Genomic DNA, 144179 nt, shown 5'->3' on the forward strand with positions numbered 1-144179 from the left:
TCTTACAAAAATATTATAATTTAGAAAAAGAATAATGTGGATTAATTACAGAATAATTAAAACTATAAGGCAGTGAAAAATGCTACCAAACTGGAATATTCTACACTAATTCTAACAAATACAAATCAAATAATCTAAAATGTTGCTTACTTAACATTCACCAATAATTAGAAAAGTTGTAATTTTGGAAGAAAAAATAACCTACAGTGATTATTTCATTGCTCACAATTATGAGTGAATCATTATGTTAAACAGATGGTTTTCTTGGACTCTTGAAGCCTGAAATGGTGGTGGTACTTTTCAAAATATTCTTATTTTGGGGATAAGAACAAATTAAATGGAACATGACAATCATTCTGTGAGAAAAAGAACATGCTATGATATGTTCTTAACAAATTTGTTTGGAGGTCAGTTTTCTGTTTCAGAAGATTGAAGATACAACTCGGAGATCCTCTATTTTGGCTCTTGTCCTGACAAATAGGGAAGAATTGTTGGAAGATGTAAAGGTGATTGGCAACTCGGGAACAAGTGACCATAACATGGTAGAATTCCAGATCCTGAGATGGGGAAAGCATGTGGTTGGCAGAACAAGGATGCTAGATTTCACCCAATTGAAGAAGTCATAGTCATAGTGTCATGGGAAGATAGACAAAAGCATAAAGGCACCCAGGGGGGCTGGAAGCTTCTAAAGGCACAGTATTGAAAGCCCAACAAGAAACTGTTCTGAAGCACAAAAAGAATGGTAAGAAGCTAATGTGGCTGCATGTAATGAGGAACCCTGGCTCTGTTACTGGAGAGCAGTGTGACTCATAGTTTCGTAGTAGTTTGGGGTCAGAAGGGACCTGAACAGATCATCTAGTCTGACCCCCCGTCACTGGCAGGAGCACACGCTGGAATCACATGACCCCAGACAGGTGTTCGTCCAACTTCTTTTTGAATTTACCCAAGGTAGGAGCGAGGACCACTTCCCTAGGAAGATGGTTCCACCCTAACAGTTAGCCACCCTAACAATGAAATAGTGCCTCCTAATCTCTAACCTGAACCTATTCTCCAGCAGCTTCTGGCCATTGTTCCTCGTCACCCCAGGTGCTGTTGGGGGGAATAGGACCCTTCCTATTTGCTGCTGATCTCCCCTAATGAGTTTGAAGGCAGCCGCCAAATCCCCCCTCAGCCTCCGCTTGCTGAGGCTGAACAGGTTCAGGTCCTTCAGCTTCTCCTCATAGGGCTTGCCCTGTTGCCCTCCAACCAAGCGGGAGGCCCTCCTCTGAACCCTCTCAAGGCAGGCCACATCCTTCTTAAAGCGTGGTGCCCAGAACTGGACGCAGTACTCCAATTGTGGCCAGACCAATGTTGTGTAGAAGGGGAGTATAACCTCTCTGGACTGACTTGAGATGCATCTTTGGATGCATGACAAGGTACGGTTGGCTTTGCTGGCTGCGGTTTGGCATTGGTGGCTCATGTTCATCTTGGAGTCAATAATGACTCCAAGATCCCTTTCTGCCTCTGTGCTCACAAGGAGGGAGCTCCCCAGCTTGTATGTATGCTGTGGATTCCTTCTCCCTAGGTGCAGCATCCTGCACTTACTTTACATTAAAACCCATCCTATTACTATCTGCCGACTTCTGCAGTCTGTCTAAATCTAATTGCAGCCTCTCTCTCCCTTCGAATGTGCCTACCTCTCCCCACATCTTGGTGTAATTGGCAAACTTGGACAACGTGTTTTCCACCCCCTCGTCCAAGTTGCTGATGAAGATGTTGAACAGTGTGGGCCCCAGGACTGAGCCCTGGGGGACCCCACTGTTCACATCCGACCAGGTCGAGTATGACCCGTCCACCACCACTCTCTGAGTGTGCCCCATCAGCCAATTTTTTGACCCATCCAAGTATGTAGGCATCAATGCCACAGTTGCTCAATTTATTAATGAGAATGGGGTGAGAGACAGTGTCAAAGGCCTTCTTAAAGTCCAGAAAGACTATGTTCACGGTGACACCATCATCCAGGGATTTAGTTACCTGGTCATAAAAGGCCATCAGGTTGGTCTGGCAGGACCTGCCTTTGATGAACCCATGTTGATTTCCCCTGGGCATGATCTCCCCTGCTGGACCCTCACAGATGTGATCCTTGATAATTATTTCAAGGATTTTCCCCAAGACCGATGTGAGGCTTATGGGCCTATAGTTTCCTGGGTCCTCCTTTCTCCCTTACTTATAAATGGGGACCACATTAACTAGTTTCCAATCTCCAGGCACCTGGCCCATGGATCACGATCACTCGTATAGCAAGGCCAAGGGCACAGCAATAACCCCCATCAGCTCTCTCAACACCTGTGGGTGGAGGGCATCAGGGCCTGCAGATTTAAAAACATCCAGCCCTTCCAGAAGATCCTTAACTACATCTGCGCAGACCCGAGGCCTGATAGTGCTATCCCCAAGATTGCCCCTACCTGTGGTGGGAGAGATGTCCTGGTCCCTGTCCAAGAAGACAGAGGTAAAGAACTTGTTAAAAATTTCGGTTTTCTCATCTGGTGTAGCCACAAGATTACCATTTGAGTCTAGCAGGGGCCCTATATTTCCCGGTGCCCTCTTCTTACTCCCAATTTATTTGAAGAAGGACTTTTTGTTGTCCTTAATCCTGGTCATTAGCCTGAGCTCCACCCCTGCCTTGGCCTTCCTAATAGCCCTCCTACACTCACGGGCCAAGGACGAGTATCCCTCCTTGGTGATAGCCCCTCCCCTCCACTGGAGGGCCGCCCTTTTGGCCCTCAGGCATTCTCGAATGCCTTTGCTGAGCCATGGGGGTTTCAGAGCACTCTTACCCCTCTTCTTTCTATCGGGGACTGTCACACTCTGATCCTGGAGGATCGCCCCCTTAAGGTACAACCATCCGTCATGGACTCCCATATCCTCTACCTTTTGGGCCCTCAGTGCCTCCCCCACTAATCCCCTAAATTTGTTGAAGTTGGCCCTTCTGAAGTCAGGGGCTTTAGTCTTGGTATAAGCCCTCAACACCCTGCGCTGGATGGTGAATTCCAGCAGGTGATGATCACTGTCACCCAGGTGGTCAAGGACCTGCAATCCCCTCACCAGGTTGTCCCCAGTGGCCAAGACCAGGTCCAGCAAGGCATCTCCTCTAGTGGGGCTGTGCACCTCCTGGATAAGGTGGAGGTCCTGTATTTCAGCTAGGAACTTATGCGAACGGTCAGACCTAGCTGACTGCTCCTCCCAGCAGATGTCTGGGTAGTTTAGGTCCCCCATGACAATGACATCCCTAGAGCTAACGGCCTCCATAAGCTGTACTGAGAAACCCTGGTCCAGCTTAACCCCTTGGCAGGGTGGTCTGTAGTAGACACCCACCTTAAGATCCCTTGCTCCTTTAAGGGCAGGATTTTTAGAGCCTGACCAGCTGGCAGAGCAGGGGTTAGGGTACATCCCTGTAGTCAGGTCTGTTGACTGAAGCTTCACATGACCAAGAGACAGCTCAGGCCAGAGCTATATAAGCTCTGGGGTTGAACCAGTTAAAGAGGGCCAGCCCTGAGAGTTCTGGAGTATGGAGCTCCTGAATCTGCTGCTGCTGGAAGAAAGCAGTTCTGCAGGCCTGAGAACAAGAAAGAGTGACCCAGAGAGAGAGAGAGAGAGACTCTTGGTAAGCAGGCAAGTGACCTTCATTTTTTTTATGTTAAGATTGATGGCTTGGGTTTCAGACTAAAGGGGTGGTTTAGAAGTCCCATTAGTGCTTATCTTGGGCCCTGCTGGGGGCAGGTTCAAGGCAGAATGAGGGCTGGGGCCCAGAAGCCAGGCCTAGAACAATGGGCCTGGGCAGTAGGACAAGCCAGAGTAGAAGGACAGAAGCCAGGAAGGCTAAAGCCCCAACAACAACAAAAAAGGATGCCCTGGAGTGGCCTAGAGATGAAGGGACAAGTGTCCCACATGGTTGGTGACTCAAAATCTGAAAGGCTTGGGGCACGGTGTAGGGAAGGTATAGAGTCATTCAATTAGCTCTTAAGGCAAGGGACCACCACCACCAGATGTTGTTTAGAGTAACACCAGGTCTGGAAAGCCCTGAGGCAGCCTCCCTTTTATAACCATAAAATACACCAAGAAATGGTGGGTGAGTGAAGGGGAGATTGTTCCCAGAGTGAGCAGGGTAAAAGGGAATTTTGGGGGCCTCTAGGGATGTCATAGATTGTAATTCATAGATTGTAAGGGGCTAGAAGGGACCTCACAAGATTATCAGGTCCAGCCCCCCTGCACTAGGCAGGAAAGAGAACTGGGGTGAGGTGACCCCAGCAAGGTGACCATCCAGTCTCCTCTTAAAAATGTCCAGGGTAGGTGATTACACCACCTCTGGAAGAAGTTTATTCCACAGTCTGGACACCCTAACTGTGAAGAAGTTTTTCCCAGTGTTAAGCCTGAAACAGTGTTCCAGGAGTCTGTGGCCATTATTCCTGGTTTTCCCCAAGAGTGCCCTAGTGAACAGTTGTTTCCTGAGCCCTTGATGTATTCCCCTGATGTAGCGGTAAGCTGCTACCAAGTCCCCTCTCAGCCTTCTCTTTTTTAGGCTGAAGAGACCCAAGTCCCTCAGCCTTTCCTCATATGGCTTGCCTTGCAAGTCTCTAATCATATGGGTGGCTCTTCGCTAGACTCAAGCTTTTCCACGTCCTTGTTGAAGTGTGGCTTCCAGAACTGGATGCAGTACTCTAGCTGCAGTCTCATCAATGCTGAGTAAAGCAGAAGAATCACTTCCTTGGTTTTGCTTGACATGCATCGATTGATGCATGCCAGAGTATTGTTTGCCCTGCTGGCTACATCATTGCACTGATGGCTCATGTTCATACTCTGGTCTATTATTACTCCTAGGTCCCTTTCAGTCTTGGTGGTCGTCAGTTTGGTGCAACTGAGCCTGTAAGTATGTTGGAGATTCTTCGTCCCTATATGGAGCACTTTACACTTCTCAATGTTGAACTTCATCCAGTTCCGATTCGCCCAACTTGCCAGCATGTCTAGGTCTGCCTGTATCTGCAGCCTATCTTCAAGTGTGACCACACTCCCCCATAACTTGGTGTCATCTGCAAACTTGGCCAGTGAGCTCTTCACCCCCATATCCAAATCATTGGTAAAGATGTTGAAAAGCCCTGGACCAAGCATGGACCCCTAAAGGACATCACTGGCCACTTTTCACCAGGATGACACAGATCCGTTCATTAGAAATCTCTGGGTCCTACCCTGTAGACAGCTTCCTACCCACCTAACTGTTGAGCAGTTAAGCCTGCAAATCCTCCGATTTTCCCATGAGAACATTATGGGATACCAGATTAAAGGCTTTTTGGAAGTCTAGGTATACAATGTCAACCTCCTCTCTGTTATCTAGGTGGCAAGTTACCTGGTCATAGAAGGAGATGAGATTGGTAAAGCATGACCTGCCCATGATGAAGCCATGCTGGCTGTCATTCAGAATCCTACCTTCTGCACGCCTATCACACATAGACTCCTTGATGATTTTTTCCAGGATTTTCCCTGGGATAGAAGTCAGGCTACTTGGCCTATAATTGCCCATGTCCTCTCTCCTTCCCTTCTTGAAGATGGCCACAACATTGGCCCTCTTCCAGTCTTCAGGGACCTCCCCTGAGTGCCATGAGTTTTGGAAGAGTTTTGCCAGAGGTACCGCGATGACTTTGGCCAGCTCCTTCAGCACTCTTGGATGAAGTTCATCCAGTCCTGCTGACTTACAAATGTCTAACTTTTCTAACTGATCAATGTCAACAGTAGGAAAATGGTCATTCCCATCATTCTCATTCTGAACCTTATCTAGTGTGATTTTCCCCTTCATCTGGTAAAATAACAAAGGAAAGTAGTCATTCAGGAGTTCAGTTTTCTCCTGAGTGTTGGTAACTAGCCGTCCTGAGTTGCTAAGCAATGGGCCCAAGCTTCCATTTGTTTTCTTCCTGTTCCCTACATACCTAAAGAAGGACTTCTTATTGTCCTTGATTTTTGTTCCTAGTTTAAATTCAGTTGCCGCCTTAGCCTTTCTAACCTTCTCCCTACAAGTATGGGCCATTGTTGTATAGTCCTCCTTGGGGACTGTCCCAAGTTTCTGTTGTTTGTATGCATCTTTCTTCTTTTTCAAGAGGACCATGATATCCCTATTACACCAAGAGGGCTTCCTAGCCCTTCTGCTACCTCATCTCCACATGGGAATGGCCTTTTTGTGCTTCAAGGATCATGTCCTTGAGGAACAACCACTCTTCATGTACTCCTTTCACCTTTGGTCCCTGGTTCCACAGCGCTTCCCCTACTATTGTCCTGAGCCTGCTGAAATTTTGAAATTTTGAATTCCAAAACTTCAACCCTGCTAGCAGATTTTCCTGCTTTGCAATGGATAGTGAACATGATGGCCTTGTGATCACTGTCACCCAGGCTACCTTCTGTATTCAAGTTGCTTACCGGATTATCTCCTTTGGCCAAGACCAAGTCTAGGAGAGTATTACCTCTGGTTGGCCCATGCACTTCCTGAGTCAGGTAAAGCTCTTCGATACAGATCAGGAAGCAATGCGACCAATCCAACTTAGCACCTGGGGATGGCACCCTGTCACACTGCACATGGAACATCTACGGTGTTTCAACTGCAAAAGAAAAACATACAGGCAATGGAAAAAATGGGTAGGTCACCAAAGAAGCACACAAGAAAATAAGAATCTGCAAGAACAAAATCAGACAGATAAAGAATGTGGTACACCTGGCAAGGGAGACTGAGGACAAAGAAAAGAGGCTCTGTAAGTAGGGATCTCTGTAAATCATGCTGTAAGTGCCCCCTTTAGCAGCTCCTTTAATGTTTTCATTTTTCCATTTGCCCCCCACCACTCCTGATTGGTGGAGGGGCCTTGCCAGCCAGGCTGCTGTTTTAATTATGCCATGGTTTTCGCTTCCCTGGAGATCAGTCACAAACGGCCCAGTCGGTGGAGCCCCTCTGTCAATCAGGGGCAGTGTGTCAGCCAGAAAAGAAAGACCAAAGAAGGTGTGGGTCTACAATGAAATAGCCTGGGGAACTCTTGACAGAAGATGCAAAGAAGTTAGAGCTACTTAACAGCTACATGATTAAGTCTTCATAAAAAACTAAGCTGTAGCCAGACACCTAATAAGGATTATTTGGATAAGGAAGGGGCATGCTGAGTGATGAGATAACAAAAGAGACAGAGCTTTTGATGGATCTGAATGAATTCAGAAGGAGGGGAAAAAAGAGAAAAAGTGGCAAAGAAAAAGGGAAGGAGAAAAGAGAAAAGGAGAAAACAGGGAAAGGGAAGAGAATGGAGAGGGTAGAGGCTAGGTCATGTGAGTATGTAGGTGACTTATAAGTCTGATCTTTGCTTTAAACACTCTGCTGCAGTGGGGGCAGGAGAGCGATGAGGACTGGATACAGGAGGTTTTTGTTTTCCTGGCCACGTGTTTCTTCATTGCCTCTGCCATGAGTTGCTGTCCAAAAGCCAATGCTCCGTTCTGGATTTGGGACCTCCAGGATGGATGGTCGCAAGCGATTTGCTCCCATGACTCTGGGTTTATGCCAAAACTCCTTAGGGACACCTTTAGGGTGTCCTTGTACCACTTCTTTGGTGTTCTGCAAAAGTGTACTCCATTTGACAGTTTGCCATAGAAGACTTTCTTTGGCAGGCAAGTGTCAGGCATTCTTGAGAGGTGGCCGGCCCATCTTAGCTGTGCCAGTTTCAGCAGGGTGTGAATACTGTGGGGAGTTGAACTTCTGAGCACCTCGGTGTCCAGAATCTTGTCCTGCCACTTGATTTTTAATATCTTTCACAGGCAGCACAAATGGAAGTGGTTTAGTTTCGCGTCATGACGCTGGTAAATGGTCCAGGTTTCACAGGCATAAAGTAGGGTCTGAAGGGTGACGGCTTTGTAAAACTTTAGTTTTGTCAACATTCTGATGCCTCTGCAGTCCCAGATGACTTACGGAGTCTGCCAAAGGCCATGCTAGCTTTCGCAAATCTTGCATTGACGTCATCATCAATGTGGACACCCCAGGAGAGTGTGCTGCCTAGACAGGCAAACTGGTCGACCATTAAGAATTATTGGCCTTAAACTGAGATGTGTTGTTCTTGGGGTTTTGTGCCAGGTGCAGGTTGAAACATCACTTCAGTCTTCTTTGTGTTAATAGTGAGTCCAAAGTTGTCACAGGCTGATGAGAATATGTCCATACATTGTTGCATGTCAGCCTGTGAGCCTGCACATAACGCATAGTCATCAGTGAAGAGGAAGTCACAAAGTGTGGCTGTCTGGACTTTGGAGCTTGCTTGGAGCCTGCTCGGGTTGAAGATGTCTCTGTCAAAATGGTATCTGATCCCCATACCAAGGTCATCATCTTGGAAGGCATCTGACAGCATAGCAGAGAATACCACACTGAAGAGGATAGGTGCGAGCACACAACCCTGCTTGACGCCATTTGTGACTGGAAAGGGGTCAGAACATTTAGCATTCACAAAGACATGCACCACCATGCCACTGTGGAACTGTTGAACCATATTGATAAATTTTTCGGGGCATCCGTACTTCTTCATGATTTCCCAGAGGACTTTGTGGTTCATCATGTCAAAGGCTTTGGTTAGATCGATGAATGTGAGGAGAAGGTCGACATTCTGTTCCTGGCACTTTTCTTGAAGCTACCAGACTGCAAACACCATGTCAGTGGTTCCACATCCTTTTCTGAAGCCTCATTGACTCTCAGGAAGTGGGTCGTTTCAATGGTCGGTCAGCCAGTTAAGGAGGACTCTCGCGAGTATCTTTTCAGCAGTTGAGAGGAGGGAGATGCCCCTGTGGTTGTCACAGAGTTGGTGATTTCCCTTTCTCTTGTATAGATGGATGATGGAGGCATCCTTGAATTCTTGGGGGATTACCTCTGTGACCACATACTGCAGAAGATCTCGGTTAGTTTCTCCATAAGGTCATGACCACCTGATTTGTAGATCTCTGCTGGAATTGTGTTGGCTCCAGGAGCTTTGCCACTAGACATTTGTTGTATGGCCTTTTGGGCTTCTGTGATTGTAGGTGGAGCTTCAAGCAAGGTATTGATGGTGATTTGAGGCAGCCTGTGTATGGCGTCCATGTTGAAGGGGGATGTCTGATTGAGGATGGTGCTGAAGTGTTCAGGCCATCTCTGGAGGATCTGGGCCTTGTCAGTTAACAGTGATTTTTATAGTTTAAATAAATTGTTATATGCAGTTTTAATGAAGACTCACCTGGTCACCTCAATCTGACTGGTGGGGTAACTGAATCCCCATTTAATCAGTAACCCTGGTTTAACCAGTGACACAAGTCTAACTGGTGACCCCAGTGATTTTTTTTTGTGGCTTGATTCTCTCATTGTGGTACAGTAGGACAGGGGAATTGACACAATGCTAAAATGTATAGATATTTAGAATTTATTCTATTATAGTGATGGAAGTACTAGTAGGCTTCCAAATTTCTTTAAAACTGTAAATATATCAATAAAACATTGTGTTCAACTGATGCCATGTACACAGCACTCTTTCAATTTAATCATAGATTTGGGGGGTTTTGTCAGAGAATTTGTGATTTTTTTAATCAGAGAAAACCAGGATCTCTGCTGATCACCAAAAAGCGGCATGGATTTAATAAGAACCAATTGTGTCAAACTCGACCTCCTTCTTTGACAAAGTAACTACCTGGGGTGGGGGGTAGGGAAGCGTGGTCTGAAGAAAATGCTATGGATATAGTGCATCTGCACTTCAGCAAGGCTTTTGATAAGGTCCTACATGACCTTCTCATATAGTAGAGAAATGTGGGTTAGACAAGACAAGTAGCTCAAAAGCTAAGCAAAGGATAATTATAAATGCATCCATGTCAGAATGGCAGGAGGTTTTGAGTGGAGTCCCATAGGGGTTTGTCCTGGGTCCAGTGCTGTTCAACATATTTATTAATTATTTGGATGCTGGCATAGAAAGCTTATTGACCAAGTTTGCAGATGACCCCAAACTGGGAAGGGTTGCAGACATGTTGGAGGACAGAAGTGCAATTCAGAAGGATCTTGACAGATGGGAAAGTCGGGCTGGAGCTAACAGAATGAAGTTCAGTGCTGACAAATGCAAGGTGATATACCTCAGGAATAATAATAATTAAAAAAAAAAACCTGGCTGGCTGGCAGCATTAGGGAGAAGAATCTAGGATGCTTGGTAGAACATGGACTCAGTATGAGTCTGCAGTATAATGCAGCCACACAAGGTGAATGAAATTTTGGACTGCATCAATAGCAGCGTTAGGTGCAAGACATGGGAAGTCTCTCTCTACTCAGAACTGGTTAGACATCATTTAGAGTATTGTGTGTAGTTTTGGGCTCTACATTTTTAAAGGATGTGGAGAAATTAGAGAGGCTGCAGAGGTGGGCAACAAAAATGATGAAGGGCTTAGAAGGCAAATCATATGAAGAGAGGTTGAAGGATATAGGCATGTTCAGCTTGCAGAAACGATGCTTAAGAGGGGACATTATAGCAGTCCTTCAAATACCAGAAGGGCTGCCATGAAGAAGTGGGAAAATATATTTTTTCTCTTGCCAAGAGGGTAGGATGTAGACCAATGGCCTGAAGTTGCAGTTAAGTAAGTCTAGCTTGCAGATCAGGAAAAAAACTTCTTCACTGTTAAAACAGGAAGGCAGTGGAATAGACTGCCTATTGAAGTTGTGAACTCTCCATCATTGGAGGTATTCAAAAAGAGGTTTACAGGCTTTGTTCAGGGATGATCTAGGTGTAGCCATATTTTCTACTATGGGTATTTCTCATGCATCTAAACTAGGTTGGTTGCTGTACAGGGCTGGGAGAGATTTTTTTTTCTTTTCTGCTGCTACATTTTCCTTAGAGGCATTGGGTGTTGGCTGAAGTTAAGGCTAGGAATTTTGCCTGGGTTGCGCCAGTGCTCCTGCTGGGACTTAAACCTGGAATTTCCTTGCTAGAGGGTTTTTCCCTTCCATTTAGATCAGACTGATTGCCATATTTGGGGTCAGGAAGGAACTTTACCTCATCATCAGATTGGTACTGTGGAGATTTTTCCTTCCTCTGTAGTAAAAAGTCTGGTCCTCTACCTGCGATCTCTTGAGTACATTTTGACAACCTCTGCAGATGCAGGATGCTGGCCACTGTGGTCCCTCTGCTTTACCTGTAGCAGATTAGGGTGTTATGTCAGGGTTGACTGTGGTTTTGCTAGGAGGTTAGACAACAAATGTGTATAGGATGGTTTGTATAGGGATGATATTGCTTCTGGCAGGGGGTTGGACTCGATGGTCTCCAGAGGCCCCTTCTAGCCATACTTCTCTATGATTATACACGCAGGGAAATTCAAGGTTTCCTGTGGTGTCATGGTTATTGTGTTAACAGACCGCAAAAACTCTTGATCAAGTATGAAATGTGACAGGAACTCATTACTGATTTCCCATATTTTATAGCTTCTTATCAGTACTATGAAAGAAGTTAATTTAACAATCTACAGCTAACATACAGCTACTGAATCAAAATAAACTCAAACATAGAAGGCCAATTTGTTTCTTTTTTTAAAGTAAGCACAGAAAACGAAGGTTTTTTTGGTATATCTTAGGAGGATGTGCATTGTGAGCAGTACACTTGATACACAAATTCAAGTTAGCCTATTATTCTGTTGTAAACATCATCTCAGCAGCCTATTTATATACTCACATCAAGCTCATCACTGTGATATCTGAATGCCTTGAAAGAGTTTAGGCACTTGTAAGAAAAATAAAAAATATCAAAGTACAAGGAAAAACAACAGGATTGAAGAAATAATTACAACATTTATCTTTTTATATTGTATCTACTAATCTATCCCTTAGGTGAAAGTTGCCTTAGATGCTGCTCAACAGGGATCCTGGTTTTTTCTGTTAAAAAAATGCAAAATTCTCTGATTAAAAAAAAATTAAAATCCACATTTTTCCAGGACTAAAATGAAACACCACTATATCTATAGGTATCAGTTAAACACAATGTTTATAGTTATATTTACAATTTTAAAGCCATTTGGAGGCCTAAAAGTACCACAATGATTATAATAAAATAAATTCTAAATACCTATATATTTTGGTGTTTGATTTTGTTTTTTTTATCATGGAAAATCAGAGCTCCCCCTGCTCCCTTCGTTCACTAGGATGCAGGTCTAGCTGTGGCTGTTCCCCCTGCTGCTTTGTGGCAGCCCTGATATGCCAGTGCCCCTCACTCCTATGCCAAAGCGCCCCCCCATCCCCGCCAGTGTAACCCACACCCCCCTGTCCTGTCACCACCTACCCTGCCAGCATGACCTGCAGGCAGAGCTGACCTTAGAGTGACCTTGAATGAAGTTTGGGAAGAGAGGTTGGGTTGGGTTAGGTTGGCTGGGACGGAGAGGGTACACTCTAATTTGTCAGAGCCAGGAGATAGAAAGGGGGATGGATTGTTTTGGGGTGGAAGTGAGGAGGTAGTTTTTTTGTACCTTCTTATCTTAATATTTTATCCTGTTTTTATATTTTTTGTCTCTTATTGTAATATACCCTGAGCCTTCTTTGGGCTAATAAATCTAATGAAATAGTTGCCTAGTTCTTCAGGCTGCAGCAATTCTGAGGATGCTGAGAACTGGAATCTAGGGAATTTATTCATCTCTAATGTTAGGTGGCAGATGAACAGTTTCTGGATCCTAGTTTTAGACTTTAGTGCTTAAAGTTTGTCAAAGGCTGTGAACAGATATAACTTTAAACCATTTTAAAAGCAGGGCCGCTTGGGTTTGTCTACATGCTATGTGAGTATTGTGTCTGTCTGCTCTTATACTGATACAAATGAGTTATACCACTATAACTTTAAACTGAATGAAAGAGGTATAAAGTTATAGAGGTTCTATTCTACTTACACAAGTATATAAAACAGTAGACATAAGTGTTACATGCCTGTATAATTTGATGCCAGTATGAATGTTAGGTCTTTCCACAACATAAGACTTGTTTTTAGTATTCAAGTACTTTTTTGGGTCTGGCTGTAAGTGATTTGTCAAGTTTGCACAGCAAAGTAGTAGCAGTGTTAGAAATATTGCTCATAACTCACACTCCTGTGCTGTAACCAACAGATAGGTTACTAAAATCTGCCTGAGGCTTTTTAAATTTTTCCTTTATAGAATGATCTGCAAGTATTAGCCTATGTGACATACAAGGCTGGAAAGGGTGGATGTGGCAAATGGAAAAGGATCAAGTTGCTTGTCCTCAGGGACACCAGGGTGAGAAGTTTTGACAGCTGGCAGAGGATTGCACTTTTTTTTTACTGCTTGGCCTTAACAAACTGAATATCCAAGTCACATGTATATCCAGGTACAGTCACCAACACAGGCACAAAAACAGGATTCTATGTGGCAGAACACGTGACTAGATTGTTTCTATTAGGCATTAATTGCCCATCAGAACTCATGCCTAAATTATATCATAGAAATTAAGGGCTGGAAGGGACCTTGAAAGATCATCAAATCCAACCCCCCCTGCTCTGGGCAGGAATACTGCTGAGATCATACACATTTATAATGGGCCAGATTATGTTTCCTGTGAAATTAACAGTAAAGTTTACATTTATTTAACTAAGGATCTGATTTTAGCCCAACAGAGAATAGGTCTGTGGAGAATTACCATCTTGCTGTGCAGCATTTCTTAGAAAAGTGAACAGACAACTACACAGTCAACACACCAGGCTTCTCTCAAAGGTTATTATCTGTTTCATTTAACATTTCAGATTGTGTGATCATTCCAAAACATTAAATAAATTAGGTAAAGCCAAAATAGAAAAATATTAACAAATACTATTTTTTCAATGTTAATAAAGAAAGGGATGGATGGGAAGACTAAGCAAATGGAAGGTTGGGGAAAAGACCAGGGAAAAGAAATCAAGCTGGAGAAGTAGGGAAAATTTTAGAAATGAGGTATTTATCCATATGTGTTCTATACAAAGAAAACGTTTACATAATACTCCATAGGTAATACTTATCTCCCATTAGTACCCAACACATATTTTATAATGGTGATGCATCATGCTGGAGAGGCTGTGGAAAAGCGGTGGCAGTTGTGCTCAGAGGTCCAAATATTCTAGCCGGAAATGACCAGCTAGCTACCTGTCTCTGTTGTGTTGGTGATGATATTCCTCTGGATCCACTTTGGTTTGCCTACTGAATACCTCAGTTAAGGAAGTTTACTTTGTGCAGAATTACAAGTTTATAATTCTCTTGTTTTTAGCTGCTGCATTATATATTGTTCAAATCACATTAAAAAATATGGTACACTAAAATATGGAATATCCCATCCCAGTGATGAAGAAACTGTCTTATCAGGTTAGATTATTAAAAAAAAGAGACAAAAAAGGGGTAGATTTTAAGAAGTATGGTTTTCATTTCTTACCTACACAGTGGACAAAATATCACCAGCCGGTACACCAGTCGCTAGCCAGATTCTTTAAATATTAATGAATTTTACTGAATGTTATATTTAAATATATGTAATCATTATGTTGATAGTACAGATGATAAGTGATAAGAATTGTTGTACATTAATTCCTTTGTAAAGATGTAATAACTTCAGCCTCATACAATACCTGTATATTACTCCTGTGTTGGAGTTTTGTTTCTCTAGTTGCCTGAAGGCAGTGCAGGGTGGCTCCTGAGAGACAATCCAATCTAATTTTTTTTTCACTGTACAACATGGAATGGGGGAAGCCTTGTATTGGATTTGGATACTGGCTCAGGACAGGCAACTGCTGTGGCTGCAGCTCCAGCTCTGGCTCTGGCTCCTTCTTGGGTTAGGGCCTGGGGCTGGAACTGGGGCTGCAGCTGCTGCCTTACTGGGGCTGGAGTGTCTTGTGTGGTGGGAGAGGAGGTGCATGGCATGGGAGAGCATCAGGGAAACTATGAGTGGGGGAAGAGTGCCTGGTAGACAGCAAGTTGGGGCTGAAGAGTGCCTGGTAGATGGCGCAGTAGAAGGGGAGCTGCTGCAGCTCAGGTGCCAGAGCCAGAACCATACCAACATTGTTGCCTGCCCCTGACTAGGGCAGAGTTGCCTCTGCCACTGCTGCCCATCTTGGGCCAGTTCTGGGAGCAGAGGCCAAGCCACAGGGGGCAGCTGAGGGGAGGCAAGTGGTAGCCAAGTGGTGGGGATAGCGGGCAGTAAGGGATGGGCAATTGACCAGGGGGCAGGCACTAGGAGGAGCAGGCAGTGGGGGGAGCAGGCACCCTGGGGGGTAAGTGGTAGGGGAACAGGTGGGAACAAGGTGCAGGGGCACAAGAGGTAGGGTTCAAGCTCCAAACTCCCTACTGCTCCTTTCTCCCCATTGTGAATTTAAGCTCTCTCTCCAATAATTAAATTCTTTACAGGGGAAATTATAACAAATTGTAAATTTCTATATATAGAATCTAATTATTCAGAGATCATCTTAAATTCAAAGTCATCTTGGATTCAGGTAAAAACAGTAATTGGTTCAGAGAGACCACCTTGCCCTGCCTTCTGCCTAACTTTAGACTAACATAACTATTCTCTGTACTCATAGATGCTTGAGTTTAAGAAGAAGAAAAAAAACCCATTTTTTTTAAACAATGAAAACAAATCATACTTCAGTTTTCAGAACATGATCTACAGGATTAATGTGTCTCTTGGAATTCAGCTACTCCCCCAAAATACTGATTAATTCAGGTCAGGCTCATTCTAAATTATACCTATCAATGTTGGTATATCTTTCAAATATATTTATTATTGAATAAAAGTTCTTTGTTCTCCTGATCTTGAAGACTCTCTTTCTCTGTAACTTCACCCCTTTATTCGCTGTCATAATCATCCTGCCTTTCAGAAACAGTGGAGCACATAGGAGCTTCACAGGAGGAGAGATGGCTTTTGTAAATTGGAATTCATGGAATGTACTCATTTTTGGTTGTAGTTACTGTATTTGAGATTCCGTGGAACACAAATAAATATCACAGTATGGTATTCTTGCTAAAAAATTGCATTTTGCCTTATTACTAACTATCCATCATCTAAATGTAATTTCCCAAATTAATTTGTTAAAAAGTCACATACATTTGAAAACTAAGAAATAAAATAACTCCAGAGCTTGATTTATTTCAAAATACCCTTCATGATTGGAATGTGATTTATTTTGACTTTTGTGGTAGAGGGAAAGTCCCCAAATTGAAAAAGTAATTGGGTAGCAATTAGTCAAGTTGTTTAATGAAACAAAATTAATATTCCATATACACTTCTCTCATTTGAGAAGATTATTGTGTTCCCTTTTCAACCTTATTATGGATGAGATATTGTAAATAAGGAATGCATTAAAACTGAACAGAAATAGTAGTATTTCTAGTACTTTGTTCCCCCTATTCTATTAAAGAATGAGGGATGTCAGATCTTCCGATACACAAAACAGTCATGATCAGAAGAAGTTGGCAGATTCATGAGGGGGTAGCAATGTAAGAGAGCAGCTGACTAGTAGCAAAACATTCTTCGATTGTTTTAGTCATCTGCTGTATATTTGAGGTGGCAGAGAAATTAAGAGAAAAAAAGCAGGATTGCAAAAAACCATTGTAAAAGCCTGTGCTGTATTAGTTATTCTGTGCACTGATTAAAACTATTTTGTTGTATTTTTAACATAGAAAAATTCAACATTTTTATAGTACAAAAGGCCTGATCTATCCAAAAGGAGTCTTTCCTTCTGGTTCCCAGAAGTTTCTCAAACTTCTTTTACTTAGAGCAGAAGAAGGTATGTCCTATTTTGAGTAGAAAGTATATCACATTTTCATGGATACAGTGTTGCATAATGCATCTGCAGCCATGTCTTTCTTCAGAGGACTACAGAAAAACCCTGGCTCCAGGAAAGTAAATGGGAGTCTTGCCATTAACTTCAAATAGGCCAGGATTTCATCCTATGATTCTGCTCAGACTTACCTATATATATTATACTTTGTAACAGAAAATAATACTGTAGGATTCACTGAGCAAGAACTAATATGAAATAAAAAGATCATCAAAAGAAGAGTATGCCTGAAATAACTGTAGCAAAGAAGAAGAAAAAAAATCACATAATTTGTGCAGAGTACACTAGGGTATATTTATTTGATCTGCTTCTGCAAACCCACATTCACATAAGCAGTCCCTACTTAAGTGAGAGGCAAGGATTTTTGTGGATGAGCTTTTATTAGATCAACTGTACAGCAGGGAAAGACATAGAGAAGCTTTCAGGTACCACAGTGCCCTTCCTCAGGTCTCTGGTAGAGAAGCAGACACAGCACAGCTAAATAGCAAATGGAACAAGGGCTTGTATAAAACTCTATGTGTAAAGAAAAACAGGATACAAGGGAAATTATTAGGGAGCCGACAAATAAGAGATGCAATAGAAACCTGATAAGTGAAAGAGCAAGATGGGTCAGGAGGGTTGTTATCATTTATGAAATGCAGAGATTAGCAAGTATCAATTAGATTATAACAGACCATGAAGTCATCATCTATAATACGTCCCTGGTTTTTAGTGTCCAATAGGCTAATTTTTGTCCTCAAGCTTGTCTTTTGAGAGTGTTTTGTTAAGTTCCTTTGAGCAGCAGAACTGTGAGGTCAGATGGGCGTAATAATCCACAGATCATACACATGTGTATCCCAGAATGTGGTATACCTCATGCAGTTCACCAAATGACTTCCTGGAAACAATGCGAGTAAAACCAGACAAAAACTATGCACCAGAATGAATGATCACAGAATAAAAGACAGAGACACTAGAACACAGGCAGGAGAATAGTTTTTTTTCACAGAAAAATCACTCCCTGACTTTCATTTGTAATTTGGCAGCACCTCATCAGGTTTGTGTTTGCTAAACTGAACATGTTAGTTTTCATTTATTTTAAGATGTGATTTAGACTATAACTAGGACTTGGCATAAGAGTATAGAACTCTGCAGAGTTGCCTTAGTATCAGTGTCCAGAATCCTGGATAGAAATGCAGAAACTTCTTTTTGCTGACTCACTCCAATGTTGGATCAGGTGAATCCTTTAAGTGTACTGCAGCCCTTATCTTGAGAAAAAGAGCAACATGTGTGGACTCTTCTGGTTACAGGAAGCTAGAATGAAACCAGCCAGTTCCCATATAGGTATAAATAACAATCCACACCACTCTTTTTTCCAACTTCAAGACTTATGTGATGAGCCTTACAGGACCACCGTTGCTTTACATATGATTTAGCAAATATTTGGCCTGATCCTTTTACCCTAACTTGGCTTTGGTGCCAATATTACCATTGATTTCAATGGGAAATTTATCTATGTAAATTTTATGTGATAAGGGTGAGAGTTTATTTAATAACTGGTGAGGAAATATCCATGTCATGTATGTGTCAGTGTTTATATTTATTGATAACCACACATATAAAGGTCATCTTAACCTTAATGTTATAAAATCTCCTATTTGCTTCCAATTTTCATACAGCATAAAGAGTTACCTTCAGAGCATGATCTTGTAATTATAGTAATGCTATACAATAAAGGCAAACTAGATGCCCCCAAAGTATCTGAATTTTTATATAGCCTTCCTTGTTGCATTAAAAAGACTTATAAAAATACTCTTTGAGTTTTAAACACACAGTATATTTTCCAACTACTCCTTGCAAGCAAAAATTCAGCTTCTTTCTTAAAAACCAACCTTTCTTTGACTGTCTGATATCCTTTAATATTCTTCTGGGAACTTTTCCCAGAATGCTTTCCTCCCACCGTTCCTTTAAACTTGGAAGAAACAAGCAGCTGTAGTGCTATAGCTGTTACTCTGTTACTGTTGTAGCTTATTCTAGCCTTACTGATAGTGGGTAAATAGATAAAATATTTTCAAAACTAGTCTATTATTAAAAATCAGTATGACCAATTATCATAATTATTTTATAATGTTTCATAGTGGCTAGGGTCAGGAGGGACCTGAACAGGTCATCTAGCCTGACCCCCTGCCACAGGCAGAAATGAATGCTGGGTTCACAAGACCCTAAACAGGTGATCATCCAACCTCCTCTTGAATTTGCCCAAGGTAGGGGCGAGGACCAATGTTAATTACTTCAGGTAAACCAAACCTCTTAAATTCAAACTTCAGTTTCATCAGCAAATAGATTTAATTTTGAGGAAATACTTGTTTTTGTAACAATTAGTCTTTAAAGTGCTTGAGATTTTTGTTTTAGGGGAAAGAATATCTGCTCTGTTTAAAAAAAACAACCCCCCCCCCCCCCAAAACCCCTGTTTTGGGAAATGATGCTTTATTACCTACATTTGTTGTCAGATCTAAGTTGTTAGTATTTGATGGTTCCATGTCTTGGCCATCTGAATCATCCTGGTGTGGTGTTTGGAATTTGACCAGTAATCTTGTAATCAAATGAAGAGTGGCTCTGTTATGTGTGTTTTAGTTAGGTCAGCTGCATGCATTGCAGTCGCACAGTGTTTGCAATCATCTTGACTAATGTCATAATATTTTCCACCACCTCTCCCAAGGCATATTTAGCACCTTTTTTTTTCTTTTATAAAAAAGAAACCCTCAATTATAGCTTTAAAAGAGCCAGGCAAATAAAACCCACCCTTTTTCTACACTCCAGTATCCCCAAGGCATTTGAAACTGCAATGTATTGGCAATGTCTAATTATCTAACAGAAAGAAATCAAGGAAACCACCTTATCCCCAATTCTCTTCTCTTCTCTCCCCACCCCAAAAATCAATGTGCCTTTAAATAGAAATGCTTGATTTATCTGAAAGCAGATGGGGGCGGGGGGGGTGACAACAACAGTACACCTTCTTCATGCCGTCTGTCCCCAGGAGCCTTCTCTGGTATCTGCTGCTCACAGTCCCCTTCTTGTTCACCTGTGATAACTATAATCTCATCCCAGCAGCTCCCAAAGCTTCACTCATTGATTTTTTTTTTCAATAAGCAGACACCAACAGAAAAAAGAGGGTTTGTTAGCAAAGATTGTTCCTTCCTCTTTTTCACCAGACTGGTACCTGTATTGAAATAATGCATTATCATTAACAAATCCAAGAGAATTGGTACCCAAATCTGTATAGCCCATGTTGGCTGATGAGGAAGCTAAGGACATGACTACCTCAAGCCTCCAGCAGAGGGTGTGGGGGTGCTGCTGTTGCATTGTATTCTGTTGCACAGGACTCAAGGCTTCTCTGTCACTGGAGTACAACAGCCAGGGTCTTGGATCCGAAGCCAAGATTGGCTCATTACGATGAAAAAACGAAACTAAATAACTGGCTAGCCCACCCTTCCCATCTCCTGCATATAAATTGAAAAATTGCTCTCTTGAATGTTCTGCTTTTATTTGTACACTGCAAAATGCTACACTTTCTATGTTTTTTAATTTTCAGATCCCTGAGCCGATGTAAGATCCCTGGCTAAATTTTTGTTTAGTTAATTTTGCCAAATAAAAAAAAGAACAAATATTATGCTAGTGAAACCTCTTGTGATTTTAAGTATCTGGCAGAATTCAACAAATTCTTTATTTGATTTTTTTTTTCCTTAGGAAAAAGTTGATGATCCTACAGACAGTCAAGCTTTTTAAACAATCATGTGCAAGCATTTTTCATTTTAGTCTTAATCCTTTTTTTCTTTTGTTTTCTTTATTTTAAACTCCCAAGTATGTGTTTATTTATGCTTTTTGTCCTTTCTTTTGGACGAATTTGGCTTCTGAATTTTATTTTCTTTGAATTCTTCCTATCTTGTCTTTTTTTAGTACACCAAAAGTGTGTGCAACCTTCCTCAGGATGATGTAGACTCATAGAGTGAAATGTATCCATTGTGATAGTGCCTGTGAAAACCCTGTAACAAAGTAGAGTTGTTTCAGTTCTGGGACAAACAACCAAGAGGACTTTACAAATATTAAATCACATGATGCTGAAGTAAGTAAAGTATTATTCCTATTTTACAGATGGGGAAACTGAGACTGAGATGGGTGACTTGCATAAAGTCAATGGCAGATGTATAACTAGAATGAAGATCTCTGAACTCTGTCTTATGTTTTAACTATTAGGAGTGCTGCCAGACTTGCAGGCTCCTGCTCTAACTCCTGGCACTTTACATAAAGTGCCATGAATTAGAGTGCCCCCCCCAACAGATGTGCACTTGCAGGAGCCCATGGAGCCTGCCTGCAGTGGAAGAGCTGCTTCTCTTCCCTTGCTGTGCCTCCCCTCCCAGCTTGGGGGTTTCTGCAGGAAGCAAGGGAGGGGGGAGGAGGAGAAGGAGTGAGCTACCAGCTGGGGTTTGCCTGGCCTAAACTGGAGGGGGGATGTTGGAGGGAGAGGCTGTGGGGGAGGGTGAAAGGGGCTCCAATCACCTAGCCCTGATTGTACCACAAACTTCATCTGAGGAAACATGAGATCCTTAAGGCACTCCAAAGTGGAGCACCTTCATCCAATTCGGGTTAACTTGTAAAATTGGCCACTTTAAAAGCACTCTGCAGCTGTGCATGTGTGTCATAGCTTTAGAGCACTTTCAGGGGGCTGATTGCCTGACAGATGAAATTTCCGACTGCGTCCTAGATGAAGCTATACCGCACTGTAGATTTAATATTTCATGTGTAAGGTAGATTTAATTTCTGTATTACCTGTGCAAAGTGTATGGATAGATGGGTGAGTCAGGAAAGGGGTAGTGGTTTAACAAAGGTGTTCAAGATTGCATGGGTGCAGCTGCTCTGGGTCATACTGCCCTGATAATAAATGGAGGAGATGGAACAGACTAGTCAAATCACACTAGTCCATGGAGGAGACTCAACAACTGAACAAGTAAACTAAACAAGTTCTGCTATTCTGAAGCACAGAAACATACAGAAATAAGAGGGATGAGTGGTTTGTTCTTACTTAGTAGAGCCATAATTTTGCTATGGAATCCTTCAGCAGCAGTATGCCTTCATATGAGCACTACCAGGGGAGGGTTGTGCCGAAAGGCTCATTTAAACTAGTGACTTTAGCTGAATAAACAGAGTGCTCTCTGGGTCCCAGGTGCTTATGGATGAGGAAAAGAGTGATTGATTGTTCTATCACTCATGCTTGCTTAAATCAGTAAATATAAGTAAAATAAGTATCTTAACATAAAATTCATTGTTTCCTTTAATTTCTGTGTAAATATTATTGCCTATGGATAACCCATATTTAAAACTAGTTTATTGGCATACTCAAATTTCAGCTTTCCACTAATACAATATCAGCCATGCCCCACAACAAGCCAATGAAGAACATATTAATGTTTGTAGAATATATTTTCAAGAATCCTATATTTTATGAGAAATTTTTGATCTATTCAACTTTTAATTGTTGCACCTACTGATGTTTATATAACATCATGTTGTATATTGTTTTATGGTCCTCTTTGCTTAATTATGCTTAATACCAATGAAAAATAACTCTTCCTGACTAGTTTCTTTACAAGACCACCTAGACAAGTATTTTTACTTTGTTTAAAATGACCAATATGAACCACTGCTGGGAAAGAATCTCTCCAATTTCTCCCCAAAATAATTGATCTATGTAAACCCAAACACTGAACTATGGAAAACTAATTGTTTACTAATAACACTTTTTGTTTGCATACAACAGCTCAAGGATTCTTGTGAATTTTCTTTGGGAATGGCAAAACATGCAAATGTCTGAAAGATGGAGATAACTGTAATTGTATATTTAGCAAATAATATAAGCATGTAAAATAAAAAATGGAGAGTGAAGGAAGGAGAACAATATGCTACTTTCCCTGGCTTGGGGCAGGTATGTTTAATATAGGAGTCCAATATTTTGTCCTCTGGTTTCCACTGCTTGTAAGTAAGTTTGCAATATTGTGGGCCTATTAATAAGTAAATAAATACATTTAAGTTATCCATATCAGAAATTAAGCAACCTTTCTGTAATATATAAAAATAAAAATGTAAATGCTTTGTACTTGCAATTTTCCCACTTTCTGTGTGTTATGAGATAGTAATGAATCAAATCGTGTAGTAACACTGCTGTAAGCATTTTGTCCACTAATTATATAACCAAGTTGTATGGTTGTCAAGCTATGGCAATCTGAGGGTAATTTCAGAAAGAACAGAGGGAATTTTCTATATCTCATGGAAAAAGTCATACAGCAAATCTCTGTATCATAAAAGTCATATGCATACCTTAGTAAGTGGCCTTGTATTTCACGCAAAAATAAAGGATGCTCCTTGCAAAGGACTGAGACTTTGCAGATCTGCTGCAGTGTAGGGATGTTAGAGAAGACAGAATAAAGATTAATTATGAAATAACTGTTGTAGATTTCATATTCCACAGATAACAGCAGCGCACATTTTATAGGAACTTTTTGCTTTGCACTTACAAGTTATGGAAAGTAAGCAATGAGAGAAATGCAAAGGTGATTTAAAAAAAAAACAACTAGATTTGTGGGAGGGACATGTGTGTTTTAGTAATCTTTTCTATCATTTATATGGCACCAAACAAAATTACAGTCCCAAATTCCCAGAAGCATAGGGAATCAAGACATGAACTGCTTTTGTCTAGCTACCCAAGGCGAGAGAGGGAGAGAGAGGGGGAAGGAGGGAGGAAGAGAGAGAGAGGGGTGTTCATGTGCTTTTGCTTTCTCTTGATGTCATGCTGCCTGAAAGGGAGATGGAGCTGGCCTATGAGTTGCACAGTTTGCAGTTAGCATTGAGCACTGACCACTTTAGCCTTTTCAGTCTCAGCGAGTAGCAATGAGTGGGACCCTTAGGACATTTATAATGGAGAGAGAGGTAGTTGGCTGTGTTAATCTGAAGTCAGGCAGAAGGCAGGGCAGGGTAGCACCTTGTTGGAGATTAATTGGTTCAGAGAGGCATTTGCTTTCATAGGCAACAATCTACAGTACTTTGTCAGCATCCAAACTAGTTAGTCTTTAAAGCAGTGATTCTCAACCAGGGTATGGCAGCCTGGGGTGCCGTAAGATAATTTCAAGGGGGATGTGGGGTGTCATGCAATGTTTGCACTGTTGGGTATACAAACAAGATTGATGATAAAAACCCTGAGATTTCAAATAGGAATTTATAGTGTTAAAAACGTCCTGACTGGTGGTGGCTTTTCTGAGTTCTTTGCAACAGAATCGCTCTATTATTTTTCTGTACTCAAAAAAACAATTGAAAACTAAGAGCTGGCATTTTCTGAGGGGTACCTTGAGTTTTTAACAAGGGGTACTTTGACTCTAAAAAGGTTGAGATCCACTGCTGTGAGGTGACACCATGCCCTGTTTTCTACCAACATTTATAATGTTCATTGGTTCAAGGAGACTGTAGGACCAAGAATCCTGTGGAGTGTATGAGCTTATCAGGTGGCAGTGTGCAACTCAGGTGTGTCTTTCAGGGGGCCAAGTTGTTGCCTTCTGCAAGAGTGGTCTTTGGTGGAGTTTGTATGTAGGATAATTTTTACTAAGCTTAACATAACAAATGGATTGGTGTACAAATTAACTTGGGGCATGTGTAAATTGCTTCCTGAGGGCACCTCCCTTGAGCATTCCCTTGCACTTGTTCCCACTCCACATGTGCCAAACCCAGAAATGAGGCAGTGAAGCCATGCTTGAGGGTACTTCTGCCACCAATCCTTAGCTACGTCTCCGGTGTACTTGAGAATAGCAATAAAAGATGTCCTTGGCATGGCTTTATTCACTAAAGTTTATTTGCTGATTTCTAGGTTTGGTGCATACAGACTTGGATTGGGTGGGTAGGGCAAGCTCCTTAGGAGTGCTTGGGAGCACTGTAGGCATATTGCACAAGCATAGGTAGGATGCTTTTTTAAAAACATTATTTAGACAACTTTTTCAGCTAAATTCTTACAAATGGTTTTAGGAAGCCATGGTTCCTAAAACCATTCCTTACAATGGTTTAATGATTGTATATTTTCAAAATTAAATTAACAAAAAAAAAAAACATAAAAAATTTAATGGGAAAAAAATTTCAGATATCAATTTATTATTTTAATTTTCTCCAATAAAGCAAAAGGTGATGAAAATGCTCTAAGTTATAAACCAAAAGGAAAGGAAAATACTCCAGAAACTTGGGAAGTCAGGCAGATTCAAAAGGTAAACTATTAATCCCATATTTATTCAGTTGTAGGACCTGGTTGTTCTGCCCCCATTTCCCCATCTTAGAATCACATATGGGGCAAGTGGGCAGAGGGCAGGCCACAGCTGTGTCTGCGTAGGCTCCAGTCCCTTCCTCTGCACATTGCTTTCTCCCTCTGCCCCATGCAGCCTCTGCTTCCCTGCCTGCCCCTCTCCCTCCACCTTTTACTTTTGCTCCAGGAGCACCAAGCACAGCCCCAGTTAGTATCATAGCAGTGGTGCATAGCCTGCACAGCTGCTACAGCGCCTGGGCTGGGGCTATACTCCATGCTCAGTGCGCCAAGCTAGGATGGGGATGGAGTCTGCCTTTGCAGAGGAGAGTTGGGGAGCAGAGGCTGGGGGCAGGGGTGGCCTTGAAGCTGCTGGGTATGGGAGTAGGATGTGGGACAGAGGTAACACAGGGGCAGGCACAAGCAGGGGCAAGCTGCTTGACTGCCCCACACCACCTGCCTCCCTGCAGTGGTAGGAGGAATGAATAAAAGATGACCCTCCAATAATTAAATTCCATACATGGAAAATGATGACAAATATATTAATTTTCCATGTACAGAATTTAATAATCAGAGGGCCATCTTTGATTCAGAATCGTTTGCATAAATGCAGTAATAAAACAGTAAGATTTACAGAGGTAGGTAGTGGCATTAGCAATTTAAAGGAGGAAGAGGTCTAAGTCGATGCAGCCTCCTGGTCTGGGCAGTCTTATTTCAGTTTCTCAAGCGTCTTATTTTGGCGTAGCTCAAGTCGGGACGTGATTTATGGTAGCGCAAGGCCAATGTTGCAGCCAGGGTGGTCCACAAACCATGCGAGAGGCAAGGATTTTTTGGAGCAATATCTTTTATTTTCTTGTGCAACTGGGATGAAGTTAGAGGGGCTTTCGGAGGCGAGGTGATCTTCTCAGCAGCTCGGGGCACTGTTACGCCACAAGGCAGCCTCCCCGCAAACCTTTTGGGGAAATTTAACCCCCCCAATCAAGTTAATTTAAGAGAAATGTTTTTGGGAGTTGGGGGGTGAGGGGGACGGACAAGAACAGGGGTCCTGAGGAGTGGGGTGAAGGTGCCTACAGCCTCCTTGGAAGCTCTTGCTGCCCGAGGGCGGCTCTTGCCACCGCAGGGTAGGGCACGGCAGGGGAGCGGGCCCGGGGAAGGGGATGATCCTCCCGTGCAGCAGGGGGCGGGCGGGACAACGGCGCTCGCGAGCCGGTCCCGGCGGGGCGAAACAGGGCCCCACGCACGCAGTCTACGGCCGCCAGAGTGTTGGCGCGAAGAGGGGAGGGGGGAAACCTCCTTACGCACGCACGTCATCACGGCGCTACCGCGCGCCGGCCCGACCTCCAGGACAGCGGGAGGCTGTTCTTACAGCGCATGCGCAGGCGGGCGGGGCTCGGGCTCGCGCTGAGCGCGGCGGCGGCGGCGGCGGCGGCGGGCGGGAGGGGGGAGGGGAGGGAAGCCGTGAGGTAAAGTTAGGGGGAGCGAGCAGCTTCGTCAGCGAGGCGGGAGCCGGCGAGGCTCGGCGGCCGCCATTACTGAGCCGGGAGTGCCGGCAGGGCGCGGGGCGGCGGCGGAGCGAGCCCCGCGGGCGGGAGGCGCCGGCGGGGCCCGGCGAGGAGAGCGCGTCCCGGGAATGCCGTTGCCCGCCCGCCGCCGCCGCGGAGCAGCCGGAGCCGCAGCTGGAGCTGGGGCCGGGCGAGGTAGGCGCGGAGCCGCTCTGGGGCGGGTGGAGGACGGGGAGTAGGCGCCCCCCCCCCGCCGCGGGGACGGGGCTAGGAGGGCCGGGCCGGGCGGGCCGCCGGTCCCAGCCAGGTGCCGAAGGCCTGAGCGAGGGGAGCGTGCGAAGCCGCCAGCTGGTCACGGCTCCCCAGGGAGGCAGGACGGAAGCGCACGGCGCAGTACTGCTTCTCTCGTCTCCCCCCCGGCCGCGGCCCCGGCCCCTGCACAGCCCCCGGTGGCCGCCGCCGCTCCCACTTCCGAATGGCCGGGAGTGGCGGTGCGATCCCCCCGGGAAATCTCCTTGGCACGAAACCTCGGCAAACTTGGCGTCCCCGAGGCTGCGCGCGGCGCCTGCCGGGGGCTCCGCCAGGTGGGCTGCGAGGGGACGTGAAGCGGGCAGGGGGAGCCGGGCGGCGACCCTGGCAGCTTCCACCGCCTCGCCTCGCCTCGCCTCGCCCTGCCAGTGTCTAACCTTTAGACTTTCTCCGCCCAAGGAAAGCACCCGAGAGAGACCGGGAAACAGCGCTGTGCTATAGGGCTGCCGGCTGGGAAGCTTGAAGCTCGTCCTCAGATTTTGAGACCAGTTACGTGGGGGGGCTGGGGTAGGGGAGGCAGTGCCCCCTGCACCACGAATCCAACCTGGAGCTCCCCCAGCTTGTAAATGAGGCTTTCAGTATCTTCAGTGTTAAGGATTTGCCTAATAAGTGGGAGAAAAACGTTTTAATATCTAGACCAAAATAGGCCTGTAGGTGGGTGTGTGTATTCTTAAGTTGAGATTGGCAGGGGTAATTAGTGTTATTTATTTAATTTTCTTCCCTTAAACTGCTGTGATTAGCAGAAATTATTGAAAAAGTATATGCTGCCGGGTGAAACGGTGAAGTGGCTAGCAGCATTTGCTGATGAATTGCACGTCCATTTTAACTGGGTTCTTTGGAAGGCTTTCCCTATTGTTGAAATGAATTACAGTGTTGATACCGGTATACCTAATAGCATAAACGAATGAGGAGTTCGTAGATGGCATTTTTTTGTTGTTGTGTTGATGGCACTGTGCCCTACCTTGTAAGGTTCTTTGAAATGAAAGCTGTTTGCAGCAGTGACGTTGATCACCTCCATCCCTGTGTTAGGCCTCCCCACCTTCCCCAAATGAACTTAAAGTAAATAACTAGAACTGGTAGGATTGCAAATGAACACCCAGGTGCATTTTTTTGTTTAGGGATTGTTTTTTCCTCCTGTTTTCTTGTTTAGGAACGATAATATGTCTCTGTGGTGCTAGGCTACAACTTAAATATGCCAATTAATAGAGTAGTATATATAGTACTCTATTAATATTACAGTCTATTTTATATACGTGTGTGTGTATATATTATTACAGTCCATATAACACCTTGTATAATGTTTTAGGAGTTATACATTACACTAGCTTGTTGATATCTTGAGCAAACCTATATGCATTTTTAAAAGGGTCTTTTAGATCCTTTGATTGGAGTGTAAATAGGTTAAGTTGGGCAGTTGTGAATAGGATACAAGTAAATGACTACAAGCAAATGTCATCCTTTAGGTCATAGTGGCCTTCATTATTTTAGTGTTGCTGCAGTACAAGAAATGTAATTAATTCAGTTAAATAGGTTATGCTCAAAATAAATTATTTCAAATACTGTTTTTAGTATCAGTAGAGAAATGAGGGGTATTTTCTTTGAGGTTAAGGATAAGCACCCTTTTAAATATGTAGTTATTTTCCCAAGGTGTTTTTTTTTTTTTTTATGCAAACTTTGTAGACAGGTCTTACTAGGCTAGTCTGCATGTGCTCTCTTCTGTGAATTGTTATTGGAGATGAATGCTAGTAAAACAATTCCATTTTTCTCTATTAAAGGGATTAAAAGGATGTTGACTGTTTGTTAAGACTCCCAAAGGTGCTTCCTTAACAAAAGGTAAATCCCTTCTTTAGGGGATGCCTTGCATATAATTTTAAGTACTTTACATCATTATTTTTAGTAGACTAATAGGTAAGATGCTCCTAAAATTATCTATAAGGCATCCTTTGGATGTGATGCTCTGACCTTTACCGAAAGAATACGAATTTGCTTCTGAAGGCCAGGTGTGTACTTGAAAGTGTTGCTGGCATAGCTGTAATGGTCAAGAGCATAAAAAGATCAGTCTAACATAGGTAGGAAAACTCCTAGTGTAGATGCTTATTCTAGGAAAAAAATCCCTTTGCTGGTATAGTTTTTTTTATTATTTGGAGAGATGGTTTAACTATACTGGCAAAAGAACTCCTTTTGCTAGAATATGCTGCGTTACCACTAGGGGGCTTTGCCAGTACAGCTACAGTAGGTTTTTATATTGACTCAATTGGCTTTCCATTTTGGATGGGCTTTTGGAGTTAAGGAGCATCTTGTGACTCGGTGGATATGAAGGTGTTCTACTGTATATGGGTAGTCACTATAGAAAACCACTGAATAAATAATCCTATTGTGTGTAGTCGCATAGCTTTGCTAATTGTAAGAAGAACTGATGTGAAGGGGTATTTTTCTTTCCTTTTTACTTGTGTTGCTAATAACTTAATATTAGACCCTTTTTCCAAAGTTTTCTAACCTGAAGTTTGTTACCTGAAAGAGAGCATTCTCTGTTTTTCTCATTTGTTTTTTGGAAGCAGTTGATATATGGTAAATGTCTCAGATACTTTTGATCTTTTTCTGTGCTGTTGTTTGCCCTATTTGCATGGGCCTTCATTAAACTATGGAGAGGAAAGCACTTTTCTAAAAGTGTGACTGCAAACTTTCTGCCCAAACTTAGCAGGGAGATTAGGGGCAGCTGTAGTGCTTAAAACAACTTTCTAATTACCCAGTGTCCCTCTTCAACCTGGAAAAAAAACCCTTTAGTTTGTTGCTGTCTTTTGGAAATTATTTAGGTTGTACTTGTGAATTGAGACTTGTTTGTTTCTGTTCAGGTTCATGTTGTGATTTTCATGCATTTGCACAATTCTGAAATTTTTGGCAGGTCTCTGCTAGAGAGAATTGTATTTACGTTTTTTGTCTTGAATTTTAACAATTTTAGAAATATCTGACCTGATTTAACTTTTTCAAATATAAATTTTGGTCTTGATCTGAAATTTTCCCATTTATAATACTTAACATTTGATATTTGGATTGTGTTCTTCATTTGTACGTCTCTAAGCACTTTGCAAAGGTGAATAAGCAGTAATTTTATTTTGAAGTAATAGAAACTGAGGGAGAGTTGACCTGTGACTTGCACAAAGTTGCACAAGAAGTCATTGGCTTTATAACATCTCCTTAAATATAAAGGCTAGTTCATCCATGTGGCACCAGGAATATGGGCTACTGAGTTCTGCTTTAGCTTCTGTAGAATCTCTGTCCCTTCAGTTAATGGATTTCAGTCTTGCCTTTGCTGTGCCAAACAATTTCTAATTTAGTTTCCCTTTTTCTTCCCATGATTTATGATTTTTTTTTGCCCTCCTGGCCCCCCCCCCCCTTTTTTTTTTCCCTTCCTTTCCATCATCACTTCCTTTATTACATTCACTTGCTGGTTGAATTCCTCTTGGGAGTCTTCCTTCTAGTAACATTTTTTTTGAATCTTCACAAGTAAATCTTGTAGCAACTTGTAAATGAAGGATCTGATCATGCAGTCATTGTGCTGAAAAACTTCTGTTGATCATTATGAATGTGTTCAAGGGGAATTTCTTCTACACCAGGAGTATGCGATCAGGACTTGTCTCTCCCCTAACTTCGTGTTACATTTCTTATTTGTTTGGTACTATTTTAATGCTCATCTTTTTGCTACTATTTATTTACAGTGATTTTTGTATCTCAATTGAACATCTTTCGGATATTTGAAAATCTGTAGAAGATCAGTAGTTTTAAGAAGAATTTCAGAGTTCTATAATGCTGATAATTTGCATCTTTGCTTTTTACCAATATGTGTGTCATTTTGTTTCTTAAATTTTCAAGATAATATGAGTTTTGGGATAGTTCCTGACTGTAATTTCAGTTCATAGTTTGCATTACTTTTCATCAAATACAATATTTGACCAAAAACATTGCTTCTGGCAGACAAGATTTTATTCATAGTTCCATGTGGTATTTTGTATTTAAGACTGAAAACAATATTTAATCCATATTTAAATACCAGGAGTGAATTAGGGGTCTTCAAACTGGAAGTAAAAGAACATGAAACATTTTGTGAATTCAGCAAGGGACAAAAAGCTTTGGTTTTATGTTTGTCTTCAGTTTTGCCTTGAATAGTTATATCATCCAGTTTATGAAGTGAAGATAGCGGTAACTTGAACGTATTGTTAAAGATTAATTAGGAAAAATATTTCTTGAAAACTTAAATGCTGTACATCTAAGAATTCTGGAATTGGAAATGAATGACCACTTGAATAACCTGTTCTTATCCTTTTGTTTTGCATGGGTACTTATGTATTGTTTAAACTAACATCTAAAGTATCTACTGTGATGATATATAAATAGGGTGACTATATATTCTAGTTTGGCCAGGATAGTCCCAGATTCTTTAGGTAGTACCAGCCAGTTTGTCAAAAGTCCCAGGCCAGAGTCCTGTGGAGAGGCAGAGTGGTATAGTATACCAGGTAGGCAGGCATGGTTGCTGCTGTGTGGGAGCAAGCTGGGTGGACATGTGGCATTTTAGGATGACCACATCCTAGTCCCTATATTCCTTGCTCCCGCAGAGTAGCAGCGATGCTTGCCTGCCTGACATACCATGCTGCTGCTCTTCCCCTTCATGCTTTGGCCCAGGACTTTTGACCAACCGTCTGGGACCAGCCTACTGAATCCAGGACTGTCCTGGTCAAATCGGAACATATGATCACTCTATATATCAACCACCTCTCTGCAGTTTATTTTGGTAATTTGGTTTATTTTGGGCCTGAGGCTGTTTTAACGTTTGGAGATCCATTTGGTTTCTAGAAACCAAATTCATTTGAATACTAGTAGTTGGGTGAGGATGGTAAAAACAGAGTTGTCCCTTGCTCATTTGAGGTTCATATATTAGACCTTGCTATGGGTGTGAAATAAGGATCTTAAGCATACCAGGGACTAGACCAGGGATGAGCAAAATACGGCCTGTGGGCTGGATCCAGCCCATCAGGCTCTTCCATCTGACCCACAGTGCCCCCCAACAAATTGCATCTCACCCAGCCCTTCTGCTCACGAGGGTGGGAGTGAGGCACCCATGTGTACAACCCCACAACATACCCTGTTGGGCCTGGTTCCCAGCCTTGTGAGCAGAAGGGCTCTGCCCAGCCAGCCAGTTCTGGGTGGGGCTCCTGGTGCAACTGGTACCTGCTTGCTTGGGCAGCAGGTAGGGAAGTGGTGGAACTGGTGGTTGTCGGGGTGGGGGGAATGGAGTTGCACCTGGGTGGAAGTGGGAGTGCAGGACAGAGCCTGTGCCCAGAGGGACGAAAGCATGGACCTCAGCTGGGCAGGGTGTGGGTGTGAGGGTGGGGGTATAGGGACCCCTCACACACTGCCCCCATGGCCTGCAGCCACTGCTGCCTAGCAGCAGCAGGCAGGGAGGTCAGAACGCTTGTGCCTGGTGCAGGTGCAGCTCTGGCCAGTGCTGAATTCCAGGAGGGAGTGGAGCCTGCCCTATTGCCTGCAGCTCTAGCAGTGGCAGCAGGGAAAGCCCCACACTGGAGCCAGCTGCTTGCCCTGTTTCCTGCCTGCGTAGGTCCCCGCACTCCGCTGTGGGAGACTCCACTGGAGTGTGCTCTGTCCCCACCTGTCTGCTCGTACCCCCTACGTCCTTTCTAAGTACACCTGGGGCTGTGCGTACCCCCGTTGACATTCCCTGGTCTACATTGTTTAGCTTCTCCAAAAGAGTTCTCTTCCCATTCAATAACTTGTTCTTTTTCCTGCCCCCCTTTGTTTAAAAAAAAAAAAAAAAAGACTATAGTATCAAAACTCTTGAGGACAGCTCTAACCACCACTTATTTCCAGGTGTTAGAGTTTCATGATCATGACTAATAATGCTACTCTTAGCTTTTAACTTCCTAGTTATAAATATACCCCAACACTAAAGCCTGTATAGTTATTTAGTTACCTATTGTATATTTTTGTTATTAAAAAAAGCTGTACCTAATTAACAAATGCTAGAGTCTGACAGTCTTGCAAATAATTTCTAAATCACTGTCAAGATCCAGATCAGCACAAGCAATTCATAATTTATCTTGGTTTACTGGATGACTATCTTGAATCATTGTTAAAGGGCTTGCTTTTCAGGAAAGACTGAGTATGTGTGCATCCTATGACAGTCAAGACTTGTTCAAGTGTCAAGTGAGGCTTCTAAAATCCTGAGTCACTTTGAAATTTTTGGTCTAATGTCTATTGTGAACGTTTGTTATGTTTGAATATTTTTGTACTGTGCCATAACTTAAGGATGGAGTTCTAACTTGGGTTTTCTGCCTGGCCTCTGAAATAATATATATTTTTGCATTGAAACTAAAGTAAATCCTTCTGATGAGTAGTTTGAAAGGTTTTTGCACCTTGCCACATACTGGCTTTCTTGTGCCTTTATGATTTTAAAATTACTAATGGATCATAATGTTCCTCTTCAGGTTCCTCAGGGAAGGATTCATTGAAGGACACCATTTAAATGTGTGACATCACTGCAGGAAGGTATCAGCAGGATAACCAACTTCCTGCTTTAGAACCTTATTTTTATAAGGGTAAGTTTGGGCTTTTGATCTTAATAATGTTGTTCTAGGAAAAAAAATGAATAGATACTGATCACTACATCTTACTTTTTCAAGTGCATGTTGAAATTTGACAGCTTGTCAGACAACATCCCATGGCAAGATAGAAAGTTCAAGAGAACTCTTCACAATATTATGTTTTCCTTTAGTATACTTAATTCATCAGTCCTTCTATAGGGTTGCAAAAATAGAAACAGTGTGATAGTATGATCCATTAGCAACCCCTAAGTCTTGGAAGAAAGTGGACTACAAACCCGCAACAGCCACAAAAAAAGAGGGGAAAATGGAAACCTTTTTGCGTTTATTCATTTATTTTTTTTTTTACTGATTTCAGTTTCTAATGAGATATCTAATGTAATTCGTCTGTGTTGAGTAATATAATTTATTTCTGTAACAGGGTTATTACTGTTCATACTTATTTAAAAAAACATTTTATTGTATTCAGCAAATCCATGCAGTTGGTACACATTAAAATGCCTCCATATAAAATGTAAAGCTAAAAGATTGATTTAAAAAAAAAAGCAAGGTGGGAAAAAGACCTGTTGTGTAATTTAGGCTATTTTCCTGTCAGCATATTGCGAGTTTTTCACTCAGAATATTTACAGCTAGTGTGATTTAAACTTTCCCCACTGGAAGATTTTTGATTAATTGAGTATGTCAGAAACTTTCTGCTGATATTCAGAATATATTTTAATTAGTTATTTCATTGTAGTTACAGAACCTTATAATTGCTTTCATTTTCTTCTGTGTTTAATCTCAAAATGTTTACAAACATTTAGGGTAACTTTCTTTTATTTTTCTCGAGCTCGGAACTTTAAAAGTGATGCTATATTTTAAACCCAGCGGTCTCATGATCAAATGTGGGAGAAAGGAGTTGTGGCATACATAAAGAAGAGAGTTGTAGAAATTAAAAAGAACGCATCAAATTGAATTGCACAATTATGTCTGAAAATGTTTACCTTTTAGAATTTTGAGTAACTCTAAATATATGAATAAGAGAAACACAAGAATGTTTTTCTGTTTTATTTTTACCTCTCATTTGCCAGCAGTTTGGCCACAGTCAGTTTTACTATTTCTTTTACGTTCAGTTTTTCCTGCCTGTACCTGCCTGTATCATCTTTCACTCAGCCACAGGGGAAATAAAACATGAAAAATTTAAGACTGGATCTGTGTGGCTTTATGGTATGCAGAGCATCTATAATAGTAATACTAATATCAGTTTATATCTCACCCTATCCAGATAGTGATTACTAAATTTTTTTAACTGTTTTGAAATTTTGTCTTTTTATGGTAGTAAAGATTTAAAAAAAAAAATAAGACTTTGAATTCTAATTTATAGTCTGTTTGAATTCTTACTGCACCACAGTAAAAAAAAGTATATAGTGAAAATGCTGACTCAGCTTCTCGTTGTTGTGCAGATTATGTTACTAAATTATGCTTTGTTTTTTAAAAAAAACATAACTGCTTTTATTTGTAGTAATAGAAATGGTATTCACAAAGGATTTACTTTTACTAGGTGGTTTTGCTGAGAGAATCATTTTAGTTCTGAAGTCCCTGAGTTGTAAAGGGCATAAACCAGCATGAAGAAACTTAACAGTATCCTAAACATTTACTGTTTTAGAATGTGTTCTGAAGACTGCTGGCAAATAGCATCAAACTAATTCAAAAATATTTATCAGATTCCTGTTCTGTTACAAAGGATTTTGAATTAAAAATAAGGCCCCAAACTACAAGTGCATATTGGGTAACTTTTTATTAATTTGAATAAGCCTATTAACATAGCACTGCTTCATGAGTAGAAATGTTTGTTAGTGCATCATATATGAACTGAGCTGAGTTTACGTTTACTTTCCTTTTGTAACGAAATGTACATTTTGTGTAAAAATTACACTTTTTAATGACAGCATTATTGCTGGGATAATAATATTGTATGTGAAAGCTGTTAAATTCTGCATTACTTGGTATCATTAGAAAAATTAGCTTATGTAAATCTTTTGTTTCTGAACAGCTTAGTACTTTTTTGGGTAGATGTTATTGAAAAGTTATATTGATAGTATTATTTTTTGTCTGCAACATATGAAATCCCTCAAAAATAATTTTTGAATATTGACATCTTAAGGCCTTGTGGTGTAATGTAACATGCTAACACCTTTAAGTGCCTTAAAGCACATGTTGTCCAAAATTCCACCACTGCAGGATGTTAACTGGGCAGGATTATCTCTGATTCGCATAAATCTGCAACTCTTCTGTTAAGGTGTGGCCACTTCCCCCAGCTGTGCCACTCAAGTTGAAGTCCTCCAGTATCCTAGGATGCAATGGTCTCTCCCCCATGTGGTCTTTCTGTGCACAGCTGAAGATGGTGGTGCCATGAGACAAGGCAGGGCTGGCGGGGTTGGGTGAGAGGGTAAGGCATGGAAAGCCAGAGCCAGCATGCCAGGATGCTGCTGTGGGGTGGGCAGAGTGTAGCCCAGCACAAGAGAAAGAGGAAAGCTGCATGAGGTGGTTTCAAGGATATGAAGGGCACTACAGGGGAGGCTGTGGTGCTGGCTCCGCTGCCCGGCTTGGTAAAGTGATGATGGCTTCATTGCTGCTTGGCCCACGAGTATTGCACTGTGCCACCCCACTGGTTTCCTCCCATAGCACTATGCTATGGCTGGTGGGAGCATCTGGTGGCAGTGGCAGTGGGGGGAGGGAGGGGAAGAGGCAGACAGAGAAGGTTTTTAATTCTATGCTAGCACTAAGCTGGTCAACATTTGTGTGTGGCTTACAGCATAATGTGTAACAAGGCCCTTAACTACTAATAGTAATAATACCTTTTTTTGGTGTTTTCCTGATTTGAAAAAAATAAAAAAAGTTTTAATATTTGCACGTTAATTTTACAACTGTTGACTTAAATTTTGGCTGATTTTGGAATATCTATAATGCCAAATTACTTCACTTTTTTTAGTAGCAGAAATGCTCTGGGGATCTCATCCAGATGCACTGTTGGTGATGGATTTCCTGAAATGATAGAAATGAAAAGAATAAATTGGGTTTTCTGATGACAGAATTCACATGTGAATGCTAGACTATCATAATTTGTAACCCAAGTCGATTTTTTTTTCTTGCCATTTTACTTATTTAGAGAGGCACTTATTTATATTAATTTATATAGGATATACAGAGACCTAATACATATGGAAATATGGCATTTTAGCCCAACCATAGGCATGTAAAGTCTGCTCACAGTGCTATCTAATATATCTCATTTTCTGATAGAAAACTATCAAAATGGATCACAACTACTAGGAGACACTATTTATCAAATGTATTTTGGATTCCCAGGTCCAAATAACTTCATGATCTTTAGATGTAATGGGTAACTACTAACTCATAATATGTTATCTGCCAAAAAGTTGGGTTTTAATGATCGCCTTTGAGTCAGAAATCACTGCAAATTTAGAATAACCATAATGAAGTTTGGGTTTCCATATTATGGTTATTTTCAAAACTTTTATTTTTTTTCTAGAGGACAGGTGAGTGGTATGAAGTAATACTGTTGCTTGTGATTGTATTACAATAGTAAGAAGTATCATTTCAGAATTCTGTACATTAATTTGTAGAGGTGCACTGATATATCGGTGTCACATCAAATCAGCACTGATAAAAGGAAAATTACCATTATTGGCATTTTTTTTTTTTTGGCTAGTGTAGCCGATAATGCCACCAATTAATATGCCTTCTGACCAGGGCCCCTGGACGCAGCATGCATATGTGCAGCTGCACGCATACATGTGGCCAGGGATGCAGCCAGGGAGAATGGAGAGCAGTGCCCTGCAGGTAAGTCTGTGGAGGGGAAGCAGTGTGGGGTGGGGTGGGGTGTGTGGGGCACATTGAGGCCCCCACAGCGAGGGAGGGAGTGCGTTAGGGGCTGGGAGTGCTGCCTAGCCAGGGTGGTGAATGGGACCCAGGGCCGGAGCAGGGAGTGAGATGGAGCTCTGCAGATGGTATGCCATGGGGAGGCAGTTCCCTGCTGCTGTGCCACCCACCCTGAGAGGCATGGGGGGGGTGGGGCATGTCCTCAATGCCCAGATTTGTACATGGGGTGGATGTGGGCTGCCCACTATGGGCCCAGGGCTCTCTGCTCTGCTTCCTTTGCCCCAGGGGCCCTGTGTCAGCTGTGCATCCCCTGCCCGACCAACAGTGCTGGTGGTGGCGAGTTGTGCCTCTTGCTGCTGAGTGGGTCGGGGATGCATGGCCAATGCGGAGCCCCTGGGGCAAAAACAGCAGAGCAGAGAGCCCTGAGCCCCCAGTAAGCAGCCTGTATCTGCCCTCACCCTTCTTGGCTCTGCTCTGTTTAAAAGCGTCTCTGTGCCTAAATGGTGGTGGTGATGCTTGAGCTAAAGCTCATTTGATGAGCTTTAGTTCAAGTGCCCACCAGTACTGGGGTGCTTATCCCTTAGACGAGCCGCCTGCAACTCTGCCCTGGGTCCCATTCACTGCCATGGCTAAGCAGCTATTCCTGTCCCTGCCCCACTCCCTCTCTCACCACGGGGGCCTCAATCTGCCCTCTCCCTTCCCCCCACACCTCTTCTCCTCTACAGACTTACCTGCAGGATGCTGCTTTCCATGGTGCCTGGCTGCATTCCTGTAAATCAGTTATCAGGTCGGTATCGGCCAAGAAAATCTTTATCGGTGCACCCCTAAATATTTGTATTTCTTTGACCTCTTAGATGAATGACTTGTCCTTCTTAAGATAGATTTTTGAAATTTAGTTTGTATTTAATTTTTTATTCTTTTTTTAGGGAGTAGGGAAGTTTTAAGTATGTGTAATGGTCACAAGCTTTCGATTTTTATACTTTTTCTGCTTTTAACCATTTTCTTATTGAAACGTACTTAAGAAATAGCATGCCTATTCCTGCCATGTTTGTAGAATCAAAATTTTGGTAAGCAGAAAGCCCAAACTTGTACGCACACATGAATAACTATTCATATTAAAAACTGCAGTAGAACTACTCCCATGGCTAGATACGTGTATACAGGATTAAGCCTATAGAGAACAGTTTGTAAAATCCTGATTTAGATGGAGATTTTTTTCTTGTTTCTCAAGTTTCTCTTGCCTTGAGATGCACAAAAGATCAAAAGAAAGAAAACAATAGAACTGAAGATGCGTACACTGATGCTAAATGCACGGTGCCAGCAAATTGGAAAAAAATGCAAATTATTTTTCTCTATTCCAATTAACATTAATGCCTCAGAGTAGTTTAACAGTTATAGCTGAAATGTTTTCAGGCAGGCCGATATTCAGATTGCAACATAAACTAATATTAAATTGAAATATCATTTCTCTTCTCTTATAGGAAGATGACCCACCTAATCTTGAATATCTGAGTTTCTCATGGTGATGGGCAGAAGAAAGAAAAACCGAATATTAATCCTGTAACCTGGGATATACAACTTTAATTCATAAAGACTTTTTTCAGAATGAAAGCCACATGCAATTACCTTGATGAATGCAGAAGGATGAGAGGAAAGTTATGATGGCAAAAAACAAAGAGCCTCGTCCCCCATCCTATGCTATTAGTGTTGTTGGACTATCAGGAACTGAAAAAGACAAAGGTAATTGTGGAGTTGGAAAATCATGTTTGTGCAATAGATTTGTTCGTTCAAAAGCAGATGAATATTACCCTGAGCATACCTCTGTGCTTAGCACAATTGACTTTGGAGGACGAGTTGTTAACAATGATCACTTTTTGTACTGGGGTGACGTAACACAAAGCAGCGAGGATGGAATAGAATGCAAAATTCACGTAATTGAACAGACAGAGTTCATTGATGATCAGACTTTTTTGCCTCATCGGAGTACAAATTTACAACCATACATAAAGCGTGCAGCTGCCTCCAAATTACAGTCGGCAGAAAAATTAATGTACATTTGCACAGATCAGCTTGGCTTGGAGCAAGACTTTGAGCAAAAACAAATGCCTGAAGGGAAACTAAGCATAGATGGGTTTTTATTATGCATTGACGTAAGCCAAGGGTGCAATAGGAAGTTTGATGATCAACTTAAATTTGTGAATAATCTCTATATCCAGCTATCAAAATCTAAAAAATCTATAATAATTGCAGCAACAAAATGTGATGAGTGTGTGGATCATTATCTTCGAGAAGTTCAGGCATTTGCTTCTAACAAAAAGAACCTTGTAGTGGTGGAAACATCAGCAAGATTCAATGTCAATGTTGAGACATGTTTTACTGCGTTGGTACAAATGATGGATAAAACTCGTGGTAAACCTAAAATAATTCCATATCTGGATGCCTATAAAACACAGAGGCAACTTGTTGTTTCGGCAACTGATAAATTTGAAAAACTTGTGCAAACTGTGAGAGACTATCATGCAACTTGGAAAACTGTTAGTAATAAACTGAAGAATCATCCTGATTATGAAGAGTACATAAATTTGGAGGGAACAAAAAAGGCCAAAAACACATTTTCAAAACACATAGAGCAACTTAAACAGGAGCATATTAAAAAACGAAGAGAGGAATATATTAATGCATTACCAAGAACTCTTAACACACTTTTATCCAATCTTGATGAAATTGAACACTTGAACTGGTCAGAAGCCTTGAAGTTAATGGAAAAAAGGCCAGATTTCCAACTGTGTTTTGTGGTGCTAGAAAAAACACCTTGGGATGAAACTGACCATATAGATAAAGTGAATGATAGGAGGATCCCATTTGATCTCCTTAGCACATTAGAAGCTGAAAAAGTTTATCAAAACCATGTACAGCATCTTATATCTGAAAAGAGGAGGGTTGAAATGAAGGAGAAGTTTAAAAAAACTCTTGAGAAAATACAGTTCATTTCACCTGGACAGCCATGGGAAGAAGTTATGTGTTTTGTGATGGAGGATGAAGCATTCAAATACATCACTGATGCAGATAGTAAAGAAGTGTATAGTAGGCATCAGAGGGAGATAGTCGAAAAAGCCAAAGAGGAATTTCAGGAGATGCTTTTTGAACATTCCGAGCTCTTTTATGACTTGGATCTTAATGCCACACCCAGCTCAGACAAAATGAGTGAAATTCATGCAGTTCTAAGTGAAGAGCCTAGATACAAAGCTTTACAGAAGCTTGCACCTGATAGAGAATCTCTTTTGCTTAAACACATTGGATTTGTTTATCATCCAACTAAAGAAACTTGTCTCAGTGGCCAAAATTGTATGGATATTAAAGTAGAACAGTTACTTGCCAATAGTCTTTTGCAGCTGGACCACGGTCGCTCAAATTTGTACCATGATAGTGCCAACATTGATAAAGTTAATCTTTTCATTTTGGGTAAAGATGGCCTTGCACAAGAGTTGGCAAATGAAATTAGGACACAATCCACTGATGATGAATATGCCTTAGATGGAAAAATATATGAACTAGACCTTAGGCCGGTTGATGCAAAGTCACCTTACCTTATAAGTCAGCTATGGACTTCTGCCTTTAAACCACATGGATGTTTCTGTGTGTTTAACTCTATTGAATCACTCAATTTTATTGGAGAATGCATTGGAAAAATTAGGGCTGAAGCATCTCAGATAAGGAGAGACAAGTATATGGCTAATCTTCCATTTACATTAATATTGGCTAATCAGAGAGACAGTGTTAGCAAGAATCTACCTATTCTGAGACACCAGGGTCAACAGTTAGCCAACAAATTGCAGTGTCCTTTTGTAGATGTGCCTGCTGGTACATATCCCCGTAAATTTAACGAGACTCAAATAAAGCAATCTTTGAGGGGAGTGCTAGAAGCAGTTAAGCACAATTTTGATGTTGTGAGCCCTGTTCCTACCATCAAAGATCTGTCAGAAGCTGACTTGAGAATTGTGATGTGTGCCATGTGTGGAGATCCATTTAGTGTGGACCTTATTCTTTCACCTTTCCTTGACTCTCACTCCTGTAGTGCTGCTCAAGCTGGCCAAAATAACTCTTTAATGCTTGATAAAATCATAGGTGAAAAAAGGAGGCGAATACAGATAACAATATTATCATACCATTCTTCAATTGGTGTAAGAAAGGATGAATTAGTTCATGGATACATACTAGTTTACTCTGCTAAAAGGAAGGCATCCATGGGAATGCTGCGGGCATTTCTTTCAGAAGTACAAGATACTATTCCTGTCCAGCTGGTGGCTGTTACTGATAGCCAGGCAGATTTTTTTGAGAATGAAGCTATTAAGGAGTTAATGACTGAAGGAGAACACATAGCAACAGAGATTTCTGCTAAATTTACTGCTTTATATTCTTTGTCTCAATATCATCGTCAAACTGAAGTTTTCACACTGTTCTTCAGTGATGTACTGGAGAAGAAAAACATGATTGAAAATTCTTACATGTCTGATAGCACCAGGGAATCAACACATGCAAGTGAAGATGTTTTTCTGCAGTCCCCCAGGGGAAGTTCTCTTGCTTATAATTACTATCCAGATTCAGAAGATGATACTGAAGCACCACCACCTTACAGTCCAATTGGTGATGATGTGCAGCTGCTCCCAACACCTAGCGATCGTTCAAAATATCGCTTGGACTTGGAAGGAAATGAGTATCCTGTTCATAGCACACCACTCAACTGCCATGACCATGAGCGCAACCATAAAGTGCCTCCTCCTATAAAACCTAAGCCCCTTGTACCCAAGACAAATGTGAAAAAATTGGACCCAAACCTTCTAAAAACAATTGAGGCAGGCATTGGTAAAAACCCAAAAAAACAACTTTCTCGAGTGCCTGTGGCACCTCCAGAAGATTTAGACCAATCTGATAATTATGCAGAACCTATTGACACTATTTTCAAACACAAAGGCTTCACTGATGACATTTATGCTGTGCCTGATGATAGTCAGAATCGTATTATTAAAGTTCGAAACTCATTTGTTACAAACAATGCCCAAGGAGATGAAGAAAACGGGTTTTCTGACAGACTGTCTAAGAGTCACGGGGAAAGAAGACCTTCAAAATACAAATATAAATCTAAGACATTGTTTAGCAAAGCCAAATCTTATTATAGGAGAACGCATTCAGATGCCAGTGATGATGAAGCTTTTACCATGTCTAAAACAAAAAGAAAAGGAAGACATCGTGGAAGTGAAGAAGATCCACTTCTTTCACCTGTAGAAACATGGAAAGGTGGAATTGATAACCCAGCTATAACTTCAGATCAAGAATTAGATGAGAAAAAAATGAAGAAGAAAACGCACAAAGTAAAAGAAGATAAGAAGGTAAGTTAATGAGCCTTGATTAAGTAGTCAGTACATGTTTTTTGGAATTTTTTTACTCTCCCAACTTAAAATACATATAATTCAAAGCCTCTTTTTAATGAGGCATTAAAAAGCAGCATTACCTTATTCTTGATCAGTCCTGCTTCCTATGTATAGTCAAAGAAATACATACTTTTTGAGGGTTTTTTTATATTTTTAGCACAGCATAAGAGAGTACAAGACCTTATTTTTGTATTTGAGTATCAGTTGCTCACAAAGCTGTATTTCAGTTCATCTGCAAACATATGGAAGGTGGTAGCATTGCTAATGTGTAGAAGCATAATTCATCTCGAAGTTCCTTTCTCATTTAGTTGGGCATGAAAAGTTAAAGTCAGCTTACTACTCAAGTTACTACAGTTTGCAGGGCTGGTAGTTCAAGGAGGAGGGAGCAGGGACAATTCCATGTACTTAAAAATTGTTTAACTATCATGGAAGTTTGGATGGTAAGCAGAGTACTTTTTTGGATACTTGTCTGTGACAGCTGTGCTCTGAAATTTAACATTTTGTTTACAGTATTTGGAAATACACGTCAGTTGCTCTGATTGCAAGGCTGTGTCAAGATGTATTATAGATAGTACATCTTGAGTGTTTGAAGTCTATTTTTGGTCACTACACAGATAAGTCAAAGGTCTGCTAGCCTGATTTCTATACCTGGGAAGTTACTGGAGCAAATCATAGGGAAGTACATTTGAAAACATCTGGAAAATGAAAGGCTGAACACGAGTAGCCAATGTGGATTTGCTGAATGTGGTCTGTTTCTTTTGATAGTAACTTGTTGGGTGGATGAAGGGAATGTAGTGGACATAATTTATTTTAACTTCAGTAGGGCTTTTGACAAAGTCCCACATGACTTATACTCATGGAGAAATGTGGGCTAGACAAAATTTACCAACAGATGGATAGACAACTGGCTTAGTTGCATTAAGCAAAGGACAACTGTAAATGGATCCATGTCAGCATAGGACTCCACTCAAAACCTCCTACCAACGTTCTGTCCTGGATCTAGTGTTGTTCAGTGTGTTTATTCATTATTTGGATGTTGGAATAGTGTTTCCTGAGCAGATTTGCAGACAGCACAAAACTGCGAAGGATTGCAGCCACACTGCAGGATAGGAGTAGAATTCAGAAGGGTTTTGATTGGAAAGCTGGGATAGAGCCGGGAAGAATAATCAAAAGCACCAATACAGAATAAGTGATAACTAGCTGTATGGCAGTTCTGTAGATGATTATTTTGGAGTTTTGGTGGTTCACAGACTGAGTGCGAGTCTGCAGTGATGCATTTGCAAAGAAGGCAAATCCAATTTTGGGCTGCATCAACAGGAGTATTGTGTAGGACAAAGGAGGTGATAATGCTACTCTGCTCTGCACTGGTTAGATGGCATCTAGAGTACTGAGTGCAGTTTTGGGCTCTGTTTTAAAAAGGACATGGAGAAGTTTCCAAGGTTCCAAAGATGAGTGACAAATGATGAAAGGGCCTGTAACGCAAGCCATACTAAGAGAGGTTAAAGGAAATAAACATATTCAGCAAGGAGAAAAGACAGTTAAGAGGGGACAAGATAGCAGTCTAAGTATCTGGAGGGCTGCGAAAAAGAAGGAAAACACCTTTTCTCCCTTGCTCCACAGAGTATGATTCATAGTGGTGGCTTGAATTTGCAGGTTTAGATTAGATGCAAGGAAAAATGTCCACGTTATTAGAATACTGAGGCTGTGGAATAGACTACCTAGGGAAATAGTGTAATCTTCCCTGGGGGGGGTGGTTTCGAAAAGAGGCTGGATAAGCATTAGTTGCATGATTTAGGAGTAGCAATGTCTGGACTGTGCTGTGAATGGCATCAGTTGGAAATCCAGGAGACCCCCCACACATACATTGGAAATTGGAGTGGACCATGCTCAGCAACAGGAGAATGAAATAGAGCTGCCCAGTGAGCTTGGTTAATGAAACAAGACTGGAGAGAGACGACAAGTTTATAGAGTGTATGATGGGATAATATAGAAAGGAGTTCCGCTCTCTAGTGGTGTGTGGAATTGTGTTTGCAGGTCCCAGGTTGCACTACAGAAATAGGTGTTTGGTTTTTCCATGTTTCTGGGATTTGATTGTCACATGGAGCCAGAAGTTTTTTTCCTTCCCGTTATTTGCGTTATGGTTTTTTGTTTTTCTTTTATTTTTTTTTTTTGCCTTCATTGGAAGCATTGGGTGTTGGCTACAGCCAAGGCTAGTAATTTTGACTGGGGTGTGTTGAAGCTTTTGCTGGGACTTGAACGCTCTCCCCATCCCTGGAGTTTTCTGGCGAGAGGGTCTTGTTTCCCTGCTCACAAGTTGATTGTCACCTTTGGCAATAGGAGGGAATTTTATCCTGTGGTCATGTTGTCAGACTGAGGGTTTTTGTTTTCCTCTGTAGCAGAGGGTATGTAGTTTTCCTCAGATCTCTCAAGTGTATTTTAACAAACTGCTTCTTGTCTTCGCAGTGGCAGGACATTGGTAGTGTCATCCTTCCCCTCTTTACGTGTAGCATGTTAGGATGTCCTTGATGTTTTTATGCATTCTGCCTGATAATTTGTTTATGGATGTTATTTGTCCAGTTTAAGAATAGGTTAGACAAGTACTTCTTTAGGATGGTTTAGATGGGGATCTTGACCCAGGGGGTTGGAATTATGACTTCTTGAGGTCCCGATTCCATTCCTACTCTTGTCTGACTATATCATCTTAGTAATGTTGCCCTTTGTAGGACCTCAGTTTCCTTTGAATTAAAGTTTATATTGATTGTACCTGAATGACATTTAAAAGAAACTTTATTCAAATAAAGGAAAACATTCAATTTTTTTTAATAGATCTTTCTGAATGACGGTATTCAATATTCAGCCCTAATTTGAATAGTCTATGGATGATTAAAGGGCCAGCAGGCCAGCACAAACAATATCGGTCTTTGTACCCATTAGATATCTGTAAGTTTGCATAATTAGGAAGATATTTATTTTGAAGCTATACTCTTTTTGGAAAACTTAAGTAACTTTTTGAGACTTCTCTAGTAAATTTTATTGTTATGCAAAATATGGTATAGTATTGTGTTTGAAGACCGTTCTTATATAATAAATGGCTTAGTCTGCCTGTCCGTAACAGTCTTGGAGTACTCTGATTGGTTAGTGAAACAGCCAATCAGTGTGGAGCACTGCCATGATGGAGGGGGGGAAGGCCAGTTGGCTTCTTCCACCCCCCCCACTCTGCTCCATCCCCGCCGTCATGGCTGGGCGGTGGAGGCGGGGTGGGGCAAGGCCAGCAGCCCTGGAGGCAGTGGCGGTGCAGGGTGCTGGTGGAGGGAAACGGCGGGGCAACCCCCACTCCGCTCCTGAGTGGCAGTGGTGGTAGGGGGTGGTGAGTGGCGGTGCTCCATCCCTGCCTGTGCATTCCTCCCCCCCCACCCCCCTTAAATGGGCAATTGGCTAGTCATATATGAAGTTGAACATGTTGGCTATGATCTGCTCTACTACACTGTTGGCACAGAGCTGTTCTGAAGTTGGCCTGTACTGTTCTGTCAGGGTCATCTCCGAATAGGAAGTTTGTCTAGTTGCAAGTTCCCAGCCTCTGTACTTGAGGGTCTTACAGTTGCCCCTGGATGTTAGGAATATAAATGTGACTTCACACTCATTTTGAATATAACATTTAACTTGCTCTTTGTGTGTAGAAGCTAAGGATTATGGTTAATGTTCTGTTTTCTCTAAGCAGTTAGTAAATAAGTGGCAACAGAAGTACAAATAGTTTAATGACATGGAGATGGGCACGTTTGGTTTGTGAACAGTTTGTTTTACATGTATATAATATTGGATAGGAAGTACTGAAAGCAGGATAATAGTATAATGGCTATTAATAATAAAACTAAATAATAGTTGATTAATCGCTGTGGAGGGCTTGGTTTTTTTTGTGGGTTTTTTGTGGGGGACAGATTTTGGTTTACATGTGCATTAGTTGTAAAGATTTAGTGTTATGTTGAGGTATGAGTAATTCTTGTCTCATAGGGCGAGTCATCCTAGGTTGTAATTAACTTATTGCTTCATTCTTTTTCCTCCCCTTACTTGCAAGTTTGGAAATTTATAAAATGTTAGTTCTTTGTTTTATTTTCAAAACAGTAGTAGGTTGTGACTTAAGTTTAACTCTTCCTTATTTGGAAGAGCTATATGGCACATATGACAAATATTCAAACTTTTTGAGTACTATGCATTAAAATTGTTTTATTTCCATTTCTCTTATTTTGAAGTGTTTTGATTTTTTTAACCATGAGAAGATAAAGAAATTTTTCATGCAACTTGCATTGCTCGTGACTGCTGTTACTTTCATATGGTTACAAGGATGCATGATTTTTTTTTTTTAAGTACTTGTTCAGATTGATTTGCTGTATGTGGCAAAAGAATTGGGCAGTAGGCTACCTCCCCTAGCAGTTCTTGTTTTTATTGTATTATTGTTATGTTGTTACTACTTTGAGAGAGAGGGGGAGGGCAGCATGTTTCAGATGGTTTCATAGTCCCCAGGTTCTTGTTTATAAATTTATTTTGGGAGATTACATTTGATATCTGTAAACCTCACAGTTCTGTGATGTGACCTTTCTTTCATAAAAGAATGAACATGTTTAGAAGAAAAATAATTATTCATTGCCTGGTGTTCTCTTGCTTTTGCTCTTTCCGTGTCACTCTTTGGTGTCAAAGATTTCTCTTTGATTAGTACCAGCTTTTACAGGCATCATTCTATAGTATGATTGGTCATCCCTTTCACTTGCTCAGGAAGCTCAAATGGGATGGCTGTCTAACTTTCTCCCTTGTTTAAGCAGTTGGTGTTGAAGGATATTCTTTCTTGCTGGCCAGAGGAATCCAGAAGTTTGTATTTACTCAGTCTCCTCTATAGTGAAGAGAACTCTTAGTAAGGGAGACCTGTCAAATCACTAAGGGTTTTTATACTTCAGTCTACAGCGATACAAAAATGTCTCTGCCTGGAGACTATTTTCAAATCTAGATTTTTATATTTAGGGTAGACTAACAGTTTGTTTGAATACAGTATTTACTCGCATACAATTTGCGTATCTTCCCCCCTCCACTCCCAACTCAACCCTCCAAAATTGCAGTGTGTTAAGCAGGGAGGCTGATTTTCTTCACCAGAACTTCACTACATCGTGGTATAGAAGGAAAAAGACACTGCTGCAAGATGGTTGCCTGCTTCTCTGTCTTTGCCAGGAAGCAGAAGGGAGTTTGGTCCAGTGTCAACCCTTTCATAGCTGTACTCAAGTTGGCACCAGTTTTTGGCAAGTTGTATTCCATGACAAAAGGTTATAGGGCAGGGGTGAGCAATTATTTTGGGCATAGGGACACTTATTGAGTTTTGGCAAGCCATCAAGGGCCACATGACAGGCAGCCAGGGGCAGATAAATATTAATTTTCTAAATTTTTTTAGGGGCCCCACAGGTCAGATGCAATGACCTGGCAGGCCATATCTGGCCCGCAGGCTGCATTTTGCCCACCCCTTGTATAGGGTGTGTAGTCCTGAGGTAGCACCCAACAAAATTTATATTAATTTCTTTTTTGCCAGTATTGTCCTTTTAGCATACATAGATCCTTATCTCCATGAAGTATTTTAATCTATCAGGGCAAACAGAGGGAAGGTGATGGCTATTTATAGAGTTGAGCTTTTTTTCACTGCCTTTTGCAAAATAGGCTTTCCTTTCCCCTTAATATCCTAGAAGACTTTCCTACTTCTGTTACAGTTTGAATTCTTTTTTGTATTTGATAAAAAATGTATATCTAGTATTCTAGATGTTACCAGTGCCTTCAGTGGCAGTAATGCTTTCCTATCTCTACAGGACATGTTTTGTCTGATACATCTGAGGATTGCATTGCCCTTTTCATAGCTGCATTACATTGGCATCTCTGATCAACTAGTGATTCAGTGGCCATTCTGTGATCAACTATTTCACCAAGGTCCTTCTATTCCTCATCTGTTTCCAGCTGACAAGCTCCTTTTATAGCAAAAGTTTTTATTAATTTTCAGTTGCTGCCCTTTTGTATTTTTGAATTTCTTTCTATGTGTATAAGGTCAGTCCTCAAGGTCATCCAGCTCTCTGTATGATATCTAAGTCTTCCTTTGTTTATCATACCACCTAACTTTACAGATATTTATGCAAATACTTCTGCTGTCTTAATTAATTAATTAATGAAAATATTAAACAAGGTGTTTGAAGAGTTCCAATAGAAACTTCTCTTAAATGTGATATTTCCCTGTTCAGGGCTACCTGTTTCACTATAGCCTGTTACTTACCTACTTCATTATTTTTGATCTGTTTCTTTGTTAGTAACTTCCAATGCTGTTTTGTATAAAAAAACCCCCAAAAAACTACTGAAGTCCAAGTTGATGTGCTTGCTTAAAAAAATCAGTTATTTATGCAATTTATATGCTGTCCTTTCCAGCAAAGGCTCAGGGCAGCTTATAGTAAGAGAAATGGAACAAATTAAAAAGGGCAAGTAGAATAAATATAACAAAATAAAGCAGAGACCAGCTAAGCATTTTGACCTACCCTTGGTTGCTAAATGTCTGCCCAAATAGGAAGGTCTTGCTGTGCTTCTAGAAGATGTCTAGGCAAACTGGAGCTTTTAGGATTCAGTTGACCTTGGGGATTATAGTGGGACGTAAGAAAGAAGGTAGTCCCTTGGGTATGTAGGATCCAAATCACATAGGGGCTTTTAAGTCAAAATTAGCACCTTGTACTGTGCTTGGAAACTGATTGTAAGTTGGTGCAGATGGTGCTCCTGGCAACGTGCCCTTGTCAGAAGGTGGGATGGTGCATTGTGCACTAGCTGCAGCTTCTGGATTGTTTTCAAGGGTAACCCTGAGAAAAACACTTTGCAGTAGTTTAACTTTGAGGTTAAGAAGGTGTGGATGATGGTGGCCACATCAGAGTCTGAAAGAAAAGGTCACAAATGGAGTTGGTGAAAGGCACTCCTAGCTGTGACTACTACCTGAAGACCTAGTTACAGCAGAGGATCCAGGAGCACCCCATGGCTGTGAACCTGAATGACATTGGGAGGCTTGGTGCCATCAGTGGTATCTGTCCCAGTCCTCTTAAGTCATGTAGTTTGCCCTAGAAAATGTATAGGTTTGACTATCACCTCTGTCTTGTTTGGTTTCAGCCTTGATGTGTTCACTTGCATCCAGTTCCCACCTGCAGCCAAGCACTGGGAAAGGACTGAGTATGGGGCCCAGGGTCAGAAGAGAAGGAGAGGTGGAGCTGGGTGTCATTGGCATACTGATGGCACCCCATGCCAAACCTACGCACCCTCTTGCCAGTGGCTGTATATACACATTGAACAGGAGTGGAAGATGAGAGGGAGCCCTGGGATGTCCCACAGGAAAGGTGTGGGGATGACAAGCATTCACCTATCGTAACTCTCTGGGACCTCTCTGCTAAGAAAGAGCAGAACCAGTTTAGAGCTATCCTGAAAATATCCTCTGTCAGCACCCTCATGGTCAACTGTATCAAATGCTGCTTAAAGACGGAGTATGCAGCACATTGTTAATTTGTTATAGTAGAATAAAACTGTTGTAGCCATGATGGTCCAAAAATTGAGAAGCAAGGATTTCTTTGGGTGATTTACTGGATCAACTACATACTTTATCCCAACTCCTGTATTTGGTCCAATAAAAGATATCGCCTTAAGAAATCTTTGAGTCTTGCATAGTTGTGGAATTCATTGCCACAGGAGGTGGTGGAGGCACATAATATAGCCAGGTTTAAAAAGGGACAGAATAAATTAATGGATGATAGATCTGTTAATGGCTGTTATGAAAGATGGTTGGAGATGTTTCCTCTGGGGTCTCTAAACCTATAATGGTGGATGCCAAGAAGGAAACTGAATAGGGGATAGGTCACTAGAGCTATCTGGTTTAGTTTTTCCTGATCTGTAGCATCCTCTTTTGCCAGTGCTGGAGACTGGGTACAGGGCTAGCTGGATCTTTGATCTGACCCAGTATTGCATTTACTTTCTTATGAGTAAGATCCGCAGGACACAATTTTCCCTATTGATCTCCAGGCAAGGATCCTTGACTAAAGTCATGAGCACAGTTCAAGTGCTTAAATCCAGGATGAAAGCCAGACAGGTGCAGGAAAGCAATGATATCTAGATGAGCCTGGAGTTGTTGGGTGACTCAGGTTGTTATTAGTTATCAGGTTAGTTAGCATAGACCTTTGGAAAACTGGCATTGCATTCTATCCTGTTTCCATTAACCTCAAGAGTCTCTATTCTTTCCTTCCAAATTTATTTTAAAGCCTTGCATGCTATTGTGGTCAGACTAATGGGTCTGTAGTTCTCTGGATCACTTCTTTTCCCTTTCCTAATTGCAAGTACTTCACTTGTTCACTAGTCATATAGCAACCACCCATTTACAGATTTAGTAAAAATGCTTGCTACCAGACCTGAAACTTCATGTCTGTTCATTCACTTCTCAGATGGAAATTAATTATCTGGTCCTCCCAATTTGAGTGCACTAAGCTCTTTTAGTTTTTGCTTCCATTTCATGCAATAATTCCCATTAGCTATCTACCTGTTTTATTTTTTTTCCCCGTCATGGTCAGTGTTTCATCTTTGTTGAAAACTCAGGTAAAACTTAAGTTTAACATGTTGACTTTACCTAGAAATATAACAGCATTATTAACATTTTTAGAGATGTGGCTGAAAACTTTGTTCATTTTGAGTATCTTCCATAAATGTCAAGCTGATCTTAATCAACTTTCTGATGTATCATACTACTTTTGAACTTTTTGGAGTGGGCAGCAATGAGGAATTTTCTTGCAGTTACTTCACCTGGGGCAACATTGTGATGCTTGACAGTGGAACTAGGGAACTGTTTCAGGTGCATTAAATGCCACTCCCAACACACTTGTGCCTAGCCAGGGTGGAGCAAAAGAGGGTACAGTTTGCTGGAATAAATGGGAACAGCAAGAAATGGGAGCTTGTATTGGGAACAAAAACTGTATGCATTTGGACAGGAGTATGATGACTAGAGGGGAGGGGCAGGAATAGCAACTGTGGTAGAGAAATAGGCACATACTGGAAGGGCTGAGGCAGAAGGCTCTATAACCTTAAGAAATGAGAACATGGACTTGAACCCAGTATTTTTTAAATCTCTCTGTGGTTTTCCAAACAGCTGTGAAATCCATTAGTAAAATGTCTTCACTTTCATCACAGTTGTTGGCAATGTGGAAAGAGGAGTCTTTTACTTCTACCAGTTACTCAGTTAATTGAAGCAGTTTCTAGTGGTGATGTTGATGTACAAAAGGTCACAGTGGCTCCACATGAATGTCTCTTTTGGGCTTTTCAGTATATGTATTTTTGAAAAATAAAATGAAATACAAAATGACTACCATTTCTTAAGGTTGGAGAGTCAAACATTTACTCTTAAGTGAAAGCCTGACTTGACAGCCTATTTATTTCCTACTGCAGAGGCTAAGTCAGTATTTCTCTGAACACTGAATAAATACTATTGTAATAGTTTATTTTGGATCTCTTTATCCAATTAAATTACTAAATGTTATATTTACTTTTATGAAATTAATGTGCACTAAAAAATTACCCTTTTAAATGCTCTTGGTTTTTTCAGTGAACATTGTTGAAGGAAGTAGTTGCAGCATTTAGGTTGCCTTTTCCTGCCTTGCAAGGCATATTGATAATTTGGTTTTTTGTAGTCCTTTGTTTGGCTATTAGAGGGAGTGGATATCCTAAATAAAACTTGAGGTGGGGAGATGGTCTTATCCTAAAAATCATACTTTCCTAATAGTCTGCTAATACACTTCTATTTTTAAAAATATGCATCTTTAATCTGCAGGATTTAAATGGATGGACTCTTCAAGTGTTAGTCTGTAATATGTGTTTGAAAGTTGGAATTGGCTTAAAATGGATGTACTTCTATTTTTGTTGCGAAGTGTTTTCATTTACTTGACCTAGGCTTCAAGTCAAACCCTTAGTCACTGAGATCTTGTAAAAACCGTGGGAAATAATCAGGTCAAAAATAATTTAGGAAATGGTGACATGACATATATATTAAAATATTTACCAGTGTGCTAAGATTAGAAGAGCTACGAACTGATCTAACCTGACAGCTGGGTATTGAATCAGAATCTCTCAATACAGTTATGGTATAAGAAGATCCAGTATTTTTGCTTTATGTTTACCATATGTTTTGTTTTACTTAGCTTGGATAATAAAACTGTACTGTCAGTCAAACCATCAACAACTGTTACTTTTTTAATAATATAGGCTTATTAAATCAGATAAAACTTGAAAGCTGTAAACATTAGAAGTAAGAATGTAAGTACCATACTGGGTCAGATCAGTGGTCCATCTAGCCCAGCATTCTGTCTTCGGCAGTAGCAGGTGTGGATGCTACAGAGGGAGAGCACTAAACCAGATATCTCTAGAGTGATCTGTTCCATGTTAAATGCCTTCTCTGGCATCCACTATTTATTGACTTAGAGATGCTGGAGGAAACAACTCCAACTGATCATATTCGAACAGTTTAGAAAACCAACCATTTTTACCTTGAATGGTGACTTGCAGACGCACGTTTTTCATTTTTCCCCCTTTGTATAAAGCAAATTCTGAAGTCTCTTTTATGTTAAGGATATTTTCCTTGTTATGTAAGTTGTAGTAGGGATGCAGTGTTGTTGTACCTATGATGGTCCAGGAAATGTATGCTAGGGAAGGATTTTTGTGATATCTTTCATTGGACCAACTATATGGTTGAATGCTTTTGAAAAAGCTTTTCTGCATCAAGTGCCCTTTTAGATCACCTCCTCAGGCATGCCCCTGCCTCTGCCCAGCAGTGTAACATAGGGAGGGGTGGGTGAGAGTGAGAGGGTACCAGCTTTAGATGCCAACTTAGGGGGGTGTGCCAGAATGATGCCCCCCCACCTCGCTTTGCTATGGTAGAAACAACCCCACACTGCCTGGCTAGTGGAGCCAGGCTAGAGCAGGGGAGGTGGGTTCAGAGCCACCAGGGGCAAGTAAGACTATCTTCCTCTCATTAGGCTTGTTAGCTTGTTTGTCAGGTTGCTGTAGGCCTCTAATTTTGAAATGGACAGGACCTACTGAGTTTCATGGCTACTTACAGCTACAGTCAGTGTTGCACTGGGAACAGCTAGAATAGTGATGCCCAACCTTCCAGCTCTGCAGGCTGGATGAGTGGTGTGGGGCTGGTCTCTGGGTGGATCTGGTCAGTGACCCAGTGCTCTGGCCTCTTGCACATGCACAATGGCATTATTTAGCATGCAGAGCCATGTCATCCGGCCCATGGGGCTCCACACGGGTCTGAACATTTGGCAGCAGGGGAGCTGCAATTAATTCTGCCACTACTTTAGTGCTGCCAAGTTTTTTGATACCTGGTGAGACTCCTGGAGTAGATGAAATGGCTTCTTGGTGCATATTTGGCCAGCGGCCTGGAGGTTGAACACCAGTGGGCTAGAAGGATTGATTTTCCACTGGCAAATGATTGTGCTTAAACTTTTGCCTGTAGTTTTGGCTGCAGAATTCTGGTTCTTGTTGCCCAGCAAATGTTCTACTGAGCTGTCAGCCTGTTGCAGGCACCCTTGGCTACTCTGTTCACTCTAGACAACTGGGACTTCCTGGGTAGGGCGTGATATTTCATAGTATTTCATATTTCATAGACATTAGGGCTGGAAGGGACCTCGGAAGATCATCGAGTCCAGCCCCCTGCCCAAAGGGCAGGAAGTCAGCTGGGGTCATAGGATCCCAGCAAGATAAGCATCTAGTTTCATCTTGAAGGTGTTCAATGAAGGCGCTTGAACAACCTCTGGTGGCAGGCTGTTCCAGACCTTGGGGGCTCGGACAGTAAAGAATTTCTTCCTTATGTCCAGCCTGAAACGATCTTGAAGTAGTTTGTGACCATTCGACCTCGTCACCCCTTGGGGCGCTCTGGTGAACAAACGTTCCCCCAGATACTGGTGGTCACCCCTGATAAACTTGTAGGTGGCCATCAGATCATCCCTGAGCCTGCGCTTTTCCAGGCTAAAGAGCCCCAGGGCTCTCAGCCTGTCATTATAGGGTCTGCTTCCCTGACCTCTGATCATGCGCGTGGCTCTTCTCTGGACTCTCTCAAGCTTCTCCACATCCTTTTTGAATTGTGGAGCCCAAAACTGGACACAGTACTCCAGCTGCGGCCTCACTAAGGCCGAGTACAGGGGGAGAATGACGTCCCAGGATTTGCTTGAGAAGCATCTATGGATGCAAGCCAGCGTTTTGGTCACTTTACTAGCCGCGGCATTGCATTGCAGGCTCATGTTCATCTTGTGGTCAATGATGACCCCCAAGTCTCTTTCTTCCATAGTGCTAGCCAACATAGCACTGCCGAGCCTATAAGGATGCTGCGGGTTTTTCTTCCCAAGGTGGAGAACCTTGCATTTATCGGCGTTGAACACCATCAGATTCTCGTCCGCTCACTTGCTGAGCCTGTCCAGGTCAGCCTGGATCACCCGCCTGTCTTCTGGTGTGGATGCTTTGCCCCAAAGTTTGGTGTCATCGGCGAACTTGGCCAGTCCGCTTCTGACTCCAGTGTCCACATCATTAATGAAGATGTTGAACAGTATGGGTCCAAGGACAGAGCCTTGGGGGACCCCACTGGTCACAGGACACCACGATGAGTGACTTCCATCAATTACTACCCTCTGGGTCCTACCCCGGAGCCAATTTTCCAGCCAGTGGATCGTGGAGGACCCAAGGCGACAATTGGCCAGTTTCTCCAAGAGGCGATCATGGGACACCAGATCGAAGGCTTTTTTGAAGTCAAGATATATGACATCAATCTCTTCTCCCTTGTCCAGGTGATAGGTAACCTGGTCATAGAAGGAAATGAGATTGGTCAAGCAAGACCTACCCGCAACAAACCCGTGCTGGCTATCCCTTAAGATGTTGGCGTCGGCCAGTCCATTAAGGATGGCCTCTTTGATAAACTTTTCTAAGATCTTCCCCGGGATAGAAGTCAGGCTAATGGGCCTATAGTTAGCCGGATCCACTTTCCTCCCTTTCTTGAAGATAGGCACCACATTGGCCTTCTTCCAGTCTTCGGGCACTACACCAGAGCGCCAAGAGTTTTCAAAGATCCGTGCTAGAGGCTGGGCTATGATGCTTGCCAGCTCCTTGAGTACCCTGGGGTAAAGATTGTCAGGGCCGGCTGACTTTGAAGGTATCCAGCTTCTCAAGATGTTCCTTCAGAAAGTCAGCATTAATGGAGGGCAGGGGATCACCCTCATCCAGACTTCCTGGCCCTGTAGCGGGCATGGGTGTCCCGTGGGGCTGATGAAAGACTGACGCAAAGTACCCATTTAATAGGTTGGCTTTTTCCTGGTCGTCAGTTGTCAGTTGCCCCATCTGGTTCAGCAGGGGTCCAATGTTGCCCCTGCTTTTCTTCTGGCTCCCCACATATCTGAAAAAGGACTTCTTATTGTCCTTGATGCTCAAAGCTAGCTGGAGTTCAGTTGCTGCCTTGGCTTTCCTGGTCTGCTCCCTACAGGACCGGACCAGTGCAGAATAATCCTCCTTGGAGGTGACTCCCATCCTTCATCCTTTGTAGACCTTTCTTTTTAGCCTCGAGGTCTGCCAGGTCCCTGGAGAGCCAGGGGGGCTGCTGTGCCCTCTTGCTGCCTTTCCTCCGAGATGGAATAGACTTAGTTTGTGCATTGAGGATCGCTCCCTTGAGGAGCAACCACTCTTCTTGAACTCCCCTCTCCCTGTGGTCACAGTCCCTTAGGGCCTCACTGACAAGCCTCCTGATCTTGCCAAAATCGGCTTTCCTGAAGTCAAGGACTTCCGTGTTGCTGACTAATTTGCCAGCTTTTCGGCAGATGGTGAAGGTGATCAGCTCGTGGTCGCTGTCACCCAGCTTCCCATCGATCACTAGGTCACCGACTAGGTCATCCCCAGTAGCCAGTACCAGGTTGAGCAGCGCTTTGCCTCTCATTGGCCCATAGACTTCTTGAGTCAGGTAGAGGTCATCCACGCACGAGAGGAAGCTCTGCGACCGCTCAGATTTTGCTGAGCGATCCTCCCACGAGATGTCTGGGTAATTGAAGTCACCCATGACAACCATGGTCCTGGAGCAAGCTGCCTCAGCCAGTTCCTGGGCAAACTCCTGGTCAAGCTCAGGACTTTGGGCGGGAGGTCTGTAATAGACTCCCACCATTGTGTCCCCTGTGCCACATTCCCCACGGATTTTAACCCAGAGGGTCTCCAGCCGTCCACCCTGGTCGCCAATATCGGCTTGCAGGGACGTGTAGCTTTCCTTAACATAGAGAGCTACACCCCCGCCCCTTTTCTCTACGCGGTCCCTCCTGTACAGGGTATAGCTATCTATCCCTGTGGTCCAGTCATGGGTAGAGTCCCACCAGGTCTCCGTTATCTCTATGACATCGTAATTGTTTGCACTGAGCAGGAGGATGAGTTCCTCCTGCTTATTCCCCAAGCTCCTGGCTTATAAGCCTAAATAAAGCCAATCTTTTCAAAACAAGGTGAGGGGAGTCTGAAGGTACGATATTTTAATATCTTTGGTGAGCTCCCTGATGGAGATATGAATTTCCCTTGATTCCTTAGAAATCAAGGAGTCCAAGGTTGAGAAGAGTGAGCCTATTTGTTTGGTTTTTTTGTGTTTGTTTTTTTGTTAGCGTTATACTTTCTGGTCAGTCACAGTACTGTCGGTTGCTGACTTTATGGAAGAGCAGCACCCTTCCTCCCCTTACCTACAGTGTGTCTCTGTGTGTGGGTTTCTGACAAATCTCCATTTTAAGACCTAGTTTGTTAATAGACATTGGCATGTAAAAACTTTTTTATTGGACTATAGAAAGCAGGGTGGCATTGATTTAAATCACTGGTTAGGAAGCCTTGATTTAATCATTGTTTTATACAAAAAGTGCATTCTTGTTGTTTGATAGCCTTTATTCATTTAACTCCTTGAAAATGTACTTTTAGAGAAAGGTAAGGGCTTGTCTTTTTGCAAGTTTGTATACACACAGTCAAGAGGGCTGATAGATGGGTAATTAGGTCTGTTATCTGTCATCTCCATATACAGCTATTAGCAAAGATGTTATCTCTGGAGGCAACAAATTCTCCCTATGCCTGGAGAAGGGCGTTTGTGCTCAAAAGCTTGCAAAGAAGAATTTTTCTAACTATTTAGCTGGTCTAATAAAAAATACCACATCTACCCAAAGAACCCTCTCTGCCTAAGATCTTTTGAGAACTGAAACTAAACATCACAGAGATGGGAGATGCTATAACATTTAGTAACTTAATGGGATGTTCTAGACTGAGGACTGAGTCCCATTTGGTAGAGTGATTTTCTTTAATCTTCACTAATTTATAGAGGAGCCTCTGGGAATCCCATAAGATCAGGCCCCTAATATAGCTTATGGCCTATTATGACCTATTTATAAAATTTCTAAAAAGGTTATAGGAATATATTGTATATAAGCAGAAGTTATAATCCCTATTGCAGAGTGGTGTCCCTATTGCAGAGTGGCGGAAGGGTTGAGGTGGGAGGGAAGGGGCATGGAGGGGCAAGTTGAGGCCCCCGCGGTGAGGAAGGGAGTGGGGCTTGGGTAGGGGCAGGTGCTGTACAGATGGGGCAGGTGTGGGATGGAGCTGTGAGTGCCTTGTCTGGCGAGTGGCTCCCACTGCTGTGTGTAGCCTGGGAGGTCATGAGGGAAGTATGCCCCTGCATCTGTGTGAGGGTGAGTTACCACTGTGGGCTGGGGCCGGCGCTGGGCTCTTCCCAGTGGGGCGGGGGTTGGGCCAGGCTGTGCTCGTTGTGGGCCGCAGCAGTGCTAGGAGCGGGGCTGTGGGGGGGAGGGGGGCTGCATCTACCCCAAAATTTGCCATAACCTCTCCCAGTGCTGCCGCCCGCTCTGAGCATAGCCTGGCTCAGCCCCCTCACCTGGAAGAGCCAGCACTGCCCTGACCCGAGCCCACAGCAGCAGCCTGCCCTCACCCTGTGTGCAGATCCAGGGGCACCTCCCCCTCCCCCCCCCCATGCTCTCCTGAGGTATATGCAGCAGCGGGAGCCACCCCTCACGCCCCTCAGACGAGCTGCTCATGGCTCTGTCCTGCGCCCCTTCCCTCACAACAGACTTGCCAGCTGGACCCGGCTGTTCTCCATGCTGCCGGGCTGTGCTCTTGGCTGTCTGTATGCTGCGCTGCGGCTGCACACGTGCACAATGGCATTTATCGGCAACATTATCGGCCATATCAGCCAAAAAAAGCCGATTGCTGGTACTGTCAATTTTCCTTATATCGGTGCCAATCCGATATGGGACTGATGTATTGGTGCACCTCTATTATTCCATGATGATGTTTTTGAGCTTTAGCATATCTTAAATTAAAATTATCTTTATATAAGCTTATTTTTCTAAAAAAGCATCTTGACAAAAAAAAAATTAAAAATACGATTAAATAAAAAAATCTTTTAAGTTACAGAAGATCTGATTATTTATTTTTATTTTTTTTAATTGTTGATTTTTATCCATCCTGATAGAAGGCCATTGGTCAGCAGTTTCTTCCCTCAGGTCTACATGTTACAAAAATAAAGATGAGAGAAATAGTTCTGGGACTGTTCCTCAAGCCTGGTCCCTTTCTTTTCCCATAGGGTTTAGAAAAAGGTGCACCCATTACAGTCTGAGGTAAATTTTTGTCTTACTGAGCCTTTAGGTCCCAATATTAGTGCTTTGCATTGTGGCTGATCTCTTATTTACTATGTCCGTGAGTGTAGGAGTTAATAAATTGCAGCCTGACTTTGGATTTTGGTCCTTTGAATCTTGATTTGGAACTGTACTTTGCTTCCAGTGTTTGAACCTGGAGTACAAGAAGCAGAACAAGGATGACAGAAAAGAAGCATTGGGCTTAAGTTGCAGCAAGGGAAGTTTAGGTTGGATAGGAGAAACTTTCTCACTAGGAGGGTGGCGAAGCACTGGAACGGGTTACCTAGAGAGGTGGTGGAATCTCTGTCCTTGGAGGTTTTTAAGCCCAGCTCAACAAGGTCTTGGCTGGAATGATGTAGTCGGGGATGGTCCTGCTTTGAGAAGGGGGTTGGACTAGATGACCTCTTGAGGTCCCTTCCAACCATAATTTTCCATGATTCTATGAACCTTTGGTTCAGCTTTCCACACCTTGCTTATTGGCATTACATTTGAGACATCTTTCCCCTGATCTTTAATAATGGGATATCATTTTTGTATGGTCAGTACTTTGTCTTCTATACTGTAACCATAGGTATTTGTCCATGCCTTCTGTTTAATTTTGCCCTCACTTTCTGTTCTTGAGACCTTGTAGCAATCTTCATATATGGTTGAAGTCATACATTGCTTTGGGATCGGTCCCAAGTTTCTGAAGTCTAATGTGTTATATCTTCTTCAGGAATCCCCAAATGGAAGATAGATTTAACTGTCCCATACTGCTAACATTGTTTTTAACTTGTATTAAGTAAGAATATTACAAGGCATCTTTATTTTCTGGGTGTTTCAAGCTCATTCTGAGCCTTGTTTTCATGGACATTGTATGGCAAGTACTGACCTAGCAGACATTAAAGTTATACTATCAGTGGCATGTGACTTTCTGGACATGGTTGTCGTCACTGGTGATCCCTCATGATTGAGGATGATCACTCCAGTGGGTCAAGTAAAGGGTTACAGATGAATCTGGTGGTGGTTTAGAAGGCTAATCCTAGAGATATAGATTCTGGCAGATAACACAGGTGGTGACTAAAGGGAGGGTTGGGCCACAGATTTCTTGGTCTTGTTTCAATAATGATGACTTATTATGAAGGTGTTCTCTCTGTAAAAACTTGGATTCTTTGCTTTGATTTAAAGGTTCTGTCCATGAGACTAGCCTGAATTACAGTAGTAGTATGTCAGCAGAACTATGATTATGGTAAGCAATTTGTAAATTACTTTTTCGAAAAGTTGGATATCAAATTCATAAGTTGGCTTTGTAGTTGTTTCAAGGTCTTCCACATTGCACTCGAACTATTAGAAATATTGACTGAGAGTTGTCTTTTATGTTGAAACAACATGTACCTTTGCTTTTAGTTTAGTTCAATATTTTTCATTATATAACTTGTAAATAAAATGCTAGATTTGTATTTCATGGTGTTACTTTAATTTCTGCAATCATATCTTACAAGTGAAATAAAGAATTGAATATGTGGCAGCAAAAATCCCAATAATACTGTATTTTTAACAGTATTTTTTGCCAGCAGGATTATTTTAATCAGTTTTTAGTAGCTGAAAACAGCCTGTGGTATGACTTATTTTTTGTACCTTGGCAAGAAAAAATTACTAATTTAGATGTGGAAGGCCCTTGATAATGGTAATTGTACAAGAGCACAGAAGTAGAATTTGTTTATTTTTCTTATTAGTTTTAGGTGCAAACTTTTTTGGCCAAAATTACAAGTTTATTGTTGAAGCTATTTATTAATAAAAACACGAATTCATCTAGTTGTTAATTATACTCTGACTGCTGTCTATTCAGCAAGAATGCGTTACTTGGAAAATTGTAGTGCTTAGAACATGTAGCAAAGTAAAAAAAAAAAATAAAAAAAAATAGCAGTGTCATTCAATTTTTAGCACCTTGTTTATCACAAGTAGTAAAAATATTTACTTGCCTTTTTGCTTTTGATGCATCTCTTTCCCTTCTCCTTTTGTACGTATATAATTGGCCCACATACTGTTGCAAGTCTGTGCTGTGGCGAGAGCTTGTTTCATGAAAATGTCTCTATATATGGTATTTCATGTAAACATTTAATTAGCTTAAAGAAGAGAAGGAAAAGCTTCATAGCAACTCTTAACAAATACTTTTTTTTTTTTAAATCCCTGGGCTTGCATATTTTTCCATTACTTTTTACCTTTTGATCACTTTATTGGTATTGTGTAGATGTGACTGACTATAGTACAAATGCTTACACGCTTTTTAAACTTTTTTATATTTAAAAGTTTGCTTTTTTTAATTGTGGATTTACCGTTGAGTAAAAACCACACAGTGTAGATACAGTCTATACTGAAAGACTGCAATGAGAGTTTTATCACATTGCTTTAAGTGTGCTACTGAAGTAACTATAATATCTTTTGTTGTAGCAGAAAAAGAAACCTAAGACTTTCAATCCTCCAACCCGTAGAAACTGGGAAAGTAATTACTTTGGGATGCCCCTACAAGATCTGGTTACAGCCGAGAAGCCCATACCTCTGTTCGTTGAAAAATGTGTGCAGTTCATTGAAGATACAGGTAGGAGCGAAGTATTGTTGGAAGAAATATTTTATTCTTTTCCTCCTATTCCCTGTATGTGTCTCCTTTGCTTAACATATTGGTTTTAGAATTTTACCTGGCAAATACATGCTTGTAAATAATATTTTTAAGTATCTACTGTACAAAGAAGCACAGTTCAAGATTAGAGTGTCTGTTTAAAATATAATTTGATTTAATTGATATGCATGCATATAGAGGAAAAGGTTTTTTTGTTTTAAATATAGCTATTATAGCTTTAATCAGATGAGATAAAGTACACTTTTAATGTTAAAAGAACTTTAATATAATAGTATGGTGAGCTGGGTTCTCCCACTACTGCTGACATATTTTGCCTAAATAATATAGAGATTTCCCTTGATTTATGCTGTACATGCATTCCTGGAGAATGGCACATAAATCGAATTTGCATAAAGTGAACCCACTTTACAATGTAATAAATAGGGATAGGTTCCTATGGTGGCAAGGGAGGGAGTGAGGCTGGGTCTGGGGAAGGGGCAGGAGGAGGGGTGCTACTCCTGGGGCTGCACAAGGCAGCAAAGCAGAGGAAACAGAGTGGCACTCACCCCAGCTGCAGTGGCCCCAGGAGCAGCTAGAGCCAGCTGCCTGCATCCACTCACCTGTCCCCACTCAGGCTGTGTCACGTCCTGGTGCAGGCAGCTGGTGTTGGCTGCTCCTGGGGCCGCTGCAGCCGGGGCTGTGGTGAGTGCTGCGCCCCGCGCTGCCCGGGGCTCCACTTGTCCGCACTCACCCCAGCGTGTGCTGAAGCACATGCGGGAGCAGTCGACACCAGCTACCTGCACCACGGTATGGTGCAGCCCAGGAGCAGGGGGACAGGTGCAGGCCAGTGGCTGCAGGCTGCTGGCGCCAGCTGCTCCCGGGGCTGCTGCAGCCAGGGCTGGGGTGAGTGGGGCCATGGTCCGGTCCCCCCCCGGGTGCCTTACCTGCTTGGGCGGGGGTAGCCATCTATGCTGATCGCATAAGTGCAAATTTACTTTGCATATAACAAATTATGCGTCTAAATATGCTCATTGCATAAGAGTGAATTCGCATCTAAAGAACCTGCATTAATTGAGGGGAAACCTGTATTAAAAAATTACAAAACCCACTTTCTCTGAATGGAGAAAATATATTTGATTTTCTTTTAAGTGCTGTGGTACTTTCTCTACCAAACTCAAATTTCTTTCAGTTGTCACCAAAATAAAATATATTGGGCACGTCTACGTGTTGCCCTATGGCGATGTAGTGATACTCTATGTCACTGTATGGCATGCTATGGCGACGTACACATGATTGCCACCTATGTCGCAGTAGTGGTGCGCACTCCTGGTATAGTGGGTTGCTATGGTGATGTGGTGGCCAAATCCAACCATGTGCCATGCACGTGGCATAGTAACCACCTGTACTGTGCCGTGCTTTAGTACCTCCAAAAGGAAGTAGTAAAGCACAGTGCTTTAGCAACGTTGCCATACAGTGACGTGTAGGTGCGCCCGTTGTCTCCTATGATTCTTAGCATTTTGCATGTAAAAAAATTGTTTTTGTCCGCTACTTTTAAAGAGAGAATAAATTGATTACATATGTACAGTTTACCATTTGGGGGACTACTGCTGTATTTTCTGATATATAAGATACTTCCTCCCAAAAAAGGAGTTCTGAAAATAATGCCCAGCACATTACCATGCTACTGTTGGGAGCTACTGGGAAAAACAGGCATAAGGGGGCTGTGGACACCAACCTCCCCTTCTGCTGTGCTTCTCTTCATGTATCTTGGACTGGCCCTTGGGGAATTGTCATTTTTATTAGTTTGCCCTTCTGTGCTGTATCCTCTGCTTTTTTTCTTCCTTGTGGCTGGGAGAAGGCCACTGCTGGAAGAGTGGGACTCTTATGCTATCCCTATCCTAGTGTTCTGTGCTTACTTGCTGTCTTTCCTACCTCATGGATGCTATTTTCTTTATCAGTTGCCATGAAGGTACATGTGCAGGAGCTCCCAGGTGTTCTCTAGGGGCCCTTTGTGTTGCCATGTTGGTTATGGAACTTTTACGCAGTTCTGTCTTTTGGAGGGATTGGGGGCAGAGTACACTTTTATGTGCAAATGCATCCTAGACACTGGAAACACACAGTATCTAATTTGTGAAAAATAATTTGAAACATGCTGTTATGCATGTGGACTCATATTAATATAGCCTAGCATGTGTTTGTAATCTGTTGTACTTTTTATGCTGGTGGAAATACCTTTAAGGTGGTGGCAGTGGTATATGTTTGAATTTTTGTAATCCTTGCAATAGTCCTTTGATCAGAATAGTTGTAAGGTGGCAGCATATCTACTGTTAGTGAAGATTTTTTTTTTTTTAGCAGCATTTCTATTGCTGTTCAGTTTATATGAAATGTTTATATAAAAATGTTTCCAAGAATATTACAGGTGATATGAATGTGATAGTCTTCTGCATGAAAGTGCCCAATCTGTTGTAGACTGCATGCTTGTGTTGTTAGTACGTAAGATGAAATAATCAGGCATTGAACTGTTTTTATTCTTTGCCTTTGAACTGTTTCTTTCATTGCTTCCTTATCTGAGAGCAAGATACTTTTTTTAAACCAGAAAATAGGAATGAGATACTTCACAGAATAATTTATTTAATACTGGCTTTATATATATTGTTATAGTATGCAGCATGAAGTGTATATATACTATTATATCATTTTATATTACATATGCCATAATATATACCGTCTATTCTAATATATAATTATATAGTGTAAAATATTATGTATACATACATACATACATATTAATGCCACTGTCATACCATGACAATATTTGTAAGCACTATAAACTTTGGTGTTTGAAATGTTGCACCAGTCAGACTGTTATAGAAATCTGAATAAAAAAAGTTGCATTAAAATTACTTTTATAAACATCTCTTAAAATCTTTGATAAACATTTTGCATAACAAATTAGTCTTTGAAAAGTCTACCTTTAATCCGTGGATGATATTGCTTTCCAAATGTACTTATATCAGTGTTGGCCAACCCACTAGTATTCATGCCACAAGTGGCATGTTCAGCTGGTATTTTTGGCATGTATTTCTTAGGTGCTGCGATACAGGATGCCCCAGCAGTGGGAGTTGGGGCAGCATGCTAGAAGTGGGTAGGAATTGGGATCATTGCTCACTTGAGGGTTTGAGTCCAGCTGCATTTGCTTCCATAGCTCTTGCAGATTCAGTTTTGCCACATGCCAGTGGTGATGGAATTTGATGGCACTAGGCAACTGTGTGCTTGATGATTAGAGTGGCACTATTTTATACTGTGAGCATTTGGAAAAAGGGGTGACCACTGCTTTCCTAAATAACAGCTTAAACACAGTTAATTATGTGAGCATTTTCAGTACTGCGAGAGAACAACTGTTTAAATACTGTATTTACTCAAATCTAAGATGAACCCCCCCCCCCCCCCAAAAAATTGGATTTTATACAGTGTATACAGAGATTATTTTCCAGCTCTAGAATCTTAGGTATTCGATAGTTGTCTTAAATTCATTCCTCCCCTCCCCACACTGCTCCAGCAGGGAAAGCAGTATTTGGGCAGGGGATGGGGGGGTCAGGTTGCCTCTCTGCCTTGTGTCCTTCCACCCCCAGGCCTCTCAGTCTCTGCGTGTTCCTCGCACTGTTCTCCCCAGTCTCTGACTCTTCCGTACCACTCCTCAGTCTCAGCTTCTTGCCCTTCCACTCCCCCATCACTTCCATCTCTTCATGCGTCTCTGCTTATTGTCAGGTGCTTCCCTGGCTCTTTTCCCTCTCAGAGTGCAGCATATGGAAATGCAGCCCCTGCTAGCCTTGCAGCAGTGTTAGTGGCTGGACAGACAATGCACATTGTCAGCGCTGCTGATCAGTTAGGCGGAGGACAGAGTTTCCCTGTGCTTTGTGCCCTGGAGGAAATCTGATCTGGAACTAAGCTGTGTCTAACAGTAAGTGTTGGGGGAGGAAGCAGAGACGGGGAGAAGCTGCACAGGACAAGTAGAAGCGGGGCAAGAGGCTGCTGTAGATTTAACTCTGGCCCTGGCCTTGGTTCAGGGCAGGGGTCAGAGCTGTAGCAGCCACCTTGTCCCTCTTGCTTTGTATGCAAATTTCTGACGAGGGGCCTTTTCCCCCATGCCGAGTGGGACAAAAATCTAGCCTTAGATTCAAGTAAATATGGTAAACGCTACTCAGGAACATCCTAAAACGTGGAAATTGTACAATTTAAATTGGTTCAAAGTACGCCTAATTAAAAATCCAATTTCGGGTGAGGTTGGAGGGAGAGCTTTGGTATTCTAGAAATGGTAATTCCTTCCTTTTTTGGTATCATCAGGTAGCTAGATAAGGATTTACTCTCCCCTCCTTTGCTGCAGTCTAGGAACCTGTCCTCTGTTTTAGAAGAAATCAGATGCTGCAGTCAGATCTTTCAGTTTTTTCAAGCCCATGGCTTTTCTTAAAGATGAGAGACGCACATGTTTTTTTAGGTGTTGTACTGATTCTAATGGGCCATATGGTTGGGCATGGAAAATCACAACTGATGTTTGATGATAGGACATGGCCTCTCAGAAATGTTATGGCCTCATACAGAAGAGCTAAAACCTCCCACTGGTTGGACCTGGAGTGTCAAGCTTCATAAAAATGTCGTCTTAGCAATTGTGACTGCTCTCTGTGCTTTCAAGCTGATGGAGAACTTGATTCTGTTGAGAAAAATGTCACAGGGGCTTCTGTTTGGGAATATGCCAAGCAGTTTCCTTCAGAGGTCTTGGAGGCATTATTAGAAGCAAGGCTCTCTCTCGAGGTTAAGGCATTTATATAGGGTTCAGTGCAAGAAGAAAAACTTAATCCTAGACCAGAAACTTTGTGTAGTCCTTCCAGCTCAATCAGATACTGATGAGCAGTTTGGAGACCTAAGGAAAAAGCCTTATGTCAAGATTTTTACCAGAGGCTGTGCTTAAGTTTTAGCTGTCAAAATGATGCATCCGTTTTTGGTAGACTTTCTATAGAGACTATAAACTTGTATCTTTGATGAATGAGTCATAGGAAGGGAGAGAGAATACATTACATTCTTGAAGAACTAGTAAGACTGCAGGTTAGAGTTCAGTTACTGCAGAAGTCAGTTTAGTAATTAGATCCCAACCCACAAAGGTATTTAGGTGCTTAATTTTTCTCAGTTCAGTGGAAATTGGATCTAAGCTTAAATCCATTGTTTCTAGTTCCATTATATCCTTCCACATGAAAGCTCTATGTGGTTACAGGAAGTCTCTCAAGAGACTTTCCTAGATAGTATTTGTACTAGAAAGGCCTGGAAAGATATTCCGTTGGCCTCCAAACTTCCACATGAAGCAGCATTTTGATTTGATAAATTTGCCTCTAGTGCTGTCCAGCAACACTTAAATTTCAGTGCGTCTTATGGCTCTGTTTTGGATTCCAAACTTAAGTTCTGTCTTACAGTCTCACCCCTTTTAAATGGAAACTTCTGGGTTGTGGAATATCTTGGACCAAATGCCGCTTTTTTTCTTCATCAAAAAGAGTCGGTGGCCATGTCTATTTGAGATGCTGACTGCGCAGTAGAAACTAGCTGCTGTGTGATCAATGTCACCTAAAAGCTGTTTGGCAACTCTACTGTGCTGTAACTCTGGTTACTTCTAGTATAAACAAGTACTAAATGACTATGTAGTAATGACTGTGCAGTTGGCGTCTCATGTAGACATAGCCGATATCCATCTTTCCAACATTCAGTTCTTCTTTTGTTACTTTCCTAAGACATTGTAGAGAATCTACAACCCCAAACTACAAGGGACAGGAACAAAATGCTTTCAAACATTCCTTTTGAAATTAGGACCCCTTGGCCTGCTCTATGTCTCTGATCCTCAGGTCAGACTGCTGCTTTTCCTTCGTCAGTGGTTTTCTATTGTAGAAGGACAACTCTTTTGTTTTCCCTTTAAGCAATTTTGTGGTGTGATGCTTAGTCACTTCCCCACAAGGACCAGTGGAGTACCTTCGGGTCTTTCTGCTCATCTGCAACCTAGGATAAAAGTTGAGATTTGCAGTCCAAAAGAGAAGAGATGCGATTAGTGGCACTTTGATTTAAATGACTTGGATCATCATGATGCATGTATTTCAAAATAATAAGTGTTTACCAAAGTCATCAAACCATCAATTCTGATAATAGTTCTTAAACTAGACGTTCCTCCTCCCGTCTTGGTTTATTGAGATCAAGTGGTTCTGTCTTTGTCCATATACAAAAAATGCAAGTGAATCACCTCTTGAACTCTTTCATTTCATTGGTCCTACTTTATGAAAATGCTTTATCCAAGATCAACCCATAAATCTATTCTGTCAGAAAAAAAGATGCCCAAAGGTGTGGTTCCAAAGGTGTGAAGAGTACTTCTCCTTTTAAGCTTCTGACATTCTTATTTTTCTTTTCAGTGAAAGTTTGTTCTGGTGGCTAAGTAGTTATTGATTTCAAATGGTGAATGAATGAAGAAATGGTTATCTGATTATCACAGAGATAAGGTTACCATCTGTTTTTTGAGCTTGATCATCAATATCTTAATACTACATTAATGTTAAATAGGTTTTGTATTTAAAAGTATGAACCTGAAAGAATAAAAAACATTAAGCAAAACTATGGAAAATTTACCCCTAATTTAAGTTGTAATATAATCACACTAAATAACTTTTAATAGCACATGCTACCCCTTGAGTTCTATGAATTTGTTTTATTTTATTCCAGTTAACTAAACACACTGTAAAAGCTGTGTGGCATCAGTCCAGGGGGTCCATCTAATTCATAGGTAGTGGGTTCCAAATATGGCTGCAAGTCATCCAAACCATTACTTTGTTGATTCTGCCTAGATAAGCATAGACCAAGTTGTTTTTCATTTTCATCTGTTGGTACTCTTTAGAAATATCCAGGAATTATGTAGCTTCAGTAGTATGCTTGAAGGAAAGGATCCAGAGTTCTAAAATAGACTCGGATAAATTATAAAGACACTCTCACGAACAACCAATTAGGACAGTGTTTCTTGTTCTCATTATATTATATTCAGTTGAATACACACTTAATCTGTTATTACTCAGTAGATTTTTGTACTGACAATATCTGATGACACCTCAGAGTTTGTCTGGGGGGAAGAATTCTCTCTGTTCAGCAGCAAAGCTCCATATTCTAAGAGAGCTCCCGCTCATTAAGAACCTGGTGGGCTCATCCCCACCTGCTTAACAACAAACACAGTCAGTTAGGTTAACCATTTTCTGTACCAGCGCTCCTTAAAAAAATTGGGTTCAAGTTTACTGTCATGTTGTTCAGAATCCCAGCCATCTGTAGACTGTTTCTACTTCCAGGACAGTTTCATAACAGCTAAGTTTCACTGAAACAACCGAGCACCTGATTAATATGGAAAAACTTGTAACTGCAAGAGACAGACTTCTCATGCAAGAAATAAATATGGTATTTTTTTTAATTATCTTTTTCTTTTCTTTCGGTATTCAATTTTACTGTCTAAACTTTGCTTTCAAACTTATCAGTTCCATAGAGGAAAACAAAGTTTTTAGCCTCTTAACTAATGAAGAGAGTCTGGGGCTTTAACTTTCTCCTGTTTTGGTTAGTAGCAGTGGTTAGAGAGAGAGCCTTGTATGATAAGGTGGAATTAATATTTGGGCTTCTGTCAGAAAAGTCCGTAGTGAAGTAGAAAATATAACTGAGCTAGATTTGAGAAGGGAAGGTAACTGGTATGAATGTCACTGCATTAGTAAAGAAAAAGATTAGCACCTAATGGTTTTTTCTTGTAAATGGGTCAAAATGTTATACTAAATAATCCAACACAGTATAAAATTGTCACCTGCAGTTTGTTTTAATAATTAGGTCATTCTTAAAGTGAAGGCTTTTTAAAGTTCATTACATAATTAAGATACTTGAAACCTGATAATGAATATAAGACATGGATGGTTACCCTAAACTGTTTAGAAGCTCAGACATTGTGCCATGTTATAGGAAGATGTTCAATCAGACTTTAAAACAAGAGTTTGTTTTTAGTTTGTGAAAGAACAACCGTTTTTAAAAAACCTCTTGCCATAATGATTGCTATATTTTTGTTTGCTTGTTTTGCTGTTTGCTTTGAGTCTTATGGCTCACTAAATTATACAATCCAAATGCTTCAAACTCTCAGGTAAGTAAATTGGTGGACTTGCAGATTTTGCCAAACTTTTACTTTGAATATAGTTTTTTTCAGAAAACAGTTAATCGATTACACAGTCTTTGGCTGAAATTAAATCACATGTGTAATTTTAAAGTAAGTAGCCTGTTAACTATTGACAGTTTACTTTGGGAATATTATCAGAGCAAACTAGTGGCATACCAAGGTTTAAGCTTGTCTGTGCCTTCATGGGGGTACATGCATATAACTTAAACTGTTAGTGCTTATTTGTTAGTGCATACTGGAGTATATCACATTCATCTTTAATATGTATATAATTTGTGAATAAAATTGTGACTTCCTAAGTCTGAGGCAGTATACTGTTACAATTATTACTTTAGGAAGTTTTCTAATCTCTAAAGGATGGGAAACAGTGGGTTTAAGAGCATTTCCTAAATCTGCTAGGTCAGGATTTAATTTTTAACATTATTGGTGTTCCCGTTGTTTTAAACTAGTGTGTTGTTTTAGAACTTGGAATTCCTATTTTTTTGTTTTGTTTTTTTTCACACAAATCATAATCACTCCACTTCTTGAATAACCAAAGAGTTATAATGGTAACGGTTAAAAAATACCTCTGCTAATCCCTCTTTAGAAATATGTGATTTTATTTAAGCCAGGAACACTACGTAATTAGATTTTTATTACCTCAATGCCATGTAGTTAAACATAGTCACCATGACTGACACACAATGCACAGTTTAGTATCAGAATCTCTTTAGAGCCCTTATGAAAAATTTAAAAGACGCTAATTTCAAATAGTAATTTAATGGTAGTGTGTATTACCTGGAAAATTATGACATGTATGTGATGGAAGGCATTCTTTTAAACTCCTATAATGCGTGGCATGGAGCATGTGCTGGGGAAGGGGCCAGGGCTCTGTTGCCACAACAGATGGGCCCCTCATGGTTCCCTTACCACCCACACCTTGCAGGCCATCCATTGATGTAGGCATACCTCTTTGATAGCTACCTTAATTGTAAAGGTAGTGCAATATTTAAGAGAGAGAATTGGTGTAATTCAGTGATGCCCAATGTTTTCACCCCACAGGCCAAATGAATGGAGTGGGGCTGGTCCGTGGGCCTGATAGAGCCAGGATTTGGCTCATACTGTCTCCTCCCTGGCCTTCAGTGTATGGAGTGAGCCCTGGGGTCTGGCACCACCCTGGGGGCCTAGAACCAACTACTCTCAGCCCCCAGTGCTACCCCTGCCTGGCCCTGAGCACTGGGATTGGGTGTCTGATGAAGGGAGCAGGACCTAGGGCTTCCCAAAGGTCTGGAAATTTGGTGTTGGGGGAGTGGTGTCACAGCTGTCCTGGCACCAAATTTCTGAACTTGTGGGCAGCCCTGCAGGCTGGATGATACTGGTTGAGCACCTTTGGTGTAATTAATGAAAATAATTATAACATTTAGGAATAAGAACATTTATTTCAAGTTTTAAGGTCATCTCTGGTAGAGATCAGGATAAAAAGTTAGTGTTGGGTATGCTTAAGGCCTTTCATCATCTTCTGAAGCAGAGAGTTCTGGCTTTTCTCAGAGATCAGATGGGACTACAGGTTTGATGCATTATGGTAGTTTGTTTCTATATTCTCAGCACATTATTTTGAAAATTTATATACAGTTCCTAGTCATGATTGATGAATAATTATGTAGTGTTTGTCCAGCTCAGTATTCTGCAAAATATAATGTATTTTGAAAAAAATATTTTTTTTCCTTCTCCCCACAAGGACTGTGTACTGAAGGTATCTACCGTGTTAGTGGGAATAAAACGGATCAAGACAACATTCAGAAGCAGTTTGATCAAGGTAATGATGGACCTCAGTATTAGGAAGGAAAATATCATCTTGAATTTATTACCCAATAGATGTTGCAGTACAGGTAAATTGTACTGAAAAAATGAATTCTTTCCTTCAGTGTTTGCATGTAATTTTAGAAGGTTATGGTTGATTAAAAGGAAAATGAGACACTGCTACCTTTGATAAAAGGGCATTACTATAAATGCTTAGAATTAATTACTATGAAAGTATTAATATTGGCTAATTAATTTGTGTGGAGGCATTTGACAAGACCTTAAACGTTCTCTTTAGGTGAAATAATAGTATTATTTAAATAAAGCAGGGAAAATGGATCCCCTTTGAGTCTGCATTTTAGGGTGTCTTGGGTAACTAGGATCTGTTTCTGGAAGAAGACATTTGGTGTGTAGGTATGTAGTTCCCTTCAGAAAATTTTCAGGTTGTCTAGATTCCCGTCTCCCTTCTCCCGTTTTTGCCAGAGCTATACTATCCAACATGTTAGACCTTCATGCAAATATCTCCTTTCCTTTTGAGCAACTAAGCATCTTTTAAAACAATTATTTACTTAAGGTTTACTAGGGGTCTTAAGGTTATTTCTGTTGAGCAATAGGTAATATTGAGGTACAAAAACTGACTCCATGTGTCCAGCTGGAGAGCAAGGGCAGCTGGAAACCTGTTGTCATTCTACCTTCGCCTCCCCCCCCAGCAGCACAGCTAATGAGAACCCTTGAGTGAAGGAGCTGTTCTCCCAACCTTTTGTCAGAGCAGGAGCAAGCATGGCAGAGCTTGAATTCTTCTAGTGTGCCTTATGAGCATGTGCTCTACCCTTTCTCTCCAAGACGTGTTTAAGTAAAGCGTGTCATGTTGAGTGTTCATTTACACTGTGCCTGCAAAGGAAAAGGTGATAAATGGCTTCTTAAAGGGGCAGCCTTGAAGCCTGTTTGGGGAAGGAGAGGAGGGGTTGAGGTCATGCCATCACCTAAGTGCAGCAGAGTTCGGTCACAATCATGGAATCCTGTTGCAGGAAGGAGGGGAGGCCAGTCCATCCTGGGATGCATGTCAGTGCTGTAACATGCCATAGGTTGAAATTAAAGCCTGATATGAATAAGCTGCAAGGACATGCTACATTCTTTAACCCATTAATTGCACTTCAACTGTATTGTCTGTGAGGGGCCTAAAGAGCATACAAGTAAGTATACCTGCTGAATCTCTGTGGTGTCATAATATAGTTACCCCTCTGGTAAAGTGTCTGACTGGGATGAACAAAGGTGATGATGGAAGAGGAACTCAAACTACCCTAGTGGAGGAGGTGCACTGGACCAGGAGATCATGAATTCTAGCCCCATTTTGTTCCCAAACTTGTATTAAGTTTTGTGAAGCACACATTTTTATTGAGCTGCACCTTGGAGAAGTAAATGTCCAAGTTTTTCCCTTTAGCAGATTCAGCAGTTGGTATTCAGCTCTGCTATAGTAGAACAAAGTATCATCCCTTTAGCGGTACTGCTTCTCAAATAAATGAGGCCAAAGATGCATGCTTAGTTTACTCTCTATAAAATGAAATTATTCATGAATAATTACCTGGGCAAACCACCCTGCAATATCCAGATGAAAGTCAGTATCTTTAGACTGTTCTATTATAACTTGTGGAGTAGGACCCACAGAAATATAGGTTCTTTTCTAGTTACGATACAGACTTCTGAAAACTATCTGAAATGATTTGATTATCAGCACTTAAGAAGTGATAGGTTATGAAAGTTATGGAGAAAAAATTTCGAGGGGAACGGAATTCCATTTTCAAAAGAAATTCAGGGTCTTCAGTTCCTGACTTGTTTTTGAAAAATTACTTCTGTTTTCCACTTTCTCTTCTTCCTCAAAATGATGGGTATTTTAAAGCAAAGCTTGAACTAAAGTAAAGGGTATAGTTAACAGTGTATGCAGAAACTAGCATCTGAAAACATAACTGGTATGCTGCTTAGTTTTTCATTATATTCTTCTGGACTAAACACACACCCCTATTTCAAAAGCTGGTCTTTCCAATCTTGTGCAGTTCCATTTCTCTCAGGAAACTGTAAAGAACTTGTTGTCTTCCATGTACAGTTACAAAAAAATCTTTTTCTCGTCTCTGTATGACATTTCTAAATATCTTATATTTCCTGAAGCCAAATGTACAAAATATTAAGAGGAAGCTGTGTATGTGCATTTCTCTTCAAGTTCACATGTACTTTTGTTAAAGAAAGTTCACATGTACTGTTATTCCAAAGAAGATATAATCATGAAGACTGTGGAAAGTAGTGCTTGTAAAAAAACAAAGAAAATCTCTCAAGATGTCTGACCACCCAAACACCAGAATCAAAACACCTGCTCCGGCCATATCTTGACTTAACAAAACGTGTTTTTTAAAATGTGCTAATTCAGTTTTGTAGTGGAGAAATGTTTTAAACTCTCTTTGTTAGCACTTGGGATGGGCAACTTGTCATACTTTTTCAAGGCATTCCTCAAGTGTTTGTGTCCTCTGGTTTTTTTTATTTTGTTTTTTTCATTTTAAATAGCATGTTTCTTCAAGCCTCTAATGGGAAATAAAATAACCTTCCTCCCCCCCCCCCCCCAAGTGGGGGGAGGAGGGGGAGTTAATAGGCCTTTTAACATTTTAAGCTCTGCTGCTGCTTTTTGAGCTAATTGAGATAATTCTCTCCAACCAGTTAGTCATAATTTGGTTTTAAACTAGCCATTTTGGTTTGTCTTCTCTACAGTCAAAAGTCACTTGTAGAGACATTCTCAATTGTTTTTCTTGCAGTGCTTTCCCAAAATGTTTCTTTTCCTTATCAGATATAGTATGATAGATAGTGGTCACCCTCTAATGTGCTGCTATTACAAATTAAATGTCTTAAGAACTTGGCTTTGCCTTCAGCCTTCTCAACTTGTACAAAAATTAGTTTTAGAATTTTCCCATTTCTAACAGTATATTCACATGGATACTCTCTAGTGTTGTTTCAGGAGAAATGGGTTTAGCTTAGGAAATAGAATATGTATTGCCATAAATTGTGGGATATTACTTGCAATAACTTGAAATACTGCAGTACTTTCAATAAGTCGGATATTAGTAGCTCCCTATAGACCTGCTGAGTTTCCTTATTTTTATACTTTGTTTTCTTTAGAAATTTTGTAATTTTCTAATTTTAGTGCCATTAAACTATGGACACTTGTCACAGCAGCAACCATTTTAGTTGCCTTGTACTTAATACATACAATTAATTTGACTAGTAAGGATGTATTTTTTTAAATAGTTTTCATTGTAGACTGCATGCAGTCTTTGGAGTTTTTTCTCACGAAACCTAATTGAAGTTGAGAACATAGGAGGATTTTAAAAACATTAGCTATTTACATTGATAAAGAGGATCCGCATGAATGCATTAAATAGGATTTTAGCCTTTTTTCTTCTTTAAAGGTATAAAAGTTATCAGCTTTCATGGCAAAAATCCACCTGTTAACTGATAGTGTTGGCAAAAATTTTCACTCTTGGCCGTTTTTTCCTTTGGGAAAGCATTTAAAGCATCTAGCCTATTCTTATACTACACTTATCACTTCAGTTATCCAAGAGCCTTCCAATAATGCATTAAGCATTGTAAGTAACACCTGTGATCAGCTGCTCAAGGGGAATGTGTAGTGGTGTGTGTTTTTAAAGCTTTTGGTTTGCATTTAAAAAAAAATTGTATTTGGAATGAAAGTGGGTAAGGTTTGTGATGATCTCTTAGTTCCTGTGGGAGTTCATTTCACAGTCTTGGACAGGTCTCCAAGAAAGCTTTCTCCTGCACAAATGAGCTTTATCCTTTTTGTAGAGAGCTGTACTGTGCCAGAGGAATGGCATTGTCAAACACAAGCTCCATCCTACAGCGTTAAATGATCTTTAAATTGGGTCCAAGCCAGTGTGCACTTCAGTGTTACCGAATCCAAATACATTTTAAAGATATAAGAAGTCCATGTAGAGAACAGCAGGTGGGTTGATGCATTTGCAGCACCTCTTGCTGTAGTGTTCTGTACTAGTTGATGTTTTCCAGATGCTGAAAGGTTCATGTCCATATGTTTCATTATTGCGGTCCCCCGATAGGTGATAAGAAATAACTAGGGCCATGTCACTGCCTGCCAGTATGGAACAGAATCATTTGAGAACCTGAGATGGTAGAAAGTGTTATTTGTAGAAGCTGCTGTTTAATGCCTGGCTTCAGCATCAGTCAAAAATTTAAGATCCCTGTTGTCTGTCCCTCAGGAACAGGATATTGGATTGGATGCACAGTGGTCTGATCTGATACGGTAATTTCTGTGCACCTAGCAGACATTTCTTAGCTGTAATTTCCTTATGAGCTGCTACCTTGTTTCTAGCTGAAATATTTCATTCTGGGGTAAAATATTATCATTAATCATTACTAGAAGTTCATTTTTTTCTTATTAAAAAGTATGACTAATGATTGTTGTTTTAGCGCAATACATTTGGAATGTTTCCAGTACAACCTGCAGCCTTTAACAAAATAAGTAAAGTACTTTGAAGCAAATAGTGTATTGTGGTGATCATCTAGATTTCCATGACATGTATTATTTTTCCTTATTTACATTCTTCAATCTTTGTTAATCCAATAATTCAGAAGTAGGTTTATTTAAAAAAGAAATGATCCACTTGGACCTTGATGGTACAATTGAATCTGTAGCAATAGTAAAATTCATCATATATCATGGAGATGAAATTTCCTTTTATTTTCCTGCTACGTGATATATTTTGTTCTGTGTAGCAGATCTGAAAATAATAATGTCCTTCAAAAACATGAGTACCAAATGTGAAGAGAATTCCAGATGATACTTTTTTCTTTAAACATGTAAGATCACTGTAGAACTTTGAAATGGTTGGATGCAGCATCTAGACCCTGTGGCATTTCCAATTTTAGCCTTGTTTTAAAATCTTTCATGGTCTTGATTTCTGTTTGAAATCTCAAGGTCTACAATAGTTTCACTTAAAAAATACAAGTCTTGATATTTTATAAAGGCAGAGTAGACTGTGATCCTCCATGGCTGTTTCCATTTTTTTTTTCTTACCCTTACTTAAAGTGCCTCAGCACAGGAATTCTGCAATGGTGTATACAAAAAATTAAACTCTGTTTCCCTTAACTATGTAGATTATCGTTGGTTAATCAGTGTGCAACAGGGGGCACATGCGGGGCCAGGTCTCATGCCAAGCTTAGCCCTCACTGTCAGGCCTCTTTCATGTGCACATTCACACTGCCCTCCTCTCACTAGGGCCTCTTGCACTCCACCCCCTCTCATAGGGTCTCTTTCGCATCGAACAGCTTGTTCCGTCCTGCTCCTTGTTGAAGTGGTCCCCATAGGCTTTATCTGCATCACACCTTGGGTGGCAGACGTACAGTCTCTTGGGCCTCTCCAATGACCCTCACCTGGGTAGTGGCCAGCCAAGTTGCTGACCTGGGCAAAGCTTGCCCTGGCCCCTCCCGGGGTAGCTTTACATAAACATATACAAACACACACTGGGCCTCTGGCCCCACATTCTGGGCTCCCAGTCCTCTGTTCCCCTTTCTGGGGCTCCACGCTTCTCTCAACTTGCTTTCCAGGGCGTTTGCCCATGTGATGCCTTTCAGGCTGTCCCACACCCCTACTCAGCACACCCCCTTGGGCTGCCCTTAAGGCTGACCTTTAGCCTTACTCAACCGTCTTTCTGGCCATCACTACTACCCCCTCTCTGGGGTTACACATCCATTCCCTCCTTTGGGCTCGGGTTTCCCTCTCCTGTGGAGGCTCAGGTGGCCGCAGCTGTGCCTGGCCCCTTGTACCCACAGTGGTGTGGGGGCTAAGGGCTAAGGTGCCCCGACCTGCCTTTCACCGGCATTCACTGGCCTGGCATTTCCTGGGGGCTCCCACACGACTAGGAGCCCTGCCAGGCCACCCATCTCCCGGCAAAGTGCAGTTTTAGGTCACGCCCAGGACCAGGAGCCTCCAAACCATCCCCATAAGCTCCTGCCCTTACCTCCAATATGTTTCATACAGCCTTTCAGCCAGATGATATTTCTGCCTGGCTGCCAGCAGCAAACTGTTGTGTTTTATATAGGCAGCTAGTGTTTTTAAATGCCTGCTGCAGTCAAGCACCTTCTGGCTGCTTGACTCATCCCTTCAAGTGGCAGGCACTGCAAGTGCAGTGCCACACAGTGAATTAAATGGAAAGGCTAAATAGACAATTACCATATTTAACAAGATCTGAAACAACTTTGAATTTAAGATGACCACACCAAATAACTGGATTCTATACATGGAAAATGTATAAATGTTATAATTTTTCCATGTATAGAATCTAATTAGTAGAAGGTTGTCTTTAATTTTTACCCCCTATTGCTTGGCAGAAAAAGCAGTGGGGGAGAGGGGCCAGATACCCTCTCATTGATCCTGCACCCCTTACTGTCCCTGCCTGCCCCCCTGTTCCTGCCCCCATACTCCCTGTTCTCCACTGGGTTAGGGCTGGAGGAATTGGAGCTTGAGTAGAAGGGAAGGAGTCGGGGCAGGTTGTGTGGTCTCCCCTCTTCCTTCTCCCTCTTCTCCCTCTGCCCCCCCATCCCAAGTCTCTCTCATGGTCCCCTGGCTGTATGCCCTCTCACCTACTAAATTAGTCATCTCAGCCCAGGGCAGGTAGTAGGTCATCTCCAGTTTCAGCCATGACCCTGAAGTTGGAACTGAGCAACCACCTGCCCTAAGCCAGTATTCAAATCCAAGATGATCCCCCCGCCCCATCCTCCCTGCTGATCAGAGGCAGGGAAAAAACTTGTCTTGGATTTAAGTAGATATGGTAATCATGTTTGTTAGCTGTCATGTTGCTGTAGTGTGCATTTAGTTGAGTTTGTATCTTGGGGCTGCATTAATAGAAGTATTACATGTATGAATCAAAAGGTGATACTACCATTCTACTTGGTGCTGGTTAGGCTTCTTCTGGAGTAGTGCATCCAGTTGTCGACTCTGCATAATTAGGAGGATGTAAAGAAACTAGAAAAGGTCTAGATGCGAGTGATGGAGATGATAAAGAGGTTGGAAAGTAAGTCATACATGGAAAGGCTGAAGCACCTTAGATACATTTAATTTGGAAAAAGATAAAGGAGAGACATGATAAGCTTTCAAGTATTTGAAAGGCTACCATAAAAATGGAGGGACATTGTTCTCCCATATCACAGAGCGCAGTGGGTTGTAAAATGTAGCAAAACAGGTTTTGATTAAACTGAGAGTATTTCTAACTGCAAGAACAGTAGGAACAATTTAGGGAAGTTGTAGAATCTTCCTGATTGGAGGTTTCCAAGAAGAGTGTTACAACTACAGCAAATTCTGCATTTCATAGAATCATAGAAAATAGGGTTGGAAGGGACCTCAGGAGATCATCTAGTCCATCCCCCGGCTCAAAGCAGAACCATCCCCAACGAAATCATTCCAGCCAGGGCTTTGTTGAGTTGAGCTTTTAAAAACCTCGAAGAATGGCGAGTCCACAATCTTTCTAGGTAACTTGTTGCAGTGCTTCACCACCCTCCTAGTGAGAGAGTTTTTTCCTCATATCCAACCTAAACTTTCCATTTGTTTTGGGAGGTTAATTGAATGGAGTTTTGAATTTCTTTACAGCTCTATGACTGGATTTGTTGTGACTGCAGGTATATATTTATCCAATAGTTGCTCATTACTTTCACTTACTATTTTAATAACATTTTGGTGGCATTTCCCCTTTTAATATTTGTAATGTTTCATTTTGTTTTTTATAGAAAGTTATATGCAGTAGCTGCTGTCAGTCTTGCTTACACTACTAATAAATTGTTTTTTCATTTGGTCTTGCAGATCATAATATTAACCTAGAATCTATGGAAGTGACAGTAAATGCTGTGGCAGGGGCTCTTAAAGCCTTCTTTGCAGATCTTCCAGATCCTTTAATTCCTTACTCTCTACATCAAGAATTGGTCGAAGCATCAAGTAAGTAATAAATCACCTTGTTTTTGATTAAGTTGTACTGCTGCTATAGGATTTAAGTTTTATTGTATGTTGAAATAATAGCTGTTGTGAAACAGGACCTTTTAGAATAAATCATCTTAATACAGTTTACTGTCATTCTTTATAATGAATACTGTATTACATAAAGAAATGTATTCAATAAACTTTGCAGGAGAAATTGAGATTTATTGTTTCCCTTGTTTGAATATCTTATCTAAAGAATCTTGATTATATCAACCTTTTACTAATACTGCAAATGAAAAAAGCCCATTTAAATTGGTACAAAAGTTTAGTAATGGGAGAACACTAATGAAATAAAGATGTTTTTGAATGCAGAATTTACAAGAGATATGGTACATTGTTCTATTTATGATACTTTTTGAAAGCTCTCTTATATTTTAAAAAAATAGCTTTAACAATATTATCATGTATCTATCTTTAATATGTTTCATTACATTTCAGTTGTAAAGCATATCAATTGTGAATTTTATCCATTTAAAACTTTCCTTTCTTTGAGTTAGATCAGCTCAGGGAATTGAATTTGCAATAAACTTTCATAAAGCCAGAGTTGCATATTTTTGCCGGGTGGAACTCTGACATAAATTGCTCCTATGTTTTCTTAACCAAAACATGAAGCTAGAACCATGATAATCTGTGCCCTTAATATAAAAGGCCAGCTGGATGTTTGTGATTTATATACTTATAGGTGAAGCTGTTTGCTGTCTTCTCAGTCAGTGGTTTTAGTGGGCTTGCTTGGTACATTTTCCTCAGACAAATGTGTGTTTTTTTTAAATTTTAACTTAGGTTATCAAGGATTTTGAAAAAAGATATTTCTTTATATAATTGCCTGTTTTAGAAAGGAGTCTGTATTAAAATGTATTGTTGGACATTGCCAACATTATTATTTTAAATTTCAATTGAGAATATATTTAGTTGTTATAGTACCCCAGAGCTTCAAATTCATTTATTAAAATACTGTTTTTATTAAAGTATTTCTAAAAACAATGTACCAAATCGAACTGTATTTTCATAAATATTCTGCAGCCTGCTGTTTGTTTTAACTTTTAAAATATGTTTGCCAGTATCTCAGCAGTAGCAATAGTTATCTGTAACAGAATTTCAGAGGAAGATTTATAAAAGAGTATATGCTCTGCCAGTTTACTCATTCAGGTTTGAAGCTTTTCCGTGCTAAATGGAAACACTTTGTCGATGATATGTTGCTTAAGGTTAGGTAAGAATTGGGCTGTCCGTTCCTCAGAGACTGTCTTCCTAGTCAGAAGTATAGGGGCTAAAAATGTAGTTATACATGCTGGAATTTATTGAAGGGAAGGTTTTTTGGAGGGGGGGCGGGTGAGAAAATGATCCTTAATACTATACAATAGACAGGGAAAACTATTTTTTTTTCTACATACATTAAGAAATATTTGAATGGATATAACTTGGAACCCCTTCTGGCTTTATTTCTGGAGCAGAGTCCTTTCTTCTTTTCTTTCAAATCTCTGTAGATTTGACAAACACTGCAGTTCTTTTCTTCTTGACAAACCTTGAATTCCCCTTTTTTTCCCCCATCTCATGTCAGCTCTCTTCTAGATGCATGGTAAATATTCCTTCCTCTCTATATAGTAAAACATGTCTAAGCTGGAATTTCCCCAGATGGGAAAAAGTTCTGTTTTTATAGGGAGAGCAGAGGCATTTGCTTCCCCTCTTCCCTGACTGTCATGCTGGGTCATGGGTGGTCAGGTCTGGAGTCACTCAGATTGAGGTGCCCACCAGGGTCAAGAGGAGCAAGCTGAATGCACCAGAGACTAAGCCAGAGGGAAAAATCAAACTGGTCTGGGATCAGGTTGAGCCCTGTTGCCCGGATGTTTTGTCTCTGTATAGCAGTCTGTATGGGAAAAGTGGAGAGTCAGGTGACCTTTTGATGCCAGAGGGGCCAGTCAGGAGTTGGCAGAGGGTCAGGCCTTGCTGGAAACTTCAGGCTAGCCTTGCCCTGTCTGGGAGGTCAGCTGTTGGGTGGCAAGGTCTGGATAAATGGCTGTGTTGGCCAGGGCAAGGCCTGACACTGACAGCCTACTCAGTAGTGAGCCTCCAGGAACTCTGCTCCTTGCCTGATCCTGCCAATAAGCTGCTTGGTGTTACTGGGCAAGGGGAGTCTGTCATGGTCAGAGGGTCAGCAGAGGTCCAACTCTGCTAGTTGTGCTGCTGCTCCAGCATGATGTTCTGGCTGCAGGTCCATCCCTGCAGAGATTGCTAGAGTTTGGAGTCTTGCCTGTTTTCTGAAGGTCCAGATGAGAAGCCCGGCCCCTGCAGCTATAGCACTGGCAAGGGCCAGTGCTCTGGCTGAAGGGCTCCTGGGAATAGCCTTGGTTCTTGCAGGGTAAAAGGCAGCAAATAGAACTACCCTCTGCCCTGCAGAACACCCACGAACAGTTCTGGTCCTTACAGGCAAGGGGCCAGCTCTGCTTGCTGTCCTGCAGGATGGATGCCTGTGAACAGCTTCAGTTGTCAAATATAAGACAACCCCCTAATAACTAGGTTGTATATATAGAACATTTTGTTATAATTTTCCAGGTTTAGAATCTAATTACTGGAGGTTTGCTTTGAAATTGTCCCTCTCCCTCTGTTACAGCATGAAAAATAACTTTGAGGTGGTCAGGTGGCCCCCTTGTCCTCTGCCCCACCCCCAACTTTTTCTCATCTCCCTCCTTACTATTAGATCCTCTTCTCCCTGAGCACATGGAAGTAAGGAGTGAATTTGAAAAAAGTGACCATGAAATAATTTACTTGTAATAATTTGCATATAGTATAGGGATGTGAAAGGTCAAATGATTAATAATTTAACCCATAAGCCCAGTGATAACTGGGTAGCTCACTGGTTATTGTTTAGCATGGGCAGGATGCAATCTGACAGGGAAGGGGTGGAAGAGAAGCCATCCAGTGTCCCAGCAGAAACTGGAAGGTGGCTGGGCAGGTGGCAGGAAGAGAGGAGGGGAGGGCACGGGGGAAGGCAGAAGGGGACTAGTACCTGTAGTGGTTAAAGAGAAAAACAGCAGGCAGCCTAACAACTCATCAGTTAAGCAATTAATCTGCTTGTTCACAGGTGTTCTCTCCCTCCCAGCACAGGGCTTCATGTGGGCTGTGTTGTTTAGCAGGGCTTGCCACTGCCACCTCCCCCCGCCTTCACCGCTGTGTGCAGATCTGGGGGGCATGTGCCCCCGATGCCTACCCTGGGGGTGTGCACAGCAGCAGGACCCGCTCTCCCTAGTTCCACTCCCTCACCACGGGGGCCTTGATATGCCCACTCCCACGCCCTTTCCCTCCTGTATGCCTCTTCCCCTGCAACAGGCTTTACAAGCAGGACACTGCTTTCTTAAGCTGCCAGGCTTACATATTGGCATTTGGATTGGTATCGGCCGATGTGGTTCGTTGTTAATCGGCCATTGGTATCGGCCCAACGTTTTTTATCAGTGTACCCCTAACGATAAACTGATACAACTAGAGGAGGGGAAACATATATTTTTTTCCAATATTTTAATGCCTAATATAGTACCCATAGACTTGGTTCATCTAGAATTGGTGAATTTGAAATTGCTGCAAGTTTTAGTAGAAGTACTCCATAGATGCACTTGTAAGCAACACTTTTGTACCTATATATAGTACAAACTATGCATTATATTAATTCAAAGCCAAAATGCTCATGACTTACCATATAGTTCATTGGGTTGGGCCGCAGAGTCTACAGGATTTCAAGCCATGGTGACTGCAGGTCAGCACTTCTTGGTTTGTGTATGCAGTCTAGATTTCCCCCTTCCACCCAAGGATTCATGTGCTAATTAGACATCCTTCTCCCCCCCCAATAACTGGAACCAGGTGTTCTTGTCACAAGTCCTGGGATTCTCCAGGAATTTATATGCAGGTGAAGCACAGGGCACCCTCATCCACCTCGACCTCCACCTGTGGGAGGCCATATGCAACAGGCTGAGAGAGGGGACAACAGAGGGTTTCTTGGTGAACTGTTTGGGGCCCTGTTTAGTGATGCTTGTCAGATGTATTTAAAGTTGGTGAACAAATGGGAGTAATTGGAAATTGGAAAGAAAGGCACAGCTCAGCTGTTTGAGTGAAGAGGAAGTTGAAATGTATCAATTATAGTGGCTCCCTATGACTTGAAAAAGAGTCTGTACTGAGGGAGACCAAACCTATATCTTACTCAGACTGCACTAACCTGTCCTTGGTCCCTATCAGTATATGTTTACCCATTATGGGCCATGTGTTTTATAGTTGTGGTCAGTGTTGACCGCATTTAATCATTTCATAGTTGGGTTCTATTACTGAGCATGTGCAGTTTTTGACAGCAGTTTAATAATAGGCCATGTAATTAATGAGGGTTCCTTGTATGCAAATATGATGGGGGGGAGGGAGAACCTTGTCATATTCAAGTAAATATGGTAATTCCCAGTAAGGCATGTTGGTACTGTAGAATTATCTGGTTTGGGCAGGTTTTTTTTTTTTTTTTTTTTCAGGTGTTATCTTCAGACAGGTTTCACTATGACTAGTATTTGTCAATTTTCTGCCTATCAGTGCTGAAAATCCTCTGAACATACTTTGGTGGGTTTTCAAGGAAGTATATAATAGCATTCTAGTTTGTTCCAATTCTCTGAGCTACTATTTCCTCACTGTTTTAAGAAAGTATGAACAAGTATTTTATCTAACTAGATTTCTTCTAAAGAATGAAGAGAAAGCTTAAGATCTTCTACTGCATATGCAACTCAGAAATGATAAAACTGCCAATCCTTTTGATGTGTTGGGGGCCACAAAATGTTTCCCAAACAGTAGTCGAGGATGTATCACTTGCATGCATTCCTGGAGAAACTAGGCACATACTCTTCTGTCACTTTCTTTCACTGATACTACTAAAATGCTTGTTAAAACCATAAGCTTTTTTAAGATTGGTGTTTTTTTCTTTGCTTGCCAGCATTTCTATGTAAATGCTGCTGGGTCACCTTCAAATCACAATCTGATCTTCAGGTAATTTTTGCAGCTGTTCTTTGCAAAGATTTGGATAAAGCCACAACTGTTGGAAACCCAGCAAAACTAGCTGTAATATTATCTTCTATTAGGTATTATCTGTAAATTTACTTGATAGACCAGGGATTGGCAACCTACAACCTGCAGGCCACATCTGGACTGTGGAGCCACTTGATCCAGCCTGTGGATTTGGGACTTTGGCAGCATGTAGTGCAGTGGGGCTTCAGCAGCAGTGCCTTTCAGCAGCAGTACCTTTTCCCTCTCACAGTGAGGAAAATCTCTGGCTGCAGGTGCTCTCCCTGTACTACTGCAGGTGAAAAATGGCAGCAGTGACTTGGTCTTAAAGTCTGCATGACTGCCCACCTATGATCCTAACTGTGTCAGTCAGGCCCATAGCCTTAGAAAGTTACTGTCTGCCCTGTTATACTGTTTTCTGTACTTTATCTTAATATAGGTTATTTTGCTTATTTCTTCTGGCTTCTAATTTTCATTTTTTTATGTGGTGTTCTTAAAATATGTTTTTTTTTGAGGGAGGGAAGGTAATGTTGGACTAGTAACAGGCTTAGGACATTTTTAGTTCATGAGAACAGCCCCCCAAATGTTTGGAAAACTTCACTCAAGTCCTACTGAACAGTAAGACCCTGCTGCAATGAGTTTTTGATCATTTTAGAAGTGAAAAATGAGCTATTCAGTGACTTCTTCCACTGTAGACACAAATACTACTACTGAAATGCACAAAGCTATAAGCTGACACAGATCACATTAATTTCCTGTGATGGGGAAGTAAAAATATAATGGTGGTTACATGAAGAATGTATAAAATACTGTCTCTCACTTGAATATTTCTTTGCAGTATAGGTACTTTATATCCCTTAATATCTTAGGAGCCCTTGAATACTACACATAAGAATTAGAAACGCTTCATGTAAAAAATTCTTTTAATTCTTCTTTGAGAATTTTATTATTTATATCTACAGAGATCCTGGATAAGATGGAAAGACTTCATGAGTTAAAAGAAATTGTGAAGAAATTCCATCCTGTGAACTATGATGTCTTCAAATATGTAATAACTCATCTTAACAGGTTTGGTATTTTTTCTGATAAAATTTTACTAATGATTACAAGTTAAACTCTGATTAAACTGAAACTTTTGAGTGGTCTGTTACTCATATGCTATTACATATGTGGAACATGTATCTAGACTGAGACTAAAAATGTAGGTGAATTAATTATAAACATAAAAATGAGCTAAGGGGACATGTAATTTTGTCCCCTTTAAATAGTTTTGTCCTCTTTAAAATAAAATGCTCTGATTTAGTAGAATATGGGAACTTCACACCCATGACTGTTGGATGTAAAAAATTAGGTTATATATGGCATATTTCTCTAGTTGCACACAATAATTAGATTCAGGGATTTCATCGTTAAAATGCAGCACAAATCCATACAGTGAGTTAACTAACATTAAAATGTGTAAAAAAATATTTAATATTTTTGCATCTTCCATCTTATTTCTTAGCAACTGTAAATACAATTTAATAAAAAAAAATCTTGAAAATATATATTTCAGTTCTAGTGTATATCTTAAATATGCACCTTTAAATCTCATCTCCAGCATTGAAAGTTTAATACTTTTAAAGTTATTCCATTATTTTAGCAAAACACAGAAGTGATTTTAATCTTGGATTAGCAGTTGCACACTGAATCTGTGTGTGTGTGTGTGTGTGTGTGTATATGTATGTATATGTGCAAGTAGGTAATATTTGGTGATGGACTAAGTTTAGTTATTCAGCCCTTGCAGGTTTCTGGCCTGAAGCGCATTGAATTTGAATTTAGTGCCATTGTAAAAATTAGAAATAACTGCATTGTATTCCTACTTGTGCAAGTTAGTTGAGAGTATTTACTACTTTATCCAGTTTTTTAAAAAATCTTAGCAATATGGCCCCCTTACACGGGCAAGTAAAGGCACAATGGATTCTGGCATGAGATCCACATAGTCACACTTCCTCTGCCGTGCTACATGTCCATGGCAAGAAGCGTGATTGTGGAATCCAGCATAAAACTTTATTGCACCTTATTGCTAATACAAGGGGAGCCTGGGATGGCCATCTAAGGCTCCCCCTGCACCAGCAAATAGCAAGCTCTTGCAGCTGACAGAACTCTCAGCCTCATTCATGTGGTACATAGTCAGGGCTGAGTCCCATTCAAGACTTGGACCCTGCACCTGTGGGGTGCCCCTGTGGCTGGCGGATTGAAGCAGCTGGGTCTCCCAGCTGTGGGGTATGATGCACCCCCCCTCCTTCACAGCTGGGAGATAGTAGTAGCTGTGGTCTCCTAGTTGTGGGGGCATGGGCTACATGTGCAAGTTAAAGCTGGGTAGAAACCAGCTCTAAAGTTATTACACATTTTTGAGCAATAACTGTATAACCTGTTGAACCTTTTAAAAATACGGTAATTAATTGGCATATGTAGCCAGTCTAAATTTAATTGTTCAATTCACTAGATAATTGCACAGTGGATGTTGTGTGTAGAAGGGGCTATATTTAAATTTAGGTTTTTTCACTTGAAGTTTTCTCATTTGCTTAATAAACTTTCCCTGATATTTTGGTTGCTAAGTACTATTAGGTTATTAATTATTTAGCTGATTTTGTATATAAAACTTACCACAATATTTTAAATAGCACAACATAATGGTATGATACACATCTTTATATGTATGTACAGAAAATGACAAGGTTAAACATTCAACCATATTAGCATTTCTGAATTTGGGTTGGTTAAACATAGTATTACATTCTAATGGGTATTAATATGGTTGTGTACTACTTGATCTGATTGGGAAAGCATTGTACAATGAAGTGCATTGAAGGTTTGGTTTAGCTAACCATGTGATTTGTATTTTTTAAGTGAGATGTGTTGTGTTCAAATGATCCAAATCAGCTTCTGTGAATTGTCAGTTGAATCCAAATGATCTTCATTAAAACACCTTTTTCAGATTCTGAACTGAGGAAAAGGCAAAAATTTCTTTTTAAGTATAGATTTCCTTGTGCTAAGAAAGGATATGATCTCTACTTTTAAGTGGATATCAAGATTTCTAGTTCTGAAAGTTTGGAATTGGATCAAGATGGCAGATTCATGCACTATGCAAAGCCAAGATCTATTAAAAAAGTGTTATTTTAGAGGCAGCCTTGGAAGAAAGGAATCTTACTTTCTCAAATATGCGAAAGCTACTGTTTCCTCACCCCCCTGTACAGCTGCGGAAAAGTGCCTTAATTCCACAAGAATAAAGCAGCAGCCAAGAGAATGTGTCAAAAGGTGCCAATGCACAGCACAGTAAACAGCTGTTACAGTACATGAGCTGTTCAGTCATTGAGTGTATTGTAGGCCAGATGTAACTTTTTCAAGGATTGATTTGAAAAAGAATAATGTTGAATCTTGGAGCGTTTTTTTTAAAATGGAGAGCTCTTTCTCCTTGCATACCTTCGTAGAATATAGGATGAAAGAGCAATAAGCACTGACATTACTGACAGATTAGAGGCTGGCATCAGTGGTTTTATAATTTGTGAGATGATAGGTAGGATAGGACATGAAGGGCCTTAAAACTGAGCAGAGTGTGTAACTACTGTAGTGGAGAAAGTGGAGCTTTTAGATTAGAAGAATGTGATAAGGTTTAAGTAGTGAACCAGGAATTGTCACTTCTGCAGCATTTTAAATGTGTACAAAAGTTAACTTTTGTCAGGGCGGTAAGGAAGATGTTGAGGTACAGAAGAGGTAAGTAGAAGGCCTGGATGAGAATTCTTAGTAGTGTGGAAAGAGGAGAGGTAGATTTCAGAGACTCTGTGCAGAAAGACTTGGCAGTTCTTCAGTTTGGCTTAGAGGGCCTAGTTGAATACAAAGCACAAGTCTTACAATTTAAATGATAACTGATAAAGGAGGCAGGGAGAGCTTGCTAGAAATATTAAGGACTTTGTTTTTGGATGTAATGAATTTAAGCTGATGAATGAACATCTGTGAGTGGATGTCAGAAGGGCAGGCTGAAATGTAGTTTCCACAGAAGAAAAACAGACCCTGAAAGGAAATATTCTTTTAATCTGGGTGTTGTCAACTTTGAAATGTTTGAAAAAGAAATTGCACAGAGATACAACTCTGAGAAGAGAGACAGGGACCAGTGATGAAGCCTGCTACAATGTTCTCTGCCTTGAGTAAGCCGAGAAGAATCTTCCCAAACAAACGCTGAAGAGACGAGTAACAAAATAGGACTAACCAGGAGGGACAGAGTCATAAAATCTGTGAGCAGATACAGTCTTAAAAAGAGCATGATCAACAGTGTCAAAAAGGATGGGGTGTAGTAGTGTAACTAGGGGTGAGAGTGACAGGGGCTGTCTTTGTAGGGGCAGCGGGATGTCTGCCACGCAGTGATGGATATTCCTGCAGTAACATCTGTTTGCACTATTGCATTTGGTACCACTGCAGGTGGCACCATCCCATACATTGCATCTGCCCTGAGGGCAGAGCTGCTGTGCTCTGCCTCCCTTGGAGTACCACAAAGAAGACGTAGCAAAATTGTTGTTGGTAACTTTTTAGTGAGACCAGTTTGGTGAGAATACAGAAAACAGGACTTAGGTTTGAGAGGATTAGGTATGAAGCTCAAGGAAAAGAACTTGAGTTAACAGTTGAAGACTGTGTTGAACTTTTTTGGAAAGAAAAGGGGTAAAAATCTATGACGGCTTTAATGACCGAAGGTTTGATTTATGTTAAATTACTAAGTGGTCATCTTTAAGATGCTTACTTTGTTCCTAGCCTGTTTATAGTTAAGCGTTTAATTATTCAGTTGGTAACAAACTGACTTATTAGTTTACTTCTTGAGTATGGTTTAGGAAACAATTATATATAGAAGAGACTTCTGGAGAAAAAACTCCTTTGAAGCCATTAAGCAAAATGCCGTCTGACACCTATGTGCTTTTGAAGTTTTTAAACATAAGAAGTTTCATTCCTTCAGAAAGAGGTGCATGATTTGAACTCAGGAAAAAGCATTTGGTATCTTTGGACATTAATATATCCAGAATGGATTGTATTAAAATACAGCAAATACAATCTCATACAAATAGTTATCCTTTATCCTTTATTCTGCATTTGAGAGCATTTTTATGTGACAATCTTAATACTTTGTTTATTTCTTTACTAATGAATATTACAATTGTCTATTAGATTTATTAACTGACTATTTCTATCATATAACATTCTTTATGATTCTTTCTTGGCAAATATTAATGTTTGGTTAAAACTAATAATAGATAAAACTCCAAATTTTAAGATAAAACATCTAAAATGTTTATTATTTGTCATTCTGAAGAGAAAAACAAATTGTTGGGAGGCAACCAGTCATAAGTGATACTTTTTTTCTACTCCAAAGGTCATGGTTGCTTATTTAGAGATTGTAATTGCCAAAATATTGAAATTCTTAATTATTTAACTTAGAAGATTGGTATTGTATTTTCATCTGGTTACATATCTAAGTAAGGGGAAAAATAGACATTACCAAATGAAGTGGATCAGCTGTGTTGGCATGTGTGCTGGCACAGCGTATCCACTTCATTGGATGTAACATGTTGCCCACTGATCCTGCAAGACAATAGGCAAGTGTATTCTGCTTGTAGAGATGTGCCTGGAAATCTCTGGGTGGCATCTCTTTTAAGTAGAGAAAGCTGGACCAGGCTTCTGGGATCTCCTACTTGGGGTCCCCTGTTTGGGATTCCTAGTCTGGGATTTCCTAGGCACATGCTGATGTTTTGGTGCAGTCCCAGGGCTGAGGCCACCAATCAGCTATTTGGTGGTCTCAGGGCTGAAGCTGCACTGCAGTGTTGGTGCATACCTGGGGAAGAATCTCAAATGGGGGAACCCAGGCAGGTGCTCCTGTGGCTTCAGGGGCCTGATCTTGCACACCCCAGAAATGGGAAGTCCTAGGGCATGCAGGATACCCTAAAGCCCTGGGATATGCCTGCCCCAGATAACCAGAGGGCACAGGCAGTTCTCATCTCCAGCCTTAAAGCAGAGAGGCATCATCTACAAAATAGTACAAATTATACCACCTATGTTATGGCTGCAAAATTTGGTCATTTGTGGAGGGGCATAGATGTCTGTTTGCTTGGTCTTTATGCAACCATAACAAATTTTGCCAATATAGGGCAACATCTGTTTATACCCTAAGAACATGGAATAGAAAATAGAATCCCAAATAGGAAGATACATAAAACACATTATCAATTAATGGTGTACTGTTTCAATATATGACAATATATTCAATATATCAGTTTCCACACAGATTTGTTAGAAACTTTTAAACTGAAGAATCAGAAGTGCAAATAGAAGCTGCTTAATTGCAGTTTTACAGCTTAGGGCCTTGTTACGTGTTATTTTTAGGTGGCTCCTGGAGCCATCTGCATCGTTCGCATACTAACACGTGAAACTAGTCACTTGACCCCAGTTGTCCTCCTGCCTAGAGCAGTGGGGCTGGACCCAATGATCTGCAAAGTCCCTTCCAGCCCCAAACAATCTATGGATTACTCTTTAGGCAGCTTTAAAGTTATGCCACTTGAGCCTAGGTTTATCTTTGATCTGTGTTACCTAGCTTGTGTTGCACTAACATGTAGCCTAATGTGGCAGCCACTTCAGGCTATATATTAGTGTAAACATCCCACCCACCTCCCTCCTCGGTTGGCCTGGATTGGGCTTAATACTACCCCCACTCTCCCCAACACCCCAGATCCCTGCTTATTGGCTCCCTGCCTGTTACTTGTGCCCTGACAGTGTCCCAGTTGAGCAGGCAGGGAAGAGTTAACTCACCTGCATGGCTCCTGCTGTTACTGCTGCTGCTGTCTGGGCCAGGTTCAGCCTGGAGAAGAGCAACAGTCAGTTGTGTGTGGGGAAATGGCTCCCTGAGCACAGGCAGCTATAAATAAGCGGTGGGGGGGTAAGGAGCCCTAGGGGGTGGGAGGAACGAAGGGAGCCTTAGGGCCCAGGGGGAAGCCTGGAATGGGGAGGAGAGATTTTTACCTTTCAGTCTTTTAGGCCCCTGCTGGCCTAAACATGTGACTTCTCCAAACTCAAGCTAGCACTAACACTGATCAACATTTGAGCAGCTCATAGTGTAACGTATAACAAGGCCCTTTAGAGAACAAAGGACTCTTTCCTGATAATTTATTAGACCTAGATTACAAGCTTTCTCATGTTGAACAATTTTTTGTTGAATATGAAGCCAGTTGTTTATTGGTAAAATGTCACTGTCCTAATATTCTAATAACTACAGTTGAAGACGAAGCTTTAAACAAATTTTAAATTTAAATAAAGTTAGCTTGCCTTCTGGAACTTCCTGAAGAGTAAGTCTAAAAGTTTGGCCCGTTGCTGAAGAAGAAACTACAGAGCTAAAGGCAAAGCTTGCCCATGAGTTTTATAGATTTTGAGGCGAGCCAGTCTGCCCTACTTACGTAGCAAAGACTGCAGAATTTCACTCAGTGATTCTTGTATAAAGCCCACTAACTTTTTGTTAAGCTTACAATGCATCTTTAGAAAAGCTTCAAACGACATAGAATCCTAGGCATATTTAAACAGGATGTTTTTTCTCCTACTCTGTTATATCTTCCAAATAATCTATTCATCTAAAAGTGACCTGAAAGTATTTATAAATTTAACCTGAAACTTATGAATTTCTGGATTTGCATCTCTTGTAACAGAGCTAAGAATCGAGGCATGTGTTTTAATGGATATTTTTTTAAAATAAATAAATAATAGATAAAGGACAGTTTTCATGTATAAACTTATTAAAATAATCTAAATCAGATCTGTTTGTTGTATATAATATTCAGTTGCTCTTCTTGAATGGTTTCTGAAAAAAATATTCTCATTTCAGGGTTAGCCAGCAAAATAAAACCAATCTTATGACTGCTGACAATTTATCAATTTGTTTCTGGCCAACTCTGATGAGGCCTGATTTTGAAAACAGAGAGTTTCTGTCTACCACCAAGATTCATCAGTCGGTAATAGAGACCTTCATTCAACAGTGCCAGTTCTTCTTTTACAGTGGAGATATTGTAGAAACACCTAACCCAGTGACAACATGTCAGCCACCACCTTCCAACCCAGTTCAGATGGTGGAACCAATGGTACCTCTTCAGTTACCACCACCATTGCAACCTCAGCTGATACAACCACAATTACCAGCAGATCCTCTTGGTATTATATAAATAGAAGATGATTGCAGGCAGCCTGTCATTGAACAGAAAAGAAAAGCTATAGACATGCATGTTTCAGGATACAATAATGTACTTCATATTTATGAAAAATTATTTGCATCCAAACTGAAGGGACATTTTTGTTATAACCCATACTGTGTTTTTCATTCATACACACTGCAGATCAAAACAACGTGATAAGCATGACTGGAGAGGTTTAGTTTTTACAAACAAAAATAGCTATAAAGTACAAAGCTGCTGCTGCATGAAACCTTATTGCAAATCACTATATCATTCCTGTGACAGTTTGTCACATATATTGTGAATAAAACTTTTCTATAGAAATTTAATGATTTAAAAATCACACGTATGAAACATTCAGTGCTTACAGCCTGCTTTATGGCTGCTTTTGTTATTTAATGTGCTATTTTTGGCAATTTTATTAGTGTGGCGGGCCAGTAGGGGGAGCTTCTGTGTTGAGCCTCCCACCTCACTACGCTCGTCCACCTTCCGGACTCCACGTGATGCCCCAGGGGCGCCTAAGCCCTGGCAGACCCCCTTTCGAGCCCCACCGCAGAGTCCGGGGGTAACATGCGGCCACCACCCCGAGAGGGGACCTTCTAGATTCTGTGTCCTCGGGAAAACACAGGCCTAATAGTCCTACGGGTACTGGACCCAATACAAGCACTTGGGGCTCCTCCCCAAGTCAGGGGCCAAAAAGGATAGTCTCCCTTAGTCCTCAGACCTAAGGGGCCTCCTAGGCATAATTAAACCCACCTCTCAATAAGTCTCCTACACCAGTCACAAAGGAGAACTTTATTGATTACAAAGGGTAGGGTTAGAATAGGGTAAGAGGTAGAGCACTATTAAGCGATTACCATTGAGCAAAACAGTCTGGCTGAGGTAGCCGTTTGATACACAAATGCTTCACTGTGAGCTGACTAACTCTCTAGAAAAACTTACAAGCATCATCCAGAAGATGGTAGAGATCTGGCTCAGATTTCCAGAGAGAGTATGTTTCAGTTGGATCAGACTCTCTCCCTGTGTCCTGGTGTTTGGGCCATGCTGGTAAAATGGCTTCTCTCCTCCTTCTCCTTGGACCAGGCCCTTATATAGCCTTTCCGACCTCAGCAGCCCAGTCCAATAGAAGCCAGCAGTGTTGGCAACTAGCCAACCAATTTAAAAAGCATCGCTGGTTACCTGGGCAGATGAGCAGGGGCTTTTCCCTCCCCCCACTCAGGTGACCAGAGGGACCACACCCTCGGCACCAGGCTTTTGTCATGTAGGCAGGGAGGAAAATCCCCCCTCCCTAAGGAATTTGACCCCAGTGTCCCAAGCTGACCAGGACAGATTTCTGGAGAGAGAGACAGATGGTGGCATTTCTGCCACAATTCACATTCAGGCATTCTGTGTAGACAGCAAAAGCCCAGTGATAGTTTTATTTTGTAACCTCCCAGCTACTTATCGGATGGTATGATTGGGATGGTTTTGAAAGAATGCAAAATGTACTGTTCAAAATATTATAATCCTGCACCTTCCATATTTACTTGTAAGTAAACCTGTGGAAAATTCATTGAGGGGTGGGTAAACTTGCTTATTTTTTCTTACAGCACAATACCAAGGACATGCTTGTTGTAAAAGTGAGTTTCAAATATTGTACAAAAATTTGATGTTGCCTACTTATTTCCCTATGTTTCATTACTAAACTAAACATTTTGTAATAAGGTTAATTCTGTAAACAGCTGCATGTTTAAAAGATCATCGCTGGTCTTGTAAACTTAATCTAAAATATTTTAGATATTTTATTTTTTCCCACTTGGGAATACATGTAGTATGTAGGAAATAGTTCATGGCATTTTCATATAAGTTTATATAACTTTTCATACATAAACATGAACTTTGTTGTAGTAAAATTCTCTAAACCAAACAATGTTTTAATCTAGGACTTCAATTTAATCTAGTCTTTAAATCTATTTTTATGTGGCCCTTTAAAGATATACAAAATGCATTGCTAATACATAGCAATAAATACTTTGGGTACTGATAATTAACCTTTGGAATCTGTATATATAAAAATCACATAAACTTGTATTCATGTTTCTTTTCCTCAGTATATTGTACTAAAAATTCAAAATGATTTTGTTTTTGCACCACTTTTAATTCTTTCTTTTACATTGGTACCAATTTTGCTGTAAAAGAATGCTGCTTAAATTAAAAAAAATATTTTGGTTAAACAGTTTGTTATTGGTTAAAAAATAGAGTACAAATCTTAGCAGAGGGGAGGCCATAGTTAAACAGTATTTGTGAGATTTTTCTTAACAGTTTTTTTTCATGCTCCAAGTATAGCTTTTTTGGTCTGAAAAGCAAAAGCAAAAACAAAAAACAAAACCCCCCAACATTTGGATTCACTAAGATGCTAGGACTTGTTTTGTGTAGTTTTTTTTTTTTTTTTAAAGGCTTTATGCTGGTCACTGTTGTCATCTTCATTCATAATGAAAGTTTAAGATCATCTTCTGTGTATGATAGTAAATAGATGATTTTGAGAGTTAAGACTCTTAAGAGTTTGATTTGCTCCATTTTCTTAAAATAAAAATTGCCTTTCCCAATTGTTATGTCCTAGGTATTGTACTTCTAATTATGACTTGGGTTATCATTCTAGGTAATATGATACCATAAACCAGGCTGCTGTTGAAGTACGTGTATATTATAAATTATCTTGATATTTGTGTTATATTCTTGCAAGTAATTATCTTTTCTAAGAAAACAAAAACAAATAAACAAATAACCCCTATTCCTATTGCAAAGCACACAGGAATTGATAAAGTACAATAAAGTCTGTCCTGTAAATTGTAGTATTCTTAACTTGTTCTACATTACATCTGTTGTCAATATAGCTTTTATTTATAGCTCCCAGTCTAACAATGGCATGTTTAGCAATTAAGAAAACTTCAAGAGTTTTATAAACTATTTCTAGGTTGCTAAAGAATTTATTTTTCTACTATATATGGTATGGACAAAGCATCAAACTGTACAGGAAACAAGTCTGACTATTTCTAATGGAAGTAGGCTTAAAAATATTTTTTTCCATTATATCCATATTTAAATTCTGTCTGGTAAAACTGTACTCAGGTTTGCTGCTGTAAACCTTATTTTAAAACTTTTTGCAAAGTATAAGTTCTGTTTGCCATAATGTTAAGCTAAACTTTAATTTCAGAATTATCCTTTTTATTTCGTTTTCCACAATCAATTTCAAATGGATCATATTTTAGATAAATTATGTGCAGTATCACCTACTTTTTGTCTATAGTACTATAAATCTTTTTCTGCAATGAGGTTTTGCTGTTGGATTTGGCTTGGTTGGATTGTGTCGACAGCACTTACTAAAAGATTAATTAAAAAAAAAAAAAAGACTTGGCATATGACATGCTGTTGGCCTTTTTAAAGTTCCTGTGAAGTCTTTAGTTAATAAAATATTACAGGTATGTGTAGGAATGTTTGTGTATATGTATATACACATACATATAGTAAAAGTAAGTAAAGACACTAAAAATAATAGCATTGCTACTTAATAAAACTTTGTAATAAAGCTTTCTATATTGTTATCTTTAGTACTGCTATAAAACAATCCTGCATATTTGGGCTAATGAAGTTATTAAGTTTAAAAGAGAATCCAAACCATAAGAACATATTTTTACACTTAAGCATTTTACAGTAATAACTGTATCTTGATTTAAAAAAAAAAATGAAAATGTATTATTTTGGCTTTACCATCTCACAATGACACTTTATCTTGAAGTAGTATTTAATGTATTTTGTTATAGTCAGATTTGCTACTAAGATGTTCTTTCTTTGAAAAATTTTAAAACCCCCCACAAAATAAGTTTTGAGTGGTGTTTTGTTAAGTAATGTTTTACAGATTATTTTCAATTTCATTACACATACAACCTTATGGGTTTTTAACAAATATGGTGTAAATAAGTGACAGATGTCTGATCTCAGTGAAGAGGAATATGTTTACCGTGTATGTTTTCTTCATTATTTGAATACTGGTTGCTAGAAATTTCCATAGACTGGTTTATTTTTAAGGTACTGGAATTTAGCCTCTAATATCTCTGGGGTGGGGTGTGTGTGTGTGTGTGTGTGTGTGTGTGTGTGTGTGTGTGTGTGTGTGTATATATATATATATATATATATATATATATATATATGTGTGTGTGTGTGTGTGTATATATATATATATATATATATATATATATGTATGTATGTATGTATGTATGTGTGTGTGTGTGTGTGTGTATATATATATATATATATATATATATATATATATATATATATGTATGTGTGTGTGTGTGTGTGTGTGTGTGTGTATATATATATATATATATATATATATATATATATATATATATATATGTATGTGTGTGTGTGTGTGTGTGTGTGTGTGTGTATATATATATATATATATATATATATATATATATATATATGTATGTGTGTGTGTGTGTGTGTGTGTGTGTGTATATATATATATATATATATATATATATATATATATATGTATGTGTGTGTGTGTGTGTGTGTGTGTGTGTGTATATATATATATATATATATATATATGTGTGTGTGTGTGTGTGTGTGTGTGTGTGTGTGTGTGTGTGTATATATATATATATATATATATATGTATGTGTGTGTGTGTGTGTGTGTGTGTGTGTATATATATATATAATATAAAAAATACTAATTGGAGATTTTAGAAAAAAATTGACCTTAGCTTCCCTGCTGAGTTCAGTTTTTCTACGGTAATTGTGATGCTATTTGTCAACTGAAAAAAATATATATATAATTTTTAAAAAGTCAAAATTCTCTGTTTTTTGTTTATAATTAATGTAATCCTGTGTTGCACCACCAACGGAAAACTGCAGTGAAATAAATATCAGTGAAGCTTAATCTGTATAAAGAATGCAATGAATAAAATACTAAGATGCTTACTGTGTATAATATTCAGTTTAGTTGCCCATTAAACTTCTAAAGGCAATATCACCCCATTATCTTGTTCAAGTAAATGCTATGGTGAAACTAAGCAGTGATTCATTACAAACTGGTTATGCCTAGTGTTTCAGAATTCATTGCGTTTTCTTTGATCTTTTGCATTTCTTTTAAACTGCTAACATTTGAAATGCCGTGTCCAGTATGTTGACTACTTTAAGAATAAAAGCACAACAAAGGTCACTTCCCTTTATATTGATACTTGCAATATTTAAAACTTGCCTTTAGTGCCATATTTGTCCCCCAATCCATGTGTGTACATACCCAGAAGAAGAACAGGCTCACTGAAAATGACAATGTACTGGCTGTTTATTAGAAGTTCTGTCTCTCATCTCAATCTGCTTTTTTTGGTTAAGGTGCTCAGCAAAAAAAGATTAGATTTATGAAAACACATGGAAATATCAGCCCCTGTCCACTACACCAAATGCTTGAGAACAAAGAGTTGTATTATTTCTGTTCTTTCATGGAAATTTAATTTTGAAATAAGTTAGGTATATTGTGATGTGTATGATGTTAATATAACATTATACACATGTTCAACTTTTATATTAACATTTTTATCACTTTTGTTTATTTTTAATTTTTTAATCTTTGAGAATGAAGCTGATAGATAAAACTTCTGGCAAAGCATTCAAACTATATTATTCTGTCCTGCTGGCCAGAAATGTCACTGGTTACATCAGCATCTGACGGTGAGCTTTCAAAACAGCTTCATGACTTGTCAATCTCAGAGGCTATGAACAAACATAACTTTTCTAACCATGTCAAAGGAGGATGGGGATTCACTGTTTTGGGGAGTTTACTTCAGGTGTTGCACTGTCATTGTTACGTCTGAGTTCTGCAGCCAGACAAGTTAACTAAATCCCTAAAACTTTAACCTTGAATTAAACAGGGCTAAAGCGACAACTGTTGTGCTACGTTTGTACTGCCTGAACATTCAGGTGTCACAGTTGCATGATAAGAGCTTGTATCAATATAAAATGTTAACATTAAAATTATGTCTGTACCTGAAGATGATGATGATAGTCAATTCATGATAGAGTTGTTAATATCTGTATTCTTTCACCCTCCTGAAAGAATGATGCAAGTAAGATTCTGGGTGTTTTCAGCCTTGGGTGGAGACTGCAATAATCTTAAGCAGTCCAATGATTGTCATTGCAACCATGTAATGCTAGGCTATCCAGAAGAAGGATCCTGTACATGAATATTGTGATCACCATGTACTAAAGTATGTTTAATGCCAGTGTCAATCTAAAGAATGACCATGTCAGTTCACATTTTGCATTGGTGGAGACCTGTATATCGCTACCATGTCTTATCCTTTATTCTATTGCTGTTATACAGATTGGGATATCCTATGCACGTGAGTAGCAGTGTACACTCGTGCTGTGTCTGTCCTGCAACTCCAGTTGGTTTTGATAAAGCAGCAGTATGAATGGTGGGGGGGGGGCTACAATCTCATTTACTTCCCTTCTGCTGTTCCTGGCTGCAAGATTGGACCCTGTAATGTCTATGTTCCTTGCTCCAGCTAACTTAAAAAAAAAAAAAAAAGTTTATAATTGGGTTTTTCCATAGGTTTTGTGTTTGGGGGGGATGTTTTTGTTTTTGTTTTGTTTTCCACTATTACCCAAGTTTCTGTTTATGCTAAAGTTGCAGCCAGCACTAGTCTGAAAAACTGGTTCTGAGACCCAGACTTCCAAAAGTCTTGAGCTTGAGAGATGCACTGAAGCCAGAATAAATGACCATCACAAGGACCATGTTACTATAAATGCTGACAAGTTACTATGCTATTTTGGCACAGCTGCTTTGATGTCACTGGGTTCAGTGACAATGACCATAGCTTTGCATTGCACTTTAGTACAGCTGAAGTATCTTTTGGAGATTCAAAATCCTTTCCCTGGCAGCACCTTTTAAAATGCTGGAAGGAAGTGTTGCTATATTACTCCGTGCCAGATGACACAGTACAGTAGACACATCAACACACCTGCTAAGAGGGCCAACCTTTCTCTTTCTGAACGTATAATAGAACATTTTCCTTTCAGTGTGCTAGTTATTTCTTTGGGTGCCATAATAAGAACTAGACAGATGGCAGTAAGAGCCTATCAAAGGACCTAGCTGATCATTGGAGTGCAAACGTGGAGGTCAGAGGTCCATACGTTTCCACAGGTATTTCCTCTATAGTACCTAGATCACCTTTGGCCACAGTCATTGGGTGGGGGCAGGGGAACAAATCCATATGCAGCTTGTCCCTTCTACTGTAGCCAGACTAAGATCTTGCTCATCAAGAGGTTTTGTTTGCTTCCTCTTTAAATGAAAAATACTGCAGAAATGAGCACTCCTCTGAGGCACTAGGATCTTTGAACAGTGTGTCCTGTTCAGATGAAGTATATCTCAGTGGATGAGCTTGAAGATCTTCTAGGCCTACTGGATCACATGACAGATGCATTAGACATCCTGTTGGAAGTTATCTAAGAGAAACTTGCATGTCCTACAGCCTTTGGGACATTTTGTGTTAGTGTTTGTTTCAGGCCCATTAAAGAGGCAAGTACCAGGTTCTTGATGCTGGTTTTGAGTATTCATACCAGCCATCCCTCATCTGATTATCTTGTCCAAACCACCCAAAGCCCAAAACATTAAGACCAACCAAAGACAAGGCCCTGAGAAAAGCATCTGGGAAGACTTGGATGGTTTAAGGAGGAAAGTTTATTTCTTAGGAAGCAAAACTTCAGAAAAATATAATGAATTATCCAATGCTACTTGCCAAACGTTTCTTGCTGTGGGAAGGGCCCTAAACAACAGGAAAAATGATTTTTCAGAATCATAGCGATCTGAAAGAAAGAGATGATACTAGATGGGAGCATACATTAGGATGTTGAAATGATTCCTTGGAGTCAGCATGTAGGATAGTGTGAGAAATGATGACAGCAGCATGAAAAATCACCCAAAAGGTATTAGAAGCTGTATTGGGATGGTCTGGTCCTATAATGAATCAGGACAGAGAGCACATGGTAAATGAGATGACACTGAATATCTTTAGGCTAAAAGGATAAGACTGAGATTCAAAGACATTGGGAAAGATATGAGGATCCAAGGATGCATAAGATTACAACAAATGAATTATCTGAGCAGCTTCAAGGTAGGAACCACAACCATTTAAAAGAAATGGAGTTATTTGAGAGATGCCATCCACATTCATACCTTGCTGTTTCTTTCTTTTTTTCTTCTTCAGAATGAAGTATGCCCTAGGCCTCTATGGTTGAGAACATGTAACATCCATTAAAACCCCTCTGTTGTGAGGCTAGACAGGGTGGGGGTTACTGCTGAGGTAAAAGTCTGATAAAAGGTAAGAGGTGTGACTCTCCATATTTAGAATGGATGTGGACCATATGTTTTGAACAAACAACTTCACTGTTAAGTAACTTCTCTTCCCTGAGTTGTCAACTGCTTCTGGGCCTACAGGGCCTGGGACTTGACCCCAACTGAAGTACTGTATCCAGTTCTGGGCACCTCACTTCAAAAAAAGTGTGGAGAATCTCGAAAGGGTCCAAAGAAGGGCCACAAGAATGACTAAGGGCCTGGAGGACATAGCCTTGCCTCATAATGTAAGGTATCTGGGACTGTTCAGCCTTGGGAAGAGAAAACAGAAGGGGGACTTGGTGGCCATCTATAAGTGTGTAAGGGGTTTTGGGAGCTTGGAGAAAAACTTCCCTAGGTTGCGTCAGGGGAGGACAAGGAGCAGTGGCTGTAAACTGTTACAGGTTGGTTTCAAGTTGGATGTAAGGAAGAACTTCTTTATGGTAAGGCTGATCAGAAACTGGAATAGACTTCCCAAGAAGATAGTGCAATCCTGAATCTTGGAAGTCTTCAAGAGGAGACTGGGCAGACCCCTACCTTGCTGGAATTATTTTCTCTCAGCTGTATTCCTGCCCAGATCAGGGTGGTTGGACTCAAACTCTCAAGGTCTCTTCCAGCTCTATGATTCTATGTCTTCTAAGACCTAATGAAAAAAGCGATCTTGACGCTAACAGTACCAATAGAAAAGGTGCAGAACAAGACTGCATAAGTTCCTGGACATCTTGCATGCTTCTGCGATAGGTTGACTGGTCCTTACAATAAACAAAGGCATGTTAAACCCCCAAAACTTTTCATGGCAATCCCTATAGTCACTGGTCCTCACTTCAAATCAGACTGACGGACTCCCATTATCTTAAGATAGACATCCAGGGTGGGGAAAGGTATTTTATAAATTTCCTTGGGACAGCTGACAGGCCAAATGGTAGAATACACTGTCATTAAAGGTTCTCAACCATAAATTACAGATATGTATGAAAATTGATGACTTGAAGATAATTATCAGTGAAAAGCAAGCAAAGTATTATACAGAGACCTTAAATGGTTCTGCAGCCATCCAGTACTAAGCTTTTTGGCAGTAGCAACAACAATGGAAAGATCTCACCAGGGTAGTAAAAATTTACAGCTAAGAATCAAAGTCCCAACAGTGGACCTTTTGTATTAAAGAAGGTCCTAAACTGTGCTGGCTAATATGACTTAAAGCCTAAGTGGGGTGCTGTTAAGTTTGTTGATAAATTGCTGAAGGAGTTGATGGAAGACTTTAAGCCCGCTGTAGTGGAGGGTTAGCTGGTAACAAAAATAGAGTTGCAGGTGGCCCTAAATGCAGCAGGCAGTATCTAACTGGCAGTGTTCTTGGTGATCAAATGATCTTGCTCTCTTACACTGTGGTACCGAAGAACAAATGACCACTGAGGTCTTACCTTTTGATAAGTACAATCTGTTTAGCAAGAAACAAGAGATGATCCCTTTTACTCTCAAAGATTCTGGGGGCATTCCTTACATTTCTTAGAAGGATATGCACTGGCTCCCAAAGGTAAATATTACAAGCTACAGCCTTGCCAGCAGTAGGCTGCTTAACACCAATAAAAGTATGAAGGTCCATTTGAGGAAATGGGTGCGTTTCCTAGTAGGAAACCCTAAAAAAAAAACATCAAAGCACATTTGTGAAGGCCCAGCAGGGGAAATGATGCTGAAAGGAAACCAGCACGGGTTCGTCACAAGTAGATCCTGCCTGACCAACCTTATAGCCTTTAAGACTAAGTCACATGTTCCCTTGACACAGGAGCTGAGGCTGATGTTATTTACCTGGATTTTTGGAAGGCCTTTGACACAGTTTCGCATCCTATTGGGAAGCTAATGGGCTGTGGAGTGGGCACCTACACAGTCAGGTGGGTGGCCAACTGACTTGGGGACCATACCCAGAGAGTGGTGGTGGCCAGGTCATTCTCAGCCTGGAAGGAGGTGGGCAGTGGGGTCCCGCAGATTCAGTCCTTGGACTGGTGTTACTTAATATCTTCATCAGCGATTTGGACAAGGGTGTGGACAGCACCCTCTCCAAGTTCACAGATGATATCAAGTTACGGGGCAAAGTTAATACACCGGGGGGCAGGGAGCAGATACAGGATGACCTGGACAGGTGAGATCAATGGGCGGAACGAAATAGGATGCAATTTAACAAAGATAAATGTAAGGTACTCCACATAGGAAGGAGGAATCCCCAGCACACCTACAGGTTAGAGAATAACCTCAGCAGCTCAAAGACAGAGAGATCTTGGAATCCAAGAGGAACATGACCCAGCCGTGTAACAAGGCCATCAACAAAGCACCTTGTGTATTAGCAGATGTATGACCAACAGATCGAGGGTGGTGATGCTCCTCCTCTATGTGGCACTGGTTAGGCCATAGTTGGAGTACTGTGTCCAGTTTTGGGTGCTGCACTTCAAGAGGGACATGGAGAATCTGGAGAGGGTTCAGAGGAGGGCCACTCGCATGATTAGTGGTCTGTGTGAAAGATGCTACGAGGGGAGGTTGAGAGATCTGGATCTCTTCAGCCTTTACAAAAGATGACTGAGGGGTGATCTTGTAGCCACCTATAAGTTTGCCTATAAGTTTACCAAGGGAGGACAGCAGGGAATTGGGGATGTGCTGTTTACCAGAGTGCCCCAGGGAGTAACTAGGAGTAGTGGGTGCAAACTAGTGGAAAGTAGATTTAGGTTAGACATTAAGAAGAAATTTTTTACAGTAATGGCCAGAGTCTGGAATAGGCTTCCAAGAGAGGTGGTGCTATCACCTAATTTGGAGGTCTTCAAGAGGAGGCTTGACAGTCACCTGGTCTTGGTCCTCTTTCCTGCCAGAGGCAGGGGGTGGGACACGATGATCCACTGGGTCCCTTCCGACTGTATAATCTATGAATCCTTCTCCACTGTAATCTGTCTTGTCTGATACCTGCATTTAGAAGGCAGCACACAATATCTCATTTTCTAGGCATTCAGTAGAATATCAAACATAAGTAGATCTACTATCTTTTAAGGTTAACTGTTCCAGCTTAGAAAAATAAAATGTGATGCAAGCAATGTGCATTCTATGGGAACTTAAATGGGACTTTAACATAAAGTTTGCTGAGAAATTGTTACCAAGTGCTCGGAGCTTTGATAAGAGTTAAATAGCTCAGACTTGCCCAAATACACTTGAGGTAATATTGGTGGGTTGGAGAAAGCTAAGAGTACTTGGTAGAACTAGCATTATGATCCAATTAAAAAAAAATCAGGAGATATTGGCACATCCTAGAATTGGGGCATTCTTAGTGTTTGGTCTGCTCCTGGTCGTCCAAATACTGGTTGTTGCCTGGAATGATTCTTGTCTTTTTGTTCTTGACAAGAGTTGTGCCACCTTTCTCCCCCAGTGTGGAGCTTAACACAACTATATATATATCTTTTCCATCTCGGGATTAAATTTCTGTAATGCTCTTTGGACTACTCGGTCACTCTTTCAGAATGTTGTAGACCACTTACAAGGAGTTGTACCTAGAGAACAATAGATCTATGATCCATCATTTTTCTTGGATTCCAGGACATTGTTTGTTGAAATTCAAGGCATCTTTTTCAAACTCCAGACTCCTAAATGGTTATGGAATCCTCTGATTCCTTGTTCCTAATTCCCTGGATCCTGTTCATTAACTTCCTGGCTTCATTCTTATACCTAGTTTATGTTTGCTAACCTCTCTGTTCTAGATTTGCAACCTTTCACACATATCCAAAAGCTATGTCTCCCGCTTGATTTCTGCACTGTGAGAAACATCCTTCCCTGAATAGTCAGGTGTTATGAGTCTTTTCTTTTAAAATGTAAATTTCTTGCCAGTTGGAAGATTCTAGTTCATATGCCTCAGCCCATCCACAAGCATCTGTTTGCCTGGCTATTTAACACATTCACTGGGTGCTAATTTTTAGTGATCACTTCTCTTTAGCCTTTGAACCTCTCTTGAATGTGAAAGGAACTCATTGTTTAGGGAGCAGTGCAGTTCAGAATCATGTTATTTTTCAGTTCTGGCCTTAATAGGTAATACATATTATATGAAATGCCATGATGCATATAAATGTAAAGAAAGTATGGCTGAATACAGCTTGATGTTCCCTATACATAGAGACTACATATGCCCTATCAATAAAGGTGAAGAAAACATGACATCCCACAAACAGTTCAAAATACTATGGGGTTTGGGACAGCTGTATTTTAGATCACTGCCTTATTACAGCTGGCTTTTAACTTCTAGCTTTAGTTTTTGATGATTGCCTATGTCCTGGGCTACAGCTTCCTGTTTTTGACCCTGACCCCAGTAGTGACTTCCTGCTCCTGATTGCCCTGGCACATGGCTCTACCTTGGTGATTTGCCCACATTTGGGTCCCTAGACCTCAGTGCCCCATTCAGCCTACTTCTCACTCCCTTTGGACCTGGTCTGTTCTTGACATTGTCTGCTCCTGATCCCTTAGGTTGTAACCCTTTAAGATCAAGCCCCAATTGCCCACATCCTGGTTGTACCCCTGATGGTATGGTTGAAGTGTTTGATTCTTTCAAGTTTTTACAATAGCTGAGCAGAGGTGGAATGCAGCCTATTCTGCTTATTCAGACTCTCTGGCCTACTGAAAAGGTGGGAACTAAGAGCATTCTTCTGTTAACAGTCAATATTTACCAGTTAAAGTATTTGCTGTTAAGTGCCATCTGAGGATACTGTTTCTTAGGACATATTGGCCAGGTCCAGACTAGCAGGAGCGTGCACTTGCAGCGGCACAGATTGCCTGAGTGTGCACCCCTGCATGTGCACTTCATTGAGGGACAGATTGTCTTGCAACAGGCAACCTGCCCTTGCCCTGCTCCTGCTGGCTTTTCAGCCTGGGAGACCTGGAGGCTGGGGCCAGCACCTGTCCTGGCCCTAGCAATCTTACCTTGTTTCTTGGTGGCATGCTGGAGCAGCAGGGGCACAAGTTAGGCATCACGGAGGCCTGGCAGATTGTTACTCTGGGCAGCCTGGCCTCTGTGATGGTGCATGCTTCGTTGTGCACGCGTTGAGCCGCTTCTGTTGCTGGACAGTTTTTTTTCTTGCTGAGTACAGCCAAAAATACAATCTAAGAACATAATTTTTATTGAAGCTTTTAATATATTACGATATTGTTTTACATTTGGGTAAACATGCTTGTCATTAAAATAAGCAACTAAAATATGCAGATTTGTGAGGTAGCCATCTGTAAGAACATTTTAATCAATTATTATGATGATGATGATGATGATAGCGGATAGTATTTGCTTCAGATTCAGCCGATTTAGGGGACAGTGATTCGATTCGCTGATTCAAATCACTGTCCCAAATCAGTTTGGCCAAATCTGATTGGGAAATTTGTCTGCTGCTGAATCTCTGAATTACAAAGGCCCATCTCCCACCCGCTCTCCCAGCCCAGGCATTGGCCCCAGCTCCCAGCACTTGTTAAAAAAAAAAGCTCTGACTCAGCGGGTGCCACTGGCAGGGGGGGGGGGAATCCCTGCTGCCCCCCACTTCCCCACGCTGTATAGGGGGCTCTGCACGAGCCCCCTGACTCCCCCCATCGCTTCCCCAGCCCCTCCACCATGGCTGCCCTGCCCACCATGGCTCTGGCCCTTTAAGGAAAAAAGAAAGAAACCTGCACTCACTGCTCCTGCCCGTGGGGAGTGATTCCTGCTCCCTGGCTCTGCATGAGGGGCTCTTCCATGAGCCCCCTGAAGCCCTGAGGCTGCTGCAGGAGCAGCGAGTCCCAGCGGTTTTTTTTTCTTAAAGGGTCTGAGCTGCAATGGGTGGAGCTGCCATGGGGGGGCATTGGGGTGCTCATGCAGAGCCGTGCATGCAGCGTGGGACAGTGGGGAGCAGTAGGGATTGCCCCCCCCGTGTCCGGCAGCACCTGGTGAGTGGGGCTTTTCTTTAAAACACCAGGAGCTGGGGCAGGTAGGGAAACAATGGGGGGGCAGGGGGAGCGGTCGGGGGGGCTGAGGGAGCAGGCAGGGGATGGCTGGCAGGGGTCCCTCCATGGCCCCTCCCCCCTCCCTGCTGCTGCAACCACTGGGGACTGCCCAAATCATCAAAGCTCTCTGAATCTTTTCCAAAGATTCAAAGAGCTTTGAATCAATTCGGACCTTTTATTGGTCCCCTGATTCGATTTGGATTAAAAGATTTGGCTACTGAATCGGGCCGAATCTTCTCCGAAATAAATCACCACCCAAAGCTTTGCACAGCTCTAATATTTTATTCTAAAGTGCATTATTGATATTTTAAAGTATGCTTGAATTTGTTGCTTGAATACCTTGTTTCTGCTTTTCAGTTCTCATCCAGTTGTGGGCACTAACCCAAAGTATTGCATAACTAGATGATCATTTAAGATTGATTCCAGCTCTAATTTTTTCTACCGGTTCTTGTAGACTCTAGCTAATTATGATAGCTTGCAATTCTAGTGATTCAAAATTCCCAAGAAGCTTGCACTTTACACTATTGTGTCTAAGTTTGCTTCCCATTTAGTGACCAAATGAAGTATCATATTTTCTTGAATATAAGATGACCCTGAACATAAGACGATGCCTCCCCGCCCCCCAATAACTGCATTCTTTGTATGGAATATCTATAAATTTGTTACAGGGGTGTAGGTTGTAGCCATGTTGGTCTAAGGATATAGGCAGACAAGGTTCTTTGGGTGAATCATATCTTTTATTAGACCAACAAATAGTTGGAAAACAATTATTAAGCAAGCTTTTGGGTTCAAAAACCCTTCATCAGGCTAAGGAAGTTTCAGCAGTTGGTGTGTGCTCTTCCTGGATGGGATGAAAAGTTAAAAAGCCAGAGGCTGGTCTGGTATGCATACAAGACAGGTAGTCAGTGAAAATGTAGATTGAGGAGTCAATGGGTGAGAGACAGGCTGGGTGGGGAGGGGGGGAAGAGAGAAGGGGAATGTATCTCTCCACTTTCATCCCCCTTCTCTCTCTTCCCTCCCCCTCCCCAGTCTGTCTCTCACCCATTGACCCTCCACCCCCTTATGGTTAGACCCTGCACGCTCTGAGGACATAGAAATGAGGGGCAAAGTTGAAAGCACTGGCTGAAATAAATATGCCTATAGTAAATTGCATAGACTTAGTTCATGCAGCATCGATGCATTTTACCTTTTCTGAAACTGCTGCAAGTTTTAGTATGGATAATCTTTAGACTGACTTCTAAGCAGCACTTTTCTACCTACTTATGTAGAGTATAAACTATGCATGATATTAGTCCAGAGCCAAAAGGCTTATGACTTATTATCACGGTTCATTGGGCTGGGCCCCAGCAGAGTCAACAGCATTTCAAGCCCATAGCTCAGCACTGCTCCGTATGTATGTGTACTCCAGATACCCTTCCCCACAAAAGAGCTATGCTTGACTGGAACTGCATGTTCTTGTAATGAATCCTGGGATCTTTCAAAAAATTGATATGCAGATGAGGCACAGGGCAACCTCATGAAGGGTAAGGGTAATCATGTGACAGGCTGAGAAGGGGGGTGATATGGATTTGGTGAACTGTTTGGGGCTCCATTTGGTGATATCTGCCAGACACTGAGGGGTGGTGAAGAAACAGGAATCATTGGAAATAGGAAAGAAAGGTGCAGCTCAGCTGTGGGAGTGAAGAGGAAGTTGAAATGCATGCAATGTAGTGACTCACCATGACTTGAAAGAGTCAGCATTGATGGGGCTGCATGCAGTGGACATTACCATGCATCTTATACAGATGGGCTGTACAAACCTCTTGTGATAAGTTCCCATCAGCACGTTTGCACATTATGAGCCATGTTTTGTAGTCAGTGCTACATATGATCACTGTTAGCTATATTTAGTCAACTTCATAGTTGGTTTCCAGTACTGAGCACATACTGCTTTTGGCAGCAGTTTAATGATAGATAATATACAGGAAACCCTTGTGGGTTTGGCATTCACAGTTTCAAATATTTGCAAATGCTGAACCCACATTTTAAATACACTCTATACACTTCCAGAAGCTCTGCACTTGCTGCCGCCGTGCCCCCCTGCTCCCATCCTCCAGCTGCCGGAGCAATGCATTCATGAACGTGAATGCAGTGCCTTATTCGCAGATTTCGCCATTCGCGGGGGATATGAGATTGTATCTCCTATGAATGGCAAGGGTCACCTGTATTTAACATTTTTTCCTTGTGTGTGAATGTAAAACAAGGAGCCTTTTCCACCCATGCTGATTGGAGAAAAATGTTATATTTAAATAAATACTATATAATCTTTTTATTGGAGCTATACAGAAGAGATAATACTGCCTTCTCAATGGTCTGGGCATTAAATGATAGCTACTGGTATGTTGTATTTTTTTTACCTTAATGAAGGGACATTTTTTAGCTGAAGTTGACATTCTGCTCCTGCTGTAATAACTGGTAAATATATTAATACACAAAATAATACCTGCTTTGTCGGGTAAAGCTTGTCAATTTGTAACATGCCAGACATAAAAGCAATGCTTAGCACATTTAAAGGCATACACACTACAGTGTTCCTTCTGGAGGCACATAAAATAACACTGGAACAACAAGCAGGGATCGTACATAATGTACAACCTTAGTCTTGCCAAAGGAAAGGAGTCAGATTTTTTGTACCTAGTCCCCCAAACTCCCCCAATCACAGGGAGACAAGAATAAAATGTTCAAAAAGGTTATTGTTTACCAAAATGAAGAGTAGCACCTGATTTAACCCATGTTCTCTATTATCTAACCAGTTTTAAAAAGTCATTTATAATAAAGGGGCTTTTTTGTTAATCAGCAAAATAATTATATAAATTCAGGTAGCTTGCAAACTCTCCCTATAGATATATATATATATATATATATATATATATATATATGACTTTTTACACTCATTTTTATTCTAATGGTTTCCAGAAATCATAATGAGCTATTTGGAACACAACCTAATAGAGTTTGAATGTCCTGAGAAGATTCACTCTTTTTAGAGATTATGGGTTGCAAATCTAGGCCAGATACTATGTTTTAATTAAAAAGAATTACATTCCTTAATTTAGAAGCAAAATAGAACTTAACCTTAAATGACATTTCTGCTTTGTGTTTCTAGTTTTCTAGTCAAACTATAGTTACAGAAAAAAGAATAATATTTTCTATTCAGTTATGTTCTCTACCTGACACTTGAAAATAATTTTGATTGATGGGGTCCTGTAAATATTTAGAGTTTTTATAAAACAGTTTCTTCTACATTTCATCCTGTTTTGTTTCCTACCTGCTGGACTTTCATGTATGTAGCATAAAAGTATTTTTAATACTCAAACATTGCTCAAAGATAAAGCCATCTATTTGGTAAAATATTTATGCTAACTCAAAACTTCTTGCTGAAGGTGGTCACCAGTACCCATGTCTCTTTCCACTTGATGTGCATGGAGGGGGAGAGAGTATTTGTTAAAACTTAAATGATAACTCTTCTTCAAGTATTCAACATGCAAGGTGTTAAATTCCTTATCACGTGCCAGTTCAAGACCTGGATCTGTCCAGACTGGGCCCAACAATCAGCTGACTGTTAGACCTGGTGGTTTCAGGGGCTTCTCCCTTGGGAGTTGAAACCCTGTGAATGGCAGTGGTGGTGGGGGATCAGAGGCTCATCATCAGGGGTTGTAAGGGCTTCTCCCAGTGGGGACTTTAAACCATGATACCCACCAGGAGCCTCATATCCTGCAATCATGCCAAAAGTTGCTGGGTGTGGGGTTTAAAGTCCCCAGTGAGGAATGCCCTTCAGCTCCCCACAGCCATAGCCTCTGATTCCCTGGTCCTTTGTTATATATTGCGAGAGGACCATTGAGCAGGAGTTGTATGGCATATACCTAAAGATGAACTTTGTCCCAGAGAGCTTATGATATACAGAAGAGAAAACAGCCAACAGGACAGTGGTACACTAATGGTAAGTGCTATAAACAGTACTATTTGCAACTCTTACCAGAAACCAGGGGATATGAAATGTTGGGTACCTGTTTTGAGAATTCCAGTATTCTCTTGTATGCACATTTTAATATATACTTTATTTACTCAAATCAAAGTAATATTCATGCCACAATTAGTATTTGAATTTTTACTTTGGATACCTTGCAAATTTCATAGTTCAGTTTTAATATGCAAGGAATGTGTTTCTTGAAAGACCCTTAGGATTCCCTTTGGTAAGGTAACACATCTGATACCTTTTCCTCTTAGCATTTCTCCTGTGGAATTGAGGCACTTTTCTGCCATTGTAAAAGTGGGGGAAATGGTAGCCTTTTCATATTTGAGTAAGTTTCCTGAAAAATAAGCTGGTCAATAGGACAGTAGAAAAATACTTCCATAGCTACCAAATTGGGACTGTTGCTAAAAGACATATTCAGCTTTTGTGATTAGAATCTGTGAATTTTAATAAATATTCAATAACATTACAATAACTTGAGAAATGGTGTCTTGTCAAATATTTCCCTTTGTTGTTTCTTCAAGAAAATAGAAGTATGATATTTTCATATTCAATAAAAAATGTAGGCCTTCAGAATTTTGATGTTCATGTCTTCATCCTTATAAAATGAAATAAACAACATAAGAATCAAATCAGAAAATGTTATGTAGAGAAATAAGAGGGACTTAACTCCCCTGCTCTATTGTATGGCTACAAACTGTTGCCCTGAATGCTCTTTTGCAGGGGTTCCCAAAGCTTTTATGCCACAGCTCGGCAAACTGCGGCCCAGCAGTCACAGCTGACTGCTGCTGGAATTTCCAGCTAGAAGACAGCTAAGAATACCCCCACCCTCCAGGCGGAGGGGTGGGACAAACCCTGCGCTGCCATGGGCCCTGTGAAAGGAGCCGCAGCCTCCGGCTCTTGGGGGCGGTAGTTTGCTGGTCCACGGCCACTTCCGGCCCAGCAGCTGATCGTCCGCAGCCCGGCACAGGCCCCGACCCGAGGATTAAGAACCCCTGCTCTATTGGTAGCTTTCATCAGTTAACAGTGACTACAAAATAATTACTGAAGTTTTGGGTGAAATGGTGACAAGATCAAAGGGAGTTCTGCCATTGGATTCAGTAAAATCAAAACTTTACCTCTGATCATTCTACAGTACTTTTAATGTTAATTAATAGGAATCCCATAATTAGTTAGACTTTGCAAGTACCAGTGGAAAACTTAAGGTCTGCAAGAGACCTTAAGTGATCATCTAGTCCGTATCTTTGAGTGAAACCGGAATAAGTATACCCAGAGCATCCCTAATATGCATGTGTCTAACCTGCTCCTAAAACTACCAGTGAAAGTGATTGTGTAATATCATGGGTGCAGTCTGTTTCAGTGTTTCATTATATATATAGATTAGGAAAGACTTTCTAATCATACCTTCTTTGCTGCAAATTAAGCTAATATTTTTTGGCCTGTCCCCCATAGATGTAATGAAAATAGATTTCTTCCCTATTTATAACAGCATTTACAAACTGGAGGACCTTTCCCATGCCCCTCACTTCTCCCCTCCTCCCCCATCCCCCGAGTCTTCCCTTCGCTGGATTAGACAAACCTGATTCTTTCATCCTTTCCCATAGGTCGTGTTTTCTAAACTCTTTATTTTATCATCTTCTGGACTCTTAAGTTATCTACCTCTTTAATAAAGTGTGGCTCCCCAAACTCGAAACAGTGCTCCAGTGCCAAGTAGAACAGATTAACTGCTTTCTGTGTCTTCCTGGACATCTTTAAATCCAATTACCTTGCAAATCACCCAAGCTATCAGCATCCTAGGTACCATTAAAAAGGTAGGATTAATTTTCAGAACTGCCTTTCACAAAGCATAAGTTCTTAAAATTGCATTGTTTCATTACTATCCTACTCCCTTCTCTTCCTTTCCCTAACGATTCCTATTTGATAGCTGCTTTCTTAATAACTGCTAGAAGGTGAATCTGTACTTTCACTACTGAAAAGACTGGAGTCCTGACTTTCAGATACTTGGAAAATAATTCGGTTCTAGCATTTCTAGTGGTTCTTGAGATACTGACTACCAAATCTGACTTGTGAAATCACCCATTGTTTTGGGGGCAAAAGGAGAGTGTGGAGTGCATAAGGGCATGGTGAATTCAGACAAATGGAAATGCCCTCTTTCAAAACTGTTATTGAATTTGAGTGATGCAGAACACAATCTACTCTTATTCAATGGGAATGTTCTGACTGCAAATGCACTACTGTCCTCAATTCTCTATAGTATTTGTCCTAAAATTATTAAATACTCATCTTCTGGTATGAATTATGCAGTAAATACTGCATTTGTTCCTCTTCAGGATGCTTCAAATGCTTTAAAAAAATCATTAGATGACCTAATAACTTAGGTGTCTTGAGTGTCTGTTCTGTACTTCTTGGTTATGCACACAATATAGTATCCTGTTCAGAGTATGTAGTCAACACTTTATAATTTCAGCTCCTAAAGTAAAAAAAAACAAACAGGGAAGTTTCTTTATAGCCTATCTAGCCTTGTATGCAAGGAAATATGTGATATAGTATAAATAATGTAAGCATCTAGGGCAATGAATCCCTCAATAAGAACCTCATTTAGTATATGCTAATGCAAGACTTAATGTGATGTTTCCATAAGGTTTGTTGACTCTTAAATTTATAGTTGCCTTCAGTAGTTTCAGGGATAGAAAAAAAGGTGTTCAATTGATGGAAGAAAAAGCAGTGTCTGAAAGCATGTGATTTTGCTTTTTTTAACCATGTAACTCTTCCCTCATTTTTCTCCTATGCACCACTGCCATCCTTTACATTCATAGGAAGCTGAGTCCATAGCACTGAAGCAGCTCTCTTCATTGCTATTCTTAGTGGTAGTGGTCATTAATCAAGTTATGCTGGTTTAGGGCTGCAGTGTCAATATACTTCTTTTCAGTCTTCATTGTTGACAGTGGATTACAAAATCATGAGACAGCAGTTTCTTACTGAAAGTGAATTGCTCTGTCATTTAAATCTTTAAAAGGTAATAATTTGTAATAACTTCATAATGTATGTGAGCCATTGTTTGCTATTTTACTTATTTACGTATGTATAAAATATTTCATACTATGCAAAATTTATAGATTTAACTACAAAGTATGCTGATATATAATGCAATATACTTTTTGTGGTTTGAAGGGTTTTACTGTCATGAATTAGAGCCAAATTATTTGTGAATGGCAAACCCACTGTGTGTGTGTATACACTTGCACACAGATGTAAAATGAGAATGTGTATATGTAAAACCCTTAAAAGGAGTTGCTACCAGCTTCCTCTGTGAAACAATGATGCATTTTTAATAGTAATATCACATAATTTCCCCCTTTGGTGAAATTCTTGTTGACACTATACATCACAGAGCATACTATTTAAAAAAAAAAATCACAACAGAACAAAGCCCTCTTGTTATATTATGTAAATGTTACTACTTGGGAAACGTGCTAATAGATTTATTTTCTTGAAACTTGCATATTTAATTATATTGTTGACCTATAAACAAAATTGTGTGTGTGTGTGTATCTATGTATGTTTCTTTTAAATTAAATGCATCAGATATAGAAAGGTAAAACAATTCGTTAGAGCATGGCTGGGGACAAAGCCACATTTGTTTTGGCTGTTGTGCCTGTGAGATGACATCCATTAGCTCCCAACAGTGTAAAGTTTGAACATGGTTCACTACACCAAGTATACAGCTGCTGCAATATTTAATTTAAGTGTGCTTTGGGGAGAGAGAAGTTCTGGATCTGCTTAATAGCTCCCCTAACCTTCAGTTTTGGACGGAGGAGGAGGAGAACATCATCTGAATGTGCTAGCCATTTGTCCTTGCTAACTGGTGTGTGGAATGTAATGCTTGCTCCTGTTCAGCATAGCTCACCAGGGAATCATAGTACTAGAAGCACGTGGGTAGGCCACTCAACAGGCAAGCAAGTTACCTAAGAGAAAATTTCAGTTAATGGTGATGCCAAAGAGTGCATATTGTGAGGTTCTTTGTAAAGTGGGTTCTGTAACAGGAGCTCCTAACCCTGTTAATGAGTAGAGAATAGAAAAGTGGACAGGCCACTTTTAAGGCCAAGTTTGCTGTGCCCAGAAGGGGCTGAGCCAGGGGCTATATAAAAACCAGAACAGAATAAAAGTGTCTGTCTGGCCCAGACAGTACCAGAGAGAGGAGCACCCTGAGGACAACTACAAGCACAAGCAACAAACTGTGAGGAAGCCCAGAAAGGCTGGAGCTGGAGGTAGGCCACTAGCCAGAGGGTAAGGCCTAGAGAAAAGGCATCTTGGCAGGTTTGCATTATTTGGAACTTGGGGTTTTGTTTATTCTGAGTAAGTCCCCTGGCTTGGAGGTGGCGATGGGGTGAGGACAGCATGGGATGGCTAAATAGGAGAGATGAGAGGTGCAGACAGGAGAACAGCTCCCTGCTGTAATGCATAATGCTTTGGAGGGAGTGTTATGAGTTGCAACGATGCCCTGGACCAAGCAGAAGTTCACTGTTGGATTCACAGGGGTGGGGAGGTTGGGTAATCCAACTGCTGGCTACAAACCTGCAGCTGGTTTACCCTAACAACAGCCTCTTCTCCCTCCCAGCTTGTGTACTATTTTCAGAATGAAAAGGGGGAAAGGGAGCTCATTCTAGGGGTTCCCCAGTCAGTGTTGGAGGGTGTGGTGGGGGGCTCCAGTCTACCCAACCCACCCTCCAGCATTGGCTGAAAAAACCCCAGACCGAACTCTCTCTGATCCCTTTCCCCCCTCCCGTTCTAAAAACAACTCTGAGGCTGGGAGGCAGGTTACTGAACACAAGTTACTGAAGGCAGGGAGGCAGGTTTCATAGATTTCATAGACGTTAGGGCTGGAAGGGACCTCGGAAGATCATCGAGTCCAGCCCCCTGCCCAAAGGGCAGGAAGTCAGCTGGGGTCATAGGATCCCAGCAAGATAAGCATCCAGTTTGCTCTTGAAGGTGTTCAATGTAGGCGCTTGAACCACCTCCGGTGGCAGGCTGTTCCAGACCTTGGGGGCTCGGACAGTAAAGAAATTCTTCCTTATGTCCAGCCTGAAACGATCTTGTAGTAGTTTGTGACCATTCGACCTCGTCATCCCTTGGGGCGCTCTGGTGAACAAACGTTCCCCCAGATACTGGTGGTCACCCCTGATAAACTTGTAGGTGGCCATCAGATCACCCCTGAGCCTGCACTTTTCCAGGCTAAAGAGCCCCAGGGCTCTCAGCCTGTCATCGTAGGGTCTGCTTCCCTGACCTCTGATCATGCGCGTGGCTCTTCTCTGGACTTTAGACACACTCTAGGTTACTAGACACAAGTTACTGAAGATGCTATATTTTGAAATTTCTTTATCAGAACTTTCATGAAATGAGGGGTCAGATTTTTGTGGGATCAGGCCCTTCTAAAGCACTTTGCTGTCATGCACTTCTGTTTGGTCACAGCTGTAGAATGTTTTCAGGGGCCAGACTGGGTGAAAATTGTTACTTCTGTTTGCACCTTGGGTGGCTGTTGGGGGCACTCAGGTAGAGCATCTGGTGTATTGGTTTATAGGGTTGTGAAATATTAAACCCTAGGAAATGCCTAGAGGGGGTCAGTAGCCCTTGTGAGCAGAGTTGGGTTGACAAGTCTGAACTGATTTGGGCATACCAAGGTCTGGAAACTAGTTGAGGCTTAGTAACTGAGACTGAGCGGAGCTTATGGCCCAAGGACTTGAGTAAGACAGAAACTAGAGGTGAGCTCAGGGAACCTTACAAGCTAGAGAGACTGAGCAGACCACACTGCATCCCAGGAGACAAGGAAGTGATTGTGTGGAATTCATCATCAGGCAGTGATCTTGTCTGTGCCAGGCCTGAGTCAGCCTGGTGATCAGGACTGTGGAGAAAGGCACCAGAGTTGTCGCTCAGGACGCTGGCCCTCAGTTCTGCCAAATTACTATATCAGATGGAAGCATGCCAGGTGAGAGAGGGAGGCTACTAGGAGACCGGAGTGAAATGCAGGCAGGCAGGTGTCACACTGGGTGCATATACGCATGTGCCTGACTGCAGAGTTGACTAATTAGCTCTGCAGTAAAGCATCACTGTCTACATGCAAACCGGTATTAAAACAGTAAATTAACTACCTCCACCATGAGATCATACTGTCAGGGACGGCACTATCCTATGATGGAGTAATTTACTCCACTAAAGCACACATGTCAATGGTGACTGGGGCTGGCAGGGACATGAGGGTGTTAAAGTATGGGGGCTGCCTGCTGTCTTGACTCACACTGCAGCATCCTTGTGCCCCAGGCAGCCCCCTACTGGCTAACGCTGCCACTCAGAGCCTGATGCTGACCCCACCGGCTCTCTGCCAGGCTGGCGCTGCTCTGCCCCAGCTCAGTGTGCTGTGGTCCAGGATGCACATGTAAATGCTGTACCCGGGAGCAGCTGACTTCAGTGTTAACTGTGCTGGAGTTCATTGCATTGACCTAATAGCATGTGTAGATGCACTCACTATGTATTAGAATGTGGCATAGGGAGATTATATACAAAACAATAGGTTTGGTTACTACTGTAGAAAATACTCAAATTATTGGGGACAAGGATCAAGGAGAAGATATATTTTTGGCTGATATTGGAGGGAACTAGGAACTATCTGGGAACCCAGCTGGGAATGGGAAGGAGATAGTGAAGCTAACTGCTTGTGCTTCCTGGTGGTAGGTATCCCCTTCAGATAGTCATAAACTGAGGGCAAGCTGAGGATCTTTTAACATCCCCACATCCCTTAATGCTCATTCAAGAAGAGGTTGATAACATGTCAGCGAAAGACTGGGAACAATTTTGTAGGAATGGGGCTGATGACCTCTCGTTCTAATTCTGTTCTTGTAAAAACGGACAATTTTAGGTTTTAAAATATTTTAAGTTTTACATTGGCATTAAAATATTCTGCAAGAGAATTAAACCAATTTGTTTAAAATATTTACCATTTTACATATGAGCATCACTAAAAAGAGTTAAATCACCTAGTCTAGTTTGCTTTGAAAGCATCGCTTTACCTTTTGTTGCATTGCTTTTGTGAGCATTTTATCCATGTGATGAGGCTTTAACTAACCTGAGGCAGCATTTTAAGGAAACCATTCTACCTCTTAACTTAGAGAAATCAGCCTTTTATTTACAGGTCCTGTGGATCTCATTTTCTTTATTGTTGGAAATATTTAACTATTCATAGCCAATTTTCCTACTCCTCCATAAACTCCATACATCTTGGTTTTAATCTTTCCTCCTGACAGTCAGGAATTCCAGCCCCTAAATAATTAGTTCCTTCTTTCTGCAATCTGTGCAACTTGTCAAATTCCTTTGCACATTCTTGTGCTCATAGCTTACTTGTTTAGCCTCATGGGTGTCATTAAAAGGGGGATTATCCCCTTCCTGTCCAGGATGGTGCTTCTGTGTTTGCAGTACTATCATCTCTGCTCCAGAAATGTGCTAAAGAACTTAGTCTAGCAGCTATTTGACCAATCAGTGAGTGTTTGTTGTAGGTAGATTTCTTACCCTGATTGTAAAAAGTTTGCTCAGGTTCTCTTCCCAGCAGTCACTCCTCAGTAGACCTCAGGTGACATGTATGCTATATATTTGTTCTATATTTGTTCTAAATAGGTGCCTGATTAACACCCCCCCAACAATACCACTTCAACCCAAGGCTGGGTGCGAGTGTCAGTTAAACACGGGGGACTGTACTTTATAGAAGCTCTGGAATGAGCTAGTGAGAATTGGTTGTAATACAGAGACTCATAATGCTGATCATTTAGAACTCAGATACTGAGTGAAGCAGATTTGTCAGGCTTTTTGGCGCTGAATCATTTCTGAGCAAAACATGGTACATAGAGTAAAATGAACAAAGAAAATGCCTCCAGTCAAAGAAAGGAGCAGTTCTGGTGTGGCTTTTTAACTGACATTCTCTGGAAATGCTGAAGGCAGCTGGAGAAGGTTTGAACACTTCACTATATCTGGAAGCAGTGGGTGCTAGCAAAAGGCAGACAGCCAGAAGGCAACTTTTTATTTTTGACAATGGCTGTTTCTGAGGTACTTCATGTTTTTAATAGCTTACAGTTATCTCAAGCAGAGGAGGCCAGCTATGAAACTATGGCACAGAAATTTGATGAGTGTTTCACGCAAATATATGATGGAGGACTTCTATTTTTAGCAGATCGTGGTTCATTTGCAGAATAAAGGTGAAAGCATAGAAAAGTTTGTGAATAATATAAAGCTGAAGAGAAACGAGTAATGTTTGGGGACATCTTTTATTGGACCATCTATATAATTGGGAGAGATGTTGGGCAGACTTTCAGGCAGGAAGTGTTCTTTTTTAGGTTACATTGTCTTAAAAAAAAAAACCCTTGCTCTTTACATATTTCCTAGACCAAAATGGATACAACAATACTTCAATCCTATTGAGGCTGAAGAGTAAAGTTTCCATTTCTGTAAGGCTTAATTTAATTTCTCATAGGGAACCAGATCTAGTTTGGCATCTGGGACAGGGGAAGGAAAACTCCCCCGCAGAGATGAGAGAATTTATCAGGTTACCCAAAATTAACCTTTGGCAAAACAACTAGCATACAGGCCAATGGATGCTAATGGAAGGTGGACAGTACCATGACACTGTGGACATGGAAGAGAATCCAGAGAACTATCAGAAAGAGACCAGAAGCACAAATGCATGCAAAGCTCAAAGATGAAGGCCAGAAAATACAGCACATAGAGCTGCATGCGCTGTAGCAAACAACACAAGCCAAAAATATGTCTGGGATTTGGAAAAATACAAGAATTGCAGTGATTACAACACTGATTTTCAACCTTTTTGGACTTGAGGCACCCCTTGATAAATTTGAGGCATCCCTCAATAGTCATGAGGTGCACCCCTTGGAAAATACCAGCTTTTAGTTTTCATTTGTTTTTAACTACAGAAAAATAATAGAACAATTCTTCTGTTGCAAAGAACTCAGGAAGACCACAACAGCTTGGGATGTATTTAGCACTATAGATTTTTATTTGAAAACTTACCTTGTTAATCATGTTTGTGCATTTAAGAGTGCTAACATTGCATGGCACCCTATGGCACGCTTAGAAGGGTTTCAAGGCATTGGTTGAGAATCACTGGATTACATCATTTTGAAGAGTTTGCTGGTGGCATCAGGATATACAAAGCATGGGCAAAGGGGATGATAATAGTGACTCCAGGTTAGAGGAATTCTTTATAGGAGCAATAGACAACATTGCAGCAGTAGATGATTGGGCCACTGGTGAGGAAGCAAATGTTACCTTTAATAAGGCTGTTGATATTAGAGTGCAAGCAAATGTGATGTTATTATCCATGATATTAGCACTGAAAGAAGTCATAGGCAATAAGAGATAAAAGCATGACTCCCAAGGCTTACAGCATAAACTAATTCCCATTAATAGCGTATGTAAGCTAAAGTTAAAAAAAAAAAAAAAAAAAAGAGAGATAAGAAAGAATGCAATCTGTAATAGCACCAGGAGAGCAAAGGATCTATTATTTTGTTAAAAATATAATGAGCTATCTCTTCAAGAGAATTCTCTCTTTCAAGGGGCCCAGGAACCACTAGAATCAAGAAACATTTTCAAGGGGGTGCAGAAGCTCTCAACAATACAGAACAAAGGTAAAGGAATCCAATGTTACCCAGATTCAGACACCTACGTAAGTTTTACTTGTCCTAGGCAGAGTCTAGAGGATCTGAATTGTTTTGAGACATATACTGCTAACTTGCTGCTTCAGCAGAATTTTGGCTGGTGTCTTCAGAAGAACAAAGTACACGTTTGTGCACATTCAACAACCCAATTCAGTAGATGCTATTTTCACAGAGTACGGTTGGGTTATATAACTGAAACTGAATATGTTTCACAGCAAAATACAAGTTTGTAAAGATGCATAGAATACTAAATGGCACATGTCCAGAGGCTCCTTGCAACTTTGAAAAGAAGTAGAGCTGCTGGGCTAAAGCTAAACGTATAAGATTGTATATTCCATATAATGGAAATAACATGCTTGGGAACTCAGCAAGGTGTTCTTTTAGATCAAGGTACAATCAGGGCCACCTCCAATATGCCTGCCCACAGACAAGAAAGAAGTACAAAGATTCATTGGAGTAGTGAGCTACGTGGGTAAATTTGTACCTGGCAAGCAGTTCGAACAAACGGCCCAAGAGGAGCATTGTGCAAAGAACTCTACTAGGTATGCAGGGGTTTAGGTTGTAGCCGTGTTGGTCTAAGGACATAGGCAGACAAGGTTCCTTGGGTGAATTTGATATCTTTTATTAGACCAAACCAAATAGCTGGAGAATAGATATTAAGCAAGCTTTCGGGTTCAAAAACCCTTCGTCAGGCTAACAAAGGGTTATCCTGACGAAGGGTTTTTGAACCCGAAAGCTTGCTTAATATCTATTCTCCAGCTATTTGGTTTGGTCTAATAAAAGATATCAAATTCACCCAAGGAACCTTGTCTACTCTACTAGGTATTGGATGCAACTTTCAATAATTGAGAAACTGAAGGAGTTCATTAAAGAGGCCCCAGACTTGACGTTACTATGACAGTAATTGCAAAACTAGGTTGCCATGGGTCCCTCCAAGGAGGGTATTGGCATGATCATGTTACAATATGGTCAAAATTTGAAACCTGGAGAGAAGCACTAACAAAAACTAAGTGTCAATATGCTCAAATAGAGAATATGAGATTGGCCTTAATCTATGAGTAGAAAAATTACATGCCTTTTAGGGGATTCCTGCTAAAATTCCACCACTTCCATTGCCAGAATGGGGTTGATAGCAACCTTTTACCACTTAGAGTAACAGATTATTTTTTCAGCTACAAATTGCAAATGAATAAAAACCTAGAAGAGACTTGGCTATTGGAGATAAGCTCTAGAGCTTTTGATAACAAAGTAGCCCGGTCCAGAGTTCACTTGCATGCATGTTAATCTGATTAGAACTTTTGCTGTTTCTGCGTCTGCAATTAGACTTCACCTTGTTGCAAGAGAGATTCACTAATGGGGCCATTGAGGCAGACTGGGATACTGCCTGGAGGGGAAGAGCCCCCCCTTAGACATGGCACCAGATCTTTGCTCCTTTTGCAAAAATTGAAACCAGATTCAGTGGTTGCCCAGGAAGTAGTCTCTGGTTAAATGGTTCAAGCCACTTTGGAGCAGCTCTGCCGCATCCTAATTAACACCTATGCACCCAATGAAGGGTGGAAGACAGTGGGCTTTTTCAGGACATAGGTTGACCTCTTACAGAGTGTAGCTGATGACAATGACGCCCCAGCAAATGGGCTTGCTGCCCTGAAGGACCACCTCCACATTTAACAAGTCCTCCCTGACTGCCATCCCCATGAGACCTTCCCCATCACTGCCTCTTTCTCCAGTCATGGACAGTGATGATTGAGTGGCAGGCATGGTACCCTGGTGTCTCTCCCTGTGCTCAGTGAGAACAGTGCTGTGGGATCTGCTTCAAGATCCTGTCTGGGAAAGCACTGTACACATGGACAGTCAAAGTGCATCATGTCTGTATCCTCATAACCTGCCCCCAAACAACCTGCAGGTAGTGCCCAGTGGCAGCAACATCAGAGCAAGCATATATGGCCTGGTGCACCCTGTATAAAGTTACCTATCACCAAGAGAACTGGTGACATCCATTGAAGGCTGCTGCATGGCCGCCCAGGTACAAGTGCCTTTGTCCACCACCACCACCTTGAAATGTCAGTGGCTTGCCCTTTCTGCAAGGAGGAGGTGAAGGAGACGATCCCATGCCTTCCTGAACTGGCCCCCTGCAGTGATCACTCTTTGCTGCGTTCAGTGCCCTCTTTGGCACTCTGGGCTTGGATTTCTCCTAGACTGTACATTTTCTCTATCCTGTACTGAGTGACCGAGGGGAATGTGATCTACAAGGCAAATTTCCAGCTAGGCCAGGCCAGGATGGCTGAAAAGCCACAGAAACTAGCTTGCAGGGGCCAGCTCTGACATCGCCCTCCAAATCTTCCATCTGTTGGCCCAGGCATGTGTCACATTTCAGTTTGGGCACTTAACCTTGTAACAAAATGCAGACTAGTTTGTGTTGCACCGGGCCATCAAGGCAGCACTCTGTAACATGGAAGAAAAACAGCTACTCCTAAATGTGTGATCCCATGAATGGCATGGGACAGAGAGGATTTTTTTAATAGGAGGTTTCAATTTCTGGTAATATGAGTGTTTTCATCACTGTCAGGTTTATTGTGCTCGGGCTCTGGGAGAGCCACATACTTCAGCATTTTCACCTGTGTTTTTAATATTTTTATAATAAAGTTTTTAAAAGTCAAAAGTCTGTCTGGCTTTCTCACACGTGCGTACCCCCTCCCCCCCCCCCCCCCTCCAAAGTGTGGACTGTAATTGCTAGAATTACCGCTGAGAAACAGATCAAGCAGAAAATCTATTAGAAATTTAAGGGGAAACTCACAGTACCAGAAGGGACTTTGTTTAAAAGCAGAAGATGTTGAAACTTAAGGTGCTACAGAAAAATATGTTAAAAAGAGATTGATGAAGATCATTTAGAAACTGAAAAAGCTAAGGGAAAGGATGTTTTATGCTAGATTCACTTGAAGAGTGACATTGAGGAAACTGTTATGGCTTGTTGCATATGTCAAAACACAGGTCAAGTTGCACAAAAGAATGCATAGTGTTGACTCCGAAAGAAATGATCTCCTGGAATAAAGGAGGCATTGATTTTTTGCAGTTGGCTAGGAGAAAAACTAGTTACCTGTCCCAAACTATTATTCTCACTTCCCTTAGACAGTTTTACTAGATTTCATAGTTTTCAGGGCTGGAAGGGACCTCGGAAGATCATCGAGTCCAGCCCCCCACCTGAAGGCAGTAAGTCAGCTGGGGTCATAGGATCCCAGCAAGATAAGCATCCAAATTTTTCTTGAAGGTGTTCAATGTAGGTGCTTGAATCACCTCCAATGGCAGGCTATTCCAGACCTTGGGGTCTCGGACAGTAAAGAAATTCTTCCTTATGTCCAGCCTGAAATGGTCTTGCAGTAGTTTATAACTGTTCAACCTTGTCATCCCTTGGGGCGCTCTGGTGAACAGATGTTCCCCCAGATACTAGTGGTCACCCCTGATAAACTTATAGGTGGCCATCAGATCACCCCTGAGCCTGCGCTTTTCCAGGCTAAAGACCCCCATAGGTCTCAGCCGGTCGTTGTAAGGTCTGTTTTCCTGACCTCTGATCATGCTCATGGCTCTTCTCTGGACTCTCTCAAGCTTCTCCACATCCTTTTTGAATTGTGGGGCCCAAAACTGGACACATTACTCCAGCTGCGGCCTCACCAAGGCCGAGTACAAGGGGAGAATGACGTCCTGGGATTTGCTCGAGAAGCATCTGTGGATGCAAGCCAGCGTTTTGCTCGCTTTACTAGCTGCAGCATTGCATTGAAGGCTCATGTTCATCTTGTGGTCAATGATGACCCCCAAGTCTCTTTCTTCTGTAGTGCTAGCCAGTGTAGCACTGCCAAGCCTATAAGGATGCTGCAGGTTTTTCCTCCCAAGGTGGAGAACCTTGCATTTTTCAGTGTTAAACACCATCAGGTTCTTGTCCGCCCATTTCTTGAGCCTGTCCAGGTCAGCCTGGATCACCCACCTGTCTTCTGGTGTGGATGCTTTGACCCAAAGTTTGGTATCATCAGCAAACTTGGCCAGTCCGCTTCTGACTCCAATGTCAACATCATTAATGAAGATGTTGAACAATATGGGTCCAACAACAGAGCCTTGGGGGACCCCACTGGTCACAGGGCACCATGACAATTGACTTCCATCAATTACCACCTTCTGGGTCCAACCACAGAGCCAATTCCCCAGCCAGCAGATCGTGGTGGACCCAAGGCCACAATTGGCCAGTTTCGCTAAGAGGTGATCGTAGGATACCAAATCAAAGTCTTTTTTGAATTCAAGATATATGACATCAATCTCTGCTCGCTTGTCCAGGTGATAGGTCACCTGGTCGTAGAAGGAAATGAGATTGGTCAAGCAAGACCTTCCCGTAACAAACCTGTGCTGGCTATCCCTCAGGATGTTGGCATCAGCCAGTCCATTAAGGATGGCCTCTTTAATAAACTTTTCTAAGACCTTCCCCGGGATAGAGGTCAGGTTGATGGGCCTATAGTTTGCCTGATCCACTTTCCTCCCTTTCTTGAAGATAGGCACCACATTGGCCTTCTTCCAGTCTTTGGGCACTACACCAGAGCACCAGGAGTTCTCAAAGATCCGTGCCAGAGGCTAGGCTATGATGCTCACCAGCTTCTTGAGTACCCTGGGGTGTAGATTGTCAGGGCCAGCTGACTTGAAGGTATCCAGCCTCTCAAGGTGTTCCTTCATGAGATCAGCATTGATGGAGGGCAGGGAATCTCCCTCACTCGGACCTCCCTGTCCTGTAGTGGGCAGATGAAAGACCGACGCAAAGTAACCATTTAATAGGTTGGCTTTTTCCTGGGCGTCAGTTGTCAGTTGTTCCATCTGGTTTAGCAGGGGTCCAATGTTGCCCTTGCTTTTCCTCTGGCTCCCCACATATCTGAAAAAGGACTTTTTATTGTCCTTGATGCTCGAAGGTAGTTGGAGTTCAGCCTTGGCTTTCCTGGTTTGCTCCCTGCAGGACTGGACCAGTGCAGAATATTCCTCCTTGGAGGTGACTCCCATCCTTCATCCTTTGTAGGCTTTTCTTTTTAGCCTCAGGAGGTCTGCTAGATCCCTGGAGAGCCAGGGGGTCTGCTGTGCCCTCTTGCTGCCTTTCCTTCAAGATGGAATAGAATTAGCTTGTGCATTGAGGATTACTCCCTTGAGGAGCAACCACTCTTCCTGGATTCCCTTCCCCATGGAGTTGTGGTCCCTTAGGGCCTCACTGACAAGCCTCCTGAGCTTGTCAAAGTCAGCTTTCCTGAAGTGAAGGACTTCCGTGTTGCTGACTGACTTGCTAGTTTTACGGTGGATGGTGAAGGTGATCAGCCAATGGTTGCTGTCACTCAGCTTCCCATTGATCACTAGGTTGCTGATTAGGTCATCCCCAGTAGCCAGTACCAGGTCGAGCAGCGCTTTACCTCTCATTGGCCCATAGACTTCTTGAGTCAGGTAGAGGTCATCCATGCACAATAGGAAGCTTTGCGACCACTTGGATTTCACTGAGTGATCCTCCCACGAGATGTCTGGGTAGTTGAAATCACCCATGACCACCATGGTCCTGGAGCATGCGGCCTCAGCCAGTTCCCGGGTGAACTCCTGGTCAAGTTCTTGACTTTGGGTGGGAGGTCTGTAGTAGACTCCCACCATTGTGTCCCCTGTTCCATGTTCCCCATGGATTTTAACCCAGAGGGTCTCCACCCTGATCGTCCACCCTGGTCGTCCACCCTGGTTGCCAACATCAGCTTGCAGGGACGCATAGCTTTCCTTAACATAGAGAGCTACACCCCCTCCCCTTTTATCTACTCAAGCTCTCCTGTACAGGGTATAGCCGTCTATACCCGTGGTCCAGTCATGGGTGGAGTCTCACCAGGTCTCCGTTATCCCTATGATGTCATAATTATTTGTGTTAAGCAGGAGGATGAGTTCCTCCTGCTTATTACCCAAGCTCCTAGCATTTGTGTACAGGCAGGCAAGTGTCCCCTTGTGGGCTCTTGCCTTGCCCACAGATTGCACCAGGGCTGGGGCACTCCCTTAAGTGCTGTGGCCTGCTGGCTTTGCAAGGGTTGTTCAGCGGGCCAGCAGTGGCGGTAGTCCCCCCTTCCCCCAGTGGGCTTAGTTTAAAGATACTTCAGCTGAAGAGGTAATGTTGCACATCAAATCTAATTTTACTATAACTAGTATATCTGAAAGTCACATCTGGCCTGTGCTCAAGCAGGTTGTAGTACAATATGGTTTTGGACACATATTGCTTAGCCTCCATTACTAACAATTTGCACTAGAGACTTGTGCAAAATAATTAGGGGTCTATGAAAACAAGTTGTAGAGTTGGATTCTGACCCATATTTATTGCTGTTAAATTTCAGAATGGTTACAGTGAAGCATGGTTTGTGACCGGATGACATACTGTTCAGTAGAAGAATGAAAAGAATTCCTGCACACCGAGGGCCCCTCTACTTGTGCGGAAAAAAGTGCAATGAGACCTAATGCATGACCTGGATACTGGATAGCTCTCAGTGGGAATAAAGCAATTTGCTTGGAAGGGCGTATGTACACGCCACATTTTTTGCCTTTTCAGGCGCTGAAACGGCATGTCTGTTTGCACAAGTGGGATTTCCACACTTTAAAAGTATTTCTTGTGCATTAAAGTAAAACTCCTCAGATGTAGTTTAATTTGGCTCACTGGGAATTAAAGTGTCACATCCATGGATTCATTGTGTGCAAACACAAAGGCACTCAAAAACATGTAATTAGAAACTATAGGAAGTGGCTGAGGGAACCAGAGCACTATGTACAGGAGGTGAAAGAAGGAATCCCTACAAAGGGACATAGATAAACATTTATAGGTGAACTTCAGTAGGAAGTTGTCCAAGGAGTGGAATATACCCACTGGGCCCCCTTCCCACAACAGTTCAGGCTCCAGTTCAGCAAGATAAGTCAGGTTCCCTTTAGCTCAACGATGCTCAGAATATCAGGCTTTGTCAGTGAGCACTGGGACACGTGTTTTGGTGCATGATGTACTTAGATTGTGTACCAGGGAAAGCTAATCACAAGAGACTTTTTGCACAGACAACTGTTGGACATTTCTGCCCAGAATTGCAGGGGTAGGAGTACCCATCTCCTGACCTGTGACCTAAGGCAAACTAGAATCTGACTAAAAATTACTCTCACAAAAGCATCAAGAAACTGGTGACTCGATGGCTCTGTATGATGAAACACTGGTTCATGGGGCTCAGGACAAACTAAGAATCTTCAGCAGCATATATGAATAGTCCTTATGAAAATATTTTTCTTCCTAGATTTTGTGCAGTACTTTTTTATTCCTCCATTGGAAAGATCCTATGAGTCATCCTAAAGCATCTGAGTTCACTTCAGAAGTCTAGAGCACAGAAAATCTATAGTGAACAGAGAAATATAGACTTCAATGCACTAGACTTTCATGACAAATATCTCAGCACATTACATCTTCCTTTAACCAGATAGGGATTGTTTTGTGGCTAGAATAGTGGCTACATATGCTAGGGGCTAATCTCTTGAATGAATCAGAATTCCATTTGTTTTATTATTTCTAAAGGTTTTACATTTCATGAGCCTGCTGTGATTCAAGTGTAAGTAGACAGGCTGATGCTGTCAAAGTAAATATTACAAAAATTATTTGTAAAGAAATTAATTACTGATGTTTTCTTCCATTCAGAATAAGATTTCCAGTATTTCAGAAGTACAATTTATGCAGATAATTAGAATTTAATAATATTTCAAGTTTTCAATCTGGTTTGTAAAGGCATTGATTTTGATACTCTTTTGTGTTTATATGAACACATATATTAAAGATGGAAGTATTTGAATATTTTGGTCTTCCAACATACTAAAATACTTAATGTGTACAGCTACTGAACCACAGCCATTGTTCCTTAATTTTTTGTTTTCTTCCCTAAGGGATAACAGAACAATTTTCAGTTGAGGGGAATGAAAATGGTGTTGTGCAGGATGCTAGGGTCATTTCAAGCTACCTTCTCCCTTCCCCCACCTCCCTCCTACCCTCCAGCAGCTAGGTTCCACTTGGCAGCCAGTGTTTCCTACAACCATTAGCAGTGCAGTCAAATGGTGAAAGGCATACTGATAGATTGGTCTTAGCATAAAACTATAAGAGGAAGAGGCTCCTTGAATATTATTTTTAGCTCCCTCCATGTCCCTATTTATGTCACACTTTTTGCTGAGGGATATTGCTTACCTTACCTCACTGTTGTGTAAAGATTTTGCTGTTTATAAATTGTTTCCAGGAAACAACTACAAAGCTCCAGTTGCTGCTTCCAGTGACACACAGGTCTAAATCAAAAAAGGCACCTAAGTATAACTTCTAGATCCTCAAAACTCTTGTCCAGCTGCTGTATAACTCTGGACGTATCTAAAACATATAGGCAATTGAAATTTCTGTCAGTAGAGCTTCCTAAGCACTTAAGGAAACAGATGTGACTAATCTGACCACAGAAAGCAGTTTAAAGCTGTGACCAAACACAAGTGTGCGGCTGCAGACAGCTTAAAAATGGCCAATCAGGTGAAAATATGACCCCTCCTTGCATGTGGTGTTAGATGAAGACATTTCAAAATAGATCATCTTCTGTAACTTGTCTGCCTGCCTGTCACTTTTTTCAGAATGGGCGGGGGAGGTTAGAAAGGGAATGGAGGGATTTTGGTCTGTGGGGGGGTTGCTGGTAGGCAGATGTATTGGAGCCCACCCCATCCTCCAGAGCCATCTGGAGAACCCCCTACAATGAGCTCCCTCTGATTCCTTTTCCCCTTCCCATTCTGAAACAGGGACAGGCTGGGAGAGAGGAGGGACCATTGCTAGGGGAAACTGGCTGCAGGCTCCCAGCCAGCAGCTAGATTCCCCTCTGCCCTGGAACCAACAGTGAACTTTTGTTTGGTCCAGGGGACCGTAGTAACTCTGAACACTTCCTGCAATGTGTTCTCAGTTACAGTGAGGAGCTGCACTGCTGTCTGCACCCTTAATGTCTCTTGCTAAACATGTCCATAGCTACTTCAGACATCTACACTTAGATGATTAGATTATGACTAGACTCACAAATGAGGGCCACGGGCTAGGCTTTAACCACCACACTATAGAGTATTTTTGGGTTGGGCTGCCTTAATCTCTCCTTTTAGGTTATTCTGCTTCAGATTAAAATAGTTGAGTATTTATTGGGCCAGAGTATGTATCTGTATATATGTGTAACCTGCTAGTTAGGGTATCTGTTTGGTGATGGGAGACTTGGATCCCAGCCCTGCTTTAACATGTATTTTTCATGAACTATTAAATAGAGTAAGGAATGAAACCTAGGTCTCCTCTCTCAAACCATGTGTCCTATCCACTATGCTTCAGAGTCCTGCTCAAATACTCTTGCTGGTCCAATGTATCTTTAATTATTCTATGCAAATTAGAACAGGTTCAACTGGGGGGGATTTAAGAAAATCCAAACAAATACTTTATAGCTTTGTGATTAAAACAGTTACCTATTAAGTGGGAGAAGGTTTGTATTCCTTCGGGCCAAAGAGGGAATTGAATCCTGGTCTTCCATATCCTAAGTGAGTGCTCTAACACCTCAATTACTGGAGAAGGGTGGAAAGCTACCTTCTCCAGTTGTGTTTTTTAAGGAAAGGCTGATGTAGGCACCTAACTGCAGGAGAGAGTTCTTGGGGATGGGGGTGTCCCTGCTTAGATCTTAGACAATGGCAGATATTAAGACACAACTCTGGACTTAGCATTTCCTGTTGGCTAATTTAGGTAGTTTCCTGCTTAGCCGTGCTAGCCACTGGACACACTTCCATGAGATGTTTACCGCAGAGTTAACCAATTAGCTCCACAGTAATACAGAGTATTTGCAAGTCCTATCCTTCTGTGGAGTTTTTTCTCTTCATCAGTGAACATGTAGACACTGATGTAGCTGGCTGGAGCATGAGGGTAGTTCAGTGCAGAGGCTGCTTGCAGGCTGGCTCCACACTGAAGCACCCTTGTGCCCCAGCCAGTCCCTCTGCAGCATGTTGACCTGGTTCGGAGGAGCCCTGTGGTTGCAGACTGATCCCTCAGAACCCCTAACTTCCCCTCTCCCCAGCCCAGAACTTTGAAGTGGAGTGGAGAACAAAGATCTACAATATTTTTTCTATGTTACTCAGTTTCCTAATACTGGGCTAGGGGAATCTGCAAGTTTTTACCTTACCTAAGATAGATCACATATTCAGAGCTCATTTTGCAGAACAGTCTCCTTGAAAAAAATCCTAAAACAATACACAACTTGGTCACTGGCTTGGTTGATTTTAGTGGAAAATTTCAAAATAGGTGTAGTGAAATAAAAGCTGTCAAACAAAAAGTAACTTAATGCCTAGTTTGATTCCATAGACTGATTAAAATTAGGGAAGAAATGGCAGTAACATCACTCGACAAAACTCTCTTACAGTTAATCATTGCTTACTACCCAAATATAGCATCTAGGATGTGTTATAGGATTAGTGGTGAAGGGAGCTTATTGAATGCCCAAGGAGGGGGCTGGCAGCAAAGGTATGCTGACTAGGGCTTTGTGAAGCTTTGGGTGCTGATTCAATTCAGAGGAGATTCAGCCCAATTCACTGGCCAAATCTCCAAATCCAAATTGAATAGGGGACCAATTAAAAGGTCCAAATCGATTTGAAGCTCTCCAAATCAGTTAGGAAAAGATTTGGAGAGCTTTGGCAATTCAGGTTGTCTCCACTGCTGGCTGCAGCAGGGAGCTGGACCCAGAATCCATGCTGGTAAGTAGGGAGCAGGAGACGGGGGGGCTGGAGGAGGGGGAAAGACACCATGGGGGGACCTCTGCCAGGCCCCAACCCCTGCCTGCTCCCCGAGACCCCCCCAAGTGCCCCCAAGCCCCTGCCTACTTTCCCAGCCCCCCCATGGCTGCCCCACCCACCCCAGCTCCTGGTTGTTCAAAAAAAACCCCCTACTCACCGGGTGCTGCCAGGCAGGGGGGTGATCACCCCTGCTCCCCCACTGCCCCATGCTGCATGGGGGGCTCTGGCAAGCCCACCAACCCCCACCCACTTTCCCAGCCCCCCTGTAGCTGCCCTGCCTGCCGCCGCTCCAGCCCTTTAAAAAAACAAATAACACCCCCAGACTGGTCAGCTACTGCAGTGGCCTTGGGGCTTCTGGAGGCTCGTGGAAGAGCCCCCCATGCAGCATGGGGCAGTGGGAGGCAGCAGGAATCGCTGCCCGCCACAAGGCAGGAGCTGGTGAGTTGGGGTTTTTTGTTGTTGTTTTTTTTAAAGGGCTGGGAGCCGGGTTGGGTGGGGCAGCCATGGGAGGGGCTGGGGGATCAGGCAGGGGTTGGGGGGCTCATAGCAGCACCCCCGCATGTGGCGTGGAGCAGTGGAAGGCAGTGGGGATTGACCCCGCTGGGCACAAGCCGGTGAGTGGGTTTTTCTTGTTTTCAAAGAGCTGGGAGCTGGGGCAGGCAGGGCAGCTGTTGACAGCTGTCAGGGGAGGGGGCCTGTGTGATTGGGAGATTCAGCTGATTCAGCAGCAGCCAAATCTTATCGGATTTGGCCGAATTGATTTGGGACAGTGATATGAATCACTGAATTGAATCACTGTCCCCTGAATCGGCCAAATCAGAATTGAAAGCTAATACTAGCTGCTTTGTACAGGTCTAATGCTGACCACAGTAGACTGGAGGGAAGGGAGCAGCATTCAACTTCACTCACCCCCTGCCTTTTCTGCCCCCAATGCACTGTTTGGAGTGGTGATGTGCTGCCTGGCTCTTGGGGCTGGACAGAGGGAGCACAGGGCTTCCCCTGTCACTTCAAATGTTTGGGGTGGTGGAGGGGGCCTTAGGGGTATGCCATTCCTCTTGCACCACTTAGCTTGGTATGGCACTGCACTGTTTGACTCTTGTGGTGGGCATGTGCAGCACAGGGCTATCCTGCCATGGCAAAGACTCCCTGCTGGGGGAGGATCCTGATGCCCGCTTGTAGTATATGTTTAGGGCAGGCTTCTCTCATCCAATCCTAGTTACATGTCCAATAATTTTCCAACTAAGACAGAGGTATGACACAGATGTCTGCTTGCTCTACTACTTTTTAATCTATTCCTGAATGATCTAAAACATGTGCTAACGGGGAATCAATTCTATGCAACCATAATATTGAACGATTCTATCTCTCTCTTGCTTTATGCAGGTGATGTGCTATTATTGTCACAATCCCAGAGAGACCTCAGAAGGTTATTAGATGCTTTTCAACAATATTGTGTCTCATCTTGGAAAAAAAAAATTGCTAAATCAAAGCCACTAGGTTTTGGGAACAAAAGGAAGTAACAGGTATGGTTTTAACAAGCAAAAAACAAATTAGATGTGGTGTCCTTATTTAAATACCTTGAAATGGATTTTAATAAAAAAACGCTGAGCTAGAATAAATGCATTGAAAATGTGAGCATTAAAGCAAAACAAGGCTTGGGTGCAGTTTTATCCTTTTACAATAAGACCAGTGAAAGGGCAGTACTGGCAGCACTAACAGTCTATAGATCTAAGAGAATCTATCTTGTTGTATGGAATGGAATTATGAGGTGCTAACTCTCTGGTTCTTTTCAAAACAGAAAAAAGTTCTAATGACTTCTTAAGGTGGTGTTTCTTTCTACCAAACTCTATGATGAAAGGGCTTATGCAATCTGAAATGGGCTGCTTAATGTGAGCACTTTAGCTGAATTTAGAACTCTAAGTTACTGGATAAAAATCAGAACTTGTACCCCTATCAGATACTGTAAAAAGTACATTTTAAATAGGGTTGCCATACATCCCAGTTTGGCCAGGCAGTCTCAGATTTTGGAGGCTGGTCCTGGCTGGCTGGTGAAAATTAAAATGAGCATCCCCGGCATGGCGTGTGAAGATAAATCAGCAGGAGCTGTGAAATAGGAAGCCCTAGCAGACAGCAAAATTGCCCTAAAATAGGTTAGCTTGATTAGTGGAATGCCTGTTAACACTAATTGTTACTTCATAGGTGATTGTTAACATCTGTGAAGTAAAGAACAATGGATCATTAATGGGCCATTGACTCTCTATAGGAGGGAGGGGGCAGTGTCCCAGATTTCATATTGTCCCAGATTTCCCATTGTCCCATATAGTCACCTTAATTTTAGAAGCTTCTTCCCTTCCAAATAAACCCTTATTTGGGTTGTTTAAATAACATTTATACTCAGAATAATTATATTTAGAATTAAAGATGCTAGCATATAGACAGATATGAAAACAGCGACATTTTCTCAAACTTCCCTATTTTTGAAAGTAATAAATCACTCTGTGACAGGGTGCCTGAAGCACCCTGCTACAGGAATACTGAGAGAGAAACAAAAGGAAATCACTCACATCGAGGACCAGAAGAAGCCACGGCAAACACGGATACAGAAAGCGCCGTGCTCAGAATGATTGGAGGAATCAGCTGGGGCTGCGGCAGATCACAGGCTGCCAAGGTTCGAACCCAGGAAAAGGAAAATGGCATGGGAAAAGGAAAAAAAAGGAAAAAAAAGAGACTACACCGGAGAACTAATGGAGGAACAGCTGGGTCAGACAGGCAGCAAATAGGAGGCTGCTACAATGGACCCAGTTGGGAAGAGGAGGATTTTAGAGATGCCGAGGAAGTGTCAGGGGATCGGAGGGAACAGAGGAGCAGAGAAGAAAAGAAGAGACTCAAGAGCAGACAAGGGGAGAGTACTGACCCCAGAGCCCAAGGGAGAGCTCCAGCCTCACAGCTTACCTGGCAAGGCTTGGTGAAGAATTGGATTTGGCGAAGGGAATTGATCAGCTGGTAAGTCCAGTACTGGAGGTGAAGAGAACCACTCTGGGGACCTAGGGGAAGAAGGAGGCATAGGCAGAATTACTCCCCAAAAGGGGAAGGAAAGAGAGAGTTGGCCCCAGCCAAGGTAAAGCAACAGGGGAACCAGAAGAGAAAGAGATAGTTGTCTTGGGACCCGTGCAGGGAAGAACAGGGCAAGCAGCGCCTTAGCCAAGGACCCCAATCAAGGGTCCTTTGAACAAGGGTAGGAATATCAGCGTTGGAGGCAAGTAACAATGCCCAAAACATCAGGGGTGGTGAGGGCAGAGGATGGGGATGGTGGAGCCCTGCGAAGAGCCGCCAGCATCCTGAGCCTATGACCATTCTCAGTTGTCTCCCAAAAGTGTCTAGACATATATCCCCTAACATCAAAGGTGTGGCAAGTGATCTTTCCAATCACGGGACACTACTATTTCAGTTGGGAGGTGACATGGCTCCAGGCGGCATGACATAGACCCCTTACACACTCTTTTTGGCTTAGAAGCCTATCTATCTCTAGTACAAAACAACAAACAATGAGAGGCCATAACTAGATTTCAATTTGATCCAATTCAATTGCAATCATCATGAGGAGGTGGTATTGGACCCTATATTTGGACAGGATATACTTTGTGGGAATTATGAGGTTGATAATATAAATCACTTACCTGCCAGAGGAAATACCATGATCATTGAGGTGGTTTTCCTGTTGTAGGCTAAGATCAAGTGTAGCAGGGTGAGGCTTGTCCCTTGCACTCTGTGCAGGCTCACCCCTGCGATTTTCCTCAAACTCAGGAAACTCAACAATTTTGTGGCAGTGGGGGACTGCTTTCATACTTTCCCCCTGGCTTTATCCCTGGCCTTTTCACTAGAAGAAAGCAAGACTTAGGGGGCATAGGCGGTGAAAAGGGGGCTAACCAGGCTCAGCCCCCCCAAACACAGGGCAGCACATAGGGCTGTAGGGCAGCCAGGCTGCAGGGTGCTGCAGCGGGGGGGGAGGGGCAGGCACACTCAGATACCCTGCGTGATCACAGCCAGTCCAGCCGCAGGCAGGTAAGTTTTTTTTTAGTATTTCTTTATGGCTGCTTGGGTTTGTGGGGGATTGAGACCCCCACAGTGCAGGAGAGAGTGGGGTAGGGGCAGGGCAAATCGTTCAGAAGGTCTACTACAGACCTCCTAATCAGGAACAAGAGCTGGACCAGAAATTCGCCAAGAAACTGCCTGAGGCTGCATGCTCTCAATGCATGGTTGTCAAGGGAGACTTCAACTACCCGGACATTTAAATGAGAAGAGCACTTGGCCAAATCTGAACGGTCACAAAGCTTCCTCACGTGCGTCAATGAGCTCTATCTGTCTCTGCACCTTCTTTCAGAGGTAAAGCGCTGCTGGACCTGGTACTGGCCAAAGGGGATGATCTAGTCAGTGACCTATGAATCAAAGGGAAGATGGGAGACAGTGACCACGAGCTGATCACTCACTATCCATTGCAAAGCTGGCAAGTCAGTCAGCATTGCAGAAGTCCTCAACTTTAGAAGATCTGACTTTAATAAACTCAGGAGGCTTGTTGTCAAGGCCCTAAGGGACTATGACTCAACATCAGGGGGCCACATGCACCCCTGTGCACCCACTACCAGTCACTTATGAATTCTCCTGCACTGTGGGGATTGTTCCATGATCCAGCTAGCCAGGGCCCTATTCATGGTCCCCAGGTGGGATGCACGTGGTGCTGTGCTACACTGCTTTCAAAGTAGCAGTGGCAAGATACAGAGGCTGAGCCCAGCTACCGGCTGCGGCCCACCCTTGCCCTGTGCAAAGATTGGGGGGGGGGGGGGAGGCACATGCCCCCCCTCCCCCGCTTGGTTTCTCCATGCTGTGCCCCTGGACATGCCACTGGGCTCTGATTGTTCCACAACCCAGCCCAGCCAGGGCCCCATTTCCCACGAATGAGGCCCTGGATAGGCTGGGTCTTGGGACAGTCAGAGCCCAGCAGCTGTTGCCTCCCCGCAGTGGGCACAGCAGTGGGAGCCACCCACCCCTGCCCCTGGATGAGCTGCCAGGCTCCAGTTGCCCCACAACTTCGCTCAGGTGGAGCCCCGTTCATGGTGAATCAGGGCCCCAGCTGGGCAATGTCAGGGGTAATTGAAACCCTGAGGCTCATCCAGAGGCAGTGCGCTGGGGATCCAAGCAGTGGCAGCAAGGAGCAGAGGCAGGGAGCAGAGGCTGAACCCAGTGTGCAGCTGCAGCCAGTCCTTGCCCCATACAAAAATTAGGGGGGCACATGTCCCCCCCTTGGCTCCCCCATGCCGTGCTGCACCGTGCCGTGCCGCACCTCTGGAGGAGCCATCAGCCTGTGCCAGGCTTTTCCCAGGGATGACTTGGGGCAGGCATGGGAGTCCTGGGGGCCCTGACATGGTGGTGCAGCCAAGGCTGGCCCCGCTCCAGCCCCTGACTCTGGGCCCCCCAGGTGGTACACAGTCGGGGCCGGTGCAGGGCTGAGAGATGGCAGTTTACGGGGCCCACTGACGCTGGGCAATGACCTCGGGCATGGGGGAAAGGGTAGCCACACAGGTGCAGCAGGCTCCAGCCCTGATCCTGGCTCTGCTTCACTCTCCCAATCCCTGCCTGGTCCCAGCCCTAGGCCCTTTCACTTTCCCCTGCCCTTTCCCTGCAGACTTTCTCATGGGGCGGGGTGCATGCGGTCAGCCCCCTCAACTTTTTTTTCTCCCTCCACCTATGCTTAGGGGACTTCCAAACCCCAGGGTCCCTGGGCCCTGGGCTTGCACGTACGATGTTGGCCATAGATTTGGGGAGTATCTGAAGTCCCAGACTGATGGGTCTGTGAAAGAGGATACTTGATCTGTGGTAGAGCCACATAGACTTGAATGACTGAGCTCCTTTCAGTCAAAACTTGGAACTTGACTGTTGGGCTTTGCCCTGTAGAATTCAGAATGATGTAGCCCTTGAAATGGAAAAAAATAAATAAATCACTGTTTGTTCACCTTTTGAAGAAATAAGAAGGGAATGGATGTCTCCATTAGTAGAAAATTTTAAGTACTGGGCTAATGATGAATAAAAAATTTTGCTTCTCTCTGACATCTTAAAGTCCATTCTGTACTCCATAGGTGTATTTGCACTAGTTGCAGAAAGAATAGGAGCCAAATTCAAATCAAATTCCCTGTTTTAAATTTTTAAAATTCTACAACATTACATTGTTTCATTTAATTTGTTTTTATGTATCATCATACATAATGTTTGATTTGACTTTTGTTTAAATTAGAATGTGTAATTTAATTGCATGCTTTAGGAATAACCACAATCATGTCATTTTATTATTATATAACATATAATTTTATTGTTAATTCTGTTATATCATTTTAGTGAAAGCTATAAATAAACTGCTATTTACTATTACTACTAATACCTAGCAAACATCTGAGAAATTCTGTTTCATTTTAGCATGTGTGGGAATTAATATTTTAAACAAATAAAATCTGATATAGGTTACACATGGACATAACTGAACCAGGAATGATATTTTAGGAAAAACATATTCATATCAAAGACAGGTTCTAAAGCCTGCCACTTAAAGGCTGCAAGTTAAAATAAACAAGTAAATAAATAAATAAAACAAAACCCCAGAAAACAGTCCATCTAATACGCAGAGACAAAGCTCTTTGAATTTTTTCCAGAATTTTGTCTAGCTAAGTCCACATCTTCAGCTCATTTTTGAGCTGGGTGTGTATTTAAGAATTCATACAAGTTGAATTTAGAGAACTTTTATGGATAGTGTCTTTGGTAAGAACTTTCTCAAAAGAATCACTTCCATGTTCTGTGTTGTTAGTATTAGTCAAGATGGACTTCAGAGAAAATTCCTTTTAATGTGTACTGAATTATAACCTGTAGTAGATCATTGCCCTGCATAGTATTTACTTTCTATTTTATCAAAATTAATGTAATGTTATTGCCTTGGTCTTGATTTTGTAACATGAAGCTATCAGTAGAAGATCTAATACTGTAGCTGAGATATGACAGACTTTCTCCATTTGGTCTCTGCATAGAGAACCAGTTCTTATTTGTATTAGCTTACTGTAGTGCATTTACCTTTATATTTTTCTTTGCTATTTTCAATTCTACTTGCCTTTCGTTTTTAAGGCAGTTACTCTTGTTTATAGATCTTGTGTGCATGATTTCATTGCAGTTATATTTATGAAATAGTTTAGGCAAACAAACCAGCTTAGTCTTTATTCCATAGAGACCCATTAAAGTTCTTATTATTCTTACTGATTATGTTAATTCATTGGCTTTTAATTACTTTTACATGCAGATGAATATGGGGTTTCTGGACTTAAGCAGACTTTCAGTCTTTTCAACTATAAAAATAAATTTGCTTTTATTTGTTTTTGTATATAATTCTATACTGTCAGATTTTGAATATCATCAAGTCTTATAGCCTTTTTTGGGTTGAACTTCCCACTAATGTCTGTTAATTTTGTCCGTGTAAGATTTAACCGCTGCAGCATTTGGCTCATAATTGTCAGTTATTAGTAGAAACATGTACAAGCTCCATGAACAGTCATGCCACTGCCCTTACAGAAGATGAATGTTATTTCTCAGCTGAGTCATCCAGTCTTTTATCATCTGTATGAAAAGCTGGAGCATTGATAGACCAGAATGAACAAAATTGAATAGACATACATTCATGCAGTACACGTGGCACAAAAGATTATTCAACAATCAAGACCCAGACAAGATCTCATTCAACCACAGAAACTGCAAGGGTGATTTCTTATTGTGTACAGATAATTGTATAGAGATATCTGTATGGGAGATACAGTTTGTACCCAGATAACCTTAAGGAATTAAATCACTTGCAGTGTTTGATTCAGAGCCAGCTGCATTAATTTGAACTTTATGAAACCCAGTTTTCTGTTCTACAGGTAATGACACTAAGGATCAGTCACTGATTCATAAACATGAAGCTTAATGACATTTAAATCTGGGAGCCCCCATAAGGTACCCATATAACTGCTGGTTTCTACTATTTAGAATCACCAAAAGATCTATTCCTTGGGTTCCAGTACTATTCCACATAAAAAGGATAAATTGCTTGGCATTTAAGGTGGTGCTTAGAGCCCAGGTAAAAATGTCTTACTAGCAAAAGCAAAATGGGTTGAGCAAATAATTGATTATATGTGTAACATAAATGACAAAAAAAGCCTTTAGTCCTTTCAGCTGCTTAAAATGCTTCTATGAGTATGGTTTAGGAAGATGCATTAGAAGGCTCAGAAGGCAAAATCCCACAGAAAATATGTACAAAGGAATAGCTCTTCATTTTCTGCCTTATGCAGGAAGGTATTAGCTCCAATGATATGTATTGCTGTAAAGGGGTTTGAAAAGTTAAGCACAAAGGAGTTGTGCTTTGCCTTTGGTGGGGAAAATTACGCTGAATATATAGCTGCTTTTTTCCAACACAAGCTGATTTCAGGCAGTAACTGGTTTTAAGTTGAAAGGCAAAAAATCAATGGACAATGGTTTTCTTTGGCTTTATAGCTGGAGTAGCAAAGAATGTATTTTCTTAAGCTTTAAGAATCTTTTTTCAGTTGCTGATCTTACTTCCATGAATATTTAGCACTATAATAAAATAAATCATTACTGAAAAACTTTTAACTCCCTAAATATAGACGTATTATCACCCAACATGGTCTGTTATAAATAACTGAAAATTAATTGCTAGATGCAATTGGTTATCTCAGATCTTATAAGCTTTGGCCATATTAAACTGCAGCCTCTCATGTAGAAGTTTTTTCTAAGGGAAAAAGGCATAAACTAGGCTTACACCTCGGTCTAGTTAAGCACTATTTTACCATTGTGCTTGCTTTTATGTATATGCAGTGTTTCATTTAAACGAGTGGAATGATTCATATGCTTTATATTGAACTTGTATATATTTGCCAAATTAGCGCCCTGTGTGTAAAAATAAAATAATTTAAAAAAATGTGTCACAGTATCCCATTTGGCTGATCTATAGTCAGAGAAATAACATTCAGGTTATGTCAACTTAATTTCTAATAATAATTCATAATAACTTGGAATGTATGTCACCCCTTGCATCCAGATATGTCAGACGGCTTCTGTACATATGTTTTCTTATAAACTTTTTAAAAATAGAACAAGATCTTGATTTAGAATTTCATTCTGTATCAAGTTGTGTTATTACTCCACGCTGCTAGACAGGGCTGTTAGTACCTCTTCTTCTGGAATAAGGCTGCTTTTTTTTTATCTTACTTGTAATGCCATAGCTTCTCTGGAGTTACACCAGGGATTAATTTAGCCTAGTACCTGCAAACACTGTGTTGGCTTAATTATTTATATGCTGCTATGGGAGACTTCCCCAATCCTGTCAGTCAGATGAAACAGTTAGTTGGCACCCTGTGGCTATTTCCTCAGCAAGAGGGAAACATATAAAGGATTAAAAAGAGACCCTTGCATCATTGCCCTTTTTTATTGTTTCTCCACTACTATGAATATTAGATACCAGCCGTTAAACAATACTGTTTTTATCAGTTCACTGGTAATGAGAATTCTTTTTATCCTACCAGGTTCACTCATGGGGTGCTTTGCTTAATTATTGTGTGGAAAAAAGCACAAGATTGCCAGTTAAAATTTGCAATGAGTATCAGGAAGGAAGGGTAAAACCAGAGCTGACTGCAACATTTTTGAAAATGTTGGCAGTTGTGCTAGTTTTGTACGCTTAAGAAATCAAAACCATGGACCGTTTGGATCAGAAACCCTTCAAGTTTCTTAGGAGCATGAAAGTTCATTTACATGGTTCCATTTGAAAGTTGTGGGTTAAGTTAATTAAAGTAATAGGAAAAGTGAGGAAAGGAGGAACAATATGGAACATTAGGATACCCTTGAATCCTCCAGCTCTTGGGTTGTTCTGGCCTAAGATACAGGAGCCTCCCCAGCCGGACCTTGGAGACTTGCCAGTGTTTGGTTGTGTCCAGCCATTCCCCTGACACACCACAGTTGCCTGCTTCTTTTCTACCCCACACTATACTGTTGCTTGAAAGGTGGTCTCAGATGGTAGTTTTAGTGTGTACTCCCTGCCAACCACAACCAGGTTTCCCAGGGGTCCTTTGCAGCCCTTTAACAGTGCAAAAGGGAACAAATGCCACTGGGCTAGCTGGATGTCCTAACCTTCTTTGAATGTCCTTTAGCTGCCTCCTAATGAGTTGGTGTGTGTGTGTGTGTGGGTGGGTGTGGGTTGTTTTGCAGCACTGTATAATAAGTATATGAGATGTAGCCTATACTAAGATGGATTGTTGGTTTGACATCTTACACTTTTACACTAGCTAGGTTTGAGATGCTGGAAAAGGTGGGCATTACTTATAACTAAAGCTGTCTTCCTCATGGGAACCTCAGTCTAATCAGTACAGGCCAAATTAAAAACCTTTCTCTTTTGCTATCATTCTCCTGTATTGGCCCTTTATACAAGGAAGAGCAATCACCCTGCTTGTAAGATTTTAGAATCATTGTAAAAAGGGCTGGGACAATGTGACTCGGTCTGAGAACTTATGTGCTTGTTCTAGCCAGCTTCACATCTAATGTGTACTGTCACTGAAGCCACATTTTTCTTACACATTAGGCTGAGCATTAGTTCTTCATCATGGCTCTCTAGCACAGACAGATGGTGAATAACTGAGCCTAACGAGGGGAATAAGTTGGATCATGGTGGCGGTGTCGAAGAGGGGATTTACAGGATCTCTGTCTCATACACAAACAAATTATAGCTGAAACACGTTGTGCCATTTTTGTTTGTTTCACATTGCCTCCTCACTTGCACTTTTGTATCTGTCCTTGGTATTTAAAGGTAAATCAGCATCTTGCATTATTTATATTGAGTTACGTGTCTCCAATAATGAATGACTGCTAAATCTTGCATTTTGTGTTGCATACTTTTCCTTAGCCCTATTCAAGCATAGGTATTAATCTCTCAAATCTTCCCTGGATCTCAAACTTTCATTTCCTCCTAGGCAATAGGAATTGAGTCAAATACTTTGTTCAGATATCCCTGCTAGGCATGGGTTAGGGGGGAAATGTTTGATTACCATTGCTATGCCTGGAAATTGTTCTTACAATATGACCAGTGAGCTGAGAACACTTAATTATCCTCTGCTGTCTATGTCTGGTCTCGGGGGGATTACGATTTGGGGGGTCCTCACATTTGGCATTTGGCCTAATTTGGGGTTAGGAATGATTGTGTTTGAAGGTATTTGGGTTTGGTATGTGGCCAAGATCATTTTAATTGCAGCTTGTCTCAGGCCCCTTGCTGGGGCTTTGATTACCCCAGCTCCTGTACTTCCCAGTTGTGTGGGTGGAGGGACATAGAATAGTAGTCCCTTCGCAAATGACTGAACCTTGAAACATGCACAGGAGAATCTCCATTACTTCTGCCTATCCATGGCTAGGGATAATCTCTAGAAGGCAGAGTAGATTTGTACCTTATAGGCTAACTTTTGTGAGCTAGAGCTCACTTCATCAGATGCTGTGAAAGGACATTCAAGGAGCAGTGTATAAGAAGGAGAGAGAGATTTGAATACAAAGGCAGAAGAAAGGAAGGGGTGGGGGAGGGGAGAAGGCAGCGCTGGGAGAAGCAAACAAGCAAAAAACCCAAAGGCACAAAGGAATCATAAAAACTAATCCTGGTAATAGGATAAGAATCCATAGTCCCTGTTTAAACCACAGTTAATACAATCCAGTCTGTGGGTGACTTCCTGTT

The 144179-nt window shown here is 41.5% G+C and overlaps 1 protein-coding gene across 3 annotated transcripts; it reads left to right on the forward strand.

Annotated features, from left to right (window-relative positions):
- The first annotated feature begins 26597 nt into the window (after positions 1-26597).
- On the forward strand, positions 26598-98442 carry ARHGAP5 (Rho GTPase activating protein 5). 3 transcript variants are annotated; one of them, XM_059723031.1, is made up of 8 exons: positions 26598-26831; positions 33443-33553; positions 38920-42825; positions 62022-62169; positions 72120-72197; positions 80046-80177; positions 86198-86303; positions 93127-98442. In XM_059723031.1, exons 3-8 carry the CDS (start codon positions 39073-39075, stop codon positions 93458-93460), a joined length of 4551 nt encoding a protein of 1516 aa, XP_059579014.1. In that variant the 5' UTR covers positions 26598-26831; positions 33443-33553; positions 38920-39072; the 3' UTR covers positions 93461-98442. The 3 variants fall into 3 exon arrangements, with proteins under 3 accessions (XP_059579014.1, XP_059579016.1, XP_059579015.1); XM_059723033.1 differs by having other exon boundaries at positions 62025-62169; XM_059723032.1 differs by lacking the exons at positions 26598-26831; positions 33443-33553 and adding an exon at positions 38145-38225.
- Positions 98443-144179: the final 45737 nt, after the last annotated feature.

Source organism: Alligator mississippiensis, chromosome 2, assembly GCF_030867095.1.
Source record: "Alligator mississippiensis isolate rAllMis1 chromosome 2, rAllMis1, whole genome shotgun sequence".
Taxonomy (NCBI): domain Eukaryota; kingdom Metazoa; phylum Chordata; order Crocodylia; family Alligatoridae; genus Alligator; species Alligator mississippiensis.

Bases quoted from the DNA above. Each gene is read 5' to 3' on its own strand.
- ARHGAP5 (XM_059723031.1), top strand. From the start codon at position 39,073: ATGCAGAAGGATGAGAGGAAAGTTATGATGGCAAAAAACAAAGAGCCT. The intron at 72,198-80,045 runs GTAATGATGGAC...TTGGTCTTGCAG, and splicing joins TCAGAAGCAGTTTGATCAAG to ATCATAATATTAACCTAGAA. The intron at 86,304-93,126 runs GTTTGGTATTTT...TTCTCATTTCAG, and splicing joins GTAATAACTCATCTTAACAG to GGTTAGCCAGCAAAATAAAA.